At 42.9% G+C, this 144,179-nt stretch overlaps 1 protein-coding gene, 1 non-coding gene and 1 pseudogene across 2 annotated transcripts; 1 reads left to right on the forward strand and 2 right to left on the reverse strand.

The window, feature by feature from the left end:
* Window positions 1–2,961: 2,961 nt before the first annotated feature.
* On the reverse strand, window positions 2,962–111,747 carry MAOB (monoamine oxidase B). Its single transcript, XM_045995287.1, has 15 exons — window positions 111,587–111,747; window positions 68,128–68,222; window positions 67,073–67,210; window positions 32,422–32,526; window positions 31,589–31,680; window positions 25,204–25,345; window positions 23,809–23,958; window positions 22,331–22,490; window positions 18,364–18,460; window positions 17,338–17,391; window positions 15,119–15,176; window positions 12,159–12,256; window positions 6,049–6,160; window positions 5,403–5,465; window positions 2,962–3,927 (listed from the first exon to the last, which is right to left on the reverse strand). Exons 1-15 carry the CDS (start codon window positions 111,630–111,632, stop codon window positions 3,775–3,777), a joined length of 1,563 nt encoding a protein of 520 aa, XP_045851243.1. The 5' UTR covers window positions 111,633–111,747; the 3' UTR covers window positions 2,962–3,774.
* Window positions 78,424–78,525, forward strand: LOC123935681. Its single transcript, XR_006816966.1, has one exon. It is a non-coding gene; the product is annotated as a U6 spliceosomal RNA (small nuclear RNA).
* A 24,559-nt stretch (window positions 111,748–136,306) lies between the features above and the next one.
* Window positions 136,307–136,839, reverse strand: LOC123935304 (annotated as a pseudogene).
* Window positions 136,840–144,179: the final 7,340 nt, after the last annotated feature.

The following is a 144,179-nucleotide window of genomic DNA, read 5'->3' on the forward strand; positions in this document are numbered from 1 at the left end:
TTTTTAATTTTATTTTGAACTTGATTTAGAGTTTGATTTTCTTTTCTCTTCCAGTTAGGACCCATTTCAGGGCCTGTCATGCCAACTCACAGGAGCCTATGGCTAACGTTTCCTTTCCTTCTGTACACCTTGCTTAGCTTGTCCACTGTACATTCTGGGACTTTAGGGGTATGTGTGGAAAAGGATGAGGCAAGGGGGCTCAGTGAATGCTCCTACTTGACTGGCCCTCTTGTACGATGGATTTATATCCTTTGGGACTGTCTTGAGAACCAACTCTTGTGGGGACACTTGTGAGGTTTTATTTTTATTTTATTTTTATTTATTTGACAGAGAGAGACACAGCCAGAGAGGGAAAACAAGCAGGGGAAGTGGGAGAGGGAGAAGCAGCCTTCCCGCCAAGCAGGGAGATGGATACGGGGCTCAATCCCAGGACCCTGGAGTCATGACCTGAGCCGAAGGCAGACGCCCAATGACTGAGCCACCCAGGCACTCCAGTTGTGGAGTTTTATTCAGATTCTCATGCTGGCCCTTTCTGACTTGGACTACCCCAACACAGGCAGTGCCTTCCTTGTGGTCAATTTCAATACTCATTCAGCTTCTATTTCTCGGCCGTCTCTGTGACAGTTGTCCCTTGCTCTCTGGTCAGAAACACCTAGAGTGGAATCCAGGGCTTTAGATTCCTCAGGACTGTGTCAAGCTCTCAAAGGAAACAAACCCCTCTCACAATGTTTGGGATGAGAAGGTAGCACCCCTCTCCTTCCTTCTTGGGGTGCATTGGACTCAGAGCATGGAAGCTCTCTCCAGAGAGAGCCCTTCACTAATCTACCCCTTCACAAGCCCCTCCCCACTCTTTTACACCCTCAAAAGTGGCAAGGAGTTTCAACAGAAAAGAAACTGGTTTTCAGGTCTTTCCTTGGAAGTTTCCCATTTTTTGTCCATCTTGGGATTTGCCTTGGTAACTGACACCTAATGTGGCTGGGCACCTCAGTGACATCACGCAGGTCAACAAGATGGCACAATGGCCATACCATGGGGTACATGCAGGGCATGAGGTCTGTGTATGGGGCATCTGGAGAACAAAGCATAAGGACCATGTTGACCAAAAGGAGGATAAATGGTCCAGGAGATTCTTGGAACAAGTAACTCCTGATTTGATTCTTCCTTTTTGAAAGTTCAATAAATCTTTTCCCCCCAGTTATATTAAAATATAATTGACATGCAACACAACCCCTGCCTCTAGTAATCACAAGTATGATCTCTTTTTCTATGAGTTTGGGTTTTGTTGTTTTGTTTTTAGATTCCACATGTAAGTGAGACCATATAGTATTTGTCTTTCTGATTTATTTCTCCTAGCATCGTGCTCTCAAGGTCCAGCCATGTCACAAATGTCAAGATTTCCTTTTACGCTGCTGGATAATATTCCATTTTATATATAAATGCCACAAATTCTTTATCCATTCAGTTGTCAATGGGCACTTGGGTTGTTTCCATGCCTTGGCTATTGTCAATAATGCTGCAGTGAACATGGGGGGTGCAGAGATCTCTTCAACATGGTGTTCATTCTCTTTGGATATATTCCCAGTAGTGCAATTGTTGGATCAGAAGGCAGTTGTATTTTTAACTTTTTGAGGAGCTTCCATACTTTTCTCCATAGTGGCTTCCCACCAAAGATGCACAAAAGTTCCCTTTCCTCCATATCCTCACCAAAGTACGTGAACGGGTAGTGGCAGCGTGGGGGGAGGTAGAGGGAGAGAGTCTCAAGCAGATTCCACACTCAGCACAGAGCCTAATGTGGGGCTCCATTCCATGCCCTTGAGATCATGATCTGAGCCGGAATCAAGAGCTGGACACTTAACCAATTGAGGCATCCAGGCATCCCATCTCTTGTCTTTTTGATGGCAAGTCATTCTAACAGACATGAGGTGGTATCTCACTGTGGTTTTGATTTGCATTTCCCTATTTGACTCCTTCTTAACGGATGTGTTGGGAGTTATTAATGTGACAAATTTGGGGGGAAATTTTTTTGAAGGGAAACACGCTCAAGAAGACTTCTCTATCCCAAGTACATTACATTTTTAGAGATTCAAAAAATCACACTGTTTACATACAAAGTCTTAGTGGTTTTTTTTTTTTAAAGATTTTATTTATTTGACAGAGAGACAGTGAGAGAGGGAACACAAGCAGGGGGAGTGGTAGAGGGAGTAGTAGGCTTTCCACTGAGCAGGGACCCCCATGTGGGGCTCGATCCCAGGACCCTGGGATCATGAACTGAGCCAAAGGCAGACACTTAACGACTGAGCCTCCCAGGCGCCCCATAGTCTCAGAGTGTTCTTTAACTTCCTCATTCAGTCTCTAAAATTCTTATAAGTTCACGAATGTAAATGTCACTGTAAAATCAGCAACTCTACGCTATTATTGGTTAATCGTGGAGATTTCTCACACTGCATTTATGCTAAGAATAATAAATTTCATTTTCTAAAGGAGAGTAGGAAAATGGTCATTTATGGATTTAAAATCTATTCTGACAAAAAGTGACCTTGGGAGTTGAGAGGTATGAATACTTTGAAATGATGGCGTTTAAAAGGTAGTTTAAATAGGATTTAATGGACTGTGAAACTGTAGTTTTAAATTAATGAGTGTACCTAGTAAAAAGCTTTGCACTGATAAAGAATATGAAAGGGTAACTGAAATATTATAATTATCTTAATAGTTAACGGATCTTATTAATATGTCAATTACTTTGACAGGTCTTTTGAGGGGGGTGAAAGGAAGGAGTGCTATCTTTTAGCATTCTTATCATTATAAATCATTTACCAAGTGCTCACACACACATCGTCATCTGGGCTTCAAGAAAATTTTGACCAAAGGGTTTAAAGCCAAAATTATATGCCTAATACTGGGTCTTGATCTGATCTGTCAAAACCCTGAATGTCATTACCCAAAAAGAAAAGACAACAGACATCTGGTCAATCAAATTTATTTTAATTGCACAAATACATACTGACCTTTCTATCTAGACATAATGGAAGGATACAAAGAGAAGAAAAAGCAAGATTCCTATCCTCAAAGAAATTGAAATCAGCTGAAGACACACTGCACAAGACAGTAATACTTTAAAGATGTATATTGAGTAGCACTGAGGAGCGCCTAACAACTTAGTATGGCATAAACCCACACAAAGGGACACCATCGATGACCATGGCAGGGAGTGGAAGAGGGTGATTGGGGCATACACCCTGGGGGGATGGGAGAAGCAATGGGCTTATGTTCTAGTCCCCCAGATACAGGTGGCTTACTGTGAAACTTGGGCGATTTAAGTTCCACCTCCTCTGGCCTTGGCTTGATCAACACTACAACAGAAAGTGAAGACTAGATATTCTCTAAGGCCCAGCTATAACAATACAGGATTCGAAGGACAAGCGCAGAGAATTTGAACAAAAAGGATGTTACACCTAAGAGAAAGGACCAGCACAAAGCCACAGGGGTGGGGAAAAAACTAGTTTTTTGTGCATGGGCGAGGTGTGTCATGGCACAGTGAGGATCTTAAGAAGCCTGTTTAACTACTAGAAAGGTTCTGAGTGCAGTAAACTTGGAAATGGGCAAGAAAGAGCATGAAGCCAGGTAAGGGATTATATGCAGGGGTCAACTGGAAATGGACATACCGTGTTTCTTATGGTCGGAAGTCTGACTTATCTTCACGCTCCCCAGTCATTCTACAGTCTTTACGTCTTTCTGGAACCTCATTACGACCCCTGCCCCAAACCCACACACTGGTCAGACCCGCACCAGTAGACCCCTTTTGTGGGCCAAGAAGCCAAGGGCGGTTGCGGAAAAGATGGCGGTCAACCCAATGAGCCTCAGCAGGCCTGGCACGGAGGGCAAATTTCTCTCCAAGAAGGTCGTGGTGATGGGCTGCGCAGGGACATCCTGGGTTCAGAGAACATTTGGTGTCAGCACAGGGCTTACACACTTTGTTTCAGAAATTCTTCGTTTCCTCCAGTTCTTTAAACATGACCCACTCCTGCCCACCTCTAGGCCAGGAAATACAATGTTCCTGCTGCTCATGGCACTCATCCCCATTCCCCATTAGGCCCTTTACTTGGCTAATTCGGACTCATCCTTCAAGTCTTACTTTATAGGCTCCCGGCGGAGCCTTTCCTGTGACCCCAGGCTAAAATGGCCTCTACTTTTTACACCTTTGACAAGTCTGCTCCATGACATTTATACTTTCTGGTTATCATCTATTCTCCCCACATGTTGTTGCTCCGTGAAAGCACTGCTCTACCCTTGCATGGTAGCTGATGCCGAGTCGGTACACGGTAAATATTTGTTGAGTTGAATGGATCTGTGGTCCACTCAGCCCCCAGTCCCATCTTTGACAAAAGCACTGAGGCAATGACTCGGACGGGCATGGCTATTCTTTTGGACTTCACACTGATCAAGGAATAACTTTGACCTTTTTGACCCTTGTTCTCTGCAATGCATTTCACTCTATCCTCTGTGTCCTTCCTTCCAGTCAGGAAAACTTTCTGGGGTTTTATTACAGAAATGGCAGTGCATATATTGAAAATACTTTTCTAATCCACATCTGCTCTTTTTCATTCCACCCCTTGGTCCTTAGACAGTGGATGCTGACTTATTTTCCTTTTATTTCCTACCCACTGTTAGAGATTTATTCAGGAGGCATTTATTGAGTTCTTAATATGTTTAAGAACTCTCTGACCAAAAGAAATTGTATTTTTTCCTAATAATCTGCAATGGATGTGGCAGGCTATAAGTTTATCAATTTCTTTTAAATCTCTCATCTCTACCCTAGCTCATGGTATCTTTTTAAATTCTTCCCTTTTTCGGTGGGGGAGGGGATAGAGAGAGAGGGAGAAAGAGAATCTTAAGCAGACTCCAAACCCAGCATGAGCTCCACCCAGGGCTTGATCTCACTATCCTGAGATCTTTTTTTTTATTAAAAATTTTAATGAAATTAAGTTAAATTAAAATATAGATTGGTTAAAAAATAATTTTGGTAGTTTCCATGAATTTTGAGAAGACCCCTTTTACCCCTTTAATAGATATGCACAAAAATCTATAAACAATTTGGGGAGTTCATGGATCCCTTCAGTTTTCTTTTTAATGTACTTTTAAAAAATTTTTTAAATTTTTTTTAATATCTTAATTTTATCTTATTTTTTACAGGGTTCCAAGATTCATCTTGACCTGAGCCAAAATCAAGAGTCAGAGGCTCAACTGACTGAGCCACCCAAGCACCCCTTCATGGTATCTTTTCAAACATGCATGGGTTAAATCACTTAGGGAAAGGTATATGACCATTATAAGTGGTTCTTTCGGTAAATAATTGCTTTTAGAGAAAAGGGATTTAAAAATTCACGAAATAAAAAATAACCTACCATTGACTCTGGTTCTGACTGCCAGATTTCATCCTCAGGGATCTTCCCCATGGCATGCAGGATCTGAAAAGAGGATTTTGGTGAGTAACAAAGCTGACACCATCTTTCTGCTGCTAATCTCCTCTTTAAATTAAAGTCTAACTGATTGTCTCTTGGGGTATCCATCCAAAACACCAGGGTAAAAGCCAACATAGTCCGTTCAATCTTTGAAAGGCTCTGAAAGGTCTTTCAGCTATGACATAAGAAACCCCAACCATGGGACTCACCATAGATTTGAGTAGCTATGAACATGCCTCGATAGGAATGAGATCATAGGGATTGTCAGGAAATATATAAATGAATTCTGAGTCATCATAAAAAACATTTTGGGTTCTATAACATTAGTCCTGGGTGATTTCTCAAGTACACCCATCGGGATCTTTTGCCCCATGGGGTCTTTTCACTTTGGGTGACGTGATTGATATTTTCATTATTACTTTTGGGTTAAGGTGTTCATTGCACTTGAGGATACTGTTAAAATTGTGTTTCATGGGTCTTCAGATGGAAGACATTGGGGAATAGGCCTCCAGGATCTCAGACATCTTTGACCTGCTTATAAGACCCATGCATTACCTCCTTTCCCATAGTCCATGACCCAAGGCCCTACCTCCCGGGCTGCTCTCTCCCCAGCCTCCACGGCCCCCTCCATGTAACCACTCCAGTGCGTGGCTGTCTCAGTGCCAGCAAAATAAATCTTGCCCACGGGCTGTCGTAGAACCCTTGAAACAAAAGCAAAGAGGTAAAAGAGGTCAGTCTCAGAGAGGCAGAGAAGAGTCCTCCCACAAAGACCAAATCCGGACAGTTTCCTCTGATACATTGGGAGTTCATGGGCAATTCTGGAATGACGTTCACAGGTGCCTCCGGCTACTGCATGATCCTTGTCAAGACAAGGAGTAAAAGCAGAAGGCTGTTCCTGCACCAAGAGCCTACAGGTATAGGGGATGATGTCAATGCAGTATGTATTTGCTTAACCTACATGAAATGAGGGACTATTGGGGCCCAATCCTTTTATGGCTCACCAGGTCCAAGCAAGGTGACACCTGTCTCAGTTCCCTGCTTGGTTGGGGAGTCCACCGATGGACTTGGCAAATCAATTCCTCTCATTGAGCTCTGGATTCCCCATCACTTAGAGGACACAGAACAATGATTTCCAAGGACTTCTCCATCAGTGACAAGTAACAAATCTGTGAGCCTGACTACGGCCATAAACTACCACTTACTAGGGTCGTCTGGGTGGCTCAGTTGGTTAAGCATCTGACTCTTGGTTTTGGCTCAGGTCATGATCTCAGGGTCATGAGATCGAGCCCTGCACTGGGCTCTGCACTCAGCAGGGAGTCTTCTTGTCTCCCTCTCCCTCTGCTCCCTCCCCCTGTTCACTCTCTCTCTCAATATATCTTGAAAACAAAACAAAAAAAACAAACCAAAAAACCCTGCGACTCATTGAGGGCTTACAGCTACCTGTGTTAAGAGTTTTACTGCTTAAATAACAGTTAAGATTTATTGGGTACCAAGCCCTCTTCAGAGTGCATTAATCCTCCACAGCGTTAAGATTAAGTGTTAAGATTATCCCCATTTTGCAGATGAGAATACTAAGTTACACGGACTGTGACACTGTGATACACTACCAAGACCATCCCCCGCTTTGGGAACAAAGGATTTATTCCCAGCTGCTGGGAGTGCTGCCAGAAGATTCCTCTCCAGGGGTTGGCTCTACTGAAGAGAACTGCATCACCTCAAGGTCATGCTTCTTCCAGAACCAGGAGCATTCAATGACTAAGCACCATGGGGCGATAAGGACTTCTCTCCCTCTTCGCTCCAACTTGAAACAACTCTTAAGGGCCATCCTAGCTCCAGAGCTTCCTATGGGCTCAGCTTGCCTTTGCCACAGTCCAACTTCTCCCTCTGCCCACTCTTGCTTCCTTCCTCTCACTTCTGCAAGTACTGACCTCAAGGGCTGTCTCGAGAATGTATCCTGTATATGAATCTGTGTTTCAGAGTCTGCCTCCTGGGGAATCTAATCAGCAACAAAGACAGTCCTTCACTCCAGGTCATGGCTAGTGAGGCTCTAGGTTATGGCTAGTTGGTGGCAGAGCTGATATCTGAACCCAAGCCACTTGACTCCAGCCCCCACAGTCTTTTTTTTTTTTAAGTTTTACTTATTTATCTGAAAAAGAGGGTAGAGGGGCAGAGGGATAGAATCCTCAAGCAGACTCCCAGCTGAGTGCAGAACCCCACATGGGGTTCGATCCCACAACCCATGAGATTATGACCTGAGCCAAAACCAAGAGCTGGATGCTTAACTGACTGTGCCACCCAGGGACCCTGAGCACCTACAGTCTTAGTCACCTAGTTATATTTCCTCCCTCTATTGAAATATTTAATCTTTTTAAAGAGTTCCATGACATACCTACTATTATCATGATCCCATTTTACACATGAGAAATAGGTTTGAAGAAATATGCACTAACTTGCCAAGAGCCACAGTGCTAGAAAATAGCAGACCTAGGATTGGAACTAGGTCTACCAGAGGTCAAGGTCTCTGGTGTCGATTTTTTCCCCCCTCTGTGCTTTGCCTTGTGTATCATCAACACTAGTTAGCAAAGAGAGGTCATATGCCATACAAAGGGACAGAAGTGTACCGAACTTGGCTTCTAAGAGGGGTGCTTTGTTGTTACCCTGACAAAAATACCATAAGGGACATGGACACTGTTGCCCCGTCATTATTCATCCTATCTCAGGTTTCCTTTATATCAAGGAAGGGATGTGGCTGTCCAGAGTGGACACCCAAGCTCCATCTTGGTCAACACTGTACACCATCAAGCTTTTTATCCGAAAACCAAATGGGTTTTCTTGAATTGGTGGGTTTTCCTTCACTGTTCCTTGCTGAAGCCATTAGGAATAAAAAAGGGGTAGAAAGTAGAAGAGAAGATATTATAGAACATTAAATGCTGCCAGTAATACATGGAATAATCTGGAACGATCCACATCCAGAAGGGCCTGGAGAACCTAAAGGTACTCAGGAAGGATTCCCTGCAAGAGAAGTTAAATTCGTTTTTTCCAAGTTCATTAAACAATGTTGCTTTTTACACAGGAGGAAAACAGGCTTACTTTAATGTCAAAGCCTCTGTTTTTATCCTCTATACTTTGCCTCATGCATCATCATCAACATTATACATGTTCACTTTTTTCTTTTTTTTTTAGTAAGATTTTATTTGTTTGTTTATTTATTTAGAGCTCATGAGTGAGGGAAGGGGCAGAGAGAGAGGGAGAAAGAGAATCTCAAGCAGACTCCAGCACGGAGTCTTATGTGGGGCTCGATCTCATGACCCTCAGGCCATGACCTGAGCCAACATGAAGATTTGGCGCTTAACTCCTTGAGCCACCGAGGTCCCCGTGCATGTTCACTTTTTTCAAATCGAGGGAACAAACAGCAAATTGGAAACCTCTGGAAGGCCTGGTCAAATCCTAGAATTAAATATTAGATGAGAGAATAAAGGCTTAGAGAACTAGTCATGCAAACAATTGGAATGTAAAAACTAAGAATTACTTTCAAACAAAGAGATATTTTTCCTCTATTTGTTCTGTGCGAATCTTCCCTTGGGGGAAAAAAAATCCAGCAGCTAGAGAAGCAAAAATCCCTGTCTCTGCCTCTTAAAAAAAAAAAAAAGAAAGAAAAAAAGAAATCCCTGTCTCTCTTTTTTTTTAAAGATTTTATTTATTTATTTGACAGAGATCACAAGCAGGCAGAGAGGTAAGCAGAGAGAGAGGAGGAAGCAGGCTCTGCGCCGAGCAGAGAGCCCGATGTAGGGCTCGATGCGGGGCTCGATCCCAGGACCCTGGGATCATGACCCGAGCCGAAGGCAGAGGCTTTAACCCACTGAGCCACCCAGGCGCCCCCCGTCTCTTCTTTTGCAGGTGAGTGAGCAGACAGTATATATTCACAAAAAGGGATTATTTCCATGTATATTTCTCATGGCTTGGTGGAGTAAAATATTTTCCTTACATGTTTTTATTGCTTCATCACTAAAATTCCTTTTTCTGTCTACCCTTTAGAAATGCAAACAGAGCGTTTTCTGTATACTTCCAGGGCCATGAAGAGCTCACTCATGGCACTACCTCAAATGTCATGAACCTGACGGGTCACGGGAAGCCCTGTGGCGGGTAGTCCTTGCTTGGTCCGGAAGCTAAGTCACCAAGATATGCTGAGCCTTCGTCTCTACCCTCCCAATTGAAGCTGATGATATGAATCCTGATACATGTCCTTGGAAAGAAATCGAGATGAGAACAGGGCATTGTCCCGTCACCACGAATGCCTGACATGATGGGGTTTATACTGCTTCTGTCATGTGGCCAGGGTCAGGCCAGTGTGGGTGAATCTTGGCTCCCCACCACCCAGTGGCCTGACAGACATTGTCTTCCAACACCTTAGGGGACTGAGCATGAAGCTTGCCCATTCCACCGTCAGAAATCTAATCACATTACAAAACCCAAACCAAAAGCCCCGCTTGGGTTGGCCTTTCTTTGTTGAAAGGGGAAGTTTGTCTTCCAGGATCTGTTGTATGAGGCAAAGGATCCTATTTACTTTTCTGATTCTCCATTCAATCCCCAGTATGATTAGAGCCCAGCCACACAGAACTTCCTGCCAGACCTCCCACAAACTTGAAGGAGTCCAAGTGTTTGCTCGTCAGTGTCCATCTGCCCAGGGTGCATCATTCAATACCCTTCTCCGCCTTCTGCGCTCCTCAGGCGGTGTGTGTATTATGAAGCTTTCTTCTATTTCTCTTGGTAAGGCTAGCCATCTCTCCCCGGGTCCCCAAGACATCCGTACACCCGTTTATTAGAGAACTCACCACAGCACATTAGAGTCAAAGTTTGCTCTCCTCTCTTCTCCCCATCCCCACCCCAGCCCCCAACACGGTCAGCTCCTTCACAGCACGGAGGAATTTTCTCGGTATGGACATCTCCAGCACAGGAGCTGGCAAACGGTTGGCACTTAGCCAATACGCCCTGAATGAAGCAATTACTGTGGACATATTCTATACTCAGCATATCAAAAAATGAACTTAACGACCCAGTAGCTAATCAGGCCGTGCTCTTTGGCCCCAGAATGTTCTCGTATGTGACACTTTGCCATCTTCAGGGAGATGAGGAAAGTGTTCACCAAAGTCATTGTGTATCTTCTCACAAGGAGGTTTTAGTCCTTCTTTGACTGATTTAGGAGGACAGATCGATCATCTGTTCACTTTCACTCTTACCCTCTTTTTACTGCATACTCCCAACAGGCTTTTCCTCACGCTACCCGACATTTCTTATCTTTTTGAGATTGAGCTCTTGCCTTTAAATTACTGTTTTGCTTAGTATTACTATAAAGGTCGTAAAAGTTACTGCTAGATCATCAATCCATACCATGTCATTGTCATCAAACACAATTATCTAAACACTAGTGAGTCCTACTTGGACGTATGCACTGTTAATGCTAAAAGCCACTGAATTGTGTGCTTTGGGTAAATTGTATGGTATGTGAATTATATCTCAGAAAAAGTGTTAAAAAAAAAAAAGTAACTCTTGGGGCACCCGGGTGGCTCGATGGTTAAATGTCTGACTCCTGCTTTTGGCTCAGGTCATGATCTCTGTGTGATGAGATCCAGCCCCATGTCAGGCTCTGAGCTCAGCTGGAGGCCGCTTGAGATTCCCCCTCTCCCTCCGCCCCTTTCACCAACTCACGCTCTCTAAATAAGTAAATAAAATCAGTCTTTAAAAAAAAATCCCTCACGTTGTCATTAGCATACTGATTATTATTCCTTGTATGCCATCTTGCACTTTCTTACACACCTGCCAAGGAAAGTAAGGTCCAGAGAGAAGTGACCTATCCAGAATGACAAAGTTAGTTATGGGTAGAGTCAGGACTGTACCTAAGTCCCTGCACTTCCTGTCTAGAATTCATATCGAAGAACCAGTACAGGTCAGAAGTAGAGCCTTATTATCCTGATGTGTTCAGAGATATGTCTTTGGGCAGGTCAGCGTCCTTCGTGATCAACTTCTATGAAATTCCAACTTGATGATTGCTTTTATGAATGCTGTACCCATGCAGGTACTTCTACAGTTCCATTTTCTTAAAGACTTATTTATTGGAGAGACAGAGTGAGAGAAAGAGAGAGAGAGCATGAGCACACTCACACGAGTCGGGGGAGGGGCAGAGGGAGAGAAAAAATCCCAAGCTGACTCTGCACTGAGCTTGGAGCCGAAGGGGGAGCTCGATCCCACCACCCATGAGATCATGACCTCAGCCGAAAATAAGAGTCCAGCGCTTCACAGACTGAGCCACCCAGGCTCCCCGACAGTGCCATTTGAAGGAAATTTTACTGAGCTCTAACCTCAGTATAAAGATAATTCTTCTGATAATGTAAGCGAACCCGCTGACTATCTAAACTCCCATTCTATGTGGCCACCTTCATTGGTTTTATTGATTGGGACTGCTCTTTCTGAAGACTCCAGAAATGCAAGGCATCTCCGCGAGGCAGAGTTGTAATGACTTTATCCAGAAGATTCACAAGATGCAAAGGAAATTGGGAATTCCTTCCTTCCTTCCTCTCTCTCTCCCTCCCTTCCTTTTTAGCGTTTACAAGATAAAAAGGGAGAAGGATTCCATAAACCCATTTAGAGCTTGGATTCAGGCTCGGGGAATTTCAGTGAGAGCTTAGCACACTTTTACTCTACCTTCCGTATTGAGTCATGATGCCAGGAGGGAAATAGGTGGTGTAGCAACCCCCGGAGTACTGTTCCTCACACCAGTTCTTCTCTTCATAGTGCACGGGCTGCAAGAGAGAAAGACAAGAGTTCAGAGGAGACTCAAAGTTATCTACTCTAGAATAAATCAAACACAGCCTGGTAGGCATCATATTGAAGAACCAATATATGTCTGAAAGAGAGCCTTATTACTAGCCTGATGTTCTTACAGATATGTCTTCGGGCAGGTAAATGCCCTTGGTAATAAACTTGGAAGACATTCTGACTGGAGAAAGTTCATTCATGTCTCAGGAAACGTTCATGAACTGCTATGGTCACATTCCACGTTTCAATCGGTCTTACCTTTTAAAAAGTTGTTAGTGCCTAATGGTTTCAAGACAAGTTTAAAAAAGGATTTATGCTTACTGGAGTGGTTGGAGCAGAGAGAACAGCAGAAAAACATGTCTGTCAAAGAAAAAGGAGGAACAGATTCATGTCTTTGGTGGAAGTGAGCTTTTGCGAGGGGAAGCTAGATGGACGAAAATGAGTGTTTTTTCCATGGGCTGGAGACACGTCTATGGATCTGGGCTCTTGCAAAAAACTGTTGGCCTGAAGAACATGTTTTTGCCACAAACAGACAAAACAGTAGTGAAGATTTTGCAAAGCTCGAGCTCTTTATTAAAATAACTAAAATAAGCTTTATCATTAAGTGTTATTTTGACATTAAAATCACCATAGCAAGTTTTAAGAGAAAAATGTCAGCTTGAAACTAAATTTTGAAAAAATGTTTTGCCTAAGAAATATGCAGTCACCTAGGGCACGTTGGATAGTTGTGTGTAATGTATCCTGTTTACAGAACACAAGGCCCTTGTTGAGGGCTGTCCCTGGGTCCAGGTCGCTAGTGGTCTTGCCACATCCCGTGCTCTCTCTACATCTGAGGGCAACCACCACCTCGGGAGCACTCTTCTCTGGCTGTTTCCAGCCACTCAGGAGAGAGGGTGGACTTTCTCTTTCCCCCTTCCCTGCTCACAGGGCTTGCTTCCTTCCACACAATGAACACCAACGCCAAGACTAAAGCAAGTGCTCCTCTTTGTGCCAAGAGCAAACAAGGACAGGACCAGTTCATTTTTATTAGCCGCAGTGAATCATCCACATTCTTCTTCGAAAAAAGAGACTTTCCCACATTAAATTTGGGAGCAACTGCTTTCCCTTCCAACTGGGGTTCCCCAAAGAACCATCTCACAGGTCATTGGAGGGATTCTCAGTGACATACCACCTCAGCCCGAGCACATTTCAGAACATTAACTTCAAGAAAGCTTGAGGATTTACCCAGGGCAAGTATCTGGAACAGCATTTTAAAACAGAAAAACCAGTCGTTTTTAATAGACATGAAATGATTTTTTTCTAGCGTGTGTATATTGATGGTTTTGCTGTTACATTCGCACTACCCTTGAGCCTAGAGGCTACGGTTATATTTAAACTTTTTAGGGCTGCTTGGGTGGCTCAGTTGGTCAAGTGTCTGCCTTCGGCTCAGGTCATGATCCTGAGGTCCAGAGATCGAGCCTCGCATCGGACTCCCTGCTCAGTGAGGAGTCTGCTTCTCTCTCTCCCTGTTTCTCCCCTCCCTCGTACTCTCTCTCTCAAATAAATAAAATCTTTTTAAAAAATAAATAAACTTGTTAAGTGGCCTATGGAAGCACAAAAAAAAAAAATGAAACAGAACACATTCTTTGTTATTATTATGTTTCTCTCCAAATCAATCAATCAGTCTCATTCAAAAGAACTCCCCAAATCCTCAAGAGCATGAGATTCATCTACATCATGTGTGTGTGTGGGGGGCGGGGGGGAGGAGTGTAAAACATTGTGCTTTAAAAGAATGAACAAAAATGACAGATTGGAAAGCTACACCAGCCTGAGTGGAGGGAACGAGTTGCCTTGAAGTTGAGCAAGATGATTGTGGAAGTAAGAAGATTAAGCCATGTAGCTGCTCAACTGAGTCACGGCGAGCACTGCAGAGACTTCGATTTAAGAGGCTTAACAAGATAAACATTCTTAGCCCCCTCATTAGATTTTTCTCATGCTTTAACTGCTCATTTGTACATTGTCTTCAAATGCTTCATGGATAACCACATTTAATAATCACTTTCAAAAAGGCGATTTAATCCATGTTCAAACGTTAAAACCCCCCACGGTCTGGTGCATGTCATGAGAACACCAATCCATTGCTTTAAAGATGGATGAGGGAGCTGAGTGTATCTACTGGTGGGGGACGCAGTGTGCCCTCTGGAAGTCACCAAATGCCCATACCACACCGGTGGCCTTGTGATCTCACCCTATCCAGCCTAGGCCGGGTGGGGCTAGTCTTTGTGTAACTTGAAGATGGAAAGGTCCTCATTCTCAGACTACTTCCAAAGGGGTCTGTGAAACTCGGTCGGCAGGGTTCACCCTAAGTCAATCGGCGTATCTTTTCTGCACCCCTAACATTCAAGGGTAAGACAAGAGAAAAGGGGATGTGCAGGAAAGGGACAGGCCACCAGATTTGTACCTCTGAGACAGAGGAGGGTGGGGGGGGTGTTAGGGAATGCTTATATGCTAGTTCATGTAAACAAATGAGAATCTCATCTTTTTGTAGGATCGGAGAGAGAGAAAGAAACTGCATTCCCATCCCAGCTGCTAGGACCCTAGATCTCCCGAGGAGTAGCAGAAGCTCTGATCTTCTAACGTTCTGACAGGGGTGGGAGTGGCGTGGCCCAGTGTTCTGCTCCAGGAAGAGCACTGAACTCAGGGACAAGTGCGGCATCGCCCACAACACAACAGTGTTGTGGCATTCTTGAACTATCAGAGAACACAGGAGCCCTCTAGAACCCTACTTGCATGAGCCTATTCCTGGTAGCCCCAGAGGACAAAATCAGTGGTCTCTCTCTGAGGAAAGTAATGAAACACGGTCTTACTTGCAAAGCTTCTTGGGAGCCCAGAACTTTCGCATAGAGCTCACACAGTTTCTTCATCCTATGGGTGGTGAGGGAGGGGAGAAAAAGACAAAAGGGCAAATGAAGAAAGAAAGGAAGTAAAAGAGGCACCCATCCCTTCATTCAAAGACCCCGTGAGCTATTCCTTCTGCTTGCCATTTCATTTTAATTTTTCGACAGGACACTTTGTTCTTTTTCAAATGTCTGAAGTCTATGTGGTCACCAACAATATGAAGGAAAAGAAAGTCATATATGCCCCACATTGCTGGGGGCACAGAACAATTTGGTCATTCTTTCAAGACGACCTTGTGTACCTCTTAAGTGTCAGTGTGCAAAGTGCCAGAGATTCTGGGAGTGGGTGGGGATCCGGACACGATCCTTGCTTCCCTTCTTCCTCCTACCACCCTGCCGCCAGGCAATGGGCCGAGCGGAAAGAGGAAGGGGCCAGAATAGCCTTGAATTCTGCTTCTGCCCCTCAAAGACTACGAGATCTTGAGCAGGTTACTTAAACTATCTGAGCTTTACTTCCCTGAACAAACGGGCATGATTTTTTTTTTCTTCTGTGGTAAAAAAACAGTGTGGTCCTCAGACCACCAACAGCAGCAGCATCTCCTGTAGAACTGGTTAGGAATGCAGATTCTCAGGCCCTACACCAGACCTGCTGACTCAGAAAGCTTCTGGGTGAGTCTCAGGTTTGAGAACCACTGGTACATGGCATAGAAAGTTATGCTTTATAATAACTGGGACATAACAGAGGATCAGTGAAGAAGTGGGACATAATAGCTGTTCAATAAATGGGAGCCCTTGAGAAATTTAGTTTCATGGGAGACTGGGGACATCAGCCAATAGTTATTAGTCAGGTAAGGTGTGAGAGTACAGTTATTTCAAGTCTGATGTTTACAGAATGCTAAAGGGAATCTCAGAGATGATCTAGAGTCGGGCAATGATTTTCAAAAGTATTATTAAAATCTATGAAGGAAAGACAGATTATTCAATAAAATGGCACTGGGACAAAGAGCTCCCCATGAAGGAAACAAAGTTCACCTCCTCTGTGACTTCTTACACCAACATGTATTTCTGAGGATCAAAGGTCTTCAATGTAATAGAAGAAACCAGAAAAGTAATCCGAAAGTGAGTGGTTTTTAAAATAATCTTGGAATGGCAAAGTCTTTTCAATGTATGTGAGGTCATTCCGAAGGCATGATTTTAAAAACTAATAAATTTAATTTCATAAAAAGTCAACGTTTTCTTATAAACCATAAATACGGTCAAAAGATAAACGGCGAAAAGATTTGCTGCAGACACTGTTCCAGGCACTAGAGACCCAGCAGTGGAACAGCCAGACAAAACCTCCTACACTGGGGCGCCTGGGCGGCTCAGTGGGTTAAAGCCTCTGCCTTCGGCTCCGGTCATGATCTCAGGGTCCTGGGATAGAGCCCTGCATCGGGCTCTCTGCACGGCAGGGAGCCTGCTTCCTCCTCTCTCTCTGCCTGCCTCTGCCTACTTGTGATCTCTCTCTGTCGAATAAATAAATAAAATCTTTAAAACAAACAAACAAAAACCTCCTACGCTGATGGATCTTAATATTCCAATGGTGACTTTTTTTTTTTTTTTTTAGGTGAATGGCCCCGTCCATACCCCCGGCCAAGAGCAGCGGTGATCACAGTCACAGAGAAGGAGGATAATGACGGAAGGAATGTGCCACAAACTAATTCAGAGGCTTGTAGTTGGTACATATGCATCAGGGGAGGTGTGGGAATAAGTAATTGGGTGAATATTAACTTGTGGAAGAAATTGTCACCTCCAGAGAAACGTGTCCCTCCGCACTTATAATCTAATTGTTACGCATCACTTGTGCAAGCTACGCAGGGACAGCCGGCCTTGCAGTCACTTGTCTACCTGGTTATCTCCTTCCCCAGTATGTTCTCAGCCCCAGGGCTATGTCCATTTTTGTATTCCAGCTAGCTCCTTGCATGGTATCTTATGTACAATAAACTCAATAAATATTAATTTGAACACTTAGTTCTTAAGTCAGTGGCCCTGTGCCTTCCTACAAGACCTTCATAATTAATATTGCAGACACGTAACATTAGCAGTACACACGGTATGAGGCGGTCTTCAAATTAAAAGTTAAGTAAAATGGAAAGGCAGGCGAGTAGGCAGAAAGGAAGGAAAGAGAGAAGAGGCACTTGGTTTCATACCTTTCCTCTTTGGTAAGACGTGCCAGTTTTCTGGCTTTGTGGGCAAGGATAAATCTAAAACATACAAACAGAGAAAGGGGGAAATTAATGGCTGCTTTCACCCTGGCCTCCCTCATCTCTATGGCTACACACATGCCTAGAGAACAAATGAGAAGTCAACCAGAGGAAACAAATTATATCCTAGTTTATTCTGTTCTTTCTTGACACCGACAAGCACCTTCAGCTTCAGGGATTTGAGGGACAAAACACACATGACTGTCTATAATTTCTGTCTAAGATAATACAATGATTGGCTACCTCCCCCGACGTGGGTGATGGCCAACAAGAATGAGCCTTTGGTCTCAAACGTTCACCCAAATTCATCCAGCCCTTGCTCTAGGGTCCAGCCTTCTAAAATCTGCCTCCGTTTCTACCTCTCTGATTGCCCTCAACTTGACAACTGGCTTTTAGATCCCTGTCATCACCCAGGGGCTCTCTTGAAAATAAGTTTGTATATATGTTAGGGCCCATCTCAATTTTGGCTGCTTTAGGTAACCACCCATCTGGGCCAGGTTCTGATCCCCAAGACATCCCCAATCTGTGCTGGTTTTCCCTGCCTAGCTGAGGACCCGGCTGGCCTTGGCGCCTCTCTAGTGGGATTCAGAAAATCTCATCACCCCACACAATGACCACTGATGTCCACACAGGATCCACAAGAACCCCTTTAGTAGAACACCATAAGTCATCTTTCTATTATGCTTTCACAAAAGACCATCAAAATAAATCTACCCCAAGCACTAAATATGAAGCAGAAAATGGATATAACAAACTTTAAAATGTTATTGCTCTTCTACTTCTTTGCTAAGTAATTATCCGTTGGAACACGATACATTTTTAAAGGCATTATGAATTTTTCTACTGTCAGTTTTGGAGATGCTTATCTATTGGGTAAAAAATTATTTAACAAACCTTGTGGCACATTTATTAACAGCACGGAATATTTTGTCAACACCGAATAGCGCCCACGTCACCATCAGCGTGCCTTACCCCATTATGGCGGCATAGTTGCCATCAGGTTTGGTATCATCCAACGTGTAGGCAATCGGAGCTTCCTCTCCTTCAATAATCATGGTTCCACAGTAATCTTGGAAAACAGCAAAATGGAAAAAGATATTCATCACCATATCAAACTACCCCAATAGGTACTGTGAAGCACACGTTTTCAATATTGTAAGCGCAGAGGCCAAATACACGATGATACACTCTGAATAATGAAGGAAGACCAAACTGATGTCAAAAGGAAGGCTGAGTAGCCAAGATTTTGTGAAAAATCAAACTGTAGAGGCCTCTTGGTGCAGAATAAAGCAACGTGATGTTATGAATTAATCCAGGCCACGATTCAATAAAATCTTATCTTCTCTGTCATTAAGACTTGTGTCCCAGGACACCTGGGTGGCTCAGTGGGTTAAAGCCTCTGCCTTCATCTCAGGTGATCCCCAGGGTCCTGGGATCGAGCCCCGCATCGGGCTCTCTGCTCAGCAGGGAGCCTGCTTCCCCCTCTCTCTCTGCCTGCCTCTCCATCTGCTTGTGATCTCTCTCTGTCAAATAAATACATGAAATCTTTTTAAAAAAAATCAGATAAAACCAAAGATGTGTAAAAGAAATACTAGTCCGTTATTGTAAAACATAGGGACTGAATGTTCACTTTTTATGAGGAATCACTTAGACTAAGCCAACTAGTTCTCGGTTTTCAGGAGACAGGGCAGAGAGGACAGGGATAACTAGCCTCCACAGACTCCCAAACCCTCATTTGTTACGTGATCTCCAGAGCAACGCTGGAAACAACATCAGCTCATTCCGGTCCAAAGTGCTTCTCTCATTCCCCTCCATTTTTGGGCAAATTTCAGGTTATATGAACAAAATTATGATGGAGGACTCTGGAACAAATGTTGTTTAGAAAATCCGACGAGAGGGTTTCAAAAGGAGGAAGAAAGAACAGGGAACTTTGAGGGTGTTTCTCCCCCTTCAACCTGTGTGTGAGCAGACACACTTGAAGGGTGTTTTGTTTTGTTTTGTTTCACTTGCACTTGCTTCTCTCTCTCTCTCTTCCACATTCCCTCACTGTGCACCCATGGGAATCAATGTCCCAGTCAGCCACTGCATTGAGGGGAGTTTGCATGCCCCCCAAGTGTGCAGGGACAGGAGAAATGTTGAGAGAAACTGAGGTATGGGAAGAAGAAAGGTCTTAAGTCCATCGAAGAACTCAAGAACACTTAAGGATACAAGAGAAATAGCCAAGGAATCACCTGCTATAAGAAGACTCGAAAGACGAGATGAAAAGAGAGCGTGAGCACTGATGGTGTGGGGTCAGCTAGACTGGACAGAGAGCTAGTGGAGGACACCAGGCTGTCCTCAATGGAGCCCTTGCTTTCTGGATGGAGTGGCTCCTTAAACACTTCCTTCCCAGAACAAAGCTGGCCTCGGAGCCATGCAGGCACACTGGGCAGCAGTGAAGGAAAAAGGAGCAGAGAGAGAAGTCACGTTCGTGCTGGGACAAACTATGTGGCATTGGTAACATTTCTATCACTTGTAGGTAGACCACTCAGGAGTCCCCCCCATGCACACCTGACTTCCGGTCGGCTTGGTCAGGCCTCACTTGTAAAAGAAAGGGACAGTCAAGGACAGCTAGATATTTAACAAAGTCCTTTAATAAGAGACACAGTGACAAAAGCAGAAATAAACTGACAACAGTTAAGGACTGGAACACATACAGAAAATACTTGCAAAATATTTGCAACACATACAGAAACAAATTAACAAGTGAAGGATAAATAGGTGATTTACAAAATAATTTAATATAGTCTCAAGGCCTCTTAATGGTTAAAATTAACACATTCTAGATTAAGTCGGATATTTTCCTCTGCTGATTGGTAAAGTTTAAAATATTAGTAGCAAAATATTATTAGTTGGCAAGGACGTTGGGAGGATAGGAATGCTAACAAAAATTTCAAACATCTAGGGGCACCTGTATGGCTCAGTGGGTTAAGCCTCTGCCTTCAGTCCAGGTCATGATCTTTGGGTCCTGGGATCGAGCCCCGCATCGGGCTCTACTCAACAGGGAGCCTGCTTCCCCCCCCCTCTCTCTGCCTGCCTCTCTGCCTACTTGTGATCTTCCTCTCTGTCAAATAAATAAAGTTTAAAAATTTTCAAACGTCTACCCATGTCAATTGCTTTCAAAATTCCACTTTTAAAAATGTATCAAAAGGAAATGCTCCTGGGGCGCCTGGGTGGCTCAGTGGGCTAAGCCGCTGCCTTCGGCTCAGGTCATGATCTCAGGGTCCTGGGATAGAGTCCCACATCGGGCTCTCTGCTCAGCAGGGAGCCTGCTTCCCCCTCTCTCTCTCTCTCTGCCTGCCTCTCTGCCTGCTTGTGGTCTCTCTCTGTCAAATAAATAAATAAAATCTTAAAAAAAAAAAAGGAAATGCTCCTATATGGATTTGCCAAGCTATATGAAGAATGCCATTTACTGCAGCATTGTGTGTAAGGGCAAAAGCTTGGAAATAATCGAAATGCCTATCAACAGCAGACCTATGTAGTAAATTTTGATGAAGACACACAGTGAAATATTCTTTATTCTCTTGCTGAAATGAGGTACATTTAAATTCACTGATGTGGAGACATGTCTATCGTGCATGGTTAACCAAAAAAAAGTGAATTTCGGTATAGTATGTATCTTTTTTTAAATGTTTTTGGAAAAATACATAACATATTTACTTAAAATTATATTTGCATATAAATGTTACACACATTCTTTAATTTATATTCAAAGTGTATATATACTTCAACATATACATATCTTTAAATATTACCTATGTATATGATAAATTTCTTTTTTTTTGAAGATTTATTTATTTGAGAAAGCGGGGGGGCGGAGGGAGGAGGAGAGAATCTCAAGCAGACTCTCTGTTGAGTGTGGAGCCCGACGTGGGCTTGATTCCAGAACCCTGAGATCATGACCTGAACTGAAACTAAGAGTCAGACACCTAACGGACTGAGCCACCCAGGTGTCCTGCATATGATCAATTTCTAAAGAAAAACAACTTAAATTTTTAGTAGTTGTTCCCTACTAAGGGGAGGACATGCCAGGACACTCTCCGTAGGGAGAGAGATAATTTTCACTTTTTTTTTGGGTACATTTTACAGGGAATACATTTACTTCTGTAACTTTTTTTTAAAGCAGGTATTGCTTTGGTCTTTTTATTTTTTTCTTTATTTAAAAAAATTTAAAGATTTTATTTATTTATTTGATAGAGAGAGTACAAGCAGGGGGAGTGGCAGGGAGAAGGAGAAGCAGGCTCCCCACCAAGCAGGGAGCCTGATGCGGGGCTTGATCCCAGGACCCTGGGACCATGACCTGAGCCAAAGGTAGCCGCTTAATGACTGAGCCACCCAGGTGTCCCCACTAGCCACGCTGAAGTTTTCGATACCCAACATGTGGCTAGTAGCTGTTGTGTGGACAGAGTATCTCTAGAACACTTCCACTGTTGTGGAATCTAGCACTTTCATGGGCATCCCTATAGCGATCCACCTGGCACAATAGCACGCCTGTTGAATATGCATGAATGAACTAATCACCTTAACTTAATATAGTACAATCTCAACACGAATGAGAGACTGCCGGAAAATTTTCAGAATCCCTACTTTCGTGATGGCTTTATAAACACATGCTTCAAAAAATGGTTTTAGAAAGTGACGATAACTTTAAAAAAGAAAGTGACAATGACTATTTTTACGAGATTTTGTGGCATAATAAAACAAGACTTTATAGTAGATTATGAAAAGTCATAGTTCAAGGGAAGTTAATTCCATGAATTTGTGCCAATATATTTAATCGGCTAGAACGGTACTCAGTACCTGGACTGGGAAGGTTTTATGTGCAGCATTCTGATAAAACCAGTTACACGCAAATACATGTCTTTGCACCAAGTTTCTTGGACCTTCTGATCATACTCACCCTTCTTCCTCCAGAAGGGCTCCTTATAATAAACCATACACTTGATGACTGAACCCAAAGGCACACGAGTGATCAGCTGGTTTCTCATCATTGGCAGGGGGGGATCGAAATGAATCTTCATGCCCAGAATAGGAGGAATAGCGCTAATCACGTACTTAGCCTGGAAAAAAAACAATAGGCTTAAACGTTGTTCGTGGGCTGTTTTTGTTTTTGTTTCTCCCTAAAGTTTCTCCTTCATTTTACCCTTCGCCCCTTGGAATGTCTTTTTTTGTTGTTGTTGTTAAAGATTTTATTTGTAAGTAATCTCTACACCCAACTTGGGGCTCGAACCCACAACCCCGAGGTCAAGGGTCACACACTCCACTGACTGAGCCGGCCAGGTGCCCCTCGGGTGTCTTCTTAACACAAAAACTGAAAGAATCATGTTAAAACCAAGATTAGGTCTTATTGATCCCTGGTTCAAATCCTCCCATGACTTTCCATCACATTGGAGTCAAAGCCAAGTTCCTTACACTTACCTTCAAGGCCGTATATAGAAATGGACCCCTGTTACAGCTCTGATCTCATCTGTCACTCTTCCTCTCACTCCTTTAATTCTGCCATTTGACCACCTTGCTGTTTCTTCATCGTGCTGGGCCTGCTTCTACTGCAGGGCCTTTGCATTGGCTATTCTACTTGGAATGTTCTTCCCTGGAAGGACCACATGGCTCAACCCCTCATCTTTTTTGATTCTGTGCAAAAATTCCCCCTTCTGAGTGAGGCCATCCCCCACGACCTTATTTAAAATTGCATGACCGATCCCCTCACCCTCCTCTTCTGGCACACCCTCTCCCCCTTCCCTGATTGATTTTTCCTATAGTACTTATCACCATCTGGGATACTTTATATCTTTTTTTTTTAATTTATTTATTTGACAGACAGAGATGACGAGTAGGCAGAGAGGCAGGCAGAGAGAGGGGGGGAAGCAGGCTCCCCGCCGAGCATGGAGCCCAACGTGGGGCTCGATCCCAGGACCCTGGGATCATGACCCGAGCTGAAGGCAGAGGCTTTAACCCACTGAGCCACCCAGGCGCTCCTGGGATACTTTATATCTTAATCACATATTTGATTATGGCCTTTCTCCTTCACTAGAATGTAAGCCAAATGAAGGCAAAGAATTTTATCTGTTTTGTTCCCTGCTGTGTTCCCAAATCCTAGAATAATGCCAGACACACAGAGAGCACTTGGTATTTATTAAATATTTTCTTTAGTATCTAATTACATAGGAGTCCAATACAAAGGGTTGATGCCATATGATTTTATAAATCTGCCCTCTCCCCAAATATTCTGGTTCTCTTTTCCCTTCTTTCAGACAGAGGTAGCTTTTTCTTCTTCGGCAAAGGGATTGTCTGTGAAGTCTGGGAAATTTTTGGCTTTATTTAAGCTTTGGTTATCTATGGGATTCTGGCCCCTTCCTCTAGTTTAAGACTCTTGGTTACCTCATACACCTCATGGTTGAGGGTCTCCACAAGGACATTTTCTCCAGTCTGGTCAATGTGGGTCACGGGCCTCTCCAGCTTCACGTGGTCTCCAAGGAGGTCCATTATTCGCTCACTCACTTGTCCAGATCCACCCACAAATTTCCTCTCCTGGAAGAAAAAGAGGACTCAAGAGATGGGTAGACAATATAGGAATGGGTTTCAATGATTCAGCTGTGAGTTTTTCTCACATATCTCTCTGTGAGATGTGTAAATTGCATTTTGCTGTTGCGAATCGTGTCTTCCACCCTTGTTCTCTGACTAGTGATTGCTGGCTTTTGAAAAAATTAGGGACTTTGTAACCAAATGACTGTTATGCCATGCTCTTGTGGATTCCCACGCTCCACCCTCGGCTGGATGTCCTCAGCCTGACCCCCATGTCCCAGTTGCCTGGCCACTGCACCTGTTTCGTGTCCCATCTAGATTCTTCTGTTGGGCTGCTGGGTCTGGTGAAGTCCCACCCACCGCTGGACCACCGTTTGCCTGAGCGCACCCAAGTCTGTTTTTCCATCCCTTGCTATTCAGGTTGAGAACCTCCCCGGCCTACCCACCCCCAGGCCACCCTACTCTGTTGCAGGCTGCCTGTCTCATCCTGGGTCACATGCCTGTTGCTTCTGAATGTTCTGCATGGTTGGGCACATGGTTGTGCTGACTGCCTTCTCTTAAATTTTCAGTCCAGGTAATTTTGTAAAAGATTATTCAATTAGGTCTGAGAAGAAGGAGAAGGAGAGAGAGACAAAGAAGAGAAAGACAAGGAGAAGAAGGAGGGGGACAGGGAGGAGGAATAGGGGGGAGAATGAGAAAGGCGAAAGGAAAGAAAATGACCAGCAAGCAGATTATTTAAGATCTCAACTTCAATTCCTATTAGGCCTACCACAGAGCTTTACACAATGCTGGGGCTCAGGAAACAGGGAATGAATGAATGAATGAATGAATGAATGCATGCATGCATGAGAGAATGGATTTTGTGTGGTATGTGTGTGTTTGACACTGAAAATGCGTTTATTTCTGACTTTCCATTCCGAGCTTTCCAAGAAATGCTCAAGCTATGTTCATCGGATGGTCACCTACAAACTTTCTGAAAAATAATCAGATGCATATCCAAATGGAAAATTGCAAAAGAGTGTAGCAAGGTAGCGAGGTAATTTTAAAGCCCCATTGGCTGCCGGGGTTCTCACGTTGCGTCCCTAACAACTGACTGTCCCTCACACAAGCCCTTTGAAGCTGCCATCGTAAAGTTCTGAAGTCCACACGCCTGCCTCTTGCTTCATCTGCTCACGACTGAAGGCGGATGGCAATCTTTTTATTTAGACATGGCGGTCCTCTGTTGGAACAGTGGGGAGAATGGGAGAGTACCTGCCCTCCATTGGTTGTGGAGATGATCCTGGTTGTGCCCCCACACTGCTTCACATACCACAGGAACCAGAGCGCAGAGACCTCATGAGTCTCTGCAGTGACACACAGGTTCACAAAGAGAGTGGCCAGCTGCTTGGCAGATCTGCTCAGGAAGAAACGAGAGCACGATTAGCAAATGGGGAAGGACGTCTTCTTCATATTCTGGACGTTGTTCAAGCAATACATTTCCTTGGCTAACTTGAGCACGGTTTGGCAGGTGGCAGAAAACTATCCCTAGAATCCAGTATTAGACAACGTGACATCAGAACCTGTGAGAATGAGATTTACGTTTCACTTCACCCAAACAGCTTATTGAGGATCAGCCTGTATTCTGTATTCTGTGGTATCATGATTTCTCTCCACAGGCCTGCTCCTCCTCCTGTGATCCCCACCTCAGTAAAAGGCATCACCATTCGCCCGACTGCTAAGGCCAACACTCTGGAAATCAACCTTCATTTCTCTCTTTCCCTCACTCTCCCCCCAGTCCAATCCACCAGGAAGTCCCATTGTCTCTCACCACATCACACCAACACCACCATCACCAAAGTAGCATCATCTTTTGTTAGGAGTATTGCAACTATTTCTTCCAGACTGGTCTCTCTACCTCCACTCTTCATTCCCTGGTGTCCATTCACTGTGCTCAAAGCCAGAAGCTTCTTAAGCCCTCCCCCACTGTGGTGCTCTTTCTATAGTATAAATCAAGTCATGCCATTCTCTTGCCTTAAGCCCACCAGTGGCATCCTACTGAAACCAGAATGGGAGTTGGATCTTACACCTTTGCCTGCAAAGCCCCAAGTGATCTAGCCAAGGCCTACTTTTTCTACCTCATTCTGTACATTCTCTTCTTCTGATGTCTCCTCAGAAAGACAAACTCTTCTACTTCTTGAAAATGAACACCAGCTACCATTTACCCAGTACCCTGGCATCGCTATCATCTTACCATAGTATAGTGTCTTTAAAACTCTTCTTGTTGTCTTAAATTATTTTTATTGCTGGTTCACTATTTTCTACTCCTGTCTCCCCTACTACAATATCAACCAATGAGAACAGGAATCTTTAACCTTCTTGTTCACCTGTGTCCCCTTTAATAAACTAGTGTCTGGCACATAGTAAGCACTCAATAAATACTTGTTGGATGACTGAATGCATACATGGTTATCAGTTAAACATTATCTTTAAATTATCCATAATGGGGGCACCTGGGTGGCTCTGTCAATTAAGCGTCTGCCTTCGGCTCAGGTCATGATCCTGGGGTCCTGGGTTGGAGTCTCTCATCAGGCTCCCAGCTCAGCTGGGAGCCTGCTTCTCCTTCTCCATCTGTCCTTTCTTCCCACTTGTGCTTGTTCTCTCTCTCTTTCAAATAAATAAAATCTTTTTAAAAATTAAATAAATTATCCATAATGTGCAAAGGATATGCTAGGTGTTGTCCCCAGTACAGAGTTAGTCCCAGGTATTTTTTAAAAGATTTTATTTATTGGGGCGCCTGGGTGGCTCAGCGGGTTAAAGCCTCTGCCTTCGGCTCAGGTCATGATCCCAGGGTCCTGGGATCGAGCCCCGCATTGGGCTCTCTGCTTGGCTGGGAGCCTGCTTCCTCCTCTCTCTCTCTCTGCCTGCCTCTCTGCTTACTTGTAATCTCTGTCAAAAAAATAAATCTTTAAAAAAAAAAAGATTTTATTTATTTATTTTAGAGAAAGAGAGAGCAGGGGGAGTACCAGAGGCAGAGGGGCAAGCAGGATCTGCGCTGAATGCAGAGTCTGACACAGGGAGAAAGGTCATGATCTAAGCTGAAATCAAGAGTCAGACATTCAAATGACTGAGCCACCCAGGCAACTCTAGTCCCAGTAGCTTATTCTGTTGTTTTACTGTCTAAGGTAAGACAAGCTCAAAGGATGGATAAGGGGGAAAGCAATTAATAGAGCATAGATAGGTCAACTTTTGCTTGGGGTTGGCAGGTCAATAGCAAAAGGTTATATCCCATCTTGAGGCATATCACAAAGAGAGTGATCTCTTGCAATTCCAACAATTCAGTTCTATCTAACACCTTTTTGTTTAAGATTTTATTTTTAAGTAATCTCCACACCCAACATGGGACTCAAACCCACAACCCTGAGATCAAGAGTTGCATGTTCTACCAACTGAGCCAGCCAGGTGCCCCTATCTAACATTTCTGAAATCCACCCGTAGTATTGTGTCCTCTGGGACATATTTACTAAGAGCCAATCCCCCCCTTTTACTCCGACATAAATTTTGCGTGATGGTAATCTGCTTATATCTGACACAGAATTTACTGCCTAGTCATGCTGACAGTGAGTGGGAGGGTAGGATAAATGATACTGCCTTCTGTTATTGAACTCTTTCATTCTCCATGGTTAGTAAACCTACTCTATCGAAATGTCACAACAATTCTATAAAACAGCAATTTCCCCCCAGTTCACAAGCCTGAACACTGCATCTCAGGGAGGTTAGTATGTCATGCACAGTCTACTAAATGGTACAATGGCAAACATTGAATCAGATCATACCTGATTCAAATCTCATGTTTTTACTACCTAGAAATGCTTTCTAATCAGGCAGCTGACAAGTTCAAAAGTACAAATAGTCACCAAGGACCACATCTCTATGCAGAGGGGTACTCTGGAAGTTTCCAGAATCAGGCCCAACACACATACCAGGTCCTGTCAATGTTTGCAGCCCTAACAACTTGATAGCGTGTTTGTAATAGTCCCCATCATTTAGCCTGAAACTAGTGTAATACATATGTTGAAGAGAGTTAAAGTGAGTTTTGTAAGATTCTTCATGATAACTGAAGGGAGGGAAATTGCTGACTCGCGTTTTCTTCTCAAAGGCCGTTTGTGGCATCACTCTTAAAGCAAACACCCAGACGTGAATTCAAAATATTACTTCAAAGTGGAAAACATCCTTTGCTGTTTCCCAATGTCCTATTCCTTTTTTCCTTAATTTGTAAGGGAATTTGGGGGGTATAAGGTCAAGGGAGTAATCAACAACTAAAATTTAACACTGGCCCAGCTAAGACAGCCAAGATTAAGCACAAAAATACTGCTGTGATTCTAGTTGTTATTGTTGCCAACTGGGTGGGGAAGAAATCATCCTGGCTTGAAATAGAGGGAGATCTCAAAGCAATTCTCTCTGGAGGGTCAGGCCCTTCCTAAGCCTTTATTTGACTTGCTCTGGGAGCTTTAGTGAGAAAAGAAATGAGAAGAACAACCTTTGATGGATGGAAGGTCAAGGAAGCTAGTGCAATAATATTTTCATGTTCTTTGCCCTGTTGACTTTTTAAAAGATAAATGTTATTATCTTTTTCTACATGAAAAATACATACACATTATATAAAAGTTGGAAAATTCATAAAGTAAAAAGGTGACAGGATGAGTATCTTCCATTTTTCTGCCCCCCCCCCAAAATAATCACTGGTTTCATTTTGGGACTTTTCTTTTTTGGTTATAGGTTTTGAAAAGTGTATTTACATAGCCTTGACCACACTGTAAATGTATCCTGTTTCTGAAAAACACATTTTATTTGTCATTTGTTTTATTTTATTGTATTTTGAAAAACACTTTTTCAATGATGGTAACTGAAAGACTGGTCAACATTGTTCTTTGAATATATGATTGTGCTTCAGTTTCAGTAACTATAGGTTGGATATTTTGGGGATTACTTCTTTAAAACCAGAAAATGAGAGCATGTAGATCTTGCATAGGGAAAGTTAAAAATTAACCTTGTGTTCATATAATCTTAATATCTCAGAATGTTTTATTTTGTCAGCCAACAACCTAGAATATTCACTAAGGGTGCAGGGGGGTGAGGTGTGGGCCTAGGCCAAGAACTATGGTAGAAAAATTCAGATCTCTATAATCCCAAAGTAATATAATTAGTCCTAGCTTCAAGGGGTTTCAAAACTCTCTGAAGAGAAAAGGGTTTCCTGAATTTACGAAAAGCTTTTCATAATGGAAGTTCTAAAACAAATGCAGATAATTAAATACTTACTATGTTTATAAAATCTAATGTATAGAATTTAAAATATTGAAATTGTATAACAATAAAAATAAGTTATAATTACAAACTGCACTCTCAAAAAAAGTGGTAAATAGCTAATGTATTTAAAAAGATATAATTAATAACAGGCATTAATTTTATGACAGTAATATGGTTTTACTCTTCCAGAATTGTTGCTTTCAAAAGCTGAAGTCCTAGGAAAAGCACAAAGATGTTTATCACAGAGTATTATATAATAATGATAATTACAAAACCTGGAAGTAACCAGAATGTCCAAGAGGATGATGATGAATAAATAAATCACAGTAGTCACTTCCCATGGAATGTTCTGCCACCATAAAATAATAATATTTGATGGTGCATTTTCGATGATAGGGATAAATGTTTGCACTGTAATATTAAGTTATTGTGATGGATGTGCATTGTTTTTGCACTGCATATACAGTTTCCTTTTAAATCACAATATTAATTTAAATTATAATATTAATATATTGTGATGGATGTGCATTGTTTTTGCACTGCATATAGTTTCCTTTTGAAAAAGGAGATCGTGTATCATACTGTATATACTCAGTGACAGCCTGCTTTTCTATGTGTTAAACATTATGAATTTTTTAAGCTATTAAATATTTCTCTACAACATGATTTTTTAAAAATTTTATTTATTTATTTGAGAGGAAGAGAGAGAGAAAGCATGAGTGGGTGAGAGGCAGGGGGAGGGGGAGAAGCAGACACCCCACTGAACAGGGAACCTGATGTGGCGCTCAATCCTAGGACACAAGGATCATGACTGGAGCTGAAGGCAGATGCTTAACCGACCGAGCCACCCAGATACCCTTTATAACATGATTTTAAAAGACTGTAGAGCATTCCATTTTTTGGTGCCTCATTATTAATTTAATCAATCTTTTATTTTTGGACATTTAGATTTTCCTTTTTAAAAAGAATGCTTTGAATTTCCTTCTTTCCTTTCCTCTCCCTCCCCTCTCCCTGGTTGCCTTTCTCTCTCTTCCTTTCTTTCTCCTTCTTTTTTTTTTTTTTTGATTTTATTTATTTATTTATTTGACAGAGATCACAAGTAGGCAGAGAAGCAGGCAGAGAGAGAGGAGGAAGCAGGCTCCCCGCTGAGCAGAGAGCCCCATGTGGGGCTCGATCCCAGAACTCTGGGATCATGACCTGAGCCGAAGGGTAGAGGCTTAACCCACTGAGCCACCCAGGCGCCCCTTTCTTTCTCCTTCTTAAGCTAAGTTCTAAAAATTAGAATTTATATATCAAGAAGTATGTAAATTTCATGTTCTTAAGATTTATTTATCTTAGAGAGAAAAAGTGAGCAGGGGGAGCGGCAGTGGGAAATGGAGAGAGAATCTCAAGCAGACTCTGTGCTAAGCATAGAGCCTGACACGGGGCTCCTTCTCACCACCCTGAGATCATGACCTGAGTCGAAACCTAAGTGTCAGACGCTTAACCGACTGCGCCACCTGGACACCCTGTAAATATTGCGTCTTTTGACTGTTTCCATTATCTTAAATTCAGAGACTCCTAAAAACTTGTTCTTATTCTTAGTTCTCAGTGTCCACCTTCCCTCCCTAATGCCTAAAGAATGAATTTACCAACCCCAGAGCTAGACATATTCTCAACTAATGCTGTTTAGCATTACAGGACCATCTCCTTGAACTTGGCTTCCATTTCTCTTACTCTGTTTACCACAAATTCACTATGCGCTGGGACCCTTACAATCCTTTCCTTTTTTCCTGCTGTCCAAGAGCAGTGAAGCCTCTCTATGTCATCTTGTCTCTGTCTCCTCCGCAATTTGTAGCCAGTTCCCAGCTCTGCCAATCAGAATTTAATGCATGACTCATGAACACCTGCTCTCAAAGCTACATGTTTTTCGCTAAAGGGGAGCAGTTAGTCCAGCCATGTGTGTTTCCTCTACAACTGTGAATTATGGAGAGAACTTCTCTAGAAGTTCCTGTTCAAGCCCTTAAAGAGTTACCCACCATCCCATAACATGTTTTAAATGCACACACTAATTCACCATCTCTACACTTGACCACTGGGGAGGCTGGCAATCTTTAAGTTGTTCTACATAAGATGGTGGTACGTTCGGGTTTGTTTGGAGGACTTGATGGGGCAATACTACCTTTGTGATGCATTGCTCTTCCAAAGATGTATAGACATCATTGGCACAGAATCCGGTTTCAATAGTTTTTAGCATTCCACCTGGTCAAATGGTATGGTTTTAGACACAAAGCAGTTCCGAACCCGCTGAATGGCACCGCTAAATAAACCTGAGAGATGGTCACAGTAAATGCCTGTGCTTAATGGGTCTTACTCTGTCCAGCAGATCTTGTCCAGCAGCTCCTTCATTGTCATGTGGTCCCACTCCTCCGCAAGGGGTGCCTTCCATGGGGCGTCACTGGGTATCTACAGTCCGACAAGGATTCAGAGAAGAAAAATGAATGTAATTTTCCATTTCAAGTAACTATTTCAAGAGTACCAGAAACTCCAGTTGCAGAAGGAAAATGTAAGCTTTCCAAATTCCCCCATTCATGATTTTCACAACACAGTGTTGTTGGTGTAGCTTTCCCATTATAGACGTATATCACTGCATCCATATTGAATTTACAGTAACACTTCCGGCACAATAAATGGAGGCTATGATGAAATGGGGCCGTTTCCAAATATCGATCACTAAGTTACTCATTTAGAGAGAACATTCATAAATTCAGCTCTTTAACACGGGTCAGACAGCTGCACCAAATGCTGCCCGAACAGGTCTTTCAGGTCAAGCTCTGTGTGTGCTTACTTATGGGCTGCAGGGTTGAGCAAGATGGTGACACAGATACCTTACAAGTCTTATTCTGCTCTGCTGTGAGGATTTTCTAAATTAGAAACATCATTCCAGGAAGGCTGAGTGATATGTGATCTTCTCCCCACCCCGCTACCCTCACTACCAGTGGTGTAAGACCAGTGGTCTGCTGAACATCTCATTCCTGGAGCAGTTAAAAACCGGTTCATTCGCTCATTTCCGAAATCTTTACTAAGAGATATTAAGTACCAGACAACACGCTAGGCATTGCTGATACCCTGTCCCTTCTTTCTTTGAAGGACTAAACTTATTATGAAAAATACCAATGTAGTCAAAGAAGCATTATTAAGCTTTACCTCTCGCCCCATGGCGTCCATTGTCCTCCAGAGGTTGTTATGATCCAGGTACAAAATTGGGTTCCACACAGGTGGGAAGGGTCCGCTGAAGGGGTATGATTTGCCCTGTGAGATACAAGGTATTTTCATTTGTTTATTTATTTACTTATTAAGATTTTATTTATTTGAGAGAGAGAGAGAGAGAGAACTGGAGTGAAGAAAGAGAGAATCTCAAGGAGACTCCCTGCTGAGCATGGAGCCTGTCCCGGGGCTCGATTCCACGACCCCAAGACCACGATCCAAGCCAAAACCCGAGTTGGATGATCAACCGACTGAGCCACGCAGGTGCCCCAACACAAGAGTATTTTTTAAAAGGTGACACTTACTACAATGTAAAAATAGTTAAATGTCTGCAAGCAAAATGATGTTACTCTTTAATATATGATATACACTTACATGTTTTATTTATTATTTATTTCTTAAAGATTTAGATTTATTTGTGAGAGAAAATTTATTTATTTGTGAGAGAAATTCTCAGTTTTAATCTCTAAGGTGGCAAATACAGATAGAGTCACATGAGCAAAGGCTACTCGAGGTTCTCAATAATTTTTTTGTTTTTTTGGTTCTCAATAATTTTTTGAAGAATGTGAAAGCGCTTATACATAGCAAACAGGATGTGCTCATTAAATAGACATTGCTAACGGTTTTGTGATCATGATAAATGTCCTCTCATTTACACAACTACTTCTTACCTATAAAGCCACATCCACATTTTCAATTAATTATCTTTGGATAAATTCTCAGAATCAAAATTCTTGGCCTGAAGATTTATGTTTGATTTTTTGTTTTCTTTTATATTTTTAAAAATTAAAAAAACATTCATGTCTCTAAAAGATATATATATATAAAACATCCTATCCAAGAAAAATAAAACACACGTTTTCCTCAAATACACACAGAAGAATCCCCCGGTTAAATCACATAAAAAAAAGACAAGACAGGTACTACAAATTAAAGAAGACGGAAATTCAACCAAGTATATTGTCCAACCACAATGATACAAAACTAAAGCCCAACACTAAAACAGAACTGGAAAACCGACAACGTAAATATTAAGTATTTAATATGTAAATATTAAACAGCATACTACTGCCCAAGCAATGGGCCAAATAAGAAATCAAAGAGGTAATCAAAATATGTCTCGGAGCAAAAGATAAAGAACACATGATATTCCAAAACCTATGGGATGCAGCAAAAGCAGATGTCTGAGTGACATCTATGCTACATACGCTTTTTTTAAAGGAAAAGAGTTCAAATAAACACCTTAACATGACACCACAAGGAACCAGAAGAAGAAGAAACTTCGCTGAAATTTCAGAGGAAGGAAATAACAAAAAAAAGGATTATTCACCACGATCAAGTGGGATTTATTCCAGGGCTGCAGGGTTGGTTCAACATCCGCAAATCAATCAATGTGATAGAACACATTAATAAAAGAAAGAACAAGAACCATATGATACTCTCAATAGATGCTGAAAAAGCATTTGACAAAGTACAGCATCCCTTCCTGATCAAAACTCTTCAAAGTGTAGGGATAGAGGGCACATACCTCAATATTATCAAAGCCATCTATGAAAAACCCACCGCAAATATCATTCTCAATGGAGAAAAACTGAAAGCTTTTCCGTTAAGGTCAGGAACACGGCAGGGATGTCCATTATCACCACTGCTATTCAACATAGTACTAGAAGTCCTAGCCTCAGCAATCAGACAACAAAAAGAAATTAAAGGCATCCAAATTGGTAAAGAAGAAGTCAAACTATCACTCTTCGCAGATGATATGATACTATATGTGGAAAACCCAAAAGACTCCACTCCAAAACTGCTAGAACTTGTACAGGAATTCAGTAAAGTGTCAGGATATAAAATCAATGCACAGAAATCAGTTGCATTTCTGTACACCAACAACAAGACTGAAGAAAGAGAAATTAAGGAGTCAATCCCATTCACAATTGTACCCAAAACTATAAGATACCTAGGAATAAACCTAACCAAAGAGACTAAGAATCTATACACAGAAAATTATAAAGTACTCATGAAAGAAATTGAGGAAGACACAAAAAAATGGAAAAATGTTCCATGGTCCTGGATTGGAAGAATAAATATTGTGAAAATGTCTATGCTACCTAAAGCAATCTACACATTTAATGCAATCCCTATCAAAATACCATCCATTTTTTTCAAAGAAATGGAACAAATAATCCTAAAATTTATATGGAACCAGAAAAGACCTCGAATAGCCAAAGGAATATTGAAGAACAAAGCCAAAGTTGGTGGCATCACAATTCCGGACTTCAAGCTCTATTACAAAGCTGTCATCATCAAGACAGCATGGTACTGGCACAAAAACAGACACATGGATCAGTGGAACAGAATAGAGAGCCCAGAAATCGACCCTCAACTCTATGGTCAACTAATCTTCGACAAAGCAGGAAAGAATGTCCAATGGAAAAAAGACAGCCTCTTCAATAAATGGTGCTGGGAAAATTGGACAGCCACATGCAGAAAAATGAAATTGGACCACTTCCTTACACCACACATGAAAACAGACCCCAAATGGATGAAGGACCTCAATGTGAGAAAGAATCCATCAAAATCCTTGAGGAGAATGCAGGCAGCAACCTCTTCGACCTCAGCCGTAGCAACATCTTCCTAGGAACATCGCCAAAGGCAAGGGAAGCAAGGGCAAAAATGAACTATTGGGATTTCATCAAGATCAAAAGCTTTTGCACAGCAAAGGAAACAGTTAACAAAACCAAAAGACAACTGACAGAATGGGAGAAGATATTTGCAAACGACATATCAGATAAAGGGCTAGTATCCAAAATCTATAAGGAACTTAGCAAACTCAACACCCAAAGAACAAACAATCCGATCAAGAAATGGGCAGAGGACATGAACAGACATTTCTGCAAAGAAGACATCCAGATGGCCAACAGACACATGAAGAAGTGCTCCACGTCACTCGGCATCAGGGAAATACAAATCAAAACCACAATGAGATATCACCGCACACCAGTCAGAATGGCTAAAATTAACAAGTCAGGAAATGAGAGATGCTGGCGAGGATGTGGAGAAAGGGGAACCCTCCTCCACTGTTGGTGGGAATGCAAGCTGGTGCAACCACTCTGGAAAACAGCATGGAGGTTCCTCAAAATGTTGAAAATAGAACTACCCTATGACCCAGCAATTGCACTACTGGGTATTTACCCTAAAGATACAAACATAGTGATCCGAAGGGGCACGTGTACCCGAATGTTTATAGCAGCAATGTCTACAATAGCCAGACTATGGAAAGAACCTAGATGTCCATCAACAGATGAATGGATAAAGAAGATGTGGTATATATACACAATGGAATACTATGCAGCCATCAAAAGAAATGAAATCTTGCCATTTGCGACGACGTGGATGGAACTAGAGCGTATCATGCTTAGTGAAATAAGTCAATCGGAGAAAGACAACTATCATATGATCTCCCTGATATGAGGACATGGAGAAGCAACACGGGGGGGTAGGGGGATAGGAGAAGAATAAATGAAACAAGATGGGATTGGGAGGGAGACAAACCATAAATGACTCTTAATCTCACAAAACAAACTGGGGGTTGCTGGGGGGAGGTGGGATTGGGAGAGGGGGAGTGGGCTATGGACATTGGGGAGGGGAGGCGAACCATAAGAGACTATGGACTCTGAAAAACAACCTGAGGGTTTTGAAGGGTCAGGGGTGGGAGGTTGGGGCAACCTGAGGGTTTTAAAGGGTCAGGGGTGGGAGGTTGGGGGAACAGGTGGTGGGTAATGGGGAGGGCACGTTTTGCATGGAGCACTGGGTGTTGTGCAAAAAGAATGAATACTGTTACGCTGAAAAAATAAATAAAATGGGGAAAAAAAAAAAGAAAGTCTAGTTTGTCCCATGTAAGTATTGCTACTTGGATACTCTTTTGACCTCCCTCTGCATGGTGAATGTTTCTCCACCCCCTCACTTTGAATCTGCAGGAGGCTTTGTGTCCAAAATGAGTCTCTTGTAGGCAGCTTATGTTTGGCCATAATAAAGCAGACTTGTTGAACACCAGCGACAGACCCGATGGTCACATGACCTCATTTTGTAGCCCATGAGCCTCAGTGGACTCAGTAAAGACATCCAAAATCTGCCTGCTGGATACCCCAGTTAGTAAGCAGGTGAGTGGTTCTCAGAAGCTGGTTGGCTGGGGGACGCCCCCTTCACTCCCATCACCTCCAATGCTCCAGATGGCCTGCTCTCTTCCTGACTCTGGTTTTCTGGAGGCAGAGACCCCACATCCTGATCTCTGCCCCATCTAGGAAATCCCTTTGGCATTTTATTCCTGGTGTCTGCCAGGAGACAGGTGGCGTGGCCCTTCTTAGATCCAGCTCCTCGAGAGGGACCTTTCCCTCTCAGGAGGTCTTCTCTGCTTGTTCATGGGAATCTTGCCCTTCCTCCCTGTGGGGAGTCGGAGCAGACCGCCCAGCCCTCCAGAACTCAGTCATTTTTATGGCTATTGGCAAGGACGATGCTTAGAGCATAAACAAATTTGTGGAGGACCAAGCTTTACTTTCAATCTCTATTTTCAGTTTGGAAGAAAAGACATAAAATCTCGCCCATGGGGGAGAAAGGAAGGAAGTCCTGTCAACTCTATGTAACAAATGGCTTTCTTCCTCTGTTCATGTGTTCACTTTTTTTTTTTTTTTTTGAGAGGGAGAGAGCAGTGTAGGGGAAGGCAGAGAGAATCGTAAGCAGGCTCCACGCCCAGCAGAGCCTGATGCTCTGCTCAATGTCATGACCCTGAGATCATAACCTGAGCAGAAATTCAGAAGTCAGATGCTTAACCGACTGAGCCACCCGGAGTGGGGGGCCCATTCACATTTCTAAGCACCATGAGTCGGTATGGACACAGTCTTCTGACTGCATCGCCGCATGGTGAAGCTGGAGGGAGGGGCAGACAGTGGCAAAGGTTTTGGAACTAGCCAGCAGCCCAGGAGCACAGGAATGGCTTGGAATTGTCCATGTAGGGAGACATGGGGAAGATGGGGGCGGTGACGGCCAAGATATTAGGCAAAGCCCCACAGGAATAATAATAACAAACGAGACAACAGCTAACACAGAATGTGTACTCTGTTTAGGATTTGTTTGGTGCACTTTACATGTGTGGATTCCTTGATCTGCACAACGAACCTTTCAGCTGGTGAAACTGAGGCAGATGAAATAACGATCATCTGCTTAAGGTCTTGTAACTAATAAGTGGCAGCAGGATTTAAATTCAGACACACAAAGGCCAGTACTCTGGATCAGGAAGCTTCCCAGCCTCTTTTTCGTTTTTAAGTTTTATTTATTTGACAGAGATCACAAGTAGGCAGAGAGTCAGGCAGAGAGAAAGGGGGAAGCAGGCTCCCCGCTGAGCAGAGAGCCCGATGTGGGGCCCAATACCAGGACCCTGAGATCATGACCTGAGCTGAAGGCAGAGGCTTTAACCCATTGAGCCACGCAGGCGCACCCAGCCTCTTAACAGTAGCTATGAAACATCACGGGGCTAAGAGCTTTCATTAAGTTATTTAATTTAATCCTCACAACAACCCAGTGAGAAAACTGCTAATTATAGGTTTCATTTTACCAATGAGTTCTGAAGCACAGAGAAGCTGAGTAACTTGTTCAACGTCACACAGCTTGTATGCAGTGGGAAGAGAATTTAACATCAGGTTTGTGTATTTGGGGCTCAAGCTCTTACTTAGGTCTCTGCTCTACGAGCCACTGCCCAGTTGATTTAAAGAAGGTCTCCAGGGGTGCCTGGGTGGGTGAGTCAGTTAAGCATCTGCCTTCGGCTCAGGTCGTGATCCCGGGGTCCTGGGATGGAGCCCCACTTCAGGTTCCCTGCTCAGTGGGGAGCCTGCTTCTCCCTCTGCCTGCCTGTCTCCCTGCTTGTGCTCTTTCTCTGTCTCTCTGACAAATAAATAAATGAAATCTATAAAAATCTATAAAAAAATCTATAAAAAAAATAAAGGTCTCTGGAAGGCCATTTCGATCTGGAAACCACTTGACATTCTCAAACCAGGAAGAAGCTAATGATGCACTCAATGACCAGCCAGATCTTTCCTGTGGCTGTCCCTCCCGTTCCCAGGCAAGGAGCAGACCAGCCCATCCGCAAATGGCTGCCACGTCAGCCCATTCCCTCATTCATTCAAGTAGTCCCTGAGCACCTCCCATGTGCCTGTCACTCTTTTCCCCCTCCGGGAGCAGAGCTGTGAGCCAAGTGAGCCACAACAGACAACAGTGTCTGCTCTCCTGGGAACTTACCTTCTAATAGGTGAAAGCAAAGTAAACTAACAAACCAGGCATTAAACAAAAGAAATAAGACCATCACATAGTGTATTAGAAGGTGATAGGAGCTATGAAAAAAGAGAGCTGGAAAGACAAAGAAGATGTGTTGGTGGTTTGGGGTTGATCTTTTAAAAAAGATATTATTTATTTATTTATTTGAGAGAGAAAGAGAGAGCATGAGCTGGGGGTGGGGGGAGGCGAGCAAGAGAGAGAAGCACACTCCCGATTAAGCAGGGAGCCCAATGCCGGGCTTGATCCCAGGACCCTGGGATCATGACCTGAGCCAAAGGCAGATGCTTAACCCACTGAGCCTCCCAGGCACCGCTGGGGTTGACTGCAATTTTAAATAAGGCAGTCAAAGAAGGTCTCCCTGAGGAGGTGACATTTGAGGGAAAGGATAAGAGAGGACAGAGAGGGAACCATGAGATTGTCTAGGCGGGGGATGGTGCTTCCGGCAGAGGCCCCAGCAAGCATCCTGGGGTGGGTGCATGAATGAACTTCATAAGGAACAGGAAGGAGGCCAGCTCCATCCTCTCCCTTCTACAGGTGTGCGCCCTTGCTCACTGGATGAAATTCGGGCTCCTGAGCCCGTTTCTCAAGGTGGCTGCCAAGGAGATGGCCTCTGTGTTCTGGTCAGGGGGACAAGTTACCCTGATCTCAGTGGCCCATCGATCACCACTGCATTATTGCTGCTGCTTTCCTTGAAGGTCCTTTCCCTTCAGCTCTCCATCAGTGCAAAGCTTAAACTACTCTCTATGCCCAGCTCCAGTCACTTGCTTTGAGAAGCCTTCCAAGATTCACCCCACTCCCAATCAGTGCACTAAATATAAAGTTCACTCCATTTTGAGCCCCTGCCACATTAGCTTGGACCTGCCTGCATTATCTTGATAGCATTCTCTACGTGTTCCACATGAGTATCTCTTCTCTTTCCAGCCCCTTTGGGAAAGGAATCAATCATTTCCACCCTCCCACAACATGTAAGAGTGTAATCTATTCGATCAGTGTTTGACAAGCTTTGAAGGTTTGGATGGATGAACGGACCACACCAGACGAACGGAGCTGTAGACTGAATGTTTGTGTGTCCCCCTACGCCCCCCAAAATTCATAGGTTGGAACCTACCCTCCCATGTTTGATGGTACGAGGAGATGGGGCCTTTGGGAAGTCATGGGGCCAGGTGGGTTCTGCCCTCATGGGTGAGCACAAGGCCCTTATAAAAGAGCCTCTGGAGAGCTTGCTGGCACCTTGATCTTGGACTTTCCAGCCTGTAGAAATGTAAGAAATAAGCTTCTGTTGCTTATAAACCATGCAGTCTCTGGTATTCTGTAATAGCAGCCTGACCTGACTAAGGCAAATCATGTGAAAATAAGAGGACTTTTTAAGGGTCTGAGACAGAAGTCTGTTTTAAAAAAATTAATGGCTGATGTAACTACTGAATTCAAGGTGAAGGAGCCCTGGAATGTCTTTTTTTTTTTTTTTTAAGCTTTGATATAGTTATTCAGCAGAGAGAGAGAGCACAAGCAGGGGGAGCAGCTGAGGGAGAGGGAGAAGCAGGCTCCCTGCTGAGCAGAGAACCTGATGTAGGGTTCGATCCCAGGACTGGAAGGCAGACACTTAACCGACTGAGCCACCCAGCCTCGGAATGTCTTAAAAAAACATAAATTCAGGGATGCCTGGGTGGCTCAGTTGGTTAAGCCGCTGCCTTCGGCTCAGGTCATGATCCCAGGGTCCTGGGATCGAGTCCCGCATCAGGCTCCTTGCTTGGCATGGAGCCTGCTTCTCTCTCTGCCTCTGTCGGCCACTCTGCCTGCTTGTGCACTCTCTCTCTCTGAAAAATAAATAAAATCTTTAAAAAAACCATAAATTGACTACTTGAGTAGAAAGGAACTTCAGGTTTTAATCTCGGCCCAGTCAGCACGGACCTACTGTCACAGAGAGAAGCTTCCTGCCCAAGCTGCTGCATCGAGGTGACCTCCAGATCACTATCTAAGGCCCCTTCCTTGGAAAGAAGTGTTCAGTATCCGTACTGATGGTAGCCGATGGACTTCTGCAGGGAGCGAAACAAGAGGAAGTAGTTTCAAAAGCGAGCTCCTTTGCCTGGTGGCTCAGTGGGTTAAAGCCTCTGCCTTCAGCTCAGGTCATGATCCCAGAGTCCTGGGATCGAGCCCCGCATCAGGCTCTCTGCTCAGCAGGGAGCCTGCTTCCTCCTCTCTCTCTGCCTGCCTCTCTGCCTACTTGTGATCTCTGTCTGTCAAATAAATAAATAAAATCTTAAAAACAAACAAACAAAAAAAGATTCTCTCTCCCCGACTCCCTTTGCCCTTTGCTCCTCTCCTGCTTTCTCTCTCTAAAAAAAAAAAAAAAAAAAAAAAAAAAAGCGAGCTCCTTTTCTGGAGTCCGGTTGTGTCGCATTTCGTGTGGGCAGCATCATCTGTAACCTAGACCTTGCTAAAGTCCTGGGTCAGGCGGGCAGTTGCTAGTTCTCCCCGAAGATGGGAATTCATGGTGCTCAGAGTGCACAGAGGCTGAGCCCATGTTCAATGTCTCCCAATGGAAGATCCATCTTTCTTCAGCAGATGGGCTTCCAGAGCCTCCCATACTGTCTCCAATGGTCTTCACCAAGAGCCCGAGATCCTCCACAGACAGCACCACTATCCTCTCGTACAATATCATTGTTAGCTACATTTCTGTGTTTCCACTACTGGCTGAAATGGCCCTTCAGGGAGTCCAGTGAAATTTCCTGATTTATTCCATTGTTTTTCTCTACCTGCCTCCCCATCACTGTTAGTGGTCAGAGACCAATAATCCATTCGTCTGAAACCACAGAGTGCCTAAAGTCAGTTGCTTAGAGTAAATATCACCCTCGACTCCTCTCTTTTTCTCCCAGCCATATAGAATCCGTCATCAAACACTGCCGGTTCTACATCAAGATGTATCTAAAATCCGACCATGTCTCACCTCCCTCACTGTTACCTCCCTGGTCCAAGCCACTATCAGCCCTGGCCCTGATTACTGCATTATCTTCCCAAATTCTCTCCCTGCTTTCCACTTTTGGCCCCCAGGGTCTCCTAGCAGTGAGAATGAGCTTTAAAACATATAACTAGAGCATGTCACTCTCCTGACCGAATTCTTCCAATGGCTTTCCATCATGCTTACCAGAAAGCCAAGGTCCTTATCATGGTCGACGAGAACTGCATACTTCTATTTCCTCATCTACCGCCTTCCTCCCTTTATTCAGATCACGCTGGCCTCTCTGCTGGTCTTTAAACACACAAGCTTTCTGTCGGATACTCACATGTCTCTTCCCTCATTGTGTTCAAATCACAACTCAAATGTTTCTTCCTCATAGATGTTTTTCTCGGCAACCTTTATTAGTCTTCCTAGCAAATGAGATTAAGTGATAGAATTATTCATATATGTGTTTAATGCCTCTACCTCTGGAATGCAGACCCCACAATGGTAGAAATTTTGTCTTTTTTACTGGTGTATTCCTGGTACCTATAATGTTACTCATTCAATAAATAGTTGATGAACAAATAAATAAAAATTTGATGCTATGTTCATCTGAAGTCACTTTTAGAGGCTAGAGGAGAGTCACAGCAAATAGTGACGATGCCAAGAGGGTAGCCGTGCCTTGATCCTGTGTTCGGAAGGTGTTTGTGATGAGTTCTGCATTGATGGAGTCAGATCAAGGCCCCATGGTGATTGCCACCCAGTCTGTCTTGACAGCGATCACCACTGACCACAGGAAGGTTCAGGGCAGCAGAGGGAAGGGGCAGGTGTAAACCAGTGCTCCTGTTCTGTTAGGATGGGGTGAGGTACAGTGGGGAAGCAGAACTGCTCTGTAAAAGAACAGCTCTCACCCAAATGTAGAAATGTGAGTTATTAGAGAAGACTCCTACATCATCTCCAGGCCCGAGAAAGAGCCATACACCCTACTCCTTAAGCACGGTGCCTTTTACAATCATGTGCTCCTTTGCATGAAGCAACTGCTTGATTTAATTAGACATGCTCAGTAACAACTCCCTTTTGGTGGGCAATCACCATGTGTGTGGTATTTCATGTATATCATTCTTTTTTTTTAAGATTTTATTTATTTATTAGTCAGAGAGAGAGAGAGAGTGAGCACAGGCAGACAGAGTAGCAGGCAGAGTCAGAGGGCAAAGCCGGCTCCCCGCCGAGCAAGGAGCCCGATGTGGGACTCGATCCCAGGACGCTGGGATCATGACCTGAGCCGAAGGCAGCGGCTTAACCAACTGAGCCACCCAGGCGTCCCGTCACGTATATCATTCTTAATCCTTAAAATATTTTGTGAAATAGGTACTGTTATTAACTTTATTTATTTATGTGTGTGAGAGAGAGAGTGCATGCGAACTGAGGGAAGGGAGAGAGAGAATCTTAAGCAGGGTCCACGCTCAACACGGAGCCTGAGGCGGGGCTGGATCTTGTGACCCTGAGATCATGACCTGTTCCAGAAATCAAGTCGGGCGCTCTACCAACTGAGCCACCCAGGCACCGCAGCCCTATTTTTGAATACCAGCTTTTTGAAGGTATCATTCACCCCTCCTAAAATTAATTTTTTTTATTGTGGGAAAATATACATAACACAAAATTACAATTTTAACTTTCTTTAAGTATACAGTTCACTGCCGTTAAGGACACTCACAGTGTTATGGAACCAACCCCACTACCCATTTTCAGAATATTTTCTCCATCCCAAACAGAAACTTCATACCCACTGAATACTAACTCTTCATTTTCCCTCCCATTAGGTTCCAGTAGCCTCTATTCCACTTTGTGTTTTTATGAATGTGCCTATTCTAGATAACTCCATAAGTGGATTTTGTGTCTTAATTTATTTCAGGTAGCATAGTGTTTTCCAGGTTCATCCATGTTGTAGCATGTATCAGAATTTCCTTCCTTTTTAAGGCTCTTTTTTAAGAGCCATTTCTGTGAGTCAGGAGGCAGGGTTCTATACCAGTCCATTGTATGGACAGACCACGTCTTATCTATCCATTCATCTGTTGATGGACATTTGGGTTGTTTTCATTTTTTGGCTATTAGAGGAGTGCTCTAGGAACATTTGTGTATTGATCCATTTTAGAGATGAGGAGAGTGAGTCTTAGGATAACTGACCTTCCCAGGATCACAGAGTTAATGAGGTGTGCTTCAATTCAAGCTAGTTCCCTTGCTCATGCTACCGTTCATGCAGCAGGAGATCCAAGATCTGGATGGTCCCTAGTGCACAGGCAATGGCAGGCACCAACATGGCCCGCCTCATCGCCATTCCACTCTGCTAGCTTACATGTAATTTAACTTTAAATGCCCTAGGCAGCGAGACAAAGCAGAGGATAACTACCAAATTAGAACTAACATTATATTTAGCCAAATGATGAACAGAATCAAAATCGTTTTACTGATAGGCTTGGATGGGTCCAAGAAAAATCTCTAAGCATCATAATTTTAAGGGCTACTGACACTTGGGCAATTTCTTCTTTTACTCAGTAAAAATGTATTCACTACAAGGTATGAAACAGCCACTGCGTAGTGCTCTGAAGAGAAAGAAATGAAATAAGACACAGTCCCATGGAGTTCCAAAGTCTAGTTGGAGAGGCGGGGTCACAGAAGCAGAGAATTACTGCGCCATGATTATAACATGGCACGTGGCTAGCCTCATGGTGTCACTTGGCTAAATGGCTGCATCTGGCAAAGGCCACTGATGGAACCCCGAGTCTCTGCCCAGGTCCATTCTGCTAGCCAAATGGCAAGGTCTACAGAAGTCCCAATAAGTGAAGCTTGGCCTAGAATTCCTGAAGATAAGAGTGCTCTACCCAGTAGCTCATGGGGTGGATGTTGTGAAATACTTGCCATATCCTCATTCAGAAGCAAGGGAGCTATTTCTCCAGCAGCTAGCATTATTACTGTCAGGCAGCCCTTGGCTCATAGGCCCCTTCAGGGATTACCCTAGCTGTGAAAAACCCACTTCGTCCAAGGTTATACCACCTTCGCTGGGGAACTCATTTCCAACAACTGAATGATATGAGGGTATCAAGTTCTTGTCCCTCTGCCCCACTCAGGACAGCTCTGGAGGGTCGTCCCATCTTTGGAATTCCTTGCAGGGTTGGCTGAGGCTTCCGTTGAGAGAGAGAGAGAGAGAGAGAGAGCGCACCAAGCGAGGACACGCTGAGCAGGGAGCCCAATGTGGCGCTCGATCCCAGGACCCTGGGATCATGACCTGAGCCGAAAGCAGATGCTTAACTGACTGAGCCACCCACGCATCCCTTGAGGCTTCCACTGAAACTACATCACAGTCTGACTTCCTCTGTGGCTCTTGCCCTCCTATCCAAGCTGTTGATCCCCAAGGCACTCCCTCATATTACTTACTGCAGGCTAATCTCATGAAAAACGTCTAGAACTGAGCACAGTGGGTCCTCATTTGAGAATAGGGGTTTTCTGGAAGTAGAATTAGTAGGGAGGTCTCAATCTTTTTCCCCACGATCCTCACCAGTGACTTGTTGCAGGAAATGGGAAATATAGCAATAGCGGCCACAAATGTACTCAGATAGGTTTACTGACCGAAAGGGAGAAAGTGAAAGCAGAAAGTTTGTAATAAAGCAAAGCTCACTTCTACATTGTAGGTCATAGTTTAAAAATCCCATTAATGTTCATGTGAAGTTTTATGCCAGGAGCCAGAGTTAATTTGCCATCTTAAAAATGTTTGCAAGGAATTAAAAAAAAAAAACTAAGAAAACTCCTATGACATGTTTTGAGTCATTAAGAAAGAACCTTGGAGTTAAAATCCATATGACCTCCAAATTCCAATGAATCTTAAACAAGTCTTAATATTGAGATCTTCTCTTCTATGTATTTTTAACATGCTCTGCTAACTGTGTTAGCTTACCCGTAATCTTAGACAAAAGATCACTTTTAGTCTCACTGAAAGACTTCACAGATCCTCCATAAACCATTTACATAAAAGGTAGTTTTCCCAACCCTAATATTCTAGTTTAACTAAGAAATCTAATGTGGTTTTTTTTTCACAGACAAAAACATAAAGTGCTTGTAAAAATAGCCAACATTCAAGAGTTGTAAAATTCCATGCCTGGATACATATGTTATGGTTTGGAAAATTTTACTACAAAAGTGTGGTACTGTGATAACATAGATTTGGTCTTTGTCCTTAATGTCCGGCCTGTAAGACCTTTGGAATTTCCTGAGTGATATGGGTGAGAAGAGGGTCTTTTGTTACTTATAAAAGCCCCTTTTAAACCATATCTGAGGTTATGGTAAGGAAGTGACTCTTGGTGGGCTCCTAGAGCTTCTGGAAGGGAGCTGGTTGCCAGAGGAACCAACCACGTCATTAGACACTTGGAACTTTGTGTCCCTGGACCTCTGGGGAGTGGAAAGAGTCTGCAGATTGATCTAGTCACCATTGGTCAATGATTTAGTCAATCGTGCCTATGTAATGAAGCCTCCATAAAAATCCCTAAACAATGGAGTTCAGAGAGCTTCTGGTTTGGTGACCGAAGACACATCCATGTACTGGGAGGCTGGCCCACCCCAAACTCCATGGGGACAGGAGCTCCAGTACTCGCAACCCTTCCGGACCTTGACTGATGTACCAGAAGGCCTGGGACTTACAACTGGCCTCTGAAGTGGGGGCGATTTTATGGGGTTGAGCCCTTAATTTGGGGTTCTATGCCACCTCTGGGTAATTAGTGTTAGAATTAAATTGAATTATAGTACACCCAGTTGGTTTCTGGAGAGTTAAAGAATTGGTAGGTGTGTGAAAAAGGAAAAAATCCCCACATACCTGGTGTCGGAAGTATCATGAGTAAAACTTAGCTCATATTAGGAGGTAACGTGATTTTTCAGTAATTGAATTATAAGGGAGTAAAGAAATAAAACCAAATGCAAAAGCCTTAGCAAAAAGGGATATTTGGGGCGCCTGGGTGGCTCAGTGGGTTAAGCCACTGTCTTCGGCTCAGGTCATGATCTCAGGGTCCGGGGATCGAGTCCCCCATCAGGCTCTCTGCTCAGCAGGGAGCCTGCTTCTCTCTCTCTCTCTCTCTCTCTCTGCTTACTTGTGATCTCTCTCTGTCAAATAAATAAATAAATCCTTAAAAAAAAAGGGATATTTGGCTTAACCATGATAACTGCAAAGCCTTATTTTATAATATTCAAACACCAGAAATCACTTGAAAAAGATCCATTTCTGTCCCTACATATGCGTCATTAGAGGTAAGAGCACAGCCTGGGATGTTCACCAGGCCACGAGGTAACCACAGGAATTCAGACCAGTGACTTCAATCATACTCACCTGGAAGGGCCAAGGGCCGGCCATGCTGAGATAGGCCACTTTGGCATGAACATTATTCTGAGTTAAAAGCAATCCAAACCCAGCTGATTCAGTTATTTACCTCCCCCTCAGCTGCCTGCCTTACTAGAGGCAGGGAACTATTAACAGAGACTTCCTTTTACCTAAGAAACTTAGCTCCGTTATAGCGCAACCTTGTTTTTCCAAACATCTCCTTTCACCTACTTCCTAATGGTCTTTCTCCCGTGTGTATGCTCAGACCATTACCCGCCTCTTTAGCTCACAGAAGTTTCATGCTGCCTTGCTGGCTTTGGAATTTCCACGTCTGTGTGGATTGCCCGTAAGTACATACGCTATCAACTTTGATTTTCTGCTGTTAATCTGTCTCACGTCAACTTGATTCTTAGTTCAGCTAGAAGGATCCTGAAGGGCAGAGGAAATTCTTCGTTCCCAAAACATCTTTTTTAAAAAAAAAACATTTTATTTATTTATTTGACAGACAGAGATCACAAGTAGGCAGAGACACAGGCAGAGAGAGAGAGGAAGCAGGCTCCTTGCGGAGCAGAGAGCCCGATGCGGGGCTCGATCCCAGGACGCTGAGATCACGACCCGAGCCGAAGGCAGAGGCTTAACCCACTGAGCCACCCAGGCGCCCCTAGGAAGTCATTTTATATATTATCATATTCACTTTTCATGACCACATTAAGAGGTAGGAACTAATCGTTCCACATTATACGCTAGGAACTGAGGTTTCTAGGAAGCAGTAAACTACACATGGCGAGGGTCCATGGTGAATTTCCTAAAAGCCCAGAACTCTGACAGAGGCCTGTGACTCCAGACTTAGTCCGTATTTCTCTACAGAGAGGTTCTCACAAGATGGAAATTCAGATTCTTGACTCTCTCTACAACCTGCTCTGTCCTCTCCAGTGCGTAACTCACACAGTTCCAAAGTCAGCCTCTGATCAATACTGGCACACATACCAACCTTTCACTCCATACATTATTTGAGGAAAATGTTTTACTTTCTCTAATGGTACAAACCAAAATGATGATTCGCTTAGATGAGTCAGAAAATCCCCCCAAGAGAAATTCAACGCTTTGAAGGAAGAACTCCGTTTTGAAATAAATTGAAAGAGACTCCATGCACGGATAGAAGGGTTTCCTTGGCCCCCAGAGGAGTTTTGCCTCCATGAACATTAATCCCTTGCAGTGAAACTGTGTTGATTTAAGGGAGAATCCCTTGTTGAGACAGCGAGGAGGACACTGGGCAGATCTCAGTTAGAGGAACATTTGAGGTCTAGTAAAGAGATGATGCAGCAGGAGAAATCTGGAGTGAGATTCAGATAAAGGAAGAGACAAGTCTGGCAAAGGGGCAACTTGTGAGTTGTATGTGGAAGACACGCTAGAGACCATTGAGGAATTCAAACGTGAGGAACTGTACTGAGATGAAAGGATTATCCCAGAAGCATCTGCTTATTTGACACTATTATTTTCAGGAAGAAAGCATTTTCAAAGAAATTCACTGAAATGGTACTTTTGATTGACTTCCATATTCTTTTTTAAAAAGATTTATTTATTTTATATATTATATTATTTTTAAAAAGATTTTATTTACTTATTTGACAGAGAGATAAAGACAGCCAGAGAGCGCGAGTGGCGGCAGGGGTAGGGGGATGGCAGAGGGAGAGGGAGAAGGCTCCCTGCTGAACAGGGAGCCCGAAGCAGGGCTCAGTCCCAGGACCCTGGGATCATGACCTGAGCTTAAGGCAGATGCTTAAGCAACTGAGGCACCCAGGCGCCCCATTATATTTTATATTCTTGAAAAACGATCATTACAAAAGATTAAGTCATGAGCTAGAAGAAAGTGGGTAAGAAAAATGAGGATTGTGATAAGGAAGCTCTGTAATTACCGCCACTACCCCCATCATCATCATGGCTAACACTTTCTGAATACTTGCAAGGAACCAGGGGCTCTTTCAAGATTTTACAAATTTAATTCATTTCTCTCTCTCAATGACCGTATGAAGACGGTGATGTTATTATTATCTTCATTTTTTAAGATTAAGAAGCAAAAAGGTACAGTTTAAGAAACTTGCCTCCAATCACACAACTAATAAAGTAGTGAGTCAGAAATTTCAATCCAGGCCTCTGTGGGTTCTAAGCCTATGATCTCAATCTCTATACTATTACAGATGGACTAGTACTTTTGCCTTTCGACTGCCCCCCCAAAATACACTTGATAACATACATACATACATATATATATACACACACACATACATATATATATTTAAGGCTATGAGAAGCTTTGAGGCTTTGATAGGATCATTCCAGCATATGTTGGCGCTGCTGGAAGATATCAGCAAACACTACTGGAACAAAGGCTCTCTCTTTCATAGCTGGGAGAGATGCTCTTTAAGATACATTAAAATTCATGGCTGCTGTTAAATCTGTAAGCACTTACCTCTTTCTCCTTCCTGACATTCTTTTCAACTATCTCGCCTTTTCCATATGCAACCCTATGTATTTATGCTCAGGAAGTCTGTCACTGTACGTGTATTTTGTTTTTCTTTGATCCGTATCGTTTAGGCTTCCTCAAATTAAGCAATTAACTTAGAAGTTTCCTAAAAGAACCCCGACACCATGCTTGTGCATAACTTCAATTTTAAAATGTTGTTCAGGGATACTGTATCATATGATCCCTTCAAATCCCAGGGCAGGCCACAGGGTGCTAGCTACCTTACGGTGACATACAGTTGGTTTAAATGCTGACCATGGCAATGAGAAATACAGGGCGGTCTAAGCATGGTTTCAAAATGTTCCTCTTCAAAATTACTATCTGTTGAAAACCCTAAAGTTTCCCAAATGTATACACATCAGTTTGAATAGAATGTTATGAGCTTCAAAGAAGGATCCTAAGAATACTTCTATCACCAACTAATGAGATGAAGTATTATATACTGTGATGACAATGTAAGCCTTCCCAACATGTGCTGAACCTCACTTTCATGAGAAGGTTCAAGGTGAATAAGCCACAGAGTCTTAAAAACCATGATCATATATGGCATTTCCATTTTAGTGGGTTCTTGGTGAAAGCCATGAATGAAGAAAGAGGATCAGCTCTTCAAATGGGAGGATGTACATTCTTCTTTGGTGTCTACCCCCAAAACAGAGCAGAACGGTGGCTGGAGTGAAGCGAACCACTGAAGAAGAAATACACACACATTTCCATGTGTGTGCAGGCACATGCATGTGTGCGTGCACGCACACACACACCCATATTTATTTGCTCCTGGGCAAACTTAACACCTTCCAATGGCTTCTCCTATCACTTAGTGTATAAGCCAATGTTCTCGTAATTGTCTACACACCCTCTACCATTTAGTATTGGATGCCAACTACTGAACTTCCCGTGTTGTGTTGGGGTCTGTGCATTCTGGCTCAGGAGAACCAACTGTGCTCATCCCTCAGCATTCCGTCCAGTGACAGGAAGTTTGTACGTACACCAAGCAAACCCTACGTATGAGAGTTTTTTGTTGAGATATCACCTCTTCTCTGACTACTCTATTTGAAATAGGATCCCACTTTCTCACACCACTCCCAAAGCCCCCCCATTCATCACAGCACACATGACCTTCTGATTTTATATAACGATGTGGGGGTTAGGGTGCCAACCACCACACAATTGAAAATCTGCATATAACTTTTGACTCCAAAAACTTTACTACTAATGGCCTACTGTCTACTGGAAGTAGATAATGTAAACAGTTGATGAACACGTATTTTGTATGTCCTATGTATTATATACTATATTCTTACAATAAAATAAGCTAGGGAAAAGAAAATGTTATTAAGAAAATCATAAGTGGGGGCGCCTGGGTGGCTCAGTTGGTTAAGTGTCTGACTCTTTTTTTTTTTTTTAAAGATCTTATTAATTATTTATTTATTTGTCAGAGAGAGAGAGAGCAACAAGCAGGCAGAGTGGTAGGCAGAGGTGGAGAGAGAAGCAGGCTCCCCGCCGAGCAAGGAGACTGATGCGGGACTCGATCCCAGGACCCTGGGATCATGACCTGAGCCGAAGGCAGCAGCTTAACCAACTGAGCCACCAGGATGTCCCTAAGTGTTGAACTCTTGATTTTGGCTCAGGTCATGATCTCAGAGTTTTGAGATCAAGCCCCATGTTGAATATATTTATCTTAAGCCTCCTTAAGATTTTCTACCCCCCACCCTTGTAAACTCTCTCTCTTAAAGAAAGAAAGAAAATCATAAGGAAAAGAAATATATTTGCAGTCCTGCACTGTAAAAAATCCACATATAAGTGGACCCACGTGGTTCAAGCCTGTGTTATTCAAGGGTCAACTGTATATATTTTTTTAAAAGTGGCTGAGTGGATGTTTTACTGCACATTTTTAATGTATATGGGGGATTTAACAGATCTGGCTAAAAAGTTGGAACCCTTTGTAAAAATTATTAAATCTTGACATGGGAAAAGTAACAGATTTTAAGACCCAAAGCTTTTTGCATAATTCTGGTTAACTGAATTTTAACTCTAAAATACATTTGAAAATGAACTCATATGCCTATTAGAGTTGAGAGGGTAAAACAAAACATTTTAAAAGTTTCAGACAAAGCATTATGAATTTTTGGTACATATGAATTAACTTCATCTTAAGCATCCATTTTTTAATTTCGCACTTTACCATCTTTCTTCATTGTATCTGTTAGTGGAAGTGAAAAGCAATATAAAATCAAACATGGTTAATTTTAATTTTATCTTAGGTATAAAAATTGTTTTTTCTGTGTATTTTATTTGTTTGTTTATGGTCTGTCCTCTCCAGCTAACATGTAAGTTACATGAGGACGAGGATTTTTCTGTGTCGTTTGCGTCTATATTTGTAAGTTTGTCATTTAACCTTGTGGACAAGAAAGTAATCGTCAGCTGTGGAATTTTGGTTGGAGCTGGTGGTGGGTGGATTGAGATGGGAGGCACTCCAGGTTTCTTGACATCGTACAAGGTAGGCATTTATTTTTCCTTTTTCTTTTCTTTTCCTTTCTTTTCTTTTCTTCCTTCCTTCTTCTTTTCTTTCTTCCTTTCCTCTCCTCTCCTTCCCTCCCTCCCTCCAGCTCTCCCTTTCTTTTCCCTTCCTTCCCTCCTTTCCTCCCTCCCTCTTTCCTTCCTTTCTTTCTTTCTCAGAAAGAGAGAGCACAAACAGGGGAAGCAGCAGACAGAGGGAGAAGCAGACTCCCTGCCAAGCAAGGAAACCTACATAGGACTCGACCCCAGGACCTGAGGATCACAACCTGAGCCAAAGGCAGGCCCCAAACAACTGAGACACCCAGGTGTCCCAGGCACTTATTTTTCTATAGGACTAGTATAGTCCTTACTTTTGCCTTAAAAGCAACACCAGATCTAGGTCTGATCAATTGTGCTCTAAAAGGGACAGACTCACATAGGGGTAAAGACCCATTCTTTCAATAATGCATGCAAAAACATTTATCTAAAGCTTACTGTATGCTGGGTCCCAATCCAAGTGCCAGAGATACAGCAGTGGACAAAATAGAAAAAAAAAAATTTCTGCCCATATGGAGCTTGCAACCTACCAGGAGAAAGCAGGTAAAAAAAAAAAACAAACATATACATGTATGATGTGATGTCAGGCATTTTTAAGTGCTGTGAGAGAACAATGAAGCAGGGAGGGGACAAATTCAGGATAGAGAATACAAGTTCAAGGGGTTGGGGGGGTGGGAGGGGAGAGGCTACTCCTTAAGATAGAGTAATCAAGGAAGGCCTCCCTGAGGAGGAGGTGTCTGAGTTGAGACCAGAGAAAGAGCATCCCAAGTGGAGGAAATAGCACGTGTGTTTTGGTTATCTTTAGCTGCAGAAAGACATAACCCCACAATTTCACGGCTTAAAACATTAATCTCATCTCATCTCTCACAGTTCTATGGGTTGACCGGGCTCAGCTGGGCAGTGCTTGCTGGGGGTCACTCGTGGAGCAGCTGGGGCTGGAGTCATTTGAAGGTTCGACTAAGCTGAATCCGAGACAGCTCTGCTCCCTAGTTTAGTGCCTTGGGAGGGATGGCTTGAAGGCTGGAATCAGCTGGACCAGGTAACCAGTGGGCTTCTCTGTGTCCTCTCCAGCAGGGTGGTCTCAGGGTCTCTGGACTTATTCCACAGTGTCACTCAAGTTTCCAAGGGTGAGTTTTCCAGGAAAGAAGTAGAGCCTGAGAGCTTCTTAAGGCCTGACCCCCCAGGCTGGAAGAGCATCACTTCGATCATGCTCTACTAGTCAAAGCAATGATAGGGCCCTCCTAGATTCAAAGGGAAGCACAGAACCCACTTCTGCCTCTCCATGGAAGGAACATCAGAGAATCTGTGGCCAACTTTAATCTGTCTCCATGTGCAGAAGCCCTGGGGTAGAAATGTACTGGACATACTAGAATCCTGAGTGGCAGGACTAGAGTGTTGCTGGACAAGGGTGGTCGGGGTAGATCATAGGTGCTTGGAGGCTGTGATAAAACTTTAATGTTATTCCTTCTTTCAATTACTTTTTGTTGCCTTTTTTTTTTTGGTCCTACAGTTCTACAGTCAAGAAACCTTGGCTCCAGCCTGGATACATAGACAAGAGGTCAACAGTGATCTGGGAGAAATGCCTGGAACCAGGAAGGGAAAATACGAGGCCCCGAAAATAGCAGTGGCACAAGCAGCCCGGCCTCAGAAAGAGCAGTAGCAGCTTCAAACAACCTGTTGACTTTAGAGAGACTCCATCCTTTTTAATCCAAAGGATCAACGTCATCAAGTATCATAAGAATATCACTCGACTGCCAGACAACTACTCTACATAGGTCACCCTTAAATATAGTTTTCTCTTTCCTGCCTAAGGTTGAAGCTGTATAGAAAGCAAAGCTTCTTAAAGCCCTACTATGATTACACTTTGCAATGGAAAAATGAAATGAACCCGAGACATGTGTATGGCTGTCTACTCTCATATTTATTCGTATGGCACAGAGTTCTAGCAGTTTCCCCAAAATGAGCACCTTTAATACACTTTAAGATGTTTAGATTAAGAATGAAATAGGATGACTCGATGTCTCCCAATAGCCCTCGATTTAACCAAAATGACAGTTCATGTCAGTGGCCTCCATGAGCTCCTAATACCACTAGGATATCAGGTAGGTCCCAGGAGGTCAAAAGAGGATTAAACAAACATCAGCAGTGGGGCGTAAGACAGAAGAGGGCAGCAGGAGGGAGCAAGACCCTGATTACAAAGAAGAGGACAGTTCAGTTCTTGGCCCCCTTACCCTCCTCTCTTCTTTTCTTTGGACATTCCCCAACCTTCTGTAGGATTTCTGCCCATGTCAGCACCTGGGCTATGACTCCGGAGTGAGATGGATCAGGGTTGTAGACCCCACAGTCTTTCACCTGCCACCTGGCGGACCTTGAGCAAATCACCCAGAGGCTTTGTGCTTCCATGACTTCATTTGTAAATAAGGGAGAACCGTAACCATCAGGCTTCTCTGAGTTATCAGTGAGATAGCGCATAGCAAATGCTTAGGGTAGTGCCTGCTACATCGGGAAATCTCAAAAGACGTTGGCTATTGTCATTAAATTCACTCTTTAACTGAATCGCCAGAGGCCACAAGGGCCCTGTGTGCTGGTTCAACGTGAGAGCCTAAACTATCGGGGACTATGAACTACGATTTTTTTCTTGGTTTGCACGTGACCAGACACTGTCTGTGGCAGCTGCCCTTAATATTTGCCAACTTAAAAACAGAAGAAACAGTAAATGTCAGCAGTAAAAGGCGCCAGGCTACTCGGCAGCGTCTCTGCTCCAAGTTTTGCGAGAAGCCTTTGTGCTGAAAGTTGAAACGCGTAGATAAGTAAGTTCTCCTACCAAACTGCAGGATTACCTTCTCTAGAGCTCCATGCTTGTGGGAATCTTCTCTAAATGTGTTTGACGACAACAATCACTTCTAGGACTTTGGGCCAGTTCCATGGTTGCTCCAGAGTTAGTCAGAGTTAGGGATCATCTGACAAATTTACTATAATAATGACGCTCTACAAAAAGGCTTTACACTCTTCATGAAAGTTATTCCCTTGAATTTATTCGGCGATGTCCTTCAAGGTTTTGAGAAGCATTCAAAACATTTTCTGTGGCAGCATCTCTGACCACCTTGACCTCACTGAGTTCCAATTTGCTTACTGCCTCACACATAAAAACATCAGACACATGGCACCTCCCTGTGCACCTAAGAGAATTTTTATTTTTATTTTTTAAAGATTTCATTGATTTATTTGAAAGTCAGAGAGAGAGGGGCGCCTGGGTGGCTCAGTGGGTTAAGCCTCTGCCTTCGGCTCAGGTCATGATCTCAGGGTCCTGGGATCGAGTCCCGCATCTGGCTCTCTGCTTGGCAGGGAGCCTGCTTCCTCTCTCTCTCTCTGCCTGCCTCTCTGCCTACTTGTGATCTCTGTCTGTCAAATGAATAAATAAAATCTTTAAAAAAAAAAAGAAAGTGAGAGAGAGAGAGAGAGAACACAAGAGATGGGGAGGCAAAGGGAGAGAAAAGAGAGGGAGAAGACTCCCCGCTGAGCAGAGAGCCCGATGCGGGACTCAACCCAAGGACCCTGAGATCATGACCTGAGCCGAAGGCAGATGCTTAACCGACTGAGCCACCCAGGCATCCCCAGTAGAAGTTTTTCAGTGTGATTCAAAGCTGGTTTGCCATGAGGAAGCAAAATCCATAGAGGGAATATCATTCTGTTTTACTTCCGCATTCTTTATGATGCCAGATATTCGAAGTTGCATAAGGGAAGATAACCTGTTGCATGATAAAGGATATATATTGTAGGATCCAGGTGTACGTTTGGTACAAGTTATTTTTTTTTAATTGAAGATGTCTGAGAAATGGCGGCACACATACATGGACTCTGTTAACCTACGAGGTCTGTGCTGCCCAGTACGGTAGCCATGAGCTGTACATGGCTATTGAGCATTTCGTATGTGGCGAGCCTGAGTTGAGATGAGCTACAAGTACAAGATACACACCAGATGTCAGAGGCTCAGTACAAAGAATGTAAAACACCACATTTATCATGTTTTATACTAACTACATGCTGAGAGGACACTATTTTGAATATATTGGGTTAAGTAAAATATATTATTAAAATTGATTTCAGCTCTTTCTTGTTACTTTTTGATATGGTTACTAGAAAATTTATTTTCTTAAATGTTTTTTAACCCACTGAGCCACCCAGGCGCCCCCTCTTAAATGTTTTTTAAAGATTTTATCTATTTACTTGTCAGAGAGAGAGAGAGAGAGCGCACAAGCGGGGGGGGGCAGCAGGCAGATGGAGAAGCAAGCTTCCCGCAGAGCGAGGAGCCTGATGCAGGACTGGATCCCAGGACCCTGGGATCATAACCTGAGCCGAAGGCACATGCTTAACCAAACACCTGAGCCACCAAGGTGTCCCTAGTTACTAGACAGTTTAAATGATGTATGTGGCACATCTATTTCTATTGTGCAGTGCTGTTTTAAGCTATTTTGGTGAGTATTCCCAGATTTCACATATATGTCTAAAAAAAGACAAAAAAATTAATGTATTTTGGTTCTCTGACCTTGGGTTATTTAGAGGTGAGTAAACTCTGACATGCCTACTATCTCCTGACAATTCTAGAAGAACAACAGCATTGCCACTCGGTAACCTGAAGGGAAGGGCCTCGCTGGGTCTAACAAACCGAGGGCTGCTGGGGGGTTTTGGGGGGGGGGGATGGGGTGGCTGGGTTATGGACATTAGGGAGGATATGTGCTATGGTGAGTGCTGTGAATTATGTAAGCCTGATGATTCACAGACCTGTACCCCTGAAACAAATAATATACTATATGTTAATGTTAATAAAAATAAAATTAAATAAAGTATTAAAAATAAAAATAAATTTAAAAAAAGAGAAAAGCCTGGCTTTAAAAGGAAGAGTTACAGTTCAGTGTATAAGGAGCCTGTAAAAATATTTTCAGGATAAGAGTATTGGCCTGGTTCTCTTTAAGTAAGAATCTGTACAGCTTCCGGGCACCTGGGTGGCTCAGTGGGTTAAGCCTCTGCCTTCGGCTCAGGTCAGGATCTCAGGGTCCTGGGATGGAGCCCCACATCAGGCTCTGCTCAGCAGGGAGCCTGCTTCCCCCTCTCCCTCTGCCTGCCTCTCTGCCTACTTGTGATCTCTGTCAAATAAATAAATAAAAATCTTAAAAAAAAAAAGCAGCAGCAGCTTCATCTTCCCTGGTGCCCTTGCCATTCAAATTCTTACTTAGTATTACAAATCCACACAACCGTTAAGAGTTTTTCAAAAGCAAAGTCAATAGACTCTAACCTTCCTATCAAAACATTCTTAGTAACTTCAGTTTATCAGAGCAGCCTCCTTGGCAAGGATAAGGTTAACCAGTATCTTCTGTTAGCCTCTTTTCTCTTTCAAAGCTCAAAGCACTAAGCAGGACAAATACCTTTCTTTTGCAAATGGAGACATCAGGGCACAAAAGCATAAAAACCAAGGCCAAGGTGGCACAAAGGGTCACAATGAGGGGTGTGTGTGTGTGTGTGTGTGTGTGTGTGTGTGTTTGTGTATCAGACACTGGGAAAACTCTGCAGCCCACTGATAACTGGATAAGAGGCTTTGACATTCTGCATTCAAACAGCTGCTTTGGGATCTAGACTGTCTAAACTCAAAGGGCTGAAGCTCAGTCACTAAGCCCAGCTGGAAGCAGTTTAGTCTTTGTTAAACAGATGTATAACCCAGGAGATCGCTGCTGGGCAGGTGTGAGTTACAGAGTCGAACCTCTTCTCATGGCCCATGAGCTCCCAAAAGGTAGAGTCTGAGTCTAATTACATTTTTTAAAATAAAAATGAGAGGAGCTCTTTATAAAAAAGTTCTGGCAGTATTAAAAAATTCAAAGCAGGAAGCGAATGATCTCAAATTACACCATCCAGGTTAAAAAACAGCTATAGCATTTGGTGCCCGACGTTCCAGACCCCTTTATAAGCATCTACAAGATAGAAAGATGGATGGATGGGTGGGTGGATGGATGGATGGTGGAGGGATAGATGGATGGATGGATGGATGGATAAATGCACAATGGATGACTGACAGAGGGAGAAAGGAAACAAAAAAGAAAGGAAAGGAGGAGGGAAGGCAAGGGGGAGGCAGGGAGGGAAGAAGAGGCAAAGAAAAGAAATGCAAGTATCTGAGAATCAAATCATACTATATTTGCTATTTTTAATGACCTAAATTTACTTGAATTTAATGGAAGAAACACAGACTGAAGTGAACTGAAGGAAGTTTTAAATTTCAAATAAATGTTGCATGACCCCAAGAAATATTGGTTCCTGAAAGACCCCTGTAACAAAAAAATTGAAAAAAATCATAAAGCCATTAAGTAATCTGAGTCTGTGGTTTTGTTATTGGCTATAAGTCTAATCTTGGTATAGAATGCTTCCATGCTATGAAAGAGGATGTCACTAGTACTCAATTTGCTTACATTTCTTCTCTTCTCACCTTCCTCACACTCTGATTTTATAGATTACATTCTTTTTTCTTTCTTTTCAACCCTATAAAGGTTGTTTTAAAAATATAGTCCGGGGACGCCTGAGGGGCAAAGTCAGTTAAACGTCTGACTCCTGTTTTCAGCTCAGGTCATGATCTTGGGGTGATGAGACTGCTTACCGCGTGGGGCTCTGTGTTCTGCACAGAGGCTGCTTAAGATTCTCTGCCTCTGCCCCTTCTCCACTCGCGTGCTCTCTCTTCCAAATAAGTAAAAATAAAAAAAATAATAAAAATGCACTCTGTAGTTGATTCTGTAGTACCAAACATAATTCTTCCTATCCTTTACATTTAAATATTTATTTAAATGTGTTTACTGTTTAAAAACAGTTTCACTAAGGCTTCTCGATTCCTGGGTTCTCGGAGTCCCCATCTGATGACACTCTGAAGTGGAGTGCTCTTATGACCAAATTTTACATTGGGTCCATTGGGTGAAACGGGATGGGGATTAAAGAGGGCACTTGTCGTGATGAGCACTGGGTGATGTATGGAAGTATTGAATCACTCAGTTGTACACCTGAAGCTAACACTGCATGTTAACTAACCAGAATGAAAATAAAAAAATAAATAAACAGGGTGCCACTGGCTTAGTGGACAGCGTGCAGGTAGCCAGGAAGGAGATGTCACAGGATTAAGAGGCAGAGAAAGTAGGAATGCATTGGCTAGACTGTTGTCTGGATAATCTGAAAGGCACACCAAGTGCTTACCAGCCTTGGCACGCTGAGGGAAACTGTTGAAGAGTGTGATCGCTGGCTTTCACGTGTAATACGTCTGCTTTCAGCAACAGTTGAGCTCTGAGTTTGAGGAGCCAGTATTAGCAACCTAAAAAGTTTTCCTTGCTGTCAATTCTCAGATTTTATGATCGGAGGCTGCTATCTTTTCTGGTTTGATTGGGGTGTGGAAATCTTTGTTTTGCTTTGGTTTTTGTTTGTTGTATTTTACTTAGACATTTTTTTCTTTTTTGGGTTGGGGGGTTAATTTCCTTTTATACTGACGAGGGAACCTTTGATCTCACAAATCGGACACTGGCTAGAGTCCAAACTGTCTCAAATTCAATTATGTAGCCCACCACCTTGTATACTAGCGACCTATGTTAGACGCTTAATAAATATCAGACTGTTTGAACAGAGTATAGATACATTATTGAAAGTAACTGATTGGCAAAATATCCTCTATATTATGGAGTGTTCTTACAACACAATATTATATACCTGTTTAAAATGGGATCTATAAAGAACTTTTTTTTTAAACAAAGTACTTTTAATGACATTGGAGAGTATCTATGAAATATTCATGTGTGAAAAAGCAGACGTAAAACACCTTTCTTAATGTGAAAGTATAAAAATAGGAATCCAAGAATGTTAAATATAAACAAAATATGCTGTGTGTGCATGCGTGTGTGTGTGTGTGTGTATGTGTGTGTATGTGATCTTGAAGTGCAAATAGTGGAACACCATTCATCCTACTTTCAAACAGGGTTTGACAAGGTATCATCAGGAAACTGGGGAGGGTACAGGGCTTGGGAAGGAGCCAGGATGATAACTGTAGTCAACTGCAGAACATTTTTTTAAAGATTTTATGTATTTATTTGACAGAGACACAGTGGAAGGGAACACACGCAGGGGGAGTGGGAGAAGGAGAAGCAGGCTTCCCGCTGAGCAGAGAGCCTGATGCGGGGCTCAATCAAAGGACCCTAGGATCAAGACCTGAGCTGAAGACAGACGCTTAACTACTGAGCCACCCAGGCACCCCAACTGCAGAACATTTTAACAAAAAGGAAAATCTTGGGCTGGAGTTTTCCAAGACACAACCTTGTAAGTTTGGAAGGAAGGAGAGCAGTCAAGCCAAATGCTGGGGCTCAGAAGGAAGTGATGCAAAGCCTCTCATCCAGGGGACAGCAAGGTGTCCATGTATTCTTGGCACCCCAAGACCTTGGATCATGGGGCGCCTGGGTGGCTCAGTGGGTTAAAGCCTCTGCCTTCAGCTCAGGTCATGATCCCGGGGTTCTGGGATCGAGCCCCGCATCGGGCTCTCCGCTGAGCGGAGAGCCCGCTTCCTCCTCTCTCTCTGCCTGCCTCTCTGCCTACTTGTCATCTCTCTGTCAAATAAATAAATAAAAATCTTTAAAAAAAAAAAGACCTTGGATCATGCTCTGACCCCATCACTTCCTGCCCTCTGCAATCAATCTCTCCAAAGCCTTTATGTTCTCACCTGTGAAATGGGGCTAAAACTTCTAGCTCACAACCAAGTAACTCACAAGTAAGATGTTATGTGGAAAAGCACTTGCTTGGTAGGCTCCAGATGTCCGTGCCACAGGAGTGCCTCTCTTGCTATCATTTGCTGAATGTTGCAAAGGCCAGGAGAAAGGCAAGGACTCCATGAGCAACAGACTTGGAATCCACATGTCGGCCTTTCCGCCGGCTGCTGCCAAGAGGGTGGCAAGGTGGGCCAACACATTTCAGGCCCTCTTGTACTTCCTGACAATGCCCTGGTAACTGCAGGCTGCTCACATTCTCTGACCAACTGTTATCTGGTTGCCCTTATTAGCCTCTGGTGAGCTGGGAGCCTGTTACTGCCTCTTCTTCTTCTTCTTCTTCATTTTTTTTTAAGATTTTTATTTATTTATTTGTTAGAGAGAGAGAGTGAGCGCAAGCACAGGCAGACAGAGCGGCAGGCAGAGACAGAGGGAGAAGCAGGCTCCCTGCTGAGCAAGGAGCCTGATGTGGGACTCGATCCCAGGACCCTGGGATCATGACCTGAGCCAAAGGCAGCTGCTCAACCCACTGAGCCACCCAGGAGTCCCTGCCTCTTCTTTTTTTAAAGATTTTATTTATTTATGTGTGTGTGTGAGAGAGAGAGCGTATGAGCAGGGGGGAGGAGCGGAAGGAGAGGGAAAAGCAGACTTCACACTGGGTGGGGAGCCCCAGTTGGGATTCGATCCCAGGATCCTGAGATCAGAATTTGAGCCGAAGGCAGACACTTACCCGACTGAGCCACCCAAGCACCCCCTTTCACTGCATCTTCTTCGGACTACTTGATGGAACCCACGATGACATGTTATAGGACCTGTCAAATCTGGCACAAGCCTGAAGCTGAAGACCTGTTTCCTTTAGTGAACGTCACCATTGTAACTGAATTCTATACATTCTCTGCCCTCCGCCTTCAGCGTGATTTAAAACTGACTCTCTGCTGCCGGCAATTCTAACGACTGTCAAGTTTATCCGGATGTGTGTATGTGTGTGTTCACACATAGAGAAGAGGCTTCCTAATTTTATCATAAATTAAGTTCCAAATGGAAACCTCAAAGGCCTAGAATAAATTCATCTCCTAGCTCAAAACATTGCTCCAAATCCAGCCGTTGAAGGCATAATTTTCGGCAAATTATTACACGTCCGAAAGCTGCCTGTGTTTTCTAAAGAACACGAATGAGCACTTCGGTTTCTAGAATGATCCCTAGACAAATGGGTTTCACTTCTGAAGAGGAAATTACTATTCCACACACACACACACACAAAAATCTGTAACGATAAGAGATATTTGTTTCCAACAAATACGAAATGTCGTGGAATGTGGGTGGGAGGGGAAGAGAAGGTTCATGAAGCCCATCTCGGCTAGGGCAGGCTCCCAGAGCCAGTGAGCTCTGTGTGGACCGCGTGACATTCACATGAAACTGGCAGCTGCTCCTGGGCCCAATGCAAGAGTCTGTCTAACCTGTTCCCCGGGACTTCTGTCATCACGAGAGAAGCAAGTACAACCTGGACTTTGATGGAAGTTTCCCTGGATTAACAGGACTGGAGGCAGAAGTGTGGGGAAGGGGATATTAAGAGCCTGAAGAAGACCAGACACCACTGATTTGCTCATTTCTGGGAGACGCTGAGGTCCTGAGTGACAAATGAAACTGTAATTTGAATATTTTATGTCTTGATATCTGCGTTCTCATTCTGTTGCTATTCCCTAATCCAGAGAGAGAGTTAAGCACCTGTGATCGCTTTCTCAAAATTCACAAACAGCTCTTTTGCAAGAGACCTAGTTTCCGCTCCCTTTTATGGGCTTTTGGTATACTGGATTTTCAGCTGATTTTGGAGTTCTCAACGAATAGAGGTGGTGAGCCAAATGGTACCTCCTTCAAGAGGTTGTGTGAGCAAAGGACGTTGTAGCAGCAACAGGCAGCCAATATATTTGAGACAGGTCTCCTCATTCATAGGCCTCTTCAAGAACTAACCACATCGAGACACACGAGGGACTTTAACAATGAGCTTGGCTTCTAACTGCCAGGAAGCCGACTAAGACCAGAGGAACTCTTTTTTTCCCCTCGGTTTCTCCAGATAGCTGAAGTTGGTAAACGATTATCAGTGTGAAGTTGGGCTAAAGCAGTTTCATGTTTGACTAGACTCTAGTTCCATACTTCAGACTCATAAAAGCTTCCGAAACAGAGAAACTCTATTTGCCGACAGCCTAAATTGTACCAGACTTCAAAAATGTTCTCCACTTTCTTCAAGAGAATAAAAAACAAATGAGAGAACACACACACACACACACACACACACACACACATTAGGTGGAAGAGAAAGAGGTGTAAATCAAAATATAGTGAAGTTCCTTAGGAAGTTTTGACTTTCTGTCTTTAATTATGAGACAGTCCCTAAAAGAGAACACTGCTTCTAAGTCACTTTCAAAGTACCTAAACAGCTGTCTTCTGTACTCTACTAGCAGAAATTAGCACGATTATTTGCAAGACAGATGAAAAATTTCAGGACTGTGAAGCTCTAAGGGAGGCATCACGGATTTCAGAAGTGAGGAAAACACCTTCTGGACTAATAAAGATTTGAGCTGAAGTGATCACTTTCCCCACCAACAATGAAACCCCAATGTAGCTTGGTATCGCATCTTTTATTCCGGAACGAGGCTTTGGAAAACCACACGTACTAACCTAAGACAGATCAACCTTAGCACTAAAAATGAATGTCACTCAGTAGTGAGAACCATTTCTGACACACTACAGGCAGACAGGAAAGAGGCCCCGTGTATCACAGTACACAGCAGGGATTTCTGGATGTTTGTTACGGGGTCGCCATGAACACACCCCATCTATCAGCCAACTGTTCCTTCCACAACTGCCAGGGCACTGGAGATACTGGGAGTCATCATTTCTTAAGAAACACAGCCTTTGGGGAGCTGAGTAAATGTCTGTCTTCGGCTCAGGTCATGATCCCAGGGTCCTGGGATTGAGCCCTGCAGTGGGGAGTCTGCTTCTCCCTCTGTGCTCTCTCTCTCTTCCAAATAAATAAATAAAATCTTAAAATCTTAAAAAAAGTACACTTTGGGCTCCTGTTGAAACAAGGCATGAATATATTGTAGATTTGCATGAACTACATTTTTGTGCTTAGCAGTAGTTATTGAAATAGGCAATAGAGGACGCCTGGGTGGTTCAGTGGGTTAAGTCTCTGCCTTTGGCTCAGGTCATGATCCCAGGGTCCTGGGATTGAGCCCAGCATTGGGCTCTCAGATCAGCAGGGAGCCTGCTTCCCCCCCTCTCTCTGCCTGCCTCTCTGCCTACTTGTGATCTCTCTGCCTGTCAAATAAATAAATACAATCTTAAAAAAAAAAAAAGAAAAGAGATAGGCAATACAGAGTAATGGCCAAATGCCTACAGAACTGCCTACCACGACAGAGGAAAAAACTTATGAACTGCATTCTTTGGTATGTAGAAGGAGACAGAAAGCCAGAGTTGTTATCGTTAATTCCAGAAATGGATGCAGCCATCCCAAATGCTTTTCACAGGTTAAAAACAAAGAAAATATGAGCAGAACACATGCAGGCGGTGAGAGTGGAGGAGAAGTGTCTGGTTAGGGGAGGACTTCTTAGGCATGGGGTCTTTATCACTATTTATTATCTGGATCTGACCATGGGAGGTCAAATTGACCCCTCTGTCTAGACTGAAACAGGTATTTATTTCATAGACTCATCAGTGTTTCAGTTGTCTTGGTAGTAGGAATTAATTACAGAGTAAGTCAGTATATCAAATATATATCCGTATATATGTGTGTACCTGATATTTTTAAGTGCACTGATAGTTCTCATTTCCTCCAGTAGAGGTCAGAAAATAGCAACAGAGAAATAGGAAAATCTACGAACCCAGAGTATTTTCCAGTGATTTTCTCTAGCTAGGGTTATGGAAGGGTCTTTAAATTGTTTTTCTTTAACCACATTTTCTAATTCTATTTTTCCTTTTGTAATCCTTAAAAAGCAATGACATTTATCTGATATTTTATAAGGAGCACTGTTGGCATAATGTATTTACCCGGTATCGAGTCAGAGACACTGCTTAATTATCTGTATTTTTTTTTCTTAGCTGCACATAGATTATTTGAAATCGTCTAAGAAAGCGGCACAGGTAGCCAGTGTAACATCATTTCCGCAACGGATGACTGCAAACAGTCGCTTTCACAAGGAAGTTAATGTCAGCCGTAAGATTACCAGAGGAACAAAGCATCCTGGGCATAGCTTCTGACGGCCAAGAAAGCCGGCACACACAAAGACAGAGACATGAATATAATCTCTAGTCATCTCCTTTGTCTGGAAAAACTTACAAGAGAGACCAGTGTTCTGGATCATTCTCTGCAAGTCTTCCATTAGGACAGGGAAGACAAAGAAATCGGTCAATGTGACCTACATTTAAAAGCAAGGAATCCAATGAAGGATGTTTACTAAGCCTGTTGATTGATGTGCAAGACACTGCACTATCGCCATGCGACACTTTCATTTCTAATTCGTGTCTCTTTTTCTGCTAGACACAGATGGAAGCAAGGTAGAAAGGCTTAGAAAGCAAAATCTGACGGTCAACCAAAACATTGATGTATAAATTAAGGAAATCTATTACCCTCATTGTATCAAATTAGATAGATGTTTATTTCCTGTTTTATTAAATGACTCATAATGTACAGTTTGTTATATGTCCTTCTCGATATTAGCACTCACAAATAATATAAGGGTCTCAACATTGTTAACGTAAATCAAAACAGACTACTGCTACTTTCTTCTGTCTTCTGAAGGGATGATTTCAAAGGTGCCTGAGTGGTTCAGTTGGGTAAGTGACTGCCTTCGGCTCAGGACATGACCCTGGAGTCCGGGGATCAGGTCCCCCATCGGGATCCCTGCTCAGTAGGGAGTCTGCTTCTCCCTCTGACCTTCCCCCTCTCATGCTCTCTCTCTGTCTCAAATAAATAAATAAAAATTTTAAAAAAGGGATGCTTTCTACTAGTGAGGAGTATGTCTTTGTACTGCTCACCTCCACTTGCAAAAAAGGCAAGTATGGAAGAGAGGAAAAGCTCAAGTTCAAAACCTCTGCCAGTCTCTGTAGGACTCCAGGGTTGGACCCAGAGTAGGTGACTCTTTACTTGTCAGAGAACAACAGTAACTTTTTGGACCAAGACAATGCTGCTCGGAAAACAAGGATCAGGGAGATATGAGAGGAGCCTGAAAACAGCAACACGGTGGGTGACTTGGATCCACGGAGAAGTGTGGCCAGTGAGAAATACCCAGGGGGCTCATTGATCTAAATGCTTATTAGAGTAAGAATGTCCAGTATTCAGTTCTAAGCTATTTGTGTTTCTGCAATTAAACCCCCCCCCACCCCTATTGCTCAAAACTTCAGTCAAGTCTATGCCTTGCAAATGCTTGGGATGGTCTGAAGATAATCAAGATAAAGAGGTGAATGTGAACACAGGTTGGCATGGATCAAAGGGAAAACAAGGGTCAGTCTATAAGATGTGAATGAGCATAGGTGTCATGGAAGCAGGAACAATGAGCCACAAATGATCATAGGAATGGCAGACCCAGTAAACTCAAAGAAATTTTGGGGAGATCAATGGAGCTTCCCCACAAAAAATGCAATGTAGGGCTTGAGCCACTTTTATGTTACTCTCCAAAGAACAGTAACTTTAGATGACATATAGGATACAATAACAAAATTTCAAAATGCTGTTAGGCATATTACAAATACCTTCATAATATGAAGTCTAGGGCAGTATATATAAAACTGTACACACGCTTTTGTGTCACGTTAAAAGCGCCCAGCTATTCAAATAGAGGTATTTAATAAATCAATCACAAACATCTTTTTCTCTATTGGTTTTGTTCAACTTTTTGCCAAATGGGCAATACCAATTCGTCAATAACCTTCCCAAATAGGTTAGAATTCCCACTTAGCTCTCCTGTAATGATAGTGAAAACATTCTGAGAATGGTTGAAATACACGTACAAAATGCATATGCGACATTCAGGAATGCAATAAATTCTCTGAGGGCAGGAGCTGGACTTCATATATGGAAAGACCGAGAAAGAAGTCTTCAAATACTCCAAAGGCTGGCCCAGGCTTACCTTTACATGGTGGATGAGACGCTCTACCTCATTCACTTTGTAGGTCTCCAATCCTAGCTCCTTGGCTAATCGTAAGATACGATTCTGAGTTGGCCCAACGTAAGATCCTCCAAGGTCCACGTACTTAACCTTTTGGTTCTGTTTTCCCACAGGAAAATAAAAATAAAAATATTTGTGAAAATGTTCTTCCTAAGATAAATATAAAGAGCTCTGAAATAAGCAAATTGGCATTTTGCGGGTTATAGACACAACTTAAGGTGTATCCATGGAAAATGGGATTCTGTTTTCAGTGGTACTTCCTTCATGTGACTTAGTTATTAAAACGTTCTTTAAAGCAAATTGGACTGCACTTTAAATAGGCAACAGACTTCTGGACCCTATCACTTACAACATCTTTCACATCATGATTTGGTTTTTGTAAGCTCTGAATTGTTGATGGAATTTCTCTTTACTTGGTACTTCATGCTAATTTTGAGATGCTTAATGCTAGAGAAAACCAAGAAAGGAAATGATCACTTCTATGTGGTTAATCCAGACATTTGAAAGATAGCATTAGGGAACATTGGGCCATAATCTGAACCTTTGAAATTATTCTTATATGTTCATAAGCAAGTTTTCTATATGGTTACAAACAGACTTCCCTTCCAATGACTAAGGACCAATCTTTGAAGAAGGGACTAGAAAAGCTCCATATGTCTAAAGGTATCCAAGCATAACCAGATAACTATTAGTCAGGGGTCTGTCCTTTTCTGCTGTTTTTTGTTTGTCATCCCTGTCCCCCAAAGTTAACCAAAGTTTCGCATAGGTGTATTCTATTCACTGATGTATTCTAAACACCTCTTCATTGGTGCAATAATTCATCAGGCAAGTGCCACGCACCATTAGGTAAACAAAGAGAAGAAAATGTTGGAAAGGGTAGCAAATTGAGAGAGAGGCTGTTTCAAAGCAATTTCTACTCTTTTAAGAGTCAAACAAAATTCAAGACTTTTAGAAAAGAAAAAAAAAATACTCAGCTTCAGTCTCCCATTTCTTCATCCCCATCCTTCATGTCTTACCCTGATGGTGTAAGTCCTGCCTCCCACCCGGTCCCGGGCTTCCAGAACAACCACATTCAGGCCAGAGTCATGCAGAAGCTTGGCCGCTGCCATGCCTGGGGGGAAAATACAATAAGAAATCACAATCAGACACTGCACAGGGACTCCAGGTAAGCCCCTCATGTTAACCCCATTGAGAAAGGTCCACGTTGGCTCACTCTCATGGCCGACTGCTACCTTCACCCTGCACATGCCTAGGGTTTCTCAGTAGAGGCCCAGATTCCAAGTCTGGGAAACCAGCTGCTATTTCTAGCAAGAACAAGAGGGATTTCATTTCTTTTTTTTTTAATATTTTATTTATTTATTAGAGAGATGGAGAGAGACCACAAGTAGGCAGAGCAGCAGGCAGAGGGAGAAGCAGGCTCTCCCACTGAGCAGGGAGCCCGATGTGGGGCTCGATCCCAGGAGCTGGCGATCATGACCTGAGCCGAAGGCAGCCGCTCCACCAACAGCCGCCCAGGGGCCCCAAGGGATGTCATTTCTGGTAAATGTCCCAAACCTTTAAAATATCTTTGGTTACTATATCAGCATGTCTATCTTTAAGGACTAAGTTGCATGACTATGTGTCTAACAACACAAACGAAAACAAAAGGCCACACTTCAGAGAAATGCATAAGCCCCACTAGGCACCAGACCAAACGTAGCCAATTGACTTTATTCTCCAGTAAATCTGAAAAAAAAAAAAAAAAAAAAAAAAAAAAAAAAAAAAAAAAAAACCAAAAAACCCAGTAAGTCAGAGGGAGAGTAGGCCTTCAAAGTGATTGAGAGGACCTAGAATTAATTGTTAAATTCTGTGTCAACATGAACTTTTGGAAGTTGGTGTAAAGTTTCAAAACCAAGGACATGAAATTCAACCCCACCCTGTGTCCTCGTTCTCCATGTGACTCATCACCGAAGAATGAAATGACCCCGTGCATTCATTCATTTAATTATGAACGTAGTAAAAAATATTTTACGAATGCCTGAACATTCTCACCACCCTGAATGTAGTTTTAAAAAAAAGTTTTATTGAGGAAAAATTTACTTATGGTAAACTTTACTCAATGAGTTCAATGAGTTTTGACAAGGTATAAAGCTTACTATAGCATCTGTATGTGTCGTTTTTGGTATAAACACATCCTAGGTGAAGTTTTTGATCTCAGAGATCTAAAAATCCTATATCTTCAAAACCACTCTTACAGAGTTCCGTAAGATGGTTCTCAGACAGGAAATCTCTGGAACTCTCACCATGATAACCGAATTTCCTCCATTCTAATTACCTTCATCATTTGCCTCATGGGATCAAATAAAATCAAGGAATGCCAAGACGCTGGGCCTTACAGACAAACGAAACAGCTTCTAGTTTAGTCTTTAAAAAATAATAGTTCTGGGATTTTTAGATGCCCTCCCCCAAGTCCAAAAAAAAAAAAAGTAAAAGAAAAGAGAGATTCCTATAAAAAGAGCTAATACTCATTCAGTGCTCACTACATTTGAGATGCTGTTCTGTTTTAATATACTAATTCAGTGAGGTCTCGCCACAACCCATTGAGAAAAGGTACTATTGATCCTGCCATTTTATGGTCGAGGAGAATGAAACACAGAAGCTCCCACAAGAGCCAGGCAGCCTCAGTCCAGGTTCAGAGTTCATAAACCACACATACTGCTTTCCACGGGGACTCGGAACCATCATCTTCATAGATCACATCTCTCACGTTCTGCTACAGGGGGAAATTACACTTCAGAAGATCTTCTGTACTTTATTTGGTGCAGCATGTTTTGAAAACACAGTTGTATCTCACAGTTTGATAAGCACCCGTCTAACAGAAAATAGGAGCCCACCGCAACAAAAGATATGGTGAAAAGCCCAGGCTTCAGTTCACTGTTCTATCAGCGATCCTAACCAAGGAAACCCATTTTTTAAAAGAGCCGGATCTGACATTTCATTATTTGAGTTCATCTGTCTCTATGAGCCCTGTCCTTGGAGGCCGGGCAGGGGGCTTTGAGCTGGTGGCAGGGTAAGGGTCCCAGAGCCCCCGGCCACTCACACACGGTGTACACAGCATTGCACAACCGATCACTTGGAAAGATAACTCCAGTGCTAATTTTACCTCCATGAGGAAAAAAAAAAGAAAATTTTTATATTTATCTATTTTTTAAACATATCTATTTAGATTCAAAATTGTAGACAATTCAATGCCATTTCTCTTATCAAGCATCAGTTCGACAAATGAAATATGAAATAACATGCAGCCATAGTAACCGCTGTTATCGAGGAACTCAGACGGACCTGCTAAGCACGCTGAGGCTTAAACAAAGGGGGCTCAGAATGAAATGCGACATCGCTCATGCACACTAGCATTTTGTAGTCCACAAAGGGCACTGTCTTTTCGTCTGCGCAGTTACCCAACAGTATCTGATGCCAAACATGAACAGTTATTAAAACAAGCCAGGATCTTATTAAACCATTCAATAGAGACTTCTCCATGCCCAGGTGCCTTAAAAGATCATACACAGAAAATTACAAAAATAGCCTTAAATAGGGCAAAATGAGACCACGTGGTTGGACATACCTTACAACTGGTCTAATGTTCACAGATTGGGGGGGTGGGGAGCAGTGTTCAATGGCTTGTTGGACATCAAGGGGCAAAAACCGATTTGAAAGACAACCAGTCCATGTATGGGGGCTTAAGAAAGTCACTGCAATTTTAGGAGGAAGGAATTTCAGCAAACCTAAGAAACTGAGGACTTGGAGTCTGGTCAAGAGATGATTAAAATTAAGGGGCGACTGGGGGCGCCTGGGTGGCTCAGTGGTTTAAAAGCCTCTGCCTTCAGCTCAGGTCATGATCTCAGGGTCCTGGGATCGGGTCCTGCATCGGGCTTCCTGCTCGGCAGCGAGCCTGCTTCCTCCTCTCTCCCTCTCTGCCTGCCTCACTCCCTACTTGTGATCTCTGTCTGTCAAATAAAAAAAATATAAAAAAAAAATTAAGGGGCGCCTGAGTGGCTCAGCAGGTTAAGCATCTGACTTTGGCTCAGGTCATGGGACCCCAGGGTGCTGGGATCAAGCCCTGCGTCGGGGGGGGGGGGGGGTCCTTGCTCAGCGGGGAGTCTGCTTCTCCTTCTCCCTATGCCTCCCCCACCACTCGTGCTCTCTCTCTCTTTCTCTCTCTCTCTCAAATAAATAAAATCTTTAAAAAAAAAAAAGATTGAGAAGTAGCTCGCCAGAGGTTTGTCACTGATGACTGGGGGAAGGCCGATGGAAGAATAAGTAAATACTGGACTCCACAGAGCCGCCCCAGCTTACAACAGGGTTAATTTCTCAAGAGTCCGTTCCTCTGCCAGTTATTGGGAAATTTTAACGCATTTTGTCACAGAACAGAAATAGGAAGGATGATGCCTTCTCTGGGAAGTCTGGGAATTTTAAAATGCCATACTAGAGTGAAAAAAGAAAAGAAAAAAAGAAAAAGAAAGAAACCAACCCCAAATCAGAAAGTAGCAGACATACGTTTGCCTGAAAAACACTAGGTAACGTGACTGGTACTGTTTAAACACTTAGGCAATCATTTCCAGACACAAGTGAAAAAACAATAGCCGTTTTTAAAAAAGAAAACATTCACAGTAGTAACAGCCACCATCATAAAGCAACGAGCACTGGTTTTGTTCTGGGAGAAGCACTTTACAAGCAAAGCCTCTGGTCTTCACTGCACAGAGAGGTATTATTATCCTCATTTTAAAAAGAAAAAAAAAACCACGGAGGTTTAGAGACATTCACAGGCTTGCCACTGATTACACACTCAGTAAATAGCATGTCACAGCTTAACCCCAAACCTGAACTCTTCATCACTACCCTTGGACCAAAGAGGAAAAATTAAAAATACGGCAACCCTGTTACCCTGATTGATGCAAAGTATCTTAAAACATTCTGCTCTCCATCTAAACACAGGACCCTTCAAGTGCCAGTTGTTCTCTTCGATGCATATTTAACTTCAGTAATCAACTGAGGAATGAGCTTCTAATCACTTTGTACTTTTAAAAAGTTAATTAAACTGGAGTCGATCATGCAGGATCAATTAATATTTCACAACCGAATTATCTTGGCACATTCAGGGACAGCCCCTCTCTGGCCCTGACAGGTCCCTGATAAGATCATCTCATTTGTTGACTCCAGATGGTACAGTGGCTATGGTATTTGGGCTCAAAGAGCCTTCCTTGGATGAATGACAAACAGCCCAGCACATGTGAGTAATGATCGGCTAATGCCTAATGCCATGAATGTTAGGTCCGTTATTAAACGAAACGAGACTGAGACAAAGTGAAAGTTATTTAAAGCTTTATTTTATGCCAAGTATTAGAAATCAGACTGATTGGTCATGGGAATGAGACTGAAACAAAGTTAAAGTTATGCAAAGCTCTATTCTATGCTAAGCCTTAGAAGTCAGACTGACCTGCCAGGGCCATCTCCGAAGAGAGCGACCCCTCCCAATCTTACAGGCTACCTTTTATTGGGTGAAACTGCAACCCATATCTTGGTATCTCAACCCACTGGGTTTGTGTGTCTCTTGCTGATTGGCTAGTTCCATCTGGTGGTGATTTGTTATTTAAGATTACCCCATACCAGGAACCGTTACAAATAGTACTTTTGGGGAAGGCTTAGTCAGTTAACATATTCAGTGTGAATAATAAGATGGTTATCCTTCCCAAGATGGAGTCATTTTGGTTTGGGCAAGACCTTCTCACTGTTACAAACAGTACTTCGTACTGATTAGATGTCTCCATCCGGCCTGACTCGTCCTTGTATTCTGGGCTCTGTTATCAGGAACTAGCGTGGAACTACATTTTACTGGTTTCCCAGACTCGTTTCTAAGTAAGTTTCTCTGGGGGGAGAGTCAATTTAAGTTTACTGCACAAACAACAAAATGGCTATTTACCCAAGATGGAGTCGCTCTGGCTAAATAGGTCCTTACAATGCAATCATAAAAATATTGCATCTTTCTTCTCAGGCAGTTTATCTGGAAAAAGATGTCATCAAAGTGATGAGTATCTTGATGATTTGGAACCCACACGGCAGAAGACATCCAGATTATTTTAAATATCTAAAAATCAGTGGCGTGTCGAATTATTAGCATTCAAAACTTTTAAGTTGTGTCATGGAAAGCGACCCAAGAGTTAGATGAGACAGGAAGACTGTAAAGTACTGGAAACAAAAGGTTTGGTTTGGTTTTGTTGTTTTTTCAAGGTGTCTTAGGAATGGTGGAGGGATTAGGACAGGGAGGGAAGAGAAAAATCTTTATCACCATGGGCCTCGTGCTTTGCTCTGTCAATTCTGGCTCATGTCCTTCCTATTGAAACCTGAGATTTAACAAATTTTTTTAGAGTTTTAAAATGCAAAGTTAATTGTTTTGACAACATTATGAAACATCAGTACTTTAATACCACGTAAGGACTTTTTTTCTCAGTCTAAAGCTACCCACATCCCCAGAAAAGTATCATGTTAACCAAGGCTGACAAAGAAATTCACTGTACCTCAAAGCATCTCTAACCTTATAATCCTGGTAAAAGATGTAAGTCTTCCCCCAGGAAGGATGAAAGCCAAAAATCTGCAAATAGCCCTCGACACCTCTGTCACTTCTGACAAAGCAATGGTTTTATGAGAAATTTCTAGAAACAACCAAGTGACCTTCTGATCAAAGAACTGGGATTCTTTGATGTCTCCAAAGAGAATGCCTTTTAGTTATTTAACACAAATACACTCACACACACAAAGGGCCTGAGTAAGATGAAAATATCCCCTGTGTGAAATAAATTCATTAAAGGAAAGTGGTATTTGTAGATGGAATTCAATGGTTAATTGCTGAATTTTTCAACACAGAGTAGAGAGGCAGGTAAAAACGTCACAAAACAGCTAACATTTTGAGCACGGACCATATGGCAGCTTCTCTTTTGAAGTGTTTTACATATAAGAATTTATCTTTGCCACAACACTGTGAAGAGGGTAGATGTAAAAAGTAAAGCGCAGAGAGGCCAAGTCACATGTCCAAGGTCACACGGCTAAAAAGTGGCAGAGACGGTATTCCAATCCAGGCACTCTGACTCCAGATAACAAACATGCCCAGCAGCTTTCCTCGTACTAAAAGGTGAAACACTGGGAGCCTTGCAGTAAACCTCACAGACCATACAAGCAACAGGGTCACTGTCGGCACATTCTGTGCCTTTGTGTAAATTACAAGATGATGCACACACCCCTTCGCTAAATTTCAGAATGGTGCCCTTCTTTTTTTTTTTTAATATTTTATTTATTTGACAGATAGAGATCACAACTAGGCAGAGAGGCAGGCAGAGAGAGGAGGAAGCAGGCTCCCTGCGGAGCAGAGAGCCCGATGTGGGGCTCGATCCCAGAACCCTGGGATCATGACCTGAGCTGAAGGCAGAGGCTTTAACCCACTGAGCCACCCGGGCGCCCCAATGGTGCCCTTCTTTACGGGGGAATGCAGCACACGACGGTGCAAATGGCTTGGCTGGTGGAATGTGGGCTGGACCGCATCCTCTCTGTCACTGCCATCAGCCAGGAAACCTTGTGTAGGACACCTGCCTGAACGGATCATGCTGTGCCCTGAAACTCAAAAATCTTATTTCCTGGATAGTAAGAATTTAATTATCCATTCTTTGTCTCCTCAGGGCTAGGACACAGTTGGCGCTTAGGTGATTATGGAATGGATTCATTTAATATCCTTCAACAAAGATGACATTTAATTACTTTAGTCAATAAATAAACAGCCATAATAGTGTCTATGTAAACATAGTATATTTGATTTAGTATAAGAAACTAAAATATTTGCACACACCCAAACTGATTTCCTCTAGTCGCCCCAGAAATGGTAAAGGGGGACATCTGGGTGGCGCTGTCGGCTCTTGGTTTAGGCTCAGGTGGTGATCTCGGGTTCATGGGATCGAGCCCCGTGTCGGACTCCACTGGCAGCACGGAGCCTGCTTTTCTTTCTCTCTCCTCCTGCTTGCACACACACACTCTCTCTGTCTCTCAGATCAATAGGTAAGTCTTTAAAAAAAGAAATGGTAAAGGATACCTTTGACTTTCATTCCTTTTCTTAAACAGATTTTATTTATTCATTTGACAGACAGAGATCACAAGTAGGCAGAGAGGCAGGAAGAAAAGCAGCTCCGGACGCCGGGCTCGATCCTAGGACCCTGAGATCAGAAGCCAAGCCGAATGCAGAGGCTTTAACCCACTGAGCCACCCAAGTGCCTCCCTCCGTTTGACTTTTTCAAAGGGAAAGAGCTGGAAAGAAAGAGCCTACTGATTGATACTAAGCACCTTCTAGTTTATAGCATTGTAGTTTCCTAGATTCACACACATTCAGTCCTTAACACGACCTGTGAGGCTGGCATTATTATTCCCATTCTTTAGATTAAGAACTGGAGGCTCAGAGAGAGTTGAGGGCTTGCTCGGCGTTACACGACCAGCTACATCAGAGCCAGATCTCAAATCCAGTTCTGTTTCTAGGTCCTGTGTGTTTTTCATTAGTTGCATGACTTCCTGTAATACACAATGGCCGTGTTAAAAAAAAACAATTCCAAAGCATGTCAAATTTTAAAATTAAAATATATCTTCACTCATTCTCTTGGAAAGAATACAGGGATAAAAATCACCTGCAGCCTGTCCATGCCCAAAGCCCTGAGCCCGTATTACAGGACGATCTGAAAGCTTCTGGAAAACATGCAGTGTCCTTGAGGTCAGCTCCCCTGAACTGCTGCTTAAGTGCTTTGGCCAAATGGTTCTTTCTCCTTAAGTACAGACTGACTTCTCCTTTCGGAGAACACATCAACCCAACTCTTGGGAAAAGAGAGACAACATCACATAAACCAAACATTTCAATCACTGAGAAACAACATCCAGGCCCATACTATTCACATCTTACTGCCAAATATGAGAAAGATAGATTCCAAGCCTTCTTGGAAGCTCTTTGCTTTGTTTTCCCCAAGACAAACAAAATATATAACAGAAAACCAAGTGACAATCGCTTCTCAAATGAAGGGGACCTTTACCGAAGCCTCAGGCCGTGGGATGATTAATGCTCTTGAATAAAAAACATCAAGCGTTTGTGGGTTGCCATAGAAACCTTTCTCCACATGATACCAGAAGGAGATTGCTTCCAAGGCCTTTCAGAATATGTCTAAAGCCATAAAAACTGTTTCTTCATCATGGCTTTATATTTAAATGATTACATTCTCCTAAAATGTCAGCAATCAGAATAAATCTTATTTCATAAGCAAGCTTTTGTCTTTACCCTTTGTTGCTGGAAAGGAGCGGGACAGCTTTTGTATATTGTAATCGGGGTAGACAAACTTTGTTTATACTTTACCTCAGTATGGAGGCCCATAAAAAAAAAAAGCAAAGCCAGAAATTAAAGCTTTGCCTATCCCAGCTTTTAAAATGAAAAAAAAAAAAATGAAGAATATAATATCCAGACTTGTTATAGAAAACTAAACTTTTAAATCACCTGCCTTGAATCCTTTTGGAAATTCCATGGAATATGTATAAATAAGGAGATCAAGAGTACACTTATCGTGATGAGCATTGCGTAATGTATACAAGTGTTGAATCACTATACTGTACAACTGAGACTAACAGAACACCATACATTAATTATACTGGAATTCAAATCAATCAATCAATAGTAACCACTCAATAATTATGGGTTCTTTAATAAGTTATGATCATGAGATCCCAACAGTCATGATTATCAAGAACAGAATTCTCAGATGAAATTAAAGAAGAATTTCTAAGTAAGCTCTCTGCCCAGCATGGGGTTTGAACTCACAACCCTGAGATCAAGAGTCACGTGCTCTGTTGACTGAGCCAGTCAGATGCCCCAGAAATGTTTTAGTACTATTTGTATCAGAAAATAGTAGCAGAAAACAAGGAGTTAAATGCACTTATCCTCACAAATTTAGAAGATTAGTACTATGGAACCAATAGTTACCACTAGAAATCTTAGACTGATAAGAGCAATTTTCTTGAGATATATCTAATCAGTATGCTAGAAATTAAATACTAAAAAAAAAACAACCCTGTTTTTTAAGTTTAGAGGGTAATCGTAGAATACCATGATAGTTTCCTTGAATGTAACTTGAGGAGGACATAGCTCATTGCTGTGATAGTAGCCCTCCTATCGAGTTTTAGAATCACAAACATTTTTTCAGGTGGAATATAAAATGGGAGAGCTATCATCCGGAACCCTTTGGCTCACCCACTCCCTAGAGCCTAGACTCTGAAAGAACTAGGTGTTACAAAATGCCCTGAAGAGGGTGAGAGGCTTGCTGTAGATTACCTTGATATATTTCATATACTATATGCTAGCTAACTGAACATAATAAAAAAATAAAATAAGATAAATAAAAAAAACTTTCTCATGAAAAACGAAATGATGAATTTTAGGAATTCGGGCAGAAGAGGATAAAATGTGGGCATGACTAGGGAAAAGAAACTGGGGTAAAACGTAAGAAGTAACTGGAGGAAATGAAGTTACAAAGGACTCCTTCATCTATGCCAAAGTCTGGTCTTCCCCTCCACCTTCTGGGAGCCTAGTGTGGAGCCCGGCCCAGAAGCTTTACTCTGCCCCTGAAACACTCCAGTGAACTAAATATGAATGAAGTCAACTACAGCAGTCTGCAACGACCACAGTGGAATGTTGCCAGGTTCAAGGACAAGGCAGAACACCACCATTCTGTAGAAAAAGCTCTAAGGCTAATAGGTCTCAGCCTGGATGTATGACCTTGGACAAGAGTCCTCAACTTCTGGGCCTCGTTTTCCTCATCTGTGATTCAATTTGGTCCTTCCCATTCTGTGATTAATCTAACTGAGACAAGACAATGATTTTAAATAAGCTGAGATTTGATAACCCCAAAGCATCGCGTTGAAAGGCTCTCCTGCGGAAATTTGGGTGACATCAGCAGGTGTCAAGAGGTGATGAGATTAATCATATTACTGTGACAACAAACAAACACATGGCTTTTAGGGACGCCTGGGTGGCTCAGTCGGTTAAGCATCTGCCTTGGGCTTAGGTCATGATCTCAGAGTCCTGGGATTGAGCCCCACATCTTGCTTCCTGCTCAGAGGGAAGTTTGCTTCTCTCTCTGCCCTCTGTCCCTCCACCTGCTCGTGCTCTCTAATAAATAAATAAAATCTTAAAAAAAAAAAAGACACGTGACTTTTGTGCTCATGGGGGACAAGGAAATGCTGATTTAAACAAAGCTGATTACTGCTTGCTTTAGCAGCACATATACTAAAACTGGAACGATACAGAGGAGGTTAGCACAGCCCCTGCACAGGGATGACACACAAATTCATAAACAAAGCTGGTTAAGGATAGGTGTGCTAAGGTAGTTTTGGGAAAAAAGTCCTGATACCTGTGACCTACTCGGAAATGCATCAAAAAATAAGACAGATTGATAGAGAGAGAGAGAGAGAGAGAGAGAGAGAGATGGATAGATGGTTACAATGGAAAAAAGAAAAAATAGAAAAATGTTAACTATAGAATCAAGTTGGTTGGTATGTGAGTGTTGACTGTATAATTCTCTGAAAATTTTCATAGTAAGAAAATTCTGGAAAATAAAGTTAAGCCACGTGGTCAGAAGGTACAAACTTCCAGTTATAAAATAAATAAGTTCCAGGGATGTAACATACAACATGGCAACTATAGTTAATAATACAAGACTGATATTCAAACTTACTAAGAGAGTAGATCTTAAAAGTTCTCATCACAAGAAAAAAGCTTTTCTAACTACATGTGGTAGCTGTTAACTAGACTTGTGATGCATTTTGTAATATATACAAATATTGAATCATTGGGTTGTACACCTAAAACGAATATGTGTTAATTACATCTCAATGTTTTAAAAAACATTGTCCAATAAAATAAAAATTATGAAGTTGGTTATTTGAAATTGGAAATGTGTGGATTTTCCTAGATCATATATATATATTTTTAAAGATTTTATTTATTTATTATTTGTCGGAGAGAGAGAGAGAGAGATCTAGAGAGAGCACACACGAGCAGGCAGAGGCAGAGAGAGAAACAGGCTCCCTGCCGAGCAAAGAGCCCAATGCGGGACTCGATCCCAGGACCCTAGGATCATGACCTGAGCCGAAGACAGTGGCTTAACCAACTGAGCCACCCAGACGTCCTGATCATATATATTTTTAATTGCAAAATACTTAAGGTTTACCCAGCTTAAAGATGGATGAAATACTGTTCAAGTATAAATGTTTGCTGACCTTTCCTGTATCAACAGTGGTTGTCAGTAATAAGCAATAACAGTTGTTGGCAATGTGCTATGAAGCTGCTGTAAAATAAAATAAAAATAAACACACACACACAAAGTTAAACCAGTTTCTGTTCACCTGGACTTGTCAGAGACTTTAATTAATGTACTGCATGTCTCCATCAGGAGATACTATTTTCATCAATTCTTCATCTCTATAACTTACTGGGGGACTGTGGATGGAAGCGATTTTCTAGAAGGGAAGAAATGTCTCCTTACATATTTTGGGAGACACTACCTAAAGCCACTAGTCTACTTGGTCAGTGTGGCTACAATTGGTGGTAGGTCTGTCAGAAAATCCTCCTCTCAAAAACAAACAAACAAAAAAACCTCCTCCCCTCTTCCCTCAAAAAATCAAATATTCTCAAGTACACCATTGTCCTTGGGCTGCATGTTTTCAAGGAGCTGATGTCTAAGTAGGACTTGCTTCTATAAGAGGGCAAAGCTTAGCAGGAGAGACACCACGGTGGGGTTGGAAGATGGTGATTACAATGTATTTGAAAAGGGAGCTTCTTGGGGAGGATGGGCATGTACTTGGCTCAACCAAGTTATAGAAAAGTGGAAAATGTTGGAATAGAGAAGGAAAAAGACAGTATCGTACCAAGATAGGAAATAGAAGTTTCCCTTCTCCTTCTTCTCTTAGGACATGCAGTGCAGAAGGATCACCCAGGTGAATGCAGGCCAAAGAGAGAAGGGAAATCCAGGAATCTGGAAGGCCTGGGGGCAGGGCCGCAGCTAGAGTCTTGGAGAAGAGGGGAGAGTGGGCTGCCACCTCTCAGGTCTTATAAGTTAGACAAAGGACAATGAGATGAGGGAATCTGGGGGCAGTGTGGTGTTAGGGGTTGAACTGTGCCGTCTCAAAATCCATATGTTGAAGTCCTAACACCCAGAACCTCTCAGAATGGGAACTCATTTGGAGATGGGGTTGTTATGGAGATTGTCGAGTTACAATGAGGTCATTCGGGTAAGACCTAATCCAGTATGACTGGCATCCTTATAAAAAGGGAAAACTGGTGACAGGCAAGCACATACAGCGAAGACCATGAGAGGATGAAGCTAGAGGTCAGGGTGAAGCTTCTGAAGGTCAGCAAACCGTCACAGATCACAAGAAACAATCAGAAGCTAGAAGAGAGACACGGAGCAGATTATCCCTCCTAGGGCTCAGAAGGAACAACCCTGCTGACACTTTTTGATGTCTGAGTTCTCACTTGCAGGCAATACCCTTCTGTTGTCTTAAGCCACCCAGTGTGTGCTTCTTTGTTACAGCAGCGTTAGCAAACTAATACACACAGGAAATTTTCTTTTCCATCTTAGGGTAACATCACTGCTCATTGAACTTACTTTGGGATACCATGGCGATAAAAGCTCTAGATGGCCAGGCCAGGCTGGCATTTCTTACGTGCTGAGGAGCCCTGGGGTTTTGGCAGGGGTTAGGTGGAGAGGGAGGGAAGCTGGCCAGCCGTGCTATTTCAGGACCTGGGAAATGGGGCACCAGCCCAAACAGGGGTTACATGAGCAGCTGGGTGAGTCTCCTGGTAACAGAGCTTAAGGATCTGAGTTTCAGCCTTTGAGCTGTAAGCAGCAAAATAAAAAACAGGCCTTGCCGCATTCAACACAGAGCAGTAAATAATAATCCGGGTGCGTCAATCACCTAGAACTGAGGCGAGGAATGGAACTTTCTGAGATAGGAGTTAAGAAATTCGCTTTGCCAAGGTTAAACAATTTCTGCACTTCATACAAATTCCGTAGTATTTTTAGAATGCCAAATGTTAAATCTGACAAATCTGTCATTAAACTCTACTCAAAAATTAAATGATGATCGATGCCATTTATGAAACGATTCAACTTCCCAAGAAAAATTCTGCCTTCAGAATCTCACTGCTTTTCTCGGGGCCAAGGAAGAGCCGTGGCACATGGCTCAGATAGGAGAAGTTTCGCCTGCCAGATCACGTGCTCCTGGTCTCTGGACCCTAAGACCAGGAGGGATGGAAACATGGCGGCAAGCCAAGAGTGTGAACTTAACCAGAAATGGGCCATTCAGAAATGAATGTGGGGGAAAATGTGTCCTTTTAGGTCTTTACAACCCCTTTCAAACAGAAGTTAGAGAGGTGGAGAGAGCAGTTCTAGTATTAAAACATTGACCTCAATGTCACAGGCCAAGTAAGTTCTGGGTTATTGGTTTGTTTGTTTTAGATTTTATTTATTTATCTGACAGTGAGCACAAGCGGGGGGGGGGGCGGGGAGGGTTAGTTGGGGGGGGGAGTGGCAGGCAGAGGGAGAAGCAGGCTCCCTGCTGAGCAGGGAGCCCGACATGGGGCTTGATCCCAGGACCCTGAGACCATGACCTGAGTGGAAGACAGATGCTTAACTGACTGAGCCACCAGGTGCCTGTTCTTGGTTTTGTTTTGTTTTAACTTCAACCTGGAAGACTCATGTTAAGACTGTAAGTCGCATCCCGAGAGTGTGTAAACCTGGACCCACACCGGAGCGCGCAGATGCGTGCTCGGCATCCGGCATGTCAGCATATCCGCACGTGAGCGTGCGTACTGGAACTGCACAGCACACGTGACCAGGAGTGCTAGGCTGGGGTTCCAGGCTGACACAGAGCTAAGAGGTGCACAAGCTTCCCATCACTGGGAATTGCATGTCACTCTTCTTGCCAAAATAGGGAGACAACACACAGCTACTGTCCTCATTCTTTGTTTTGTTTTTTTAATTGACTCAACTCAAACAGACCTTGTATCTAGGATTCCAAACCGGTAAGCTAGAAGTAATAAAGAAAAAGGAAAAGGTATGGGTCTCCTGGCATACACCATTAAGGTCGGTGTCCTGTGGGGAGTGTCAGCTGATCGGTGCCGGTGGGAAGGAGTAAGGGCAAAGGGCAAAGGCGTGTTTCCTCAGAAGCTGTTTTCACATTTTAGCCTTGAAGCTCACCCTTCCTGCTTTATCACCCCCAGCCCAAGGTCGGCTTCTCTGGCAGTAGCCTACAACTGAGGAGACAAAATACATCTTCCATCACCAGGAAGAGTAGATAATCCCACTTAGGGTTCAGGAATTTGCCCTCCAAAAAAAAAAAAAAGGAAGAGGAGAGGAGACGGGAGGGGAGGGGAAATAGGGGAGAGGAGGGGGGCAAAAAGAAAAAGAAGAGGAAAGAAAAACCCCTACAGGATATTTTTAAGAACTGTTCAACTATTTCAATTTTGATAAAAGACACTGTTGAAATCCTAGTGTTTGAAAAATTCAATGATAGCAGCTTTTCCATCAAGCTTCTATGTCCTTTCACTCTATTTTCTCTTATTTGTCTCATTTTACTAAAATTTTAATTATGTGGCAGGTTTTTTTCCTTTAAAATAGAAAGCAGTGGATCCAGAGCCTTTCCCCTACCACCAACATCCCCCCCATCAGAAAGTTCCTGCCAGCATCTTAAAACAGGCTGCCCATTCTGTGACTATCTCAACATAAAACTGAACTCCAGGCAAAGCTGACAGCCCAAAAGCACTTTCCCAAAACGTGTCCTGTATCACTCTGGCCTCTGCCTTCCTGCGTAAGAAAAAGTACTTGCTGATGTGGCTACAGAGAATTTTCTTTCACATTCCCAGATGCTCTGGTAAACTACTTCTACCTCACACCTCCCAAGTGCTAGCCCCTGGAAGTTACATCGCCCGGGCTTCTCAGTTATGGATACTGAGGTTCTGGCAAGATCTTGCCTTTCCTTTTCATTCCAAGTCAAGGATTGAAAATATAAAAGCAGTGCGGGAGGAGGGCAGAGGAGGCAAAGGGTGAGTGGGAAGATGTAACATAAGAGACAGGGCCAAGGATTGTGGAGAGATAAGGACTGTGTGTGTGTTGAACCAAAGTACTTAAATCAAATTTTAAGGGAACCTGGGTGGCTCAGTCAGTTAAGCATCTGCCGTTGGCTCAAGTCCTCATCCCGGGATCCTGGGATGGAGCCCCTCATCGGGCTTCCTGCTCAGGGGAGAGTTTGCTTCTGTTTCCACCTCTCCCTCTGCCCCTCCTCCCCACTCATTCTCTCTTTTTTTCTCTCTCTCTCTCTGACATACATATGCTCTCTTTGGCTCTCTCTCTCTCTCTCTCAAATAAATAAAAATCTGTAAATAAAAAAATCTATAAAAATTTTTTTAAAATCTCAAATAAAAATGTATAAAAATTTAAAAATCTGGTTCTCCCTCAAACAAATAAATAAAAATGTATGTGAAAAAAAAACTATGTGAAAATCTGCAAAAAACTGAAATTTTAAAACACTGGAACGCCATCCCAAACTGTGGAAGACTCGGCTTGAGGGCTACCAGTGCGATCTAACCAGTTTAGGACCTCGTTATAAGCTACTTTCTGGGCCTCGTCTCATTAACAAGGATGTGGTTGCAGCAGACGGCACCATTTTCCTGGGTCCTCACTGGTACCTCAGCTCTTTGCATGGCTTCAAAGATGGTGGCCCTGCCTGTTCCAAAGCAGGGCTCTTCATCAAGCCACCAAGAAGATTCCTAGCTTTCCTCATATTTACAATGTAAGGATAACTGACAAGCCTGAAACTAATGAATGATCAAATTCTACCCATTTTCCCAGGGTTTTTTTCTGGCTTATGACTTGGGCCCAGTCATCTAACTAGAAGTCAGCTCTAAAACCAGGGCTTCATCCTTGAGTTTTTCTGGTCCCTCATCCCATCAACACCGTTCAAGAGGCTTTTCCTGTTATATCAAACCAACAGATCAGAGATAGGTTGAAAGCTCTTCAGGTCTGGCCAAAACCCAGCTTGTGGCCTGATGAAAGTCTTAACAGAAAGCCAAAATAAGTTGGCAGTGTTTGTGAAGATAAGGCCTCAGATGGAACGCAGATGAAATTACTTACATGTTGATTAGGTACAATTCTTTTCAGGGAAAATTACAGTCTAAATCTCAGTGAGAAATCCCACATTCAATTGGCAGAGTCACTATTAGAAGAGCACCTGCCACATAAAAATTAACATTGGTGTAAAGGTTTACAGAAAAACAAAATGTCTGTTGCTTTTTGGAAAAATTATTTCAGGGGTGTCTGTAACTGGGATCCAGTTTCCCACTCATTTTAGAACATCTGCTCAGTTACCCCAAATCAAAAACAAATTCAGGCACTTTTAGCCAGATTCCATGTTGAGGGGTACGCCCCAACCCCTGCCAATCCAATTGCCTTAAATTCCTTATGTTAAACTGTTTCATATTACCCTCAAAAAAGGAAATGTTACTCTTTCTGCAAAATTAAACATCTCTCATATTCTGCGTCTGCTATTAGTAAGATAATCAAATTTATCCCCTTCTTCAAACCTCAACTTCCTCTGTAAAAAGGTATAAAAGTATTTATCCCCTACCTCACTGAGTAGTTGTGAAAAGAAATTAAAGCAAAATATGTAAGGTATTCAGCCCATCGCCTGTTGCATGGTAAATACCCAACAACGTCTGTTCAGGGAAGGAATGAGTCCAGCATCTTTGGGAAGTACTTGGCTTTGAAATTGTTAGAATTAAGTCCCAGCCCTTGGTCTCTGAGACATTGTAGTCTTGGGGAAGGAACTTCTGAATTCCTCCTAATTCCAGTTTCTAAAGCAGGATGATACCTCACAGGAGGAGTTGATGCAAAGACGGTGTGGGCAAAATTACTCGCATATCCTGGGCCGGTTGTTGCTATGGGGTGATAGGCAGGCTGGGCTTGGAAACTGGTTATGCCTCTACTTCTCCTTCCCTTCCATTGCCCTACAAACACTGACTGACCCTGAAGGCTTTTTATAACATCTCATCAACTTCTGATTCAGTAAAGATGATTTATCTATAAACCATGTCTTGCAGTATTAGCATAACCTCCAAGGTTTTACTATTTCTTCAAACTGTGCAGCACACACAAAATGACCCTGTCTTAAACTACCTTCTTTTCAACCTGTAACAAAGCAACTAGATAAATTATATCAGGAGCTGGATGAATGCGCACTGACCGCAACAGAGAGGAGCAAAAGCGATTTTTCTTTCTCTGTTGATAACATTTTTATCCCACACCTAGTGCGATCTAAGCAGTATCTTTTGATTAATCATCACCAGAAATAATATTTGAACATCTCTTGGCTAATATTAAGACCGCTGTATTTGACAGATCCCTTCTTGCAATTCAATGAACGATTTGATAGATCCCTTCATGCAACTCAATGAACGATGCCTTTGAACTTCAGGGTATACTTTGCCACTGTCCAAAATGGCTATTTCATACCTTTTTTTTTAACTCCCTACATGGCACCACCCACCCCAGCCCTTTGCAGCTGATGACTGTTTCATTTTTTATTGAACTCATTCATCTTTTCATAATAAATGCATGCAGACACTTTCGCCTGCGTCTCTATGCGGCTTCTTTAAGGGAGGCTACCCTCCCCCACTCTGGATCCTATTCCCTTCTGGGTTTGGCCCCGCTGCTCCTGTACTTCTCTCACTCCCTCTAGCCTGGATCACAGTCATTAGGGCACAAACCTGCTCTGGCATCTCCCGTCTTCAAAATACCTGTGACCCAACATCTCCTTTTGTCTATGACCCCTCCCCTCTGCACTTCTCCAAAGAATTCTCTACACCCATTGTCTCTATTTCCGTACCTGACTCTGGTCAGGCCCTCATCCCTACCATTCCTCCTAGACTGATCTTCTCAAGGCCACCACTGATTTTCATATTGCCAAATCCAATCGGTCAAGTCTCTGTCCTCAAATCACCGGTTCTCATTGCAGCTTCTGATCTCGTCCTTCTTGACCCACTGTCTTCACTTTGTATCTGGGCCACACACATCCTCGAGTTCTTTTCTCTCTAACTCATTGCTCCTGCTCAGATCTTTTGCTGGATCCTTCTCTTTTCAGCCTCTAAATGCTGGAGGAGCACCAGAACTCAGTTCTTGAATCTCTTGTTTTTTTTCTTTTTAACACAGCTGGGTAGGGGCGCCTGGGGGGCTCAGTGGGTTAAGCGTCTGCCTTTGGCTCAGGTCTTGAGCCCAGGGTCCTGGGATCGAGTCCCGCATCAGGCTCCCTGCTCAGCGGGGAGTCTGTTTCTCCCTCTCCTCCCTTTTCATGCTCTCTCGCTCTTTCTCACTATCTCTGTCTCTCTCAAATAAATAAATAACATCTTTTAAAAAGAAAAAGCATTCTTGGGTGATCTCATGTAATCCCATAGCCTTGAACTTTCAAGCTTGATATATAAATTGCCTACTTCATAGTGCCTTCAGCTATTTCATAATCATCTCAAACTTAACGTAGCCCAAACAGAGCTCGAGTCCCCTCCCTCAAACTGGTTCTTTTCCAGTCTTTTCCATTTCAGTAATGGTACCACAATGCCCTCAGTTGTTCGGGCCCAAAATTCAAGAATCAGGTTCCCATCTTTCTTTACCATCCCACCCTCTGATCACTACATCAGTGGGTCAATTCTACCTGAATACAACCGTTTCTTAGCACCCCTCCTACTACCACCTTGGTGTAAGATGACGTCATTTCTCCTCTGGACTACTGTGATAGCCTTGCAACTGCTCCCACTCCTACTTCTCCGATTTCCCAATTTACAAAGCACAGAATACCTTTTAAAACAACATCAAATTCATGACACCTCCCTGTTTCAAATCTGCCAGTGACTTACATTGCAAAGAGGTGATCCTGGCATTACTTCACTTACAAGACCCCGGAGGACCTCATCCCCGCCTACTTATCTCGTTGTACTACCCTTTGTTCATGCCACTCCAGCCATATTGATTTTCTTTCCGTTTTTTGAACATGTCTGACTTGTTCCTAACATAGGGGCTTTGTACCAACTATTCCCATCTCCTGTAATATTCTTCCTCCAGATATTTACATGTTCAACATCTCGTGTCTCGGCTTCTACCTGACCTCTCAGGCAGAGGCATTCCTTGACTCTGCTCCATCACCCCCTCTATCTTATTTTTCATGGACTACTTACCCCTGCTGGTACTTTGTATGTATGTAGGTCGGTATGTATGTATTATGTATGTAAGTAGGTAGTATTTATTTGAATGATTCATTGCTATTTATTGTGTGACCTTCTTCACTGGATTATAACCTCTGTGAGGACGGGGATCTTACTTCTATTGTTTCCTGTTTTATCCCAGGCACCTGGGAGAACACCTTGCATGTAGGTCTCCTTGAGAAATAACGGTTACTGGTGGGAAAGAACTCAGACAAGTCAGTGAGTTCATTTGCGAAGGATGAAGAAGGGCTTATTTCACAAAGGACCTATTCCAGTGGCTTCATCAGAACGCATTTCGACACAAAAACTGATGTAGCACAGGGATGCCTGGGTGGCTCAGTTGGCTAAGCCTCTGCCTTCAGCTCAGGTCACAATCCCAGGGTCCTGGGATTGAGCCCTGAGTTGGGCTCCCTGCTCAGCAGAGAATCTGCTTCTCCCTCTCCTCCCTGCTCGTGCTCTCTCACTCTCTCTGTCTCTCTCTCTCTTTCAAATAAATAAAAGCCTTTAGTAGCAGATTTTAAATCTGGAAAGCTATGCTGTCATGTCATGCTTTTCTGTACCCCTTCATTCCTCTGAATTGGTTTGATTCCATGAGTCCTAACTTCCGGGGTTCCTTTCCTCTGTATAGATCTTTGTGACAGTGTCTCCACATTCATTCTTAGCTCTGCGTCTTATAAGGCCCATATCCCACCCCCCCCAATTCCTTCTGTCTCTCCTAATGAACCCAAACACAATGCTGTGTTTATTTATCTTCCTGTATGTTGATGTGGCCAAAAGTGTACAGAGATTTGCATGTGACCTTAGTACAGTTGAGTTTTGAAACCACCGACCTCCCCCAGAGTTTTGTAAAAGTTGTCGAATCACCACACAAACTCTACATAGAATAATACCATGAGGAAAGCATGTTCAAGAAAGTTTCCTTATTGGACTAGGCCATTTTAATTATAGTATCAGAATCACCGTGTGGCCCTGGGTATGAGATCTCTGCACTGAAAGGGGTTGAGGGGCTCATAGAGGACTACACGCATTACAAGGGCATCACGCATTACAAGTCTTGGCTAAAATGTTCCTAGCATTAGTTGCCTATCCGTTGAGAAACAGAAACACCAGCTCATTTAAAAAGAAGACTGAATTCTACCCCATATTCTAACCGCAAGTCAAGAAAAAAACTGAACTGGGGATGGTTGAGTGACTCAGTCAGTTACGCATCTGTCTTCTCTGCCTTTATTTAATAAATAAATTAAAAAAAAAATCTGTCCTCAGCTCAGATCATGATCCCAGGATCCTGGGATGGACCCCACCTTGGGCTCCCTGCTCACTGGGGAGCCTGCTTTTGCCTCCGCCTCTGCTGCTCCCCCTGCTTGTGCGCTCGGTCTCTCTCTCTCTGTGTCAAATAAATAAATAAGTAAATAAATAAAATCTTTAAAACATTTTGAACTAAAGATAGCCCTCCCAGAAAATATAATTGAATAATAGACTTAAGAAGAATTTTCAACTTGACTAGTAATTAAAAAAGAAAAACAAACATTTTCAGCTCTCAGTTTGAAACACTGAGAAATACCATTTTTGCTTTCAGTTTGCAAGGCTGAAAAAAAAGAAGGCTCTGATATTAAATGCCACCAACAACGTGATGGAAAAATTCTGGCTGAAATCATCATTGGTAAAATAGTTGAGAAAAACAATTTGGCAAAAGCTTGAAACTGTCCATTTCTTTAAATCAGAAACTGTTACTCCATGATTCAATTCTAAGAAATAACACCACACATAGAAAAATTATTATTCCACAGATCTTTAGTGCCATGTCATTTATAATAACTCACAAGTAATATGTAATGTCCAATAATCTCATATTTGTTAAGCTATGACACACCTATTTGATATTAATTAAATTATGTTCAGAAAGACTGCAATATTGTGAAAAATGCTTGTGTTTTTATATCAGGCGAGAGATATAAAATTGTGTCTGTAATAGACTGTCAATATAAATGTGTGGCACAGGTGTGCACACGCACACACACACACACACACACACAGAAAACAAATGCACAAAAAGGGCTGGAAGAAAATACACCCAACTTCTAAGAGCAGTTGTTTTGTTTGTTTGCTTGTTTTTTAATATTTTATTTATTTGACAGCGAGAAATCACAACTAGGCAGAGAGGCAGGCAGAGAGAGAGGAGGAAGCAGGCTCCCTGCGGAGCAGAGAGCCCGATGCGGGGCTCGATCCCAGGACCCTGGGATCATGACCTGAGCCGAAGGCAGAGGCTTTAACCCACTGAGCCACCCAGGCGTCCCAAGAGCAGTTGTTTTGTTTTGTTTTAACTAGGTTCCATGCCCGGTGTGGAGCCCAGCGTGGGGCTTGAATACTTGACCCCGACATCAAGATCTGAGCTGAAATCAAGAGTTGGACACTTATATGACTGAGCCACCCAGGTGCCCCGAGAGTGGTTGTTTTGGGTAGTAGGACTTAAAAAATGAAATTATTCATCCAGATAATTCATCCAGAAGTAGCATAAAAAATAACTTATTTAGTCATGAGCTCATGCAAGTAGTTTTATTTACTAGACTATTTCCAGGATTCGCTGCAAAAATGGTTTACTTTTGTTATAAATTTATATTAAATTCTATGCAGGCCCATTGATAGAATTGTTTTCACAAGGTCAACTGTATATCAAACCAAATAAAAATAAAATGAACTACATGCTATTTATGAAATTTACTTCAATTACAACTGAATGATCAGATTGGGGAAGGGAGAGAAGGATGTACATTATTTTTTCAAAACTTGGGAGCTGTTTCCCTTAATTGCTTTTTCTTTCAACACCACCAATACATCTTAATTAAATTGTCCTGTGAAATTTGGAACTTAATAACATTATTTATATTGTGCTTTCTAAACTGATGAATGCAATGTAATTATTGTTCAACAATTAAGGGATTGAATTTGGCATCCTGATCTGTAACTCCAGGCTCACGGGCCACCTCACACTTCCCTTCTCAACTAATATTCATACCTTGCCCCACTAGAAAGCTCTAAAAAGATAATTGGTCAAGTCATTAAAAGAAAATTTCTGCAATTATGTTTAGCCAACACAGAGAGATGGCTTTAGAATTTAAATCTTGTTGACTAAAAGCGTTTACAAATAATGCCAATTTCTCCCTAAATTGCCATAATAGCTGTGGCCCATCTTAAACAGGGAGTTTCCCTCTGTGATTCAGTTTATTTCCTTTAAGATTTTATTTATTTATTTGAGAGAGAAAGAGTGAGTGATCATGAGCAGGGGGGAGAGGGAGAGGGAGAAGCAGACTCCCCTCTAAGCAAGGAGCCAGATGCGGGACTTGATCTCAGGACCCTGAGATCGTGACCTGAGCCGAAGGCAGATGCTTAACCAACTGAAACATCCAGGCATCCCTGGGGTTCAGTTTACATGATGACCCTACTCAGAGGGGTAGAAAAGCAGACGCCATGGAAACGTTGCCATAAAAGTACCAAAAGCTTAAAACTGGGAAAATTTATTGGCACTCCCAGGCATTAACTTTTTGCTGAAAGTTCAATGAGAATAGTCAGAGAACAGTCTCTTTTCTGAGAACAATAAGCCACATGCATTACCAACAAACTGCCAACCAGCAAACAAAAACTTCACGATGAACATAGCAGTATATGGCCGTCTCATTTTCAGTATTCTGGTTTTCACCGCATGCCACCCTTCTGCTTTCTATTTTAAAAGGCTTCCATGATCTGAAACCCTTGGAAACAAAGACATTTCAGAACTTCAATTATTTTCAGATTTTAGAGAGACAACCCAGTACAGAGACATACATTACGGGACAGTCCTAGTGACAGCTGGGACAACCGCTTTGAAATCACCTGATTATGTCTGCAGTCAAACATATGACTAAAAGCAAACACGACACATCAGTTCTGGCCAGGTTTTGCTGAAAGCTCGAGAGAACAGTTTCAGTTTTCAGTGTTCTGGGCATGTAGGCAGCGCAGATAAGGGACTGTGCTCTAAAGCATGGTAGATTCGAGAACTAGCTGCCCTCAGATAAGTGCTGAGGACCCGGATGTCGAAAACGGGACACGAAAACTCAGGGCAAGTTAGGACACCCCCCTTAATGAAAAAGATAATTTCCTACAACTAGGTGGTTTAATAACTGTAGGATGGGTTGAGTAGACACCCATCATAAAAATCGTATTAAAGTGATTCCGAAGAGGTGGGTAACACAGAAAGATACAAATGCAATTTAAAACCAAAGTTGTGGGGCGCCTGGGTGGCTCAGTGGGTTAAAGCCTCTGCCTTCGGCTCAGGTCATGATCCCAGGATCCTGGGTTCGAGCCCCGCATCGGGCTCTCTGCGCGGCAGGGAGCCTGCTTCCTCCTCTCTCTCTGTCTGCCTCTCTGCCTGCTTGTGATCTCTGTCTGTCAAATAAATAAATAAAATCTTTAAAAACAAAAAAACCCAAAGTTGCTCACATAGTTCTTAAGGAAAGAGTCAATAAACAAATTAACACTGACTGTGAATCCATCAGGTAGAAGCACCATCCAAAGTGGTGTGGGAGACAGAGTGCCTGCCTTCCTGGGCCTTACAGTTGGGAGGACAGAAAAGGTGTAAAACCAGATGCCAGGAGCACAGGAGAGTGAGAGAGAGCACAGGAGTTGTGCGGGGGAAGGGGAGAGGGCAGAGGGAGAAGGAGACACCCCACTGAGCAGGGACACTGATGTGGGGCTCCATCTCAGGACCCCAGGATCATGACCTGAGTCAAAGGCAGACGCTTAACCGATGGAGCCACCCAGGCGTCCCCAAAAATGAGTTTTAAAGTAAGTTCTGAAAGATGGTCAAGAGTCACCAAAGTGGCCAGTGCGGGGAGCCTGAGGTGGATTATTCGAGGACTTGCCACACGTGGGCTGGTGTGGTTGCAGAGCCAAGAGAAGACACTGGTGGCCGATGATGTTTCTGAGGTGGGCAGGGGTCAGGCCTCTGGTGTCCGCGCCACAGCCATCATTCTGGACTTAATCCTGGAAGCCACTAAAGGGTCTGAACCAGAGGAGGAGTTCATGAGATTTATATTTTAGAAAGACAGCCCTGCCAGGAGAACAGTCTGGAAGGATATATGCCAAAATATTAGTTAAGAGTCACCTCAGGAGAGTTAGGATGGGGCAAAGGCCAACGGATAATTAGCTTTGTCTCTGAACAACTTCATTTGCCTCGCTTCTGGCCATAAACACTTTTTGTGGCTTAAAAATATTAAGAGTTGAATTTTTTTTCCTCATTAAAACCAAATTATTCTTCCTTTAGTATAAGAATGGATTGGGTAGATACACCCTGAAGACATTTTGCTAAGTGAAATGAGCCAGATGTAAAAGGACAAATACTGTATGATTCCATTCATATGAAGTTCCCCAAGTAGGCAAATTCGGGGAGCAGGGGGGCAGAAAGCAGAATGAGGGCTGCCAGGGGTTAAGGAGAGCAAGGAATGGGGAATCTATGTTTAATGGGGACAGGACATCAGTTTAGGGTGATGACAAAAATTCTGGGGAGGGATGGCAGTGATGGCTGTACAACAGTGTGGATGTCCTTAATGTGGCTGAACACATCACCTTAAGAACCTTAAGATACGGGATCGAGCCCCATATCAGGCTCCTTGCTCAGCAGGGAGCCTGCTTCTCTCTCTCCCTCTGCCTCTCTCCCTGCTTGTGCTCTCTCTCTCTCCCCACCCCTCTCTCTCAAATAAATAAACAAAATCTTAAAAAAGAAAAGAAAAGAAATGATATCTTCAAATGTCCAGTTAATACAGAGCATGAGAAGCTGAAAAATCTTTCCTTAGATTGTGGGCACTACTCTGGAAAACACTATTAGTTGAATAAGCGTTTATGGGGGCCAAATACCCTGAATCATTCTGTACCACAAAGCTCAGATACCAGAGACGTAGCAAACGATATCCAACCAGACAAATAACAGTGTGAGAGAAATATAAGTTCTCAACCTGTGTTTTGTTTCCGTTCCTCATCTCTTTCCGACCTTTCACTTAATGTAAAATCACACAGATCGAAAGACTGCACATATCACCTTATAAGAAGCATGGATTTGTTGAGAACGAAAAATCTAATATTGATTTTCTCATGTGCGCAAGAATTACACGCAACCAAGGACCTTGAGAAATACCGGTCAAATATTATTACTACGCTTTGCATCTGTGTTTTTTGTTTGTTCTTCGCCCATACCTGCAATTATTTTAACAGCAATTGAATAAGCTCCCACTTTTGCAAGTTATTTGCAGATGTCCCTTCTCATCATCACTATAGCTTTCCTTATATTTGAAAAATATTAAAAACTGATGCCAAGAGTTTGTATATAGAACGTGTGGTTTGAGGACAGGCTTAAATTCTAAGTGCTCACATTTTTTTTTCAAGCCCTGATTTCAAAGAAAAAAGATACAAACATCTTAGCCCTCACATATATATCTTCACCGGAAACTTAAATTCACTAATGCTTTTAATTTTAAAGATTGGTTTTAAACTTATTCCCCAGCAATCTTGAAACCTGCAAATTCCTTCCAAAAAAATTCATCCAGAAGGAAGGGAACAAGACTTAAAGGCCGGTTTCCTGAAACATACCTTTAAAAGAACACGGGAGGAGAAAAAAAAAAGTTTGGTCATTTTCACCAGCTTTTCAGAGTTTTTGTTCACCAACTAAAACGCAGGAATAAAGCAACCCCAAGTCCCAGACGATTTTTCTTCTGCCCACACACTGTTTTTGCTTGCCGCGCCCCACCTACGAGTCATCTTAACCTCTTTGTACTTTTTCCCATTTCTCAGACCTGTCTGCTGGAAGCTCAATATTGCGGACCGGCAGACTGATTTATTTACAGAAAACTCATTTTCACCTTGGACACATTCTCCACGATAACAGAGAGAAAGGAACAAGAGGAGAAAAGCAGATCACAGGCAGTGTACTTTGGATGTTCTGCGTTTTATCAACTAAGACCATGTGATTTCCTTTCAGACTCTGACCACAGCTGTGTGCAGCCCGATTTCCGACGAAATAAAAGGCATGTATGATATTTCACCCCTCAAGAGGCCAAAAAGATCATACCACCTATGAGTAAGCCTGAAAAAAATTAGCAGATGACACAGCACCTGGAAACCAAGACCAGAGTCATCTCAGCATCCATTCTGACTTTGGCCCAAAGGTGAGCTCTGTAAAGGTGCACAGGAGGCATCCTTTATCTAAAAAGGACTTTTTTTTTTTTTGGTATGCACAAGCCAACAATGAAAAGGCACAGGAAATGTAATTTCACCTCATTTCTTGCGTATGTGCGTATGTTTAAGCTGGAACGCTTTCTTTTTTTTTTTTTTAAGATTTTATTTATTTATTTGACAGACAGAGATCACAAGCAGGCAGAGAGGCAGACAGAGAGAGAGGAGGAAGCAGGCTCCCTGCCCAGCAGAGAGCCCGATGTGGGGCTCGAACCCAGGATCCTGGGATCATGACCTGAGCTGAAGGCAGAGGCTTTAACCCACTGAGCCACCCAGGCGCCCCTGGAACGCTTTCTTGATGTTCATTCCTGGCATCTAGCACGTAAAATGCACTCGTTCATGTTTTCTAGATGAAAGGCTAACAACAGGTACACAGAAAGAGATCGGCCTGCTACCAGCCAAGATGTGAGGCAAACAGCAATATATAAGGGGCTGCATCACAGGATTAGAAACTAGCCTACGGAAGCACCTGGGTGGCTCAGTGGTTAAAGCTTCTGCCTTCGGCTCAGGTCATGATCTCAGAGTCTTGGGATCGAGCCTCGCATCGGGCTCTCTGCTCAGCTGGGAGCCTGCTTCCTCCTCTCTCTCTCTCTGCCTGCCTCTCTGCCTACTTGTGCTCTGTCTGTCAAATAAATAAATAAAATCTTAAAAAAAAAAAAGAAACTAGCCTACGATTTCCTTTTACAGATCTCTCCATAAGTAAGGTGTTTTGTCTTTTTCAATCAGAGAACAAAATCCTCAAAGTGTTAATATCATCTTCATACTAACCGTCTAGCTCTATAAAGTTTGGCTTGGTGGGGCATGGGAAGAACAGAATCTTTATCTCTCTCTCTCTCTCCTCTTAAATCATCTGTTCAAGTGCACAGAGGATAGAACTTTGGACGTGCCAACTCAAAACATTATAACTCATTTAAATGCTATCAGCGGTCATTTCCAAGAAGTATAGTCAAAAGGTTACCTGTCAAAATCCTACAACACACGCCTTCACGATCACGATCTTTCTAGTTCATTTGTCAGATCCCTCTATTAACGAATGTCCTTTGACCAAAGCCTGCCAACCTGTTAACCTCGCCACTCAAACGCTACCGACCAGCTCCCTCACTTTCTCCCTCAACCGTCTTGGATTCTGTTGCCCATGTTTACAACCACTTTTAGTATCTTCAATTCCCTGTGAGAAATCCTATGGGAAGTTGCATAAAAGAGTAGCAGGATTATGGGAAGAAGAGGGGTACGCACCAACAATACTATTTTGCTAAGAACCCAGAATCTAGGGGCGCCTGGGGGGGCTTGGTCATTAAGCATCTGCCTTCAGCTCAGGTCATGATCCCAGGGTCCTGGGATCGAGCCCCGCATTGGGCTGCCTGTTCAGTAGGGCGCCTGCTTCTCCTTCTCCCACTCCCCCTGCTTGTGTACCCCCACCCCCCCATCAAATAAATAGATAAAATCTTTAAAAAAAAAACCCAGAATCTGTGCTGGACCCAAAATGGTAGCCTGGGATAGATGGACAGTCCACGACCTTGTATGTCTAGTCCTCACAGATTATGGTTGTTTGTTCCTTATTTATCCCTTGGCTACACTGCCACAGATGTTTCCAATAAGGGAAGACAACTATGTTTGTAACAATTCCAGATAAGAGGTCATGAATCTCAGCTGTAAATCAGCCCAGAGTGTTAAGAGCATTAGATCCCCTGGAGTTTGTTTGGGTCAACGTAAAGGTCACCCTCCACCCTGTTCTGGGGGCACAGGGCACCTAAAAGATCCAGAACTGATGGGGCTCAGCACTCTCCCCGGGCCTCTGCCTCCAACTGACACAAACTTCATGGTTAGAAAGTCTTGCGATGGACAGAACGAAAATACGTCCAGCTCTTGTCTGTCTAGGTTAGGGTCCACGGCCGGCAGCCTCTGAGGCAGATCTACACATAGGAGCTTCATCAGGGTTCGACAGGGGTCAAGAAGTAAGGGGAGCAGGACAGAGGGCTGAACTGAGATGCACAGGTCTCAGTCAATCCCATCAGAGTTGTCCTGAAGTGAGGCAAGGGGGCCAGGCCTCTGTATCCCTGTATCTGTTGCAGGGCACCCCCAAAGGAAGGGGTATGCTCTTGGGTGAGTCGGCTTCCCTCAGTCAAGGGCAATTTCCACACAGGGACTCCACAGTGAACCAACAGGCGGCCAGCCCCCTCAGCAGGTGGGGGAATAACTGCCCTAAAGGGGGCTTAGGCAGCCAAATGTCCTCCACCACGCTGCCATTTTAGGGCCATCAACAAGAAGAGCGAAACTGAAATTTCAATGGCCCGTGTATATTAGAGCACAGATTTAAATTTCAACCACTTAGAGCTATATTTTAAGGAAAAATATTTGAATTGGCCAATTAACTCTCCAATAAATCCTCTCACTAAATATTTGTTCAGGTTCTTTGAGGCCCTGAGGTGACGCTTTCATCCTCCTCTCCTCTCTGGAGATAAACCTATCTTTCTCAGCACCCCCCCGCCAGCATTCACCTGTGTGGGGCTGTATGTGTCTTCCTCTGCTTGGCATACCCCTCGAAGATGGAAACCTGTATTACCCATCTGTCTATTCCCATGCCAGCCCAATGCTTGGTAAATACCGCATTCGATAAGCATTTATTGAATAAATGAATTCATCAAGGTATGAACAAATTTGACTTCTTTTTCTCCCTGGCAGAAACAATAGGATGGGAAAACACATCTGATGAAATGAGGAGCTCGTGTGTGTGTACACCTTTGTACTTATCATCACTGCTTAACAAGGGCTGTTTGATTTTGACTAACTGGCAGAGCCTGAAAGGGCTATTCTGAAACAGTCAGCTGTGTCTTACAGGACTTCCAAATAAACTAAAATCTAGCACAGATCAGAATGCAAACTAGAAAGGACATTAAAATGTAAAACACGAAACAGCTGTGTGATCCTCTTATAAAAAACTGGACAAAGGCTATACCCGTGTCTTATCTAGATGGGTAAAAATAATCATAGAAAACGATTTGTTACAGGGCTGTTTCCTTTTCTGCACTGAAGCACAAGAGAATGATCTAATTAGTGATGTCAAACTTCTAGATGCATGGGATAAATAGTGTCCAAAAAACTGGGACGTACTATAAAAAATATAATAATGGTGGGCATAAAGCACTCATTGCAAAAAGCAGTTGCAGAGAGCAAAATTTACTTGCCACTACTGAAATTTTACAAATCTGAAGACATTTGTACTTTCTAGTCCCTACATCTTCATTAAGTGACAACTACGAACTGGGGAAGGGCCATGGCTTTCTCTGTATTGTGCTGGAGTGGGGAGGATTGTTGGTTGCCTATTGAAGTAACTAAGAAACCCATTATTACAATTCCACCCTAAAGTAAACTGGTAAAATTTTCTTGGGAATGACAATTTTGCAATAATTGTTAAAGGCCCTCAAAGGATCCCCATCATTTATTTCTAGAAACTTCCTAGAAAAATAATCAGAATTATGCACAATGGTTTAGGTATAAAGATGTTCATAATAGCATTGTTTGAAATAGCAGAAGTTTGGAAATGCAAATCCTCAGCAATAGGACAGTTGTGTAAATAAATACAATCCTATGAAGAAATATAATAAAGTTACCAAGATCTTATGGGGAAAGAGCAGTTAAGACATGATTAAGCAGTGGTGTTATTATTTACTAAAAAACAAACAAATCCAATAGGTGACATAAAAAAAAATATATATATAGGTGGCGTTAGTTAACAGTGGTGTTTCTGGTGGGGATCAATTATGGGTGATTTTCATTTTCCTTTTGTCCTTTTCTGCAATTTATAGATGTTCATAGTAAATACGTACTATTTCTATAATTTGTGTTATTAAAAAATGTTCCCATGTCACCAAAAAAATTCCTTAATCTATAAATCACCAAGAAAAAAATGTGATTTCATCCTTCCTTTTTTTCCTTTTTTTGTGTTTCCTTTTGTTGTTGTTTTTTTTTAAGGATAGGGAATGTGCCCTCATGCTTGAGTGGGGGGGAGGAGAAGAGGAAGGGGGAGAGATAAAGTCTTCTTTTTTTAAGATTTATTTATTTAAGAAAGAGAGACTGTGTGCATGTGCAAGCAGGAGGAGGGGCAGAGGGAGAGGGAGACAAGCAGACTCCCTGCTGAGTGGGGCTCAATCTCAGGACCCTGGCATTATGATCTGAGCCAGAATTAAGAGTCATGCTCAACTGACTGAGCTACCATCCTGGCATCCCTGTGATTTCATCTTTCATTTACATCAATAGCCTTTCTTCTTAAAATTTTTGAGGGAGGGGTTCCTGGATGATTCAGTTGGTTAAGTGTCTGCCTTCGACTCAGGTCATGATCCCAGAGTCCTGGGATCGAGCCCCGCACCATGCTCCCTGCTCAGCGGGGAGTTTGCTTCTCCCTCTGCCCCTTACCCCACTCTCATGCTCTCTCTCTCTCAAATAAATAAATGAAATCTTTAAAAAAAAATTAAAAACATTTTTGAGGGTGTTCTGGTTATTAAATTGTTTGCTTATTAATTCTTTACTTTATCTTAAATCATACAAAAAAGGGGCCCTCTTGAATAACAAAAACTTTCCCCAAGAGCTCGCTGTTTTAATGTAGAAAACTGAAAAACAACCCAAAGCAGCAAGATGGAATTAAAGACAAAATTATAAAGACATAGTTAAAGACAGAAACACAACTGGAATCACAGGAATAAAAAAGTAGCTTCGTGGGACGCCTGGGTGGCTCAGTCAGTTAAGCCACTGCCTTCAGGTCAGGTCATGATCCCAGGGTCCTGGGATCGAGTCCTGCATCAGGCTCCTTGCTTGGCAGGGAGCCTGCTCTTTCTCTGCCTCTGCCTGCCATTCTGCCTGCTTATGCGCACGCGCTCTCTCTCTCTCTGATGAATAAATAAATAAAATCTAAAAAAAAAAAAAAAGTAGCTCCAACTCCAAAGCATGAGGTCAAGATTCCAAATTTAACATCAAAGAATTATTGGAAATGTTTGAGCTGTAAACCAAAAGGGGAGTGGTTATTCACTCTGGCAGGACAGCAAATCAAATTAAGGACCTAGCAGGACACCTTCCTAATTGTGCAATTCTGATAAATGTTGAAGAGGAGGATGTGGCCAGAGTAAAAAATGTCCTACGGAGGAGATGACGAACATCATCAGGTCAAGAGCTTAACCTTCTGACGTAACGTGGAAATTAACTAGAACATGCCACTTACGATACCATTAAACAGGGACTATGGTAACATCACTAACATTTGAAAGGTCATTCCTACCTGAAGGTACTTTCTGATTTTGCCCTTTCTCTCACAAAACAGTAGGTTTCAGTGACAACCTTGACATAACAAATAGGATGAACTATTCACTTTGTGTTTGAGACTGCCTAAGACGTGTATTTGTTACTGAGTAAGCTGGGTCACAGCCCTTGGGCAGAAAATTCTTTAATTTTTTTTTGAAAAAGAGGGAAATTTTAAATGGAGTCACGTCCTTCAATTCCAGTTATAAAACCTCTGAGGGAAAACATGAATTACTATTTTTGTAAAACTTCCTTTCTAGGTAAGCTTTCAGCAAAACAGAAGAAAGCAAAATGCCTCTGAAGACCTCCTTCCATCCTTGCCTCCCCTCTCCCACTTTCTCTTGCAACTAGCCTTGAGAGCCGGGATAACCCAATTCATTATCAGCAGCTGGTCACCTCTCAAGCTAGTCCAGAATTTTTACCCATTTCCTGACTTCTCTGGCTTCTTGGTTGCCCTCTTCCCCTATCAGGCATATAATGGCCCACCTTACCTTCATAGCAAAAATTTGCCATGGCTCCCTATTTCCAACCACAGAAAAACCTATCTATTTACTTGCTGGTTTTTTTTTTTTTAAGATTTTATTTTAAAGTAATCTCTACACCCAACGCAGGGCTTGAGCACACAACCTCAAAATCAAAAGTCGCATTCTCTACCCACTGAACCAGTCATGGGCACCATCACTTGGCTTTTCAATGTCTCACTGTTTGATCCTGCCCCCCTACTAACTTTATTACCCACATCTCCTCATCCTATTACTCTTGCCTTGCTGGGCTTTCTACCTTCCTATGAATAGAAATATTAGCTGTTAACTGGAACCTATGGCCCTGTGATTTAATTTATTCCTGCGACCTTTAAAACCTTTCTCTTTATGTCTTCCCACCCAAACCTTGACTGTTCCCATTCCATTCCCTTAATGACACCTTCTGCAACCCCTTGGGTCTTCAGTGATTTCTATCTATCTAACTTAGCCCTTGCGTTCCACAGTAAGGAGCTCACTTACAGATTATTCTTATTTTTATTTTTATTTTTATGTTCAATTAGCCAACACACAGTATAACATCATTACTTGATGCAGAGTTCGATGATTCATTAGTGGCAGAACACTGGGGGCTATACACAACTTACGCATTATTTTTAGTCATGCCTTATTGCTGTGTCTCCAGCTGTATTTTAAGTGTCCTGCGGGTAAGAACTTGGTCTTACCCTCTTTCTGTACTTCCGTTCAGGAAATAAACTCATGGTAGCTTTTAAAAACGTGGCCCACTGGGACTTGGTTTTCTATAGTTTCTTTGTTTACGGAGTTAATTGAGGTAGCTAAAGATGGATCCATTCTGAGAACATGAAAATAGAAAGTAGAAACTGTGCTTGCGAAATAGTAGTGATTTTTGCCTTCTACCCAGCACCATTCAGTCAGGTTCTTATTCAGAACTCTCCATAAAGTGGGGGATTCATCCCCCAGGACAGTAATTGTATTCAAAAGAAGCGGCTGTGAGGCCTGGGCTCAGCACTTTGGCCTCTCTTGGTCTGCTTTTCCTGGGACAGAAAACCAGGTATTCTCCCCAGGAGGTGAAACCTCATTAAAATGCTTCCATGTTCAGTCACCAATGATTTTATTAAAACAAATATATATATTTTTTAGCTTGTAAGAAATTTATAGAACTTGGATGTTCCTAATCACAATGGAATTTTATACCACTAATGCCCCCTCTCTTTTTTTTTTTCCATTTTATTTATTTTTTCAGCGTAACAGTATTCATTCTTTTGGCACAACACCCAGTGCTCCATGCAAAACGTGCCCTCCCCATTACCCACCACCTGTTCCCCCAACCTCCCACCCCTGACCCTTCAAAACCCTCAGGTTGTTTTTCAGAGTCCATAGTCTCTTATGGTTCGCCTCGCCTCCCCAATGTCCATAGCCCGCTCCCCCTCTCCCAATCCCACCTCCCCCCAGCAACCCCCAGTTTGTTTTGTGAGATTAAGAGTCATTTATGGTTTGTCTCCCTCCCAATCCCATCTTGTTTCATTTATTCTTCTCCTATCCCCCTACCCCCCCATGTTGCTTCTCCATGTCCTCATATCAGGGAGATCATATGATAGTTATCTTTCTCCGATTGACTTATTTCACTAAGCATGATACGCTCTAGCTCCATCCACGTCGTCGCAAATGGCAAGATTTCATTTCTTTTGATGGCTGCATAGTATTCCATTGTGTATATATACCACATCTTCTTTATCCATTCATCTGTTGATGGACATCTAGGTTCTTTCCATAGTCTGGCTATTGTAGACATTGCTGCTATAAACATTCGGGTACACGTGCCCCTTCGGATCACTATGTTTGTATCTTTAGGGTAAATACCCAGTAGTGCAATTGCTGGGTCATAGGGTAGTTCTATTTTCAACATTTTGAGGAACCTCCATGCTGTTTTCCAGAGTGGTTGCACCAGCTTGCATTCCCACCAACAGTGGAGGAGGGTTCCCCTTTCTCCACATCCTCTCCAGCATCTGTCATTTCCTGACTTGTTAATTTTAGCCATTCTGACTGGTGTGAGGTGATATCTCATTGTGGTTTTGATTTGTATTTCCCTGATGCCGAGTGACGTGGAGCACTTTTTCATGTGTCTGTTGGCCATCTGGATGTCTTCTTTGCAGAAATGTCTGTTCATGTCCTCTGCCCATTTCTTGATCGGATTGTTTGTTCTTTGGGTGTTGAGTTTGCTAAGTTCCTTATAGATTTTGGATACTAGCCCTTTATCTGATATGTCGTTTGCAAATATCTTCTCCCATTCTGTCAGTTGTCTTTTGGTTTTGTTAACTGTTTCCTTTGCTGTGCAAAAGCTTTTGATCTTGATGAAATCCCAATAGTTCATTTTTGCCCTTGCTTCCCTTGCCTTTGCCGTTGTTCCTAGGAAGATGTTGCTACGTAATGCCCCCTCTCTTAAGGCAAATAATTACTTTTATGCAGGGACATTACTAAAAGCTAACCTTAACAAACTTGAGGCCCTTCCAAATTGGCAATGTTGCACGTTTAACCTGAGCGAATCTCCAAAGCACTCTGGGGCACCTGGGTGGCTCAGTTGGTTAATCATCTGCCTTTGGCTCAGGTCATGATCCCAGGGTGATGCAGCCCCGCATCAGTCTCCCTGCTCAGTGGGGTAATGTTTCTCCCTCTGCTCCTCCCCCTTCCCCTGCTCCTGCTCTTTCTCTCATACTCATGCACGTGTGTGCGTTCTCTCTCAAATAAAATAAAATCTTTTAAAAAATATATCTCCAAAGCATTCTGCTATGGAGATAAAAACAGTCATTCTGAAGACAGCCTCTCAATTTGGTTCATTTTGGGACTTAGAAGAGTATGTGATCTTGTATATACCCAGGATCCCCTCAGTTAATACTGCCCGTCATTGAGGCACCTGGGTAGCTCACTGGGTTAAGCATCTGACTCTTGGTTTCAACTCAGGTAGTGATCTGAGTGTCCTGGGATCAAGCCCAGCAACCAGCTCGGCGCTCAGCACAAAGTCTGAGGTGGAATCTTCTAGACTCTTTCCCTCTCCCTCTGCTTCTCCCCTGCTCCCTGCTCGTGTTCTCGCTCTCTCTCCCTCCCTAAAATAAATAAAATCTCTTAAAAAAAAATACCGCCCGTTGACTTGTAAAAATGGCAGAGTTAACACTGACTGACCCTTCCAGGAGTTATTCCCAGGGCCCTCACTCCACTTTATAAACAAGGATCTGGAGTCTCTGGGGAAGTAGGTAATAACCCAAGCTACATGGTTAGGGACAGAGGGAGGATTTGAACCTAAGCCCTATGCCCCCAGAGTCCTTGCATTTAACTTCTGGGTTACCCTGCTTCCTCGAGAAGGTGAAAGGTTTACTCCATTTTCTTCTGTAGGTTTCTAGCTGTGGAGTGTACCTTCTCTGGGTCCAAAGCTTGGGAGGACCCATGAGCCTGAGAGAGGGATTCTACCAACGTGATTCCATTTCGGGGAGCTAGAGCGGACATACTTCCTTGCTAAATACCAAAGATGGGAACATAAACCACACAAAGTGCTGGATTTTGAGCAGCCTATGGTCAGATGAGGGGTCACAGATGCTTACACAGGTCAGTGAAATTAAAACTTATCATATCATTTCATTTCAACTCACCACCTGAGTTGAAACCAAGAGTCATTAAATCCAAAGATGAACCTGTTTAGTGGTAGTTCTGATACAGGGTCACCGACAACTGTACACATTTCATTTGTCCCAGGGGCTGAATGACATCTGCCATTAGACTATGGTCTTGTCACCTGTAATAATTTAATGGTCCCTCATCTTTTTTTTTTTTAATTTTTTAGAGCGAGAGAGAAAGCATGAGTGGGGGTGGGGGGTGGATTGGGCAGAGGGAGAGTAAGAGAGAGAATCTTAAGCAGGCTCCACACGGAGCACAGAGCCCGACACGGGACTCGATCTTACCAGCCTGAGATCATGACCCAAGCCAAAATCGAGTGAGACACATAACCAACTGAACCACCCAGGTGCCCCAAGAGTCACTAATTTTAAATGTTACTCAAACTGTGGAAGTACAAATTCCATATTCATCAGTCATGCACATATGCATATAAAGTGTGAGTGTTGACAGGCATAAAGAAAGGTACTAGCATATTCAAACTTGGCAATGACATACTAGTTTATCATTACGGATATCTGGAGAAGTAACAGTTGGCCTGAAAACAGTTTCTGAGCTTTACTGTGTCAAAGGAACATGGGAAGCGGGAGTCGGGTCCAAAATGGTAGAGAAATAGGTTAAAACTAAATGAGCTCTTCACGTTCATAGGATAAATTTGACCAGAGGGACTATCCCAGTGTCCTGGGATCGAGCCCAGCGTCAGGCTCCCTGCTTGCAGGGAACCTGCTTCTCCCTCTCCTCCCTGCTCATGCTCTCTTTCTACCTCTCTCTCTCTCTCTCTCAAATAAATAAATAAATAAATAAGTAAAATCTTTTTTAAAAATGCAGGAGGGGCACCTGGGTAGCTCGGTTAAGGTGCTGCCTTCGGCTCAGGTCATGATCCCGGGGTCCTGGGATTTGATCCCGGGATCCTGGGATTGAACCCCACATTGGGCTCCCTGCTTAGCGGGGAGCCTGCTTCTCCCTCTCCCTCTGCTTGCCTCTCCCCTTGCCTGTGCACGCACTCTCTCTCTCTTTCACTCTGTCAAGTAAATAAAATCTTTTTAAAAAAATGCAGGAATTGCTGAAGCAGCTGATTTTCAGTTACAAGCTGTAGTGTTTTAAAACCAATTTGGATGACCTTCGTTATCGGCCGCATTGCTAAAATCCTCTCGATGTGCGTGTCTCTGCAACCACAAGAGCATGAAAAAATGATGTGGAAACACATCCCAAGTTCATGTTACACAGGAAGTGGACTGCTCTGATGATGGGCGAAGGTTAACAGACCAGAACTAGCTGCTTCTGCAAGGGCATTTTTCACCCGGCAGCGGAAGAAATCAAACAAGGAAACAAATGTCGAACTGAACAACAGGGGGCTGATCTTAACATCAACGTCCGCAGGGCACCGAATGCATGAGAAGTGTTCATAAAACAGAAATGCATTCTGCAGTCAGAACTTCTCACGCTTTTCCCTCTTCAATATCTTTTCAAAGTAATTAGAGTTTAAACTTTTTCTTCAAATTTTGTTGCTGGCTTTCTTATATCATCTGTGTGAGTAAATCATATACAAGCCAAGAAAGTAGGGCGGGGAGGCAGCATCCCTAGACGGGATGATAGTCCATGAATTTGTGAGTGTGCGTGTGCGTGTGCGTGACTGCACGCCCAGCCGCTAACCGTTTCCTCAACCCGAAGTTTGACAGCGGAGTCAGCTGGCACGGTGCCATTTCAGACCCATCTGTGGTCAGTGGCCATTTGACAGCCTGATGAACAATAGTAGCCAGTGTCCACTGTGTGCTTGCCAGATGCCAAGCCCTGTGCCTGCATTTTCTCATTTAATCCTGTCCACCGCTTTGCGAAGGGGATACCATTCTTATCCCTCTCTTCTGGATGAGAAAACCAACACCTGGGAAGGTTACCGATGCCTCTCAAGGGAGCACAGCTAATTCGTGGTGGAACCAAGGCGGACGCCGCGCTCTTAACCTTAGGCTCTAGCACTGCCTGTAGAACAAGGGCGGGTTGGGGGGGGTGGGTGGGCTAGACCTCAGCGTCCTGCCAGATGCAAAGGAAATTGCCGCCACGGATAATGGCCAAGCCGAGCCTGAAACCTGGAGGATACAGAAGGATTTAGAAATGCGCTTCTCATGGCACCTGGCTCTGCCCACGTGGCCCATCCGGCAGGCCCCTCCCACCGATGTGCCCCATGTACTAGAATCAAGCAGGAGGTACAAGGCTCTGGTGTTCTTAACCCTCACACAGCTGCTGGAAAAAGTCAAGCTCCTAACGCCTTGCCTGGCATGAGGATGGCACTCGGAATGCCAGCTCTTTGTTATAATTATTTTCTAAAGATTTTTTTTATTTATTTGTCAGAGAGAGTGAGCACAGGAAGACAGAGTGGCAGGCAGAGGCAGAGGGAGAAGCAGACTCCCTGCTGAGCAAGAAGCCCGTTGTGGGACTCGATCCCAGGACACTGGGCTCATGATCTGAGCCGAAGGCAGCCGCTTAACCCACTGAGCCACCCAGGCGTCCCAACCCGATGCAGGGCTCGATCCCAGGACTCTGGGATCATGACTTGAGCCGAAGGCAGAGGCTTTAACCCACTGAGCCACCCAGGCGTCCCAACCCGATGCAGGGCTCGATCCCAGGACTCTGGGATCATGACTTGAGCCGAAGGCAGAGGCTTTAACCCACTGAGCCACCCAGGCGCCCCTTATTTATTATTAAGAAGCAATTAATCCTTCCGTGAATCCATAGTATTTGCATGTATTATTCATACACTTGTGATTATAAGGGTGACAGGAGTCAGGTGGCTGGAAATGAGGCCCGGGTCAGAATCTGAATAAGAGCCAGGATAGGCAGCGGCTGGTACCCAGATCTGGGGCTGCCAAAGTCTCTCCTGATGACGAATACAGAGAGCCCAGAGCCCAACATGAGCCTGAGCTCTGGAGGCCCCTCACTGGAGGGAGTAAAGGCATGGGGTGGGGCAGGAGGGCACTGAAATCAAGCAGGTCCCTCCTGATGCCCGCCCCTGCTGCCATCTTATAAAAGCCGCACGGCAGGAAAAATTATTAGTGTGTGAGAAGGAGGAAGTGATCACACTGAAATGCCTGCTTCTCCTCCCACAGACTGAAAAATCCTAGCAGCTCATCAAGGATCTATTTTCCAAAAAGCATAAACTGAAGCCATAATGGCCAGCAGGTACATTCTTTTGAATCCTAGCAACAGCCTCCTCTTACCGATAAAGGCATTAAGAGTCTGATGTAGATTAGGTCGCGGAAGAGCAGGAGGACTTTTATGGTGACGCAGTAAGGAAGGATAGGAAATACGATCCATAATGGGTCTGTTTGACCCTAAAGTGTCTATTGTTTTCACACTGCCATACTGGCTTTCTCTCTGGAGCCTTTCTCTGACAGGGATCAACAGTTTGCTAAGTACTTCTAGATCATTACTACTTTTCAGAACATTCAGAACGGTTCTAGGAGCCCAGTGATGTCCTCCACCTTTCTTCATCAAAGGCGAAGATGAAGTTTTACCATTAACACACATGCCGCATCTGCCTACTGCGTCCCTCAACTTATGATCCCCCGTGGGTCATCTCTGACAGTCCCTGCCCAGGCCGGGCCCACCATTCCATAGCAGGCTTGCTCTCCTGGCCCACAAAGATCACCAGCCAGGCTGGCTCCAACCATCGCAGGATCTCAGCCGAGTACCAACCAACCTCAGATAGCTGAATCTCCTCTCTCAAGCCTGGCAAAGACATCCTCCTTTCTGCTTCGAACTTCCTTTATTTTTTTTTTTCCAGCTTTTATTTTGAGGATTGAGCAAGAGCCACTCCAGAATGGCAAAAGAAAAGTTTCCATGGCTTCACCAACCCAAACACTGAAACTAAGACTCAGAACAAGACACAGTATGCTGCCCTCCAGCTCCATGTGGGAAACGCTGTTATTCTGTCAAAACTCCAGAGATCACGTGCCCCTTGGGCAAAGGAGATCTCAGGAGGTGTGCCTTTCTAGGCCACACACGTTTCTCAAGAAGCTAGTCCACAATCGCCTTGGAGTTTTTCACACATCAAAAAATAAAGTTGCATATTAACCAGCTGCCTCTCCCATACATCTGTGTTTATCCTAAAGGGAGCAATTAAAACTTGCTGATGGCTTAAAAAACTATCAGAGAGCTAGCAAAAAGTCCCAAGTTTAATAATTAACACATTTTAAAACCCAGCGTCAAATTCAGGCATTTCTAAACATACATCACTGTGGCAGTCACCTACTAATTCTAAAATTCTGATTTGATCCCTTCTCCCGCCCTCCCATGTGATTTGGTGGAAAATGCAAAAAGGTTTGGTAGTCAGTGAATGTGAGTTTCATGTGAGTTTGGGGGCCAATCAATTGCTGTTTTGTCCTGTAAAGTTAAAGGTCCCCTCTCTGGGCTCCAGGGGCTCACGGCCCCAGTGAAAGGGAAAGTGAGCCATTACAAACTCCTGGAAAGGAACAAGGGGGCAGAGGAGAGTAAAACAGAGGCATCTAATCCAATCTGGGAGGATTCAGGAGGGCAGTCCTGGGAGATGATATCTCAGCCAGGATGTGAGGTTAACTGTCTTTCAGCATCTGTTTCCTCCTCAAACTACAGAGAATGACTGAAACGCTCCTCCCTTCCACCCCCACCCCACTTCCAGCCTGTCCTGGACTTCCTCCCTTTTCTCTCTTGGTTCCATTCATTTCATTTGCTTCAGTGGTTTCAGTTAAAACTTCACCGCCGTGCTCATCAGTGAGCCCAACTTCTTCCCTGCATCCCACCTGCTAGACATCTCTCCCCAGTGTCCTCCGGGCCCCTCTGAAACCTGCTCTTCCCCTTCACACCCCTCTTCTTGCTAATACCATATCCCTCTCACTTGACACACATCGCTCTGTGAATGAAAAACCCTCAGTGGTCATTCATTGATCACACAAAGAACTAAACTTGCGGGTTTGAGGTATCAGCCTCCCCACAATTCATCCCACCAGACCCCACCCCCGCAACTCTCCACACTGAAGTTCTCAAGGCTTCCCAAGCACGCTACCATGTTCTTTCACATATTTGTGATTTTATATAGCCGTTCCTTAGCTCAAACTGCTTTCTGCCGCTAGTGGTCAGCTGAACCCTTATTCATCCTTTAAGGCCTGCTTCAAATGTCACCTCCTCTGTCAAGTCTGCCCGGATTTTTCTCCGGCAGAATTTGACATTCTCTCCAATCACCTTCTCGGGGACTTTGTGCCTGCAGCACTGAAGCCTCTTATCAGAGGTCATGAGTATTCACTGATCAGAACACGTTTCTCACGTGTCTCCCACGTTAGCTACTGAATGCCCCTGGGGCAACACTCCTGTCTTTTGCTCCTTGCTGGATAGGATGTGGAACAAGAAGTAAGAAGTCACTGCATGAATGAATAATGAATTACTGAATGGATTCCTCTTGTGGCATGTACCATTTCGACCCTGTATTCTCTTCGTTTGGGTATCTCATCTCCCTTCCTAGACGGACAAGTCTTCCAGGGCAAAAGCAATGTAATCCATTCTTGCGAAGACCCTGTAATCTAGCTATGACTAATTGGCGTTGCCCTAGCGTAGCAGATAAAGCCACTGATAAAGCAGATAAAGCAGATAAAGTAAGTCCTTGGAGCCCTGCTTTCTTGGTTTCAAGAATAATGCCTATTCCATGCACTGTTCTTAAGAAAATGCAGATCTATTCACCTGTCCCCTCTTTTGAGAGTTTGAGGGTGAAGGCAGAGATTCACCACTGCTTGCAAAAAGAGCCAAACCCTTGTCTACTCTTCCCGAATGAGTCCAACATGACTAATCTGAGTGATCTTGAAGGTCTGGAGTATGAATCAGAAAGGGCAAAATAAGGGGGGAGGCGTGGAATAGAAAAATCTGAATCCATTATACGTGGGGCAAAAACAGGACTTCGGGGGGCCTGGCAAGAAAACCTTCAGCTTCTGTAAGATGGGATGTTATGCAAGGTGGCAACTAAAAAGCACGAATAATATTTTCTAAAGCACCTAGGTAGATATGCTTTTAAAGTCCATGTTCCTAGAGGAGAAAAGATGCCAAAAATACTGAAGGGAAACAATCGATATAGCCTTGGCCCACCTTAGCATGCCACTGTGCCTAGGCATCTGTGGGCCCGCGGCACCCGACACAATGCCTGGCATGAGTGAGTTCAGGAGGGCCCCACAAACAGAAGTGGTAGCCTGAGATCTGACCCAGAGTTTGAGGAGGGGTAGAGTGGAGGGAGCAGCATGGGACCAGAATCAGCACCCAGCATCCAAGGCCTTGGTTTATTCACCAGGTACCTCTATCCTGCCCACACCCGGGGAGCAAGGGCCAAGCCTGCTCCTGAGACCTGGCCAGGGCAAATGTTGGCCAACACATCCATGGTTTGGGGAAGTGTCCTAATTACTTCGCAGTCACCAGGAGACCCTGGGGTCTGGGCCAAATTATCTGCACGGGTCTGTTAGGCTGTTCTAGGAGTACAGCTTATTCCCAGTAACCCCACCCCATATAGTCTACCCTCCTCAGAAGGTGAGTTTCCCCACTGACCCCATCCCTCCCTCTGGCTTTTGTGCATTGTCGCATCCCCGAGTCTGAGCGGGTGGTATCTGTCTCCAAGCCTCCATACAGGCTAGGCCAGAGTCAAATTTCTCCATTTCAGCCCTGTTGGAATTGTTCACCCAGCTTCTTAATCCTGCTCTGGGGGCGGGGGGGGGGGGGGGAGGTGGTGAAAGGAGAGCTCTTTGCCCAAAAGTCCCGGATGCCCCATGGAGACCCATGACAACCAGAGAAGCACAAAGAAGCAGGCTCAGGACCATTTTGGTTTGTTTTGTTTTGTTGTTTTTTGGGGGTTTTGACAATCGCTCACCCCAGGGTCCAACGTCTGCTTTTGAAACCAGGAGCTGTTCAAGCACGTTTGCCAACGACCAAGAACTGCAACACGTTGTGGCGCACGCCTGCTTCCAGCGAAGGCGCAGAGCGCCCGGGTCAGGTTGGAGCAAAGGATTGACCTTTGCTTGTAAAAAGTGACGGCCCTTGGCGTCGCCCCCTATTAGAAATCTCTCATCTGCCGGCCCCCTTTCTCCTCGCCTCTAAAATCCCCCCAAGCGCAGGCCTGGCAGCCTTTGCAGGGAGAAGTTCAAAGCCTGGCCCCAGCCTTTCCACAGACTTCCAGCCTCCGCTTCTATCTGGGACCGCACCATAGCCCGCCGGCGAGGGAGGATCGTGCGCGGCGCCCGGGACCCACGAAATGCCCGCCAGGGCGCGGAGAGTCTTGAGGTGGGGGTCCGGGACCAGCCTCCGCCCCAAGGCCCTAGGCCCTCGGCCTTCAGCCGCCCGCGCGCCACCCCCGCCCCCCAGGCGGCCACCTGTCCGGGCGCGGGAGGAAGGAGGGCCGCCGCCGCGACTGACCTGAGATGCCGCCCCCCACCACGACCACGTCGCATTTGCGGCTCATGGTGCTCGCCCCGCTCCGGGCCTCCCGGGTGCCCGCTGCTCGGCAGTCTGGGTCTCGGCCCCCGCCCGCCACGCTGCTACCCCAGCGCACTAGCGCCGCCGCACAGCGACTATATCGCCCGCCCCGGGCCCCGCCGCCGAGCCCCGCCCCCGCCCGCAGCTCCACCGCCCAGACCTGGGGAGGGCGGGCGCCAGGGGCGGAGAGATCACCTGGTGCCTGCACGTGGGACGGGGGGGGGGGGTGCGCGGGGACCTCCCAGGGAGCTCTCAGCCCCCAGCCTCCTGCACAGTCTTTATTTCCCCATTGGCCTCGCTAGTGTGCTTTGGAGCTCCGGGGGTGGGGTGGGGTGGGGGGCGCTGGGAGGGTGGCCCGTGGGGACGGCTTCCTCCAACCCCCTACCTGGTCCCCCTAATAGAGCAATACAAATAATAGCAGGTATTCACTGAGCGCTTTCCAAATCCCAGGCACCACATTAAGCGCTTTATGTGCGTGATTCCGGTTAAGCCTTCCAACAACCCATTTTACAGATGAGGACGGCGAGATAAAAGCAGTGAGGAGCGAAGGCAAGGTTTAAAAAAAAAAAAAGCCAGAAGGAAAAAAAGTAAAAGGCGCGGTGGTTCGGAGACCCACTTTGATCCACCGCGTGGTGCTATCACTATCCCGGGAAGAATTCCCAGCCCCTCTCATCGTGCTTCCTGTTACCCACCTTCCCCTACCCCTCACCCCTGCCCTCATGTCTGCAATGAACTCAGCACGAGTGAAGCAGCGAGCAGCTTTATTTGTGGCCCTAGGATGTGGATCTGGGGACCTTGGCTTTGCCAAATATAGGGATGATTCGACAATATTACATGTGTTTAAGCTGAGATGGCCCAAGAAAACAGAGGTGTATTTTTTCAGGAGACTTGGGAAGTAACCTTTCAAAAAGTGGAAAGGAGCAATGTACGGTGGCTTTTCAGGAAATAATTGTGTGAAGTGCTTCTGTTAAGGGTAGGGGAGCTGTGGGACTGGAGGTGGGAAGGGGAAGGGGAAGGGGGGGCTGGCTTCAGGTCTGGTGATCTCTGAGGCAAACCTCCACCTCATCCCACCCCAGTCTGTGTATCCACCTGCTACCAAAGACTAGAAGATGGGTTGGGCAAGTCACCTATGGCAGAAGTCTTGATCCTGTTCTGACCTGATTTCTAGAAACCCTCATCTCTCCTGCTTTGGTATAAAGCAACTCCTGGGCCTGAACATGGGTTCCCCACTGCCCCACCCTGATGACAACGGGTAATGAATGCCAGTGCTGTTGGGCCATGAACCACCCACCTTGGGCACATTGTCCTCTATTCCAGGCCTCTACTCTCTGATGATTCCAGAACCAGCTCCACACTCCAGAGCACCTGACCTATCTCAAAGTGGTTCTAAGGGGAAGAGGTTCGGTCGTTAGACAAGAATTTATGGGATATTTACCTGCTCTGCCAAGGCCTGAGGCAGGGATAAACAAGAGAAGATCTGCCCCTACCTTCTGCCCTCTCGGGGCTCACACGCCATCAGAGAAGACCTCCAGGAAGAGTAATCACAGGTGTGACTTTGAATACTGCTCTGGAACACTTAGCAGGGCTAGATAACCTAGCCCAGGCAATCATGGAGGACTTCCAGGAGGAAATGGCTTTACTGCTGTGACTCGAAGGACTAACAGGGGTGAATCATCTATTGAAGTTGACCACACCAGGGAGAGTGGAGACCAGAGCAGTGGGAGGACTGGACACAGCCCAGTGTCCGAAGCCCATCTTTGACCACCTTTCGGACTTATTACACATACGACAAAATTAATGGTGAAAAATAAGAAAGGAATGGTTAAAAATTAACAACAAATGAAATGATAGGAAGCACCATCTAATTTTGTGCCTGTTTGAGTCTTCTCTTCCCAAGTCGATAATAAATTCCTGCAGAAAGAGAGATTTTACATTCTCCTTTATTCATCCATCCAAGAATGATTTATTGAGCACCAAGTCTGTGTCAGGCGCTAGGCTCATCAACGGAAGGACGCCGTTAGAAATAAGAAATGATGCTAATCGTCGAAAAGACAACCATGAAACCGGACGATTTTAATGAACCCAAATCGTGCTACAATGGAGTCGAGTTCAACACCTCAACCCAAGAAGCACATAGGAATGTCGCTGGCTCCAAGCAGTGTTTATTTGCCTTTCCAACTTGATGATATCCATGTTTCGTCCATTAAAAGGAACTTACTTTCCTTTCATTTTTTTTATTAGAAGACTGCCAAAGAGATAAAATGTCCTTATTACTTCTTTCTTGCTGTCCAGCTTTTCATTAACGGATATTTCGGTGAGCTTCTTATGATGCCACAGGAGGTTTCAATAAAGCAGCAGGCTGTGCAGAACAGAGTCACCAGATATTATCTGAGTTGTACATTTCACTGGTTTTGAACACTGGAAGTTTGACAAGGGTTAGAAAATTTGTTTTAAAATGAGATCTAGAGCATACGGGTTTCTTTTTCCCAACTTCTTCGTTACTCTTTTTAAAAACATAAACCCAGGGATCAAATGATGGCAGCCAGGACAGCTCTTTGACCATGGTTAAATTGCAATTTTAACAATTTAGCAATTGTTAAATGTTATAGGGCCTCTGGGTCTGCCCAGTGAGGTAACCGACATCAGCTTGGATCTTAATCAGAGAGCACCCAAATCCCCTCCTTGGGGACAATGAGAAGGCAAGAGGCAGCCTTTCAACAGGCCAAGACCTTGCTTTTGACCTCAACAACTGTTTGGTGGGGAGTGGCATCCTCAAGCAGCCCAAGACTTCGACTGAAGTTGGAGCCTTTCCCTAGATATTGAGATTGAAGCTAGAGATCCACCTCAAGGTATGGAGGCTGGTTTAAAATGCCAAAGGAAAGACCTGTCCCAGGGCCAGCGGATCGGTCAGGAACCGGCTTGAGTAGAGTTCATGGGGAACAAGCCAGGTGACAGGTGGATGCTCACGACTTGCCTTGACAGGCCAACAGCTTTGAGGATGTGCTAAGCTGGCTTATCGAGTCAAGGTTGAAATGGAAGGGAAATGAATCTTCCCGCCCAAAGAATATCTCTACAAATCATAATAGGGCTCCTAAACCCTTTGTTATATAATATAAGGTTTGACATATCAGAACAGATGATGGCGAGGACCGTATAGGACACACCGAGGAAGAGCAAACAGCAAAATATTCAGTTCAGGAAGAAAAGACAATCAGAAGAGACATTTCCCAAGAACACCGGGGTGGAGGTTTTCACGAATTCTTTTGGGAAGAGGAAATTAGAAACTATTATTAGAGCCCCACTGGATACTAATTATGGGTTGTTGAACAGCATTATTTTCAATTAATTACTCTTATGTATATCATTCTAATTTCATAGGGTGTCACTGATGCAGAATCAATCCTTTGAATATCTTTATGTAGTCCTGAGTGAAATCATCTCTCCGTGTTTTCTTGTAAATAAATACTTGTGTCCCACAGATTAGAGATGACGATCGCAATTAAGAATCTGGGGACTCGGGGCGCCTGGGTGGCTCAGTGGGTTGAAGCCTCTGCCTTCGGCTCGGGTCATGATCCCAGGGTCCTGGGATCGAGCTCCGTATCGGGCTCTTTGCTCAGCAGGGAGCCTGCTTCCCTCTCTCTCTGCCTGCCTCTCTGCCTACTTGTAATCTCTGTCTGTCAAACAAATAAATAAATAAAATCTTTAAATAAAAAAAAAGAATCTGGGGACTCTGAGAAATCAGATGAGAAGAAGGATCTCCTTACTAATGACTGCCACACCAGGCACGTTCCCAGTGAAGATTCCCAGTGGTTTACACATTACAAAATGATGCTAACAGCTGGGGCTTGAGTTGACTTGAAGTCTTCCGAATAACAGAAATCCAGTTTATAGACATGATTGAAATGAAGGTGTTTAAGAACAAAATTTATTCTTCACTATGGATGTTGAGACTTTTTAAGGCTTTCATCTATGGACAACTATAAAAATAAGTGAAGTAGGGGCACCTGGCTGGCTCAGTCGGTGGAACATGTGACGTTTGATCTCAGGGTCGTGAGTTCAAGCCCCACGTTGGGCGTAGAGATGATTTAAATAAATAAAAATGCAAAAAAAATTAAGTGAAGTAAAAAGCAAGCAATGTACCACACAAACGTGATGTGTATTATAAAAGGTAGAAAACCTGAGCAGATCTCTGACCAAAATATTGAATATAGTAATTCAAATATACATTACCCATGCATAGGAAACCCCTTCGTTCTGCAACCAACAGCACACACTTTTTTTTTACAGCCGAGGTTAGACCACAGGGCTCCTGGTTATGAAACGCAAGTATGAAAAAGCTCAAACGTTTTGAAGTTGCCATGGCATCCTGTGCAACTGCAATTCCTGTTTGTGGAATATTCTGCTATGTGTGTTAGTTTACTGATGAGATCCACATAGCCAGGCATTTTCAGGCTCCAAAAAAACAATACTTGGAGCCGGTGTTGCAAATAGAAAACTTTGACCCAGTGGGAACAGGATGAATGCCATCTGGCAATAGCTGTGTATGTTGTCTGGGCATTAAAATCAGATCGTTTCAGCAGCGCTGGTCCAGCGCAGCTCCTGGTATATTCACTCACACTCTTTGCTGCAGAGATAGCAAGTAAGGGACAAGCGAGGCTAGGTAGGGTGAGACAGGGAGGGGGCTTCACAACCAGGCTTACAGAGATCCCAGATGTTGAGAAATGTTATAGACAACATAATAACCAGAGAGAAGGGAGCATAACAAGTCCACCTTGCTTGTTCTAAATACAGACCAGCTCGTTGCATAATCTTTACAAATGCACCTTGCTTGTCTTAAATATTATACATGGTTACCAAGCTCCCTGGTCAGTTTTCTCTAAAAATCTGACCATAAAAGCCCTTGATGGCAACCCATTTGGGACCCCTCTCACTCTAGAGAGCTTTCCTTTCTGTCCTCACCTTCCCATAATAAACTTGCACTTCACTCCACCCTATTATCCACGAGATTCATTCTTCGACTCAGTGAGACAAGAACCTTGCAACCTTGCAACAATAGTGTTAATGTTCATCGATAACAAAATGCTAGATGATAAAGCAATACTATTAAGGGTTAAATTTCCATGGTTAATTATCCAAATAATTGAGATGGAAACAAGTCATTCCCTGGCATTATCAATAGACCAATGCCCCATGTGAAATTCAGGCTTGGGATGTTCAGGACTAAAAGACAAACTCACCCACCTAATCCTCCTGGGGAAAAAAATTTCCGTAGGGCCTGGATTCTTTCCTGTCCTGATTTGGTATTTTGAAAGTTAAATCCTAAACTCCACCATTTCTTGGAAGCCAGCTCCTGCTTGAGATCACAAATGATTTAACTATGCTGCGAGTACCAACTAGAAGACATCATTCACTGTCCCTACCTTTGCGGGATGAATATTTTACTTTTCTGTCTACCTCAAAGTAATGAATAGCTGCTCAGAAGAGTGTTTATTTGAGAACTGACTGCACATCCAGGCTTCTCTCATATGTCCTCGGAGATATAAGGAAAATTTAAGCAAACCTTTGCCCTAAACAAGGTCTCGGTATTTGGCAATTAAAAATACAGGCTGCCCAATTAACCTTTGAATTTCAGCAAGTAATCTTTTTCCATATAAATGTGTTGCGTACAATATGTGCAACATACTCATACTAAAAAAAATATATATTAGTTGTTTATCTGAAATTCAAATTTAACTGGGTGTTCTGTACTTTCTCTGACAACCCTAGCCAGAAAGGATACTATGTTCTGATTCAGAAGGAGAAATCAACACAAAGAAGTCAATTTCAGAGTAATGCATAGTAGAATATGAACAAACATTCAATTGTGGGGTACAAGGAAAGGGCAAAGTTAGCAGAGGCCAGAATTCCTCTAACAACGAGCTGCTTAAGGGACCCTTCTTTGCAGGGTTCTCCTATGTTCTCAGCCTTTAGCACAGGGGTAGTGATGTTTGCTTAATGTATGTAATGACCGAAAAAAGGAATGAATGCATCAACCAGTGGGAGGGGAATTTCAAGTGGGTCTTGAAGGAAGGCCCAGATCTGTAGGTAAGGGGTAGCTATGAGAAAGAATGCAACATTTCCAACTTGACCAGAGGCTGCCCAGGGGGAGCTATTACAAAGAAGAGCTCCAAGAGCAGTAGTTCTCCAACTTTTTGTGACTGAGAACAATTTAGGCAAAGCATAAGATTTCACAGCCCCTGATGCTAGTCGTTGTACTTGCCAGCAGAAAAAGAACTAGGGAAACAAAATTAAAGTCTACAGAATTCCATGCAATGTTTCTAGAAACACGTTTGGAGGTCTATTTAATATTTCTCCAGGGGAACCCTTCTCACCCGTTAGTGACCCAAGGACTGTGTTTTGAGAAATGTTCAACTAGGATATAAGTAATGTTTCTTGAGCTGGGAAAATGAAAAGTAAGAAACTGAATCTTCAATTTTTAATATTTTGATATGTAAGTGTTAGTAGCAAGAGGATATTCTCTGGCCTGGCAGACTTCAAATGCACTTTTTAAAAAAGATTTTATTTATTTATTTGTCACAGAGAGCTATCACAAGTAGGCAGAGAGGCAGGCAGAGAGAGAGGGGGAAGCAGGCTCCCTTCTGAGCTGAAAGCCTGATGCAGGATTCGATCCCAGAACCCTGAGATCATTACCTGAGCCTAAAGCAGAGGCTTAACCCACTGAGCCACCCAGGCACCCCTTCAAATGCACTTTTTAAAGCATTTAAGGGTGCCTGGGTGGCTCAGTGGGCTAAGCCTCTACCTTCAGCTCAGATCATGATCCCAGGGTCCTGGGATCGAATCCTGCATCAGGATCCTTGCTTAGCTGGGAGTCTGCTTCTCCCTCTGCTCCTTCCCCTTCCTTGTGCTCACTCTATCTCTTCTCCTCTCTCTCTCTTTCGTGCATGAGCATGTGTGCAGAAATAAATACTTTTTTTTCCTTTAAAGTCAGTTAAAATCATCTGAGACCAAGAAGGAACAAGATTTAAACTCTTAAATTGCTTCAGGCTAGATCAGAGTTTCTCAAGTTCTACACAGTTGACTTTTTGGACAGAAAAATTCTCTGTTATGGGGGCTGTCCTGTGTATTGTAGGGTGATTAGCAGCACTCCTGATGTGATGGTCAGTTTTGTGTGTCAACTTGATGGGCCACAGAATGCCCATATTGAACATTTCTGAGTGTATCTGTGAGAGGGTTGCCCGAGGAGATAAGCATTTGAGATGGTGGATTTACTAAAGCAGATTGCCCTCTCCATTGGATGGGTGGGCTTCATCCAATCCACTGAGAGCTTAAGTAGAGCAAAAGACAGAGAAGGAGGAATTTGCTCCTCTTGCTTCCTGCCTGCCTGCTTGGCTTGGGACACCTCATCTCATCTCTGGCCCTCAGACTAGAATTTAAACCATGGGCTCCCCTGGCTCTTGGGCTTTTGGATTTGGACAGAATTCTACCAATGGCTTCCCTGGGTCTCTAGCTTGCAGATAACAGATGGTGGAACTCCTCAGCCTTCACAGGTGTGTGAGCAAATCCCTCATTATATATCTCTCTATCTCTATCTCTGTCCCTGTCTCTATCTCTCCATCCTACTGATTCTGTTTCTTTGGAGACCCCTAACTAATACACCAGCCTTCCACACACTGAATACAAGTAGGACCACCACTGCCCCCCTCCATTTGGTTGTGACAAAAAAAAATGTCTCTAGATCTTGCCGAATGTCCCCTGAGAGGGAAAAATTACCCCCCTGTTGAGTACCATTAGTCTCGATGAAAGCACACTGTACCAGTTGAATTGGATGTCTAAGAAGTCACTTATGTAATTTTTTTCCTATCCGACTGAGGCAAATAAGGGATAATTTGAACAAATAAAGCCTATGCATTTGAGAAGCTTGTCTCTAAGATGAATAAAACTGCTTTCAGACAGGAGTACTGGATGATGAAAAGGCAAATGATGAACTATCCCCATAGAGATCACACATGTTCACTTCAAAGATCCTGACTTCAGTGGTTCTGGGTCAACCTCAGCCAGGCTAGCTCATTGAAGTAAGTGCACCTGACAATGAAAGGCAACTCATTACTGACTAATCACAGGGATGATTGTCTTTAATAAATGCTCCTACATCTACAATTTGGAAAAATTACCTGTGATAAATGGAAAGGAAAAAGACCCTTGACAATCTGGAGTCCCTCCTAAGAAGTAACTGTCCTCAGTTGACAAAGGCTGTGTTCTATCAGTTCAAAAGCCCCTGGGAAATTTGTGCACTCAAGATCATCTTAACCAAAATGGGGTAGGTCCCATATGGTTTGCCTCTGGCTGTCCTATCCTGGAGACGTTATTTTAACACTTTGAGAAGCATTTGATACTTCCAACTACCACGCAGAAACTCATTAAGAATTGGTCCTTATGGAAAAGAAGAGAATTGATCCCTATGGGAAAGTAAAGCAACGAGATATATGTACAATGTATTTTTCCTGATTCAAAAAAATTATTTTTTCCTACGGTGAGGTTAGAAAAAAAATCATTTTTCTGGTAATTTATTAAGTAACATTTAGCATGGGATTCAAAATAAAGATAAAATGAATATATATATATGTATATATATATATACATTTAAAGATTTTATTTATTTGACAGAGAGAGAGTGAACACAAGCAGGGGGAGCAGCAGACAGAAGGAGAGGGAGAAGTAAGCTCCCTGCTGAGCAGAGAGTCAGACACGGGGCTGGATCTCAGGACAGGTGCCCTGAAATGAATTTATATTTTGAATGTCTACTGTTTTGGGGAATTATTGACTAAATATTAGAGAAAATTCTCTTATCCTTTAAGAAAAAGATTTTATTCATTTATTTGAGAGAAAGTATGTGCAAGAGAGAGCACAGGAGCAGGGACAGAGGGAGAGGGAGAAGCAGGCTCTCCACTGAGCGGAGAGCCTCATGTGGGACTCGATCCTATGACCCTGGGATCACGACCTGAGCCAAAGCCAGATGCTTAACTGACTGAGCTACCCAGGCACCCCTCCTTGCCTTTTTTTTTTTTAATGTAAAGCATTGAGTGAAAGTTTTGACACTTTGAAAAATAAATACCAGTCAAAACAGATTTTCAGTAAGGCCTCTTAATTTCCTACTCACAGTAACATTAAGTAATAATCAGATATGGGACTTCTATTTCCAGCAGAATGACATATATACTAGACGTCCTGAAAATTCTCCCAATACAAAACAGCTAAAAACTCGATAAAATACAATAAACATCACATTACATTAAATAAAAGAAGCCAGTCACAAAAGCTTGCATATTGTATGATACTATTTACGTGAAGTACCCAGGATGGGCAGATTCATAAAGACATAAAGCAGAATGGTGGTTGCCAGGGGCTGGACGGAGCAGAAAATAGGGGCATGAACTGCTCAGTGGGTACCGGGTTTCCCTTTGGGATGATGAAAATGTTTTGGTAGTTGATAGAGGGGGTGAGGGGTTACAAAACATTGTGTATGTGCTAAATGTCACTGAATTGTACCCTTCATTTTTTTTTGAGTGAGAAAGAGAGAGAAAGAGAGAGCGAGAGAGAGAGAGAGAGCGCACGCGCGCATGTACGTGTGCAGGGGGAGGACTTCCCAGCATGCAACCGGACACATCAAAATGGTTAATTTCATGTTGTGTGAATATCACCTCAATAAAAAATGTAGTGAAGCATAACACTGTTTTCACTGTACAGCCAAGTTAATAAGAAAATGATAAAAATCAGGAGGGACCAAAACTTAGGAGGTCGATGGAAATATAAGCGATCATCCAAAACTACAGCTATCACGGGAATTTTGATGATTTTTCTACCCCAAGGAATTGGTCTTTAAAGGCAGCACAGGACAGGAGGTAGTGCTTTTGACTTATGCTCCATGAGATGTCGTCAGAACTGAGACCCCTGAATGAAGCCCAAACAGCAAAAGGAATGAGTCAGTAAAAAGGCTCATTGGATACAAGCCAGTTTCCTGAAAGAAAGAAGAAGAAAGAGCTTAGCTTGGCTTGGGATCTGGCTGTGAAGAAAAAATAAAATGTAATAGCAGTTTCTTCCTGAAAAACAGCAGGTTACAATAAATGGTATAAATGACAGGGAAAGGTAACAGCTAAAGACTTAAAATCTTTAAAAAAGGGTATTTATCCTATTACACTCTTAAGTTAAATTAAACTAAATGGTAAAAATGTAAGGAGTTGAAATCAAAAGAGTTTTTAGTGCATTGGAAGTAAAAGGGAAAAGAAGGAAAACATATAAAGGTGATTTAAAAAATAACTGGTCATATAAAATCTAGAGATAATCAAAAGGAAGAGTTTATAAAAACACAAATCTTAAAAAGCCAAAGAATAGAAAGAAGAAAGAGTACCAATTCATAGAGGAGTCATTGAAAACAGGCTAAACAGAGGAAGACTGTACAAAACCAACACATAAAGCTATGAGTAATTTACAAGTAATGTAAATGTGAATTAAAAGAAAAGAACAGTCCCACGACTGGTAACAGAGTTGGTAACAATTTCTAATAGGAGTGGCCACACCCCAGGGTGGGACCTGGACAGAGACTTCCAATGTCAGAGAGGCAAGAGTGGCAGAGTCCAAATTCCAGAGGTTGTAGCTGTACCTTTTGGCTATTTACAAGACGACTTGAAACCCCAGTTACCCTTTCAGTAAAAACACACATGTCGGGACGTTTGGCCCTGTAAGGACACCATGACTACCAGGGATGGAGGTTTCCTCACATCAGAGAACTGATGAACGCCAGAGTTATTACTTCATGTTGGGTCTTCTAACCAAGAACATGGATTTTTACCATTTTCCTGAATTTCCTGAATTCTCATCTTAAAGAAAAAAAAATAAACAAAAGCAAAACAAAAACTGAAGGAAAACAAAAACCAGTGACACAATTAAGCACAAAATGCCTTTGTTGTTGTTCTGTTTCTGTTCCTGGTTTCTTTTTCTTGGCTTTGGAATCTCAGAAATGTTGTCTAGTTACAAGAAAGAATCGAATAAGACAGATACAAATCCTTCTGCACATAGTGCAGGAAACAGAGCTGGATGACAGCACAGGGAAGGATCCGGGAGGGAGACAAAGAGACCAGAGCAAAAGGGGATGTACGGGCCAAACAAAGAGTTTGAGAGGGGAGCAGCAGAGTACATGTGGGAGCCCAGAGGGAACAAGTGATGTCAGTATTGGTGTGTCGTCTACCCTCCCCCAAATGGGAAAACCAAGATCACTGTGGTGAAATATTCAGAAAGCTAGGATTATGCTAATTTGGAGACCATCACCTAATGGGAGACTATATCCTCCCTGCTTTTTTTGCTGTTACTGTGTCCTTTCTTATAAAATGATGACAGAAGTAGATAGTCTCTAGAATAACTTTACTTGGCACAATTAAAAGGTAATGACCTTATGCCAGCCAACTGACTTTTATTGCTGTTATAATTAAGGGACTTCATCAGTCAGCGAAATGGCCAAGTCTGGGTATCTTGCATTTTTGAGACCAAAATGGCAGATCTTAATAAAAGAGCGCCAGGATCTGTGGTGTATATGTGTGAGTGTGCATGAAAAAAGAAAAAGACATGCAAAGAAAAAGAAAGGGACAGGGAAGGCCAGTGTGGCATATGCAAGTTTTAGAGAGGAATTTTGGAAACGAGGAGGAAAAAGACTGGGACCCACGAGCCTGGAGAACATTAATGTCTTGTCTCAGCTCTGCATAAAATGCAGTGTTTTCCTCAGCCTGGGTTGCCATAGAAAGCAGAGCTTGGGACAAGAGAGTTCATGTGGCTAGCTTATTTGGGGGAGTGACTCCAAAGAACAGTACTGTGGGCTGGGAAAAGGGAAATAAATAAGGAGGGACACAGTGTGGGCACCTGGGTGTCAATCTCACTGGGACCTTCAGGGGAACTGGCTAGAAGGGGTCTCACCATTGTCTGCTGGTGATATAGAAGAGATGGCATTTATTCACAGACTTACAGCCTCCATTGGTCAAGGGCAGTTCATAGGCTAACTCTCCCACAATGCAGTTTTTTGTTAAAGATTTTATTTATTTATTTGACAGAGAGAGAGAGACAGTGAAAGAAGGAACACAAGCAGGGGAAGTGAGAGAGGGAGAAGCAGGCTTCCTGCTGAGCAGGGAGCCCAACACGGGACTCAATCCTAGGACCCTGGGATCATGACCTGAGCTGAAGGCAGACGCTTAACTACTGAGCCACCCCGGCACCCCTCCCACAATGCAGTTTAATGCATCTATGGGCACCAACAGGGTTCCTGCAGGTGTCCCCTACAGTGGTATCATAGGGACCCCGGGACAGAAAGGGAGAAGTTCAAGTTGCCATTGGGATGAGGTGCTGTGGGCCTTTACTTGGGGAGAACAGGTTGCCACTTCAATGACCAGGGCACAAATATGTGCTGGGAGGCCATGAGGTAATGAACCTGAACGAACTGACGCAATAGCTTTTTGTCAAGTAGAAGAAGAATCCAGAAGCAGTTGCCTCCTTGTAAGAAACAAGTTTTCAGGTGAAGCTCTAATCAAATGGGGTGCTCTTCCCATTAGTCTGTAGCCATTCTAGGCTCATTCCAATGACAGCTTGGGTGGGAAAGCAGGTGTTCTAACATGCCATGCACCTAAGTCCAGCTGAAGCCACAGATGATGTCTTTCCTTTTTCAGTGTTCCAAGAGTCATTGTTCATGCACCACACCTAGTGCTCCATGCAATACTTGCCCTTCTTAATACCCACCACCAGGCTCACCCAACCCCCTACCCCTTTCCCCTCCAAAACCCTCAGTTTGCTTTTCAGAGTCCACAGTCTCTCATGGTTCATCTCTTCCTCTGATTTCCCCCAATTCATTTTTCCTTTCCTTCTCCTAATGGCTTCCATTTTATTCCTTATGCTCCACAAGTAAGTGAAACCATATGATAACTGACTTTCTCTGCTTGACTTATTTCCCTCAGCATAATCTCCTCCAGTCTCGTCCATGTTGATACAAAAGTTGGGTATGTCTTAGGGTCCCTCCCTTCTCTGGGTCCTTAATCCCCTCTCATATTTACACAGTGGCTGCGGTGATCAACTCTTTACATAATTGCTTAGTAATTCAGTCTGAAGTGTTACTGTGGTGGGACTCCTTAAATTCTCCATGAGTTAGATGGGCTCAGTCCCACCCTGGGTTGGAGAAGAGCTGCCACATTTGCACAGCCCTACTTAAAGTTACAGGACATTTGCACATGACATTTCCTATCTGGCCTTCACACCCATCTTGGAAGAAGAAGTTTCAAATGGCAGAGTGGCAGCTACATTGCAGAGGTAGCGTAGAACATTAGGATTTCCAGCAATGTTCTTGCCTCCTGGATATCCTACCTCTTGTACACAATAACTTGAAAACAGCTCTTAGACCCAAAAGACTCTCTTCTGACAAATTAAAGCTGGGACATTGCAAGGAGCAGCTTCTGACATAGTTATCCATATATCTGTAACGGACAACTTGATATTCTTGGTAATAAACAATGGCAATCAGTTCCATCTATCTTAAGAAGGAAATAACTTGTTGGAGAGGTACAGGATGGCTCACAGAATCAGTGGGATTACTAGAGAAGAGGCTAATGACTAAATAAAAACCAAAGTTACAAGACTGACTGGATGGTATAAGCCACTTAAACCAATAAAGGCTTATTTCTTGCTCAGTCCACAGACCCATCTTGGGTTGATTGAATGTCTCTGCTCCACACAGTCACTTGGGGCCCCAAGCTGATAAGGCCAAACCTTGTCAGCAGTGATGCCAGAAAGGAAAGGGAACACTCCGGGGTCCCACTCGACCAATGAAATTCTCAGTCCTGAGCTAACACTCACCACTTCCTGCCCAAACCATCAGCCATCACAGGCCATAGGGCTGCACTCAACCAAAAGGCAGCCAGAAAATGAAATTGTATCATGTGCCCCGAAGGAAAGAAATGGAAATACTTGACAAGCAGTGCTCAGGACTATTACAGTCATGCAGAGGGAAAACTCTCTGGTTAGAGTATCACCCTTGGGCACTGCTGGCCGCCACAAGCACTGTCAGAATGAAGTGGAAACTGCCCTGATCATCCTTTCTGGTTCCAAAGTCCTGAACACATTCTGAATGCAAAGTCCAGGGCTGCCTGGGTGGCTCAGTGGGTTAAGCCTCTGCCTTTGGCTCAGGTCATGATCTCAGGGTCCTGGGATGGAGCCCCACATCGGGCTCTCTGCTCAGCCTGCTTCCCCCTCTCTCTCTGCCTGCCTCTCTGCCTAGTTGTGATCTCTCTCTCGCTCTGTGTCAAATAAATTTTTTTTAAAAAGTCCATGTTCATTAACTGTGTTTGGGTTACACGACCATGCTGCAGTTGCCACTCCCTTATCTCTTGCCTCATCACTGTGTGAATTCAGTGGTGGATTCCCCAAATGCAAGAAGGGAGTTTAGATCCTGGATGGTCAAAGGGGAGAAGAATGTCCACTACATGATAAACATCCAATACACTTCACTTGCAAAGGAAAACAGAAAAAATATATAAACAGTCCTGGTCAAAGCGTCATTCCTATTTGTCCTCTGATTAGCATGGAAATCAGAGATACCTGGATCATTCACTCATATCTGTACCCATATATTCACCTAGGCAACAAAGGTTCACAGAGCTCTATCTGCTTCCAGGTACTCTGAACAAGCCAGATGAATAAGGCATGATTTTCCAAATGCTCACTTTTTAAAAAAAGATTTTATTTATTTATTTGTCAGAGAGAGAGAGTGTGTGTGCAAGCAGGGGGACAAGCAGGCAGAGGGAGAAACAGGCTCCCCACTGAGCAAGGAGTTTGACTCAAGACTCTATCTCAGGACTCTGAGATCATGACCCGCCCCAAAGGCAGACACTTAACCAAGTGAGCCACCCAGGTGCCCCCACCAGATGCTTAAGTTCTAACAGTAGGATGGCCACTCCGTAAATAATGACAGTACCATATGATTAGTCTTTGTGAAAAATTAATATTAAAGGGATGGTGTTGGCACAAAGGCCAGCGCTAGTCAGCAATGGCCATAGAAGGTAGAGACGCTATAGAAGGGAGGGGTGAAGGTGCCCACTACCTGCCCTGGGGAGAGATAAGTGCTGTAATGTCAGGGGCATAAAAGAGCAGATAGACTTGAGGCTGGAACTAGAGTTGCCAGATTTAAAAAATCAAAATGCAGGACACCCATTTCCTTTGGAATTTCAGATTAATGTTGAATACTTATTTTTAAGATTTTATTTATTTATTTTTGAGAAAGAAAGAGAGAGAAGGAGAGGGGGAGGGGGCAGGGAGAGAGGGAGAGGCAGACTCCTCGCTGAGCAGGGAGCCCGATGCGGGGCTCTATCCCAGGACCCCAGGATCCTGACTTGAACCGAAGGCAGACACTTAACTGACTGAGCCACCCAGGCGTCCCCAATGAATACTTTTTTTTTTTTTACTTTTATTCTGTCCCATACATTATTTGAGACATATTTATACTAAAAATAATGCTAAAAATAGTTTGTTGTGTGAAATTAAAATTTAACCCTGTGTCTGGTTACCCTAACTGCAGTGATTTCCTACTCATTCTTTGCGACACATTTCAAGCCCTCTCTCCTCCAGGAAGCCCTCCCAGAAACGCTAGGTTGACCTGAAAACCTTCTTCTGGGACCTCAGGGGCGCACATATGTTCCTCTGTCATGGAATATGGTGCATTTTTGCCAAGTTATCTTTAGAGGCGCTGTTGTCTGCCATTAGTTTCTAAGTTTTCCCAGGGCCTGCTGGAACTTTGTATTCCCAGCATGAAGCAAGAGATGTTGGTTGACATTAATTAAGATCTGTATCAGGAGCCTGGGTGACTCAATTGGTTAAGTCACTGTGTTTGGCTCAGGTCATGATCCTGGGGTCGTGGGATCCAGCCCTGTGTGGGACTCTCTGCTCAGCAGGGGAGTCTGCTTCTCCCTCTCCCTCTGTCCCTCTCCCCATTCATGCTCTCTCTCTAGCTCTCTATCTCTCTCTCTCAAATAAATAAATAAATAAAATCTTCTAAAAACATGTAAGATCTGTAGTTGATCCATAGCCTTGCAAATAAATATTCCAAATGTACCTGCCCAAAGAGACTGAAAAGAAAAGATTGTCATTACTCTGTCTGTTTCTCAGGTAATATAAGAAATTCAAGACTCTGAGTCCTGAGCCCACATCTCATCCCTTCCACTGGATGAATGGAAAGGGCAGTTGTAAAGGGCTCCAAGAAAGCATATAGTACTCTTTGCAAAGCACCAAAGTCCAAACAATGTAGAAGTTTGACCTTTCAGTGCAAATACATGTTTGATAAGAAAGGTTAGAAAGAAGGTATTTTGCATTTTTCTATCTCAGAGTACTGCTCCAATGCTGAGAAAATGCGAAGGAATTGGTGCTCTAAGAGGAAAGCATTACTGTAATCCACGAAATAGCCTTGCGGGCAAATCTAGCCCATTTCCTTGGCTTGAGGTAGGAATCATCCCAGCAGGACGAAAATCTAGCTAAGAATCCAGAACGTCTTCTATCAGTCCAAAGCTGTCATTTTACAGATAAAGAAATTAGGACCCAGAGAGGCTAAGTAAATTGTCCAAGGTCATGGAACTAATCAGTAACTAAGCTTAAAGGTCTTCTGATCCCCAGCCCAGAACTCTTTTAACAGATTTCCAAGATCAAGTAATCCATTTGAGTCCTTATTAGAAGATCTTTATTATCAAAAATTCCTTCCCTTTTATCTAAGGTCTTCATTGTGTCAGTCTTTCCTTTGGTTCTCCCTTAGGAAAAACAAGCCTTACTTCCATCAACCTGTACTTTGTATATTTTTTGCCTTTTTTTCACAATTTTTTGCTTTGTATATTTAAAGCACTATTAAGTGACCCTTTGCTCATCTCATTCTCAGATTTAAAAAAACAACAACAGTTTTTTTTAAAGCTAGAAAGCATTCTTTTTTTTTTTGAAGATTTTATTTATTTATTTGACAGACAGAGATCACAAGTAGGCAGAGAGGCAGGCAGAGAGAGAGGAGGAAGCAGGCTCCCTGCTGAGCAGAGAGCCCAATGCGGGGCTCAATCCCAGGACCCTGGAATCATGACCTGAGCCAAAGGCAGAGGCTTTAACCCACTGAGCCACCCAGGCGCCCCCAACAACAACAGTTTTTTAATGGAGTTTGTCCTCCTGGGCAAAGTGATCCTCGTTTGACCTATTACCCTAGGGCCTTTAGAGCCTACACTGGAGAGTGGAGAATGGATATGCCATTTTAGTATGGACCCGCCTGGTTTGAGAATAGAAGAAAAATAACTTCAACCTGTGCATTTTCATGAAAGCCTGTACATTTTATGGTTACATTGCCTTCAAAGGAAAAAAAATGCAGAAAATGGCTTTTAATTCCTGACTCATGATAATGCCATCCACTTCAAATCAGGACATGGTTTCACTGCTATCACTAGAAAGCTGGCTGAGATCCCAAGACCTCTGCCCTGTAACTAGGGATCAATGACACATGTGTCCTACACCTTGAAGGCCTTCCTTGTCCAAAAACTTCGCTTAACTCATTCTCTTTGCTGTCCTTATGGTCTGCCTTAGATGTATTTTATTAAGAATCCAAAACCACAAGCAAGCAGGCGATAAATCTTACTCAGCGCAAAGTATATTACGTTTCAAGGAAGTTAAGTCTAGAGTTCCTCCTTGACCAATTCTCACTAAATTTTCAATATCCATTTTACTTAATCTCCTTCTCAGCTCTGTACTGTGCATTGTCTTTATTTTTAATCTATAAAATCTCTAATTACCCTGTAATAACACAAGCTTATCTTCTTTCAGGCATTTCCTTATAAGTTTACTTAATACTCTTTAAAGGTACATGATGCCTGTAGTTTAACTTAAAGAGGGTAAGTGCAAATATTTATTCATCAACTGTAATATTGGGGAACAGAATAAATGTTGAACACATCTTGTTTATAGTCTGGCACAAGGACTTTTTCTTCTGATACTTTTGTCTGAACCTTCCCCTCTTGCCTAAGAATGCCTGCCTCCTCCCCTAAGTATACAAATACTCCCTGTTCTTAAAGGTTTAGCTTAAAATCTCTCTCCTATGACAACTTGCTGACCAAAGCATGGTTCACAAACTTGTATAATTCAAATCATGTTCCACCTGCTTTTCTTTCTCACAGTGCCTGTACTTTTGTCTTACTGTAAGGAATACACTTTGCAATTGATATCTGTTTGTTTTGTTTACTTGCTATCGTATATCTCCCTTCCTCTACCTTAGATGTTTATCTCCACCCCCCATCCACCATAGTGTATCCCCAACATCTTGCACAATGTTTGGCATTTGTTAAATGATGGATAAAAGCAAACTTATCATCTTAACAAACCTGTAGTAAGCATCATTATCCCCATTTCACCAATTAAGAAATTGATTTTCATAGCAGTCGTGTAATGTACCGAAGGTTGCAGAGTATTGTCTGATAGGGCTGGATTTCTCCAGGAAGGTCTTCTGATTTACTAGCTGGAAGCTTTGCACAAATTTCTTGCCTTGCTATGCTTCTATTCCTCATCAAAATACTATCTACTTTACAGGGTTCTTGTAGGGGTTAAATGAATAAAGCCAGGCTAAGTACAGAGCTCTTGCGCTCTCTCCTGGACACACATCCTTTGGGAAAAACTGTTCAAATAGCTACTAATCCAATAATTTCATCCGCAAATACATAATGAAATGTCTTGTCAAATACCCTGTTGAATTTAAGATTCACAAGGCCTGCAAAATGCCTTACCTACCAGTTTAATTAACACTATTAACAAAAGAAATAAAATTTGGCTTGTTTGTTAGTGAACTCATTCCAACCTAGAGGCTGTGACTTCTATGTCTGTGCCCCAAACCATCTATCTGATATCTGTATGAGAATTTTACTGAGCAGTTCCACCAAGCACAATTTTCCCTGGATTCCAGAACCCACTTGTCTTCCCTTTTGGAAAATGGAAATATCATTCTGGCTCCAATAGATTCATTTACCTTTACATTTTGTTCCTAAAGTATGTGATTAAAAAAATTGCTCATTTTACTTTCGTGGATTAGTGAATTCAGTACTGAATTCTTATACTGTCTTCGGAATTAAGTGGAATGTATCCAGGACCTTAATATTCTAATGATCTATTTGTCTTATAAGATAATACCTAATATTTATTGCATGCCAATGAATGAACTAAGCCCTTTACAAGCATCATTTCTTTTAAGTTGTGCATCATTGCTTTGAGTTAACTACTATTATTACCCATTTTACAGCTGAGAAACTGAGTCTTACAGATTAAAGTTCATGCTTTCTGGTGACTAAAAAAACGGAAAGAGTAATTGGCAAAGAAGTAGGATAGACACACAATGAAAAGTGAAAAGATGCCAGGACTTCTGAGGTTTTAATGGTTTCTTAGTTCCTGTTTCTGGTCCCTTTCTGGACCCTCGTAATCTGTCCCCAGCTCCTTAGCCAAGTTCGAAGTGGCATCTTGAAAATTACTTGAAAATTAAGTCCCAGCTAGGAAGGTTCTCCGAAGGATGTTACAGACAAAAATTCATTTTGTAGAAATAGATGTTTATGAGACGAATAAGGAGTGTTTTTGGAAAACTCAGTATTGTGTTGGAAGGGTATAGTAGCTTGGCGAATGCAGCACAACATTCAGGGGTCTCAATGTTGTCAAAAGGAAAAGGACCTTAGGGTCTGATAGAGGATAAGGTGGAGAGGCAGATGGGAACACAATCATGTTGTACCCTGCATATGAAGGATAAGGAATTTGAAATGTATCCTAAAAATTAAGGGAAACCACTGAATAATTTAAGCTGGAAAGAGAATTCATGTTTCAGACTGACTGAGGTGATTTCGGCAACCTAAGGGGATCTCAGGTATTCCAGATTGTCAAGAGACTGGATTTCTGAGAGGAACTAAGGAAGATGGCTAGAGAACTTGAGGATCTTAGGCTCACCTCATCCCAAGAAAATAACTAGATAACTGTCAAATCATCCTAAATACCCTAGAAATTGACCTGAAGACCCAAAGAACAAACTCCACAGTTTAAGGGAGAGAAGAGGTCACAATGAAGAAGGGAAGAAATGTGGAGTTGTGGCTTAGAGGGGAAGCAGATCTCAGCTGCTGTGGAAGGGAGGGAGCCATGATCACAGGGAAGGGGAAGGGAGTGAGACTACCACACAGGGGAATGTACAAGGAGAATGCTTACCCAGAGCCATTGGCTTGGAAAATGAGAGCAGCTGAATTTCATGAGTTCTTGCAACCACTGGAGCATAAAACCTGGAGTTTTAAAAGTCAGCAGGCTTAGCTGGGATAGAGCCCAGAAGGTACTGCCCTGCTCCTAGAGAGAAGGCAGGCAACAACATGGGGGCAGATGGTGTGGAAACAATGATCAGAAGAGCACCTGAGGCAAAGAGTAGGGGGATTATTCACTCTTCTCAGAGCTTACCTCTGAGAGGCAGCATTCATGGAGACACCTCTCTGGGAGCAGAGGAGCTGGCCAGCACCATATCCCTCTCCCACACCTCAGCAAAACACAGAGCCATCTGCAGGAAGCACTGCAGGGCTGACACTGGGTGCCTAAGTTGCTTACACCAAGTCCCACCCCCTGCACTCTGGTGGAACTGCCTTTCTCAGTCAAGCTTGCCTCGGTCCCAGTATGGCAGGCCCCTCGGCCAGAAGACCAGTACAAAACCTTGCCCAGACCATATCTTCTGACCAGAGATTTTTGCAAGGCCTCCGTTCCAGTGGCAGTGGTGACAGAACTCATTTTCCAAGCGGACCAGAGCACATCTAGTTAAAACTCCCCACATTCAGGCCACAGACCAAAAAGGGTCCACTGCAGGCAAAGATAGGCTTTACAGATGACTGGCCTGAAGGATAGAGCAGCCAAAACACAACAGTAGAGCACATGCAGCACACACTAGAGACATTCCCTGAAGCCCCAGGCCCTGGGCACTACACGACCTTTTCTTCATAAGGCCATTAATTTCAGGAGCAGGAGACATAAATACTGTTTCTAACACAGAGAAGAAGCAGAGACGTAGTCAAATCTGAAGACAGAGGCATTTATCCCAAATGAAAGAACAAGCTACAGCTAGAGATCTAAGTAAAACACATATAAGTAATGTGCCTGATGGAGAATTTAAAACAAGGATCATAAGGATACTCACTGGGCTTTAGAAAAGAACGGAAGATATCAGTGAAACCCTTACCACAGAGATAAAGGAGTTTAAAATAATCAATCGTAGATTAAGAGTGCAACAAATGAGATTAGAAATAGGCTTGATGCAATGAACAGCAGGCTGGAAGAAGCATAGGAACAAATTAATGATCTAGAAGACAAAATAATGGAAAATGATGAAGCTGAACAAAGAGAGAAAGAAGAATTATGCAACCCAAGAATAGATTTAGACAGCTCAGTCCCCCATCAAACGTAATAGCATTCATATTACAGGAGTTCCAGAAGAAGAGAGAGAAAAGGGGCAGAAAATTTATTTGAAGAAATAAGAGCTGAAAACCTCCCTAATCTGGGAAAATAAAGAGACATCTAGATCCAGGAATCACAGAGAACTCCCATGAAAATCAACAAAAGCAGGCCAACCCTGAGATATATTGTACTTAAGTTAGGAAAATATAATACTATAGAAAAAAATCTTAAAAGCAGCAAGACAAAAGTAGTCCTTAACATACAGGGAAAGACCCATAAGGCTAGCTAGAGGTTTCTCAACACACTTGTCAAGCCAGAAGGGAGTGGCATGAAATATTCAATGTGATGAATGGGAAAATCTGCAGCCAAGAATACTCTATCCAGCAAGGCAATCATTCAGAACAGGAGAGATAAAGAGTTTTCCAGACAAATAAAAACAAAAGGAGTTTATGACCACTAAACCAGCCCTGCAAGAAATATCAAAGGGGACACTTTGAGTGGGAAGGAGAGACTAAAAGTGACAGTATAAAGGCAAGAAACACATGAACAGTAAAAATGAATATTTCTGTAAAAATCAGTCAAGGAACTCAGACACACACAAAAAGGATACAAAATGTAATAACATATACCTAAACTGTGGGAAACGAGAGGAGAAAAGAATGGGTTCAGACTTGAATGAGCATCAACTTAATACAGACTGCTATTTGCAGAAGAGGTTATATACAAACCTAATGGTAACCATGTATCAAAACCCACTAATAAACATGCAAAGAATAAAGACAAAGAAATCCAAATATATCACTAAGGAAAATCAGGAAAGCACGGAAGAGAGAAAAAGTAAGCATCACAGAAAATCTCCAGAAACAACCATGAAACACATAATAAAATGACAATAAGGATTGTTATATACTTTCCTCTTAGAGCACATTTTGCTGTATCCCAAAGTTCTTAGATGGTTATGTTAAATATGACATATCTGTCAAGAATTGCTTTGAGAGACGCCTGGATGGCTTAGTGGGTTCAGCCTCTGTCTTTGGCTCAGGTCATCTCACCGTCCTGGGATCGAGCCCTGCATCAGGCTCTCTGCTTCCACCACTCTCTCTGCCTGCCTCTTTGCCTACTTGTGATCTCTCTCACTCTGTCAAATAAATAAATAAAATCTTAAAAAAAAAGAACTGCTTTGAACATATTTGGACTAAATACTTCAATCACGAGTCATAGTGTGTCAGAGTGGATTAAAAAAAACAAAACAAAACAAGACCCATCTACATCCTGCCTACAAAAGACTCATTTTAGACCTAAAGACAGCTGCGGATTGCAAGTGAGGGGATGGAGAAACATCTATCATGCAAATGGATGTCAAAAGAAAGCTGGAGTAGTAAAATTTAGACAAACTGGACTTTAACAAGAGACAAAGAAGGGCACTGTATAATAATAAAGGGGACAACCCAACAAGAAGATACAACAATTATAAATAGTTATGCACCCAACATGGGAGCACCCAAATATATAAAATAATAACAAACACAAAGGGACTAATGGATAATAATACTACAGTAGTAGGGGATTTTATCTTTTATTTTTTTATGTTGAAAATGTAATTTTAATAGATAATTCTTCATCTTACATAGGAGCACAATAAAATACACCACATTTTGAAGAAACTCCAGAAGTTATGAGAATCAAGAGTGGGGGAAATTCAGATGGGCTACAATATCCATTACTTTAAAGTGCAAGAGACAGAGGTTCCAACCCAGGGGGTGAGGGGGGTGTGGGGAGGGGGCTAACATTTACATACTTGGGACTGGCTACACTGATGACTTACAAAGAACAAGGATAGGGAATTTGATATGGAGAAGGGTGCGAAAGAACAGTTTTTTGAGGGGAGGAACTCTGTGAATGCAGAAAAAAATTACTGAATATCAAACAATAGGAGCTCCCATAGCAAATACTGAAGGATGAAAGAATCATTAACTGAGGATCTGATACTCAAAGGAAGAAACCTTTCAGATGACACTTAGGCAAGCTGGTTGCTTGAGATCTGCTCATCAGGTCCATAAGGAAGACTCATAAATGCTTCAGCAACCCCAAACGATGATCAGATTGGTGTTTCCTAATAGCACACACCAGTGGTTACACGTGGTTTCCAGACAAGAACTAATAAAAGGGTCATATCCCAAATACCAATACAAACAAATGTGGCACAACATGTGAGTCCTACACAAAGTCAGTCACCCTGCTGCTTTGCTGTGACTCTCCTGTACATGGCAAGACACCAATGATCATCTACCTAATCAGACAACACAAGCACATTTATTCAAATTTCTAGGAGGTAAAAAAAAAAACCAAATACCAATGCTTTATGCATGCTCAGGGCCAGCTTATAAATACTCCATTCAGTGGTATCTTAACACAAGTTTGCATCAGTGAAAAGAAACTGGCAAAATCCACCTCTTGCCAGATCAACTTGTCAGATGGTGAAGACCAAAAGAGAATGTTCCATCAGTTTTAATTCTTAAATACGATTGTCACATTGGGAAAATGAAATAAACACAGTAAAATAAACTGTACAAAGGCAAAGTAGAATAACAAAATATATTTTACAAAAACATAAGATTTACAGAAGTTTCCAGACAAGCCATACAAAATGGTCACAAGCTTTTTCTTGAAGGAAGGATTCTACACTTGACAGCAAAGTCACAATGTTATTAGTGAGAGGACTGTGATGTTTGTTTAATGTTCCCATTTTCGTTCAAACAATCAAGCTTGTCCATCTACAGCGTCTAAATAAAGTTAGACTTGGCTAGAGAGCATATTCTAAAGAACTGGTTAGCTGCTTTTAACCAAAGCAATTAGATCACCATAAAAAGGGGGAAAGGAGCCCATAAAATTAAAATAAAACTACCTCTCCCCCTCAAAAAAGTAATAAAGAAAAACAACCACACCCCTGCAGCTAACCCTGACAACTACCTTCATTCACAGTGCTTAACCATGATGGGGGAAATGAATAAAAGCAGAGAAGGGCCGCTGCTTTTAAACATTTCACAACAATCCAGATGGTACTTCTAGCCTCTGCTTATGCCTTACAACAGTGAATCAGGACAAGACATAGATTTGCTAATTTGCATTTAATCACCAAAGGACTGAAGATGTCTGGGCTTTTATGCTGTAATGTTTCTAAGACTGTGTCCATTAAATGCAAACAAAAAAGGAAGAAGTCTTGGCAGAACAGGATAAGTGATGCACACTTGATGATCAGATCAATTTTAAATATTATTCATGGCATATAGCCTAGTCCATGCTCTAGCTGTTTCTATGGCTTGGGCCTCGTTGGTCTTCCACTGCTCTGCTACATCGTTTGCTAACGGATCATCCGGATTGGGAGCACTTAACAAAGCCTGGATTGATAGCAGAACTGTGTGGATCTGCAGTGCTGGGGACCACTTATCTTTCAAAATATCTAAACATATTCTTCCCAACTTATCTACATTAGGATGATAAATTTTGGGGCTGCTTTAGGAGCTGCCATCTGGTAGGAATAGTTCAAGCTTAAAAGTCCCTCCCTCAAAGGGGGAATCCTTGGGGCCAGCAATGACCACATGAAAATAACTGGCGTTGCTCTCATCTGGTTCTGCTTTAATGCCAGGAACTGGTTCTGCCAGCAAACGCTGGGTTTCCTTGATAATCCTGCGGGGCAGCCCAGCCATCTTGTCAGATCCCGAGGTCGGCCTCTGGTCTCGACTCTAGTAGTAGGGGACATTAACACCACACTTACATCAATGCACACATCATCTAAACAGAAAATCAATAAGGAAATAATGGCTTTGGGTGGCTCGGTGGGTTGAGGCCTCTGCCTTCAGGTCAGGTCCCAGGGTCCTGGGATCAAGCCCCACGTCGGGCTTTCTGCTCAGCGGGGAGCCTGCTTCCCTTCCTCTCTCTCTGCCTACTTGAGATCTCTGTCTGTCAAATAAATAAATAAAATCTTATAAAAAAAAGGAAACAATGGCTTTGAATGACACACTGGACCAGATAATTTTAACAGATATATTCAGAACATTCCATCCTAAGATAGCAGAATACACATTTTTTTCAGGTGCACATGGGACATTCTCCAGAATACATCACATATTAACTCACAAATCAGGCCTCAACAGATACAAAAAGATTGAAGTCATTCCATGCACCTTCTCTAACCCAATGTTACGAAACTAGAAGTCAACCGCAAGAAAAAGTCTAGAAAGACCACAAACAAATGGAGGTTAAATAACATGCTTCTAAACCATGAATGGGTCAACTAGGAAATCAAAGGAGAAATTTAAAAATGCATGGAAACAAATGAAAATGAAAATGTAACTGTCTAAGACCTTTGGGACGCAGCAAAATGTGTTCTAAGGTGGAAGTATAACAATACGGACCCACCTCAAGAAGCAAGAAAAATCTACAATAAATAACCTAACCTTACATCTCAAGGAGCTAGAAAAAGAACCATAAATGAAGCCTAAAGCCAGCAGAAGGACGGAAATAATAAAGATTGGAGCAGAAATAAATGATATAGAAACGTAACAAAACAATAGAATAGATCAATGAAACCAGGAGCTGGTTCTTTGAAAAAAAACTAATAAAATTGATAAACCTCTAGCAAGACTTATCAAAAAGAAAAGAGGAAGGACCCAAACAAGTAAAATCACAAATGAGAGAGTAGAGATCACAATCAACACCACAGTAATACAAACAACTTTAAGAGAATATTAAAAAAAAAAAAACCAATATGGTAACAAGTTGGGCAACCTAGAAGAAATGGTTAAATTCCTGGAAATATATAAATTACCAAAACGCAAACAGGAAGAAATAGCAAACCTGAACAGACTGATAACTAGCAAGAAAATTAAATCAATAATCAAAAGACCCTCAACAAACAAAAGTCCAGATCCAGAGGCTTCACAGGTGAATTCTATCAAACATTTAAAGAAGAGTTAATACCTATTCTTCTTAAACTATTCTAAAAAATAGAAAAGTAAGGAAAAGTTTCAAACTCATTCTATGGGGCCAGCATTACCCTGATACTAAAACCAGAAAAGACACCACTAAAAAAGAGAACTACAGGCCAATATCCCTGATGAACACAGATGCACAAAGTTTCAATAAAATACTAGCAAATCAAATCCAACAATATGTTTCAAAAAAAAAACATTCACCACGATCAAGTGGGTTTTATTTCTGGATTGCAATGCAATTCTGTGATTCAATACTTACAAATCAAGCAATGTGATACATCACATTAAAAAAGAAAAGGTTAAGAACCATGTAATCCTTTCAATAGATGCAGAAAAAAAACATTTGACAAAGTACAACATCCATTCATGATAAAAACCTCCAACAAAGTAGATGTAGAGGGAACATACCTCAACATAATAGAGGCCATCTGTGAAAAACCCGCAGCTAATACCATCCTCAATGTGGAAAAACTGAAAGCTTTTCCCCTGCAGTCAGGAACAAGACAGGGATATCCACTCTCACCACTATTATTTAACATAATACTGGAAGTCCTAGTCACAGCAGTGAGACAACAGAATGAAGTAAAAGGCATCCAAATCAATGAGAAAGAAGTAAAACTTTCACTATTTGCAGATGACAGGATACCCGTAGAAATCCCAAAAGACTCCACCAAAACCTGCTAGAAAGGATAACACGAATTCAGTAAAGTTGCAGGATGCAAAATCAATCACAGAAATCTGTTGCATTTCTATACAACAATAGTGAAGGAGCAGAAGGAGAAATTAAGGAATTAATCCTATTTACAATTGTACCAAATACAATAAGATACCTAAGAATAAACTAACCAAAGAGTTGAAAGACCTGTACTTGGGAAAGTATGAATCACTGATGAAAGAAATTCAAGATGTCACAAAGAAATGGACGGACATTCTATGCTCATGGATTTGTAGAACAAATATTGTTAATATATCATATAATATTATTAATTAATATATATTATTAATAATATGTATTACTATATATATTATTAATAATATGTATTACTATATATTATATTTCATATACTACTATATAATCTAATTATAATATAATAGATTAGCCAAAGATATCTACACATTTAATGCAATCCCTATTAAAATACCAACAGCATTTTTCAGAATTAGAAGAAAAAAATCCTAAAATTTGTATGGAATCACAGAAGACTCCGAATAGCCAAAACAACGTTGAAAAAAGAAGAGCAAAGCTGGAGGCATCATGATTCCAGACTTCAAGCTATATTACAAACCTGAAGTAATCAAAATAGTATGGTACTGGCACAAAAACAGACACATAGAGCAATAGAACATAATGGAAAACCCAGAAATGAACCCACAATTGTATGGTCAATTAATCTTTGGCAAAATAGGAAAGAATATCCATTGGGATAAAGACAGTCTCTTCAACAAATAGTGTTGGGAAAAGTGGACAGCAGCACGCAGAAGAATGAAACAGGATAAATTTCTTACATCTTACACAAAAATAAATTCAAAATGGATTAAAGACCTAAATGTAAGGCCTGAAACCATACAAATCCTAGAAGTGAACACAGGCAGTAATTTCTTTTTTTTTTTTTAACCCTCAGTGACATGGTCTAAGCATGCCAGTATTTATTTCCTTGTATATACTTTATTTTTTTATTTTTTTTTCAGCGTAACAGTATTCATTGTTTTTGCACCACACCCAGTGCTCCATGCAATACGTGCCCTCTCTATTACCCACCACCTGGTTCCCCAACCTCCCACCTCCCGCCCCTTCAAAACCCTCAGGTTGTTTTTCAGAGTCCATAGTCTCTCATGGTTCATCTCCCCTTACAATTTCCCTCAACTCCCTTCTCCTCTCCATCTCCCCATGTCCTCCATGTTCTTTGTTATGCTCCACAAATAAGTGAAACCATATGATACTTGACTCTCTCTGCTTGACTTATTTCGCTCAGCATAATCTCTTCCAGTCCCGTCCATGTTGCTACAAAAGTTGGGTATTCATCCTTTCTGATGGAGGCATAATACTCCATCGTGTATATGGACCACATCTTCCTTATCCATTCATCCGTTGAAGGGCATTTTGGTTCTTTCCACAGTTTGGCGACCGTGGCCATTGCTGCTATAAACATTGGGGTACAGATGACTCTTCTTTTCACTACATCTGTATCTTTGGGGCAAATACCCAGCAGTGCAATTGCAGAGTCATAGGGAGTAATTTCTTTAATACCACCTGTAGCAACTTCTTTCTAGATCTGTCTCCCGAAGCAAAGGAAATAAATACAAAATAAACTATTGGGACCACATCAAAGTAAAAAGCTTTTGCACAGTGAAGGAAACAATCAACAAAACTAAAAGGCAACCTACGCAATGGGAGAAGGTATTTGCAAAGGACATAGCTGATAAAGGGTTAGTATCCAAAATCTACAAAGAACTTACCAAACTCAGCATCCAAAAAATGAAAAGTCCAGTTAAAAAATGCACAGAAGACATGAGCAGACATTTTTTCAAAAGAAGATATCCAGATGGCCAACAGATAGATACATGAAAAGATGCTCAACATCACGCATCATCAGGGAAATGCAAATCCTTAAAACTGTAATGGGATACCACCTCACAACTGTCAGAATGGCTAAAACCAATAACAGAAAACCACAGGTGTTGATGAAGATGCAGAGAAAGGGGAGCCCTCTTGCACTCTTGGTGGGCATGCAAATTGGTGCAGCCACTGTGGAAAACAGTATGGAGGTTCCTCAAAAATTTGAAAATAGAAGTATCCTATGATCTAGTAATTGCACTACTGGGTATTTACTCCCAAAACACAAAAATACTAATTCAAAGGGATATATGCTCCCCCATGTTTAGTGTAGCATCATTTACAGAGGCCGAATTATGGCAGCAGCACAAGTGTGCATAGATAGATGAATGGATAAAGAAGACTTGGTAGATAGATGATAGATAGATAGATAGATAATGGAATATCACTCAGCCATAAAAAATAATGAAATCTTTTCATTTGCAATGACATGGATGGAGCTAGAAAGTATTATGCTAAGTGAAATAAGGCAGTCAGAGAAAAACAAATACCATATGATCTCACTCATATATGGAATTTAAGAAACAAAGCAAATGAACAAAGAGGGAAAAAATTGGGACGCCTGGGAGGCTCAGTTGGTTGAGCAGCTGCCTTTGGCTCAGGTCATGATCCCAGTGTCCTCGGATCGAGTCCCTCATCAGGCTCCTTGCTCAGCGGGGAGCAGGCTTCTGCCTCTGCCTCTGCCTGCCACTCTGTCTGCCTGTGCTCAGTCTCTCTGACAAATAAATAAATAAATAAAATCTTTAAAAAAAAAAGAGGGGAAAAAGAGAGAGAGGAAAACCATGAAACAGACTCTTAACTATAGAGAACAAACTGATCGTAACCACAGTGGAGGTAGAGGGAAGATGGATGAAAGAAATGATGGGGATGAAGGGGCACGCTTGTGATGAGCACAGGATGATGTATGGAAGTCTTGAATTACTATATTGTACCTCTGAAACTAATATTACACTGCATGTTAACTAACTGGAATTTAAATAAAACCTCAAGAGAAACTGGATTTCCTTCATCCAAGAGAGGAATGGAAGGGTCTGAACAAAGCAAACACAATCAAACTGTTAGCTGCCTCAAAGGGGAGTTTTATTTTTATTTTATTATTTTTAAAGCTTTTATTCATTTTTTTGACAGAGAGAGAGAGAGAGCACAAGCAGGCAGAGAAGTAGGCAGAGGGAGAGGGCAAAGCAGGCTCCCAGCTGAGCAGGGAGCCCGATGCAGGGCTTGATCCCAGGACCCTGGGATGATGACCTGAGCCGAATGCAGACACTTAACCATCTGAGAGATCCAGGTGCCCCAAAGGGGAGTTTTAAATAACAATATGTCATCCAACTAAAATATATGGATTTTTTTTTCATTTACGTAGTCTCCAAGTCCAACATGAGGCTTGAACTCATGACCCTGAGATCAAGGGTTGCATGCTCTACCAACTGATCCAGCCAGACAGCCCCCAACTAAAATATACCTAATACATACTATTTACGATGGTCTAGAAAAAAACAAAAACAAAAACAATCTACAGAATTACAAACAAAAGGAATATAAGTTACTTGAAATGCCCAGAATTTGGGGATATTTTGAATACTGGTGCAAATCACTCAAGAGTTAGCTTTTAACTGTATGTTTCTGGTGAAAAGTACCATTTGGGATCAATTGCATGCATCTTCTTTCTGACCCTAACTGCACTGGGTGGGCATACAGACAAATATAAGTGTCCCACGGGGAAGCAAGTAAATGTAGTTCCGTAGTTCATTTGTGCATACAATCCAGAAATATTGAAGTTTTACCTTAGAGACAAACAAATTCACAAAACTAATATTTTGTGTTGTAAGGTCCCACGTAGTTAGATTCTGCAGGCAAGCTAACCTCTGTAGTATGGTCCAAATTCAGGAAAAAGAGACATAATGATATTTTATTTTATTTTTTTAAGATTTTATTTCTTTATTTGACACACAGAGAGAAAGAGAGACAGCGAGAGAGGGAACAAAAGCAGGGGGAATGGGAGAGGGAGAAGCAGGATTCCTGCTTAGCCAGGAGCCCGATGCTGGGCGGGATCCCAGGACTCTGAGATCATGACCTGAGCTGAAGGCAGATGCTTAACTGACTGAGCCATCTAGGTACCCCATTAATGATTTTTTAAAAAAGATTTTATTTATTTATCTGAGAGAGAAAGAGAGAATGAGCAGTGGGGAGGGGCAGACGGAGAGAGAGAGGGAGAAGCAGACTCCCCACTGAGCATGGAGCTCAATGTGGGATTCGATTCCAGGACCCCAGGATCATGACCTCAGCCAAAGGCAGACACTTAACTGACTGAGCCAACCAGGCGCCCCAAGACATAAGTGATTAAGCTTGAGGTTAACTTTCTAGAAAATTACTGGTTGCTGAGATTCAAAAATTCTATGCTAGTTTGAAATAGCAACAGGTTGGGGCACCTGGGTGGCTCAGTTTGTTGAGCCTTTGACTCTTTGTTTTGGCTCAGGTCATGATCTCATGGGTCATGAGATGGAGTCCTGCATCCCACTGCCCATTCAGCGGGAGTTGGCTTGAGATGATCTCTCTCTCCCTCTGCCCCTCCCAAGTAAATAAATAAATCTAAAAAAATAACAACAGGTTTTCAAGGATTGTTAGATTAAAAACAGTTGTGCCTGAATTATATTTTTATCTTTCTTGATCATATTCTCCTCTCATTTCCATATAAAAGCAATGGGAAATAGTCCCTCCATTTCTTTGAACACTTAAGAGAATCTCACTTAGAAGAAAGAAGCCTTTTGGTTTTGTTTGTTCACCTGATTGTGGGGAGTAAGGAGCAGCTGCTAGACCTTGTCTCATGTGCTTCAAACTTAAATCTTTCTTGTATTTTTCCTATGCTACTGAGCCAGTCTGTAGATTCAAGACATCACCTTTCATTTAGCGTGTGCACTTTAAGTCATTCTGAATTACATAGGGGCCCAAGGTGCTCCCTATTTAGGCTCTTTGTACAGTAAATAGCATATGACAGGACTTGATCTGACTGTTCTGAGAAAAAGCAGGCATTATTTAAATTCTAGGAGGAGAATAGACCTTGCTTATTTGATTTTTCAATGTAATTGCTCAGAACCAAGCCATCCAAAGCAATGAAAATAATTTTTTTTTTAAGATTTATTGGGTGCCTGGGTGGCTGAGTTGGTTAAGCAACTGCCGTTGGCTCAGGTCATGATCCCGGAGTCTGGGGATGGAGTCCCACATCGGGCTCCCAGCTCCACAGGGAGTCTGCTTCTCCCTATGACCTTCTCCCCTCTCATGCTCTCTCTCACTGTCTCTCAAATAAATAAATAAAACCTTAAAGAAAGATTTATTTAATGATTTGAGAGAGAGAGGGAGAGAGACTCTCAAGCAGACTCCCAGCCGAGTGTGGAGCCTGATGCAGGGATCCATCCGAGACCCGAGATCACGACCCCAGCCAAAA

The sequence above is a fragment of the Meles meles genome, chromosome X (genome assembly GCF_922984935.1).
Source record: "Meles meles chromosome X, mMelMel3.1 paternal haplotype, whole genome shotgun sequence".
Classification (NCBI taxonomy): Eukaryota; Metazoa; Chordata; class Mammalia; order Carnivora; family Mustelidae; genus Meles; species Meles meles.

Excerpts from the sequence above, each read along its gene's own strand:
- MAOB (XM_045995287.1), bottom strand. The coding sequence starts at position 111,632 with ATGAGCCGCAAATGCGACGTGGTCGTGGTGGGGGGCGGCATCTCAG. Across the intron at positions 32,527-67,072 it reads GTCTCATCCACCATGTAAAG|GGCAAATCATACCCCTTCAG; the intron begins GTAAGCCTGGGC and ends TGTATCTCACAG. Across the intron at positions 3,928-5,402 it reads AGTCAGAACCAGAGTCAATG|GATGTCCCTGCGCAGCCCAT; the intron begins GTAGGTTATTTT and ends CTCTGAACCCAG.